This window comes from Taudactylus pleione, unplaced genomic scaffold (assembly GCF_031769625.1).
Source record: "Taudactylus pleione unplaced genomic scaffold, aTauple2 ptg000117l, whole genome shotgun sequence".
NCBI classification, from domain to species: Eukaryota; Metazoa; Chordata; class Amphibia; order Anura; family Myobatrachidae; genus Taudactylus; species Taudactylus pleione.
In genome coordinates, this window is record NW_028284519.1 from 18,430,033 (window position 1) to 18,574,211 (window position 144,179).

Below are 144,179 nucleotides of genomic sequence, written 5' to 3' on the forward strand. Positions count from 1 at the left end.
TTAATTATGTATGCCTTTCAAAATCATGTCCAAACAACTGAATTTACCACAGGTAGACTCCAATTAAGCTGTAGGAACATCTCAAGGATGATCAGTGGAAACAGGATGCACCTGAGCTCAATTTTGAGCTGCATAGCAAGGGCCATGAATACTTATGTACATATGATTTCTTAGTTTTTTTTTAATTATTACTAAATTTGCAAAAATCGAAAACATACTTTTTACACGTTGTCATTATGGGGTATTGTGTGTAGAATTTTGAGGACAAAAATTAATTTATTCCATTTTGGAATAAGGCTGTAACATAACAAAATGTGGAAAAAGTGAAGCGCTGTGAATACTTTCTGGATGCACTATGTGTGCGCGTATATATCTTCCATAGACAAAAAACCTTACGGTTTCACATGTCCCATTAAGGCTGCTTAGACATGATCTGAAAATTCACAAAACCTATTGAATTTCTGCCACTCAAACTCCCAAATGCAATGAAATTACAATCATTAAAGGTGACACCTTAATGGACATGTTCCTTGCGCAATACAGATATGGTATGCCATCACACCCTGTAGTTAACTGCAGATTCAGAACTCTCACAGAATGAGATTGCGGTCACTCACAAAATGGTGGAGCTGCTAATTCACAGAATTGTGTGCTCATTGGAATACACACATGCAGTCTATACAACTGAGGTTTGAGCAGTTATGTGGCTCCCACATCCCACTCAGTGCCCACAATCTTCCCATTTGATCACCAAAACAGTCTCACTGGCTTCCAACATCCTTCTCACTGCATACATTTATCTCATTTAGAATACACGTTCAGCTCCCTTATTTTTAAAAATATCATACTCTGTCTATGCATGTACACTTTGTTCTCCTATATGCCTCCATCCTGCTATATATTCCCCAATCCCTACTGCTGTGTGGTCCCTCTTCCACACCGCCCTGCATCCGTGCCTTCTCCACAGCCACGTTGCTGACTTGCTCTCATCTGTGGCACTCTTTCTTCCTCCATCTGCACTACTCTGGTTTCCCAACCATGCAACTCTGTCTCCCCCCACCACCCGCACCAGTCTGTCTTCCTCCCCATTCACACCAATCTGTCTTCCCCAATCCCTACTGCTGTGTGGTCTTTGAACTATGGTAGCCTGTGTTCTCTCATCCACACCAATCTGTCTTTCTCCATCTGCACCGCCATGCATCCGTGCCACCGTTTCCTTCTGCACCACTGCCTTCCTCTATGCCACGCCGCTGTCTTCCTTTCCTGTGACACGCTTTCTTCCTCCATCTGCACCATTCTGTCCCCCCAACTGTGCACTCTGTCTCCTTCCCCCACCAGCACTACTCTGTCTTCTTACCCATCCACACTAATCTGTCTTCCCCAATCCATACTGTTGTGTGTTCTCTTATTTGTGCTAGTCTGTATTCCCTTATCCGCACCAATCTGTCTTTACCCATCTGCACTGCTCTGTCTTCCCATATCCATGCCACTCTTCCCCCATCCACTTCGCTGTCCCCCCAAACTGTGCCACTCTGTTTCCCCCCATCCGCACCATTGTTTTCCACCCATTACTTTGGCTACCCACCCCCCCTCTGTACTGCATAACCTTCCCTTTTCTACACGCCTTTGTGTCTCACCTATCCATGCTGCTGTGTCTCCTCCCCTCATCCACACCACTTTTATCCCATCTACACAGCTATATTTTCTGCTTTGACGTCAGTTGCATAGACTGCATGTGTGTATTCCAATGAGCACACAATTCTGTGTATTAGCAGCTCCACCATTTTGTGAGTGACAGCAATCTCATTCAGTGATTGTGCTGAATCTGCAGTTAACCACAGGGTGTGAAGGCATACCATATCTGTATTGCGCAAGGAACACTTCCATTAAGGCGTCAGCCATAATGATCGTAATTTCATTGCTTTTTGGAGTTTGAGTGGCAGAAAATCAATAGGTTTTGTGAATTTTCAGATCATATCTAAGCAGCCTTAATGGAACATGTGAAACCGTAAGGTTTTTTGTCTATGGAATTTCATAGCTTTTTTAAAATGTATTAACTGTCAGGGTTTGGATGAGCAAACCGGGCCACCTGCAGGGGAGAAGGGCAACAAAATGGTACACTAACGCAGGTGGAAGAGGGGACAGCACACAGGAGGTTGCTTTGGGAGGCGCAGAGTGCGAGACGGCTGTAGGGTAGCAGCAGCAGCAACGGTGGTGCATAGCAGTGGCAGTGGTGCAGTGCAAAGGAGGCATCAGTGGGCGACAGAGGGCTCACTGGTAGTGTGTATGCACCTGAGAAAATCAAATCAATAAGTCACAGATACACGAATGCAGCAGTGAGATCTACGCATCTATGTTATTGCCATAACCAGCACCGGACTCCTTCTAGCAGGAGGGTGATGCCACAGCCAGGGGAGCCCTTTCACCGGGCCCCCCAGCCACAGCATCATCCCTGACCCGCTAGTCAGCCCAGGGCTCCTCCCCCCCCTCCAATAAAGGGGTCCCCCTCCTCAGGGCACCCCAGGCTGATAGCCCGGGCTATGCCCAGCACCCCAGGGCAGTGGGTGCCGCGTTGAATATGTAAAGTGTGGTGCATATGAAAATATAAATATTGTCTTTTGCAGTAGTACTACAGGTGAATCACAAGTACCAGCAGCCTGGGCATTAAGGGCCTGTAAAAGAAATATTTAAACAGACAGACACCGTTTTTAAAAATATTTTATTTAGCGGGACGTTCACCTGGGGGCGGCAGCCTTAAGCTCTTTAACATGGCTGCCGCTCCCCCAGGACTTCTATGGCGTCTTCACCTGGAGCACGGCGGCCATTAAGCTCTTTTGCGCGGCCGCCGCACATCCAGGGCTTCCGCGGCGTCTTCAGTCTTCGGCAGCTCTTCTCTGCTGCCTCCCCGCCACCGACTGAATGCACGGCAACTCGCGCTGGTTGTATTTAAGCCAGCTGAGGGGGCGGGGAGATGACATCGCGAGCTGCGATTGGCTCACGGCGGCCATCTTTGAATTTCAAAAATGGTGCTAAGGCACCATTTTTGAAGAGGGCACGCTCGGTTCTCACCATTGAATTCAATGGTGAGAACCCCTCATTGGCTGAGAGGCGGAAGGCTCGCCTCTCTCAGCCAATGAGCGCTTCGCACTGGGATTTCTGGACTGAAATCCCGCAGCGGAGCTGCGGTTCGGGTAGTAGTGTCCTTAGAGGACACTACTAATGTCCATGGGTCCGAGTATCTCGTTTTTTTTTTTTTTTTTTGCCAAGACCGTGGATTGTGTTAAGAGGACCTGATCTACACATAGGAGGTGGTGAGTATAGAATTTTTATTACAGGTACTCCATAGGATTACCTACTGAAAAAGAGGACAGAATGGCTTCAGGGATAATAGGTGAGTATGTGAGATAGTGTGTATGCATGTGTGAGTACATGTGTGTGTGTGCGCGCATGTATGTTTTAATAAAATTGTATTTTTCTACGGTGTGTTGTGTTTATTTTAATATTGCTTTTGCTGTGGAACTAAAAGTACCAGCAAGCCCGTAATGCCCCGCATGCTGATACTTGTGGTTCTCCAAGTACCAGCATGCAGGGGAGGCTTGCTGGAAACTGTAGTTCCACAGCAAAAAACAATATTTATATTTTCATATGCACCACACTTTACATAATTAACCCAGCACCCACCGCCCAGGGGTGCTGGGGATAGCCTTGGGCTATCAGTCTGGGTGCCCTGAAGATGGGGACCACTTTATTGGGAGGGTCCCCAACTCCCCAGGGATCCTCGGCCTGGGCTGACTAGCGGGTCAGGGGTGATGCTTCGGCTGGGGGGCCCGGTGAAAGGGCTCCCCTGGCTGTGGCATTATCTCCCCGCTAGAAAGGGTTCGGTGCTGGTCCTGGGAAATACAGGGGGGGGCCCTATGCATTTTTTTCCCCCTGTATTTCCAGAACCAGGACTGGCTGAGAGCCCTGTGCTGGTTGCTCTAAATATGGGGGACCCCTACGTCATTTGTCCCCCATATTTTGGCAACCAGAACAGTTTCTGAAAAGCCTAGTGCTGGTTGTGCTTAATACGGGGGACCCCTACGCTGTTTGTCCCCTGTATTTAGCACAGCCAGTACTGGGGCTCCATAGCCCGGGGCTGGTTGTTTTCTTGGGGAGGGGGCCACGCCATTTTTTTTTTACACTGTTTTTATTTTTAAACACAAAAACACATACGGGTCTCACTGACCCGTCCCTGCTTCTGTTTGTTTTTCTTAAACACAGATGCAGGTATCACGGATCTTCCAGATCCGAACCTGCATCTGTGTGCTGCTACCTCCCCTGGGTCCAAACACCTGCACTACCACCACCACCGCCCGCTCCCGTCCCAGTTCCCAGCTGCAGCTAATGCCCTCTAACCCCTACCCCCCTCTCCCTTGCATCCCGGCCGCAGCAAACGCCGGCTTCCTGCCCCCCGGTCCCGGCCCCCACAAACGACGGCCATCTTGCTGCACCCAAGTGAAGCTATAGTTATTACACCTGCTGGAGGCTCCTACTGCGGCTACGCAACAAGTTGAAAAGTCCTCTCTCTACAATGGCGCATTCTTGAGGTAATTTAAAAACTAACTTTCTAATTTACCTGAACCACAAAAGCACGTACCCTGGCACAATAGCTACCTAATAAAACAAACCCCAAGTTTAAATTCCACCCCTACCCTGAGTTATGCCTTCCCAAAAATCCCCCATAGACTATAGCAGAAAATGGTTCCTAATCGAGACCGTAGATAAAATTGACAGTTGGAGCTTTAGATTACTCCCAAATGCTAATTTTTTGTTTTTGCCCCGAAATTTGACATGCAGCAACGTCGACAGTTCTACCCCCCCCCAGGGTGTTTAAGGTGTAGCCCCTTAAACACCCTGCCCCCCCCCTTCGGAATTCTCTATGGAGAAATCCGTTTTCCAGATTGGAGGAAAGCAGAAGTGGTACCAATTAGGAAACCTGGATTCAGGGTAAATTACTTGAAGGAACTCCAATTGAAAAGAGCAACAGAATATACTGGTGTTATATAAGTAGTGTTTAAACTAGAGATGAGCGGTTCGGATTCTGTGGAATCCGAACCGCTCCGAACATTGGGGATCCGAGTCCACCCGAACCCTGTTCGGGTGTTCACCGCCTGACTCGGATCCCCGTTCGGGGCCGAACGGTGGCCGCCTGATGTCGGATTCTCACTAGAGAATCCGACATCAGGTCTCCTCGCGTGTAGGGCAGAGCGCAGTGATAGCGCTCTGCCCTACACAGACACACAGCCGCCAGCGGCAGCTGTGTGTTTGTTACAGCAGCCAATGAGAGTCACACAGACTCTCATTGGCTGCTGCACGGAGGGAGCCGGCTGGAGCTCACACATGAGCTCCGTCTTCCGGCTCCCTCCTCAGCGTGTGACAGAGCGGACGGCGCGGGAGCGGGGATACAGGTAAGTTTTATTTTTTTTATTTTTTTACTTGTCAAAGGTCCGGGGGCGCTACTGGGGGGGGGGTCTGCACTACTGGGGAGGTCTGCTACTGGGGGGGGGCTATACTACTGGGGGGGCCATACTACAGAGGGGCCTGCTACTGGGGGGGCTATACTACTGGGGGGGGGTCTGCACTACTGGGGGGGGGTCTGCTACTGGGGGAGGCAATACTACTGGGGGGGCCATACTACAGAGGGGCCTGCTACTGGGGGGGGTCTGCTACTGGGGGGGCCATACTACTGGGGGGGATCTGCACTATTGGGGGGCCATACTACAGAGGGGCCTGCTACTGGGGGGGGGGCTATACTACTGGGGGGGTCTGCACTACTGGGGGGGGTCTGCTACTGGGCAGGGCTATACTACTGGGGGGGCCATACTACAGAGGGGCCTGCTACTGGGGGGGGCTATACTACTGGGGGGGGTCTGCTACTGGGGGGGCCATACTACTGAGGGGCCTGCTACTGGGGGGGGCCATACTACTGGGGGGGCCTACTACAAGGGGGGCCATACTACAGGGGGGGCCCATACTACAGGGGGGGCTACTACTGGAGCAGCCTACTACTGGGGGGGCCTGCTACTAGGGCAGCCTACTACTGGGGGAGCCATACTACTGGGGGGGCATACTACTGGGTGGCATGCTAATGGGGGGCATACTACTGGGGGGGCCTGCTAATGGGGGACATACTACTGGGGGGGCCTGCTAATGGGGGGCATACTACTGGGGAGCATTCAACTGGGGGCACTGCATAGTGGACCGTACTACTAAGGGGACTGCATAGGGGGCACCACTGCTGGGGGACATTGTGTAAGGGACACCGCTACTGTGGGCATTGTGTAAAAGGGTCACTACTGTGGGCATTGTGTAAAAGGGGCACTACTGTGTGTCGTAACATAAATAAGAGACACTACTTTATGGTGTAATGTGAATCAGGCCCTATGTGCGGTGTAATGCTAATAAGATTGTGCACTGTGACTCCTAGGGCCGTAGCCCACTTTGTAAACAAGTACTGTGACTCTGCTGGCCGTACCCCACTGGGTGGGTGCACTACTTTTCATTTCTGCCACTGCTGTGTGGCAATGTGTCATAGATGTGCTTTATACTGTGGTGTCTGTGTCGTTGTGCCGCTGCTTTGTCGCTTAGTAACCAGTCAGCTCACTGCAACCTTTGGCCAATAATGTTGAAAACAATATTATAAGCTGTGATATGGTCTAAATTGACTGGAAATTAATGTTATTGAGGTTAATAATACTCTAGGAAGAAAAAAAAGACCAATTTATGTGATTTTAGCTTTTTTTGTCAATTTTTGTAAAAAAATCCAAATCCAAATCCAAATCCAAAGCCAGTCACCGCAGTTTGGCAAATCCAAATCCAAAGCCGGACGACGAATTAGAACCAAATCCAAATCCGGCAAAAATGGTCCGGCGCACATCCCTAGTTTAAACTAATGCTTAAGCTGCATACACACACACAATAATTTTGTTGAACAATTTTCTAAACGATTTTCTGTCAGATTTTTTAAAGTGTAATGAACGATTTTTTGAACTACAAGCGATTTTTGTAACTTCCCTTAATGAAAATCGTTCAGTTGGGTCAGTCAGAATGAACTATGAACTACAAACGGGAACGCGCATGAACGATAAACGTTCATCATTATAACTCAAACTGAACGATTTTTTCAACGATTGAACGTTAACAACGTCGTTATAGTTAAATTGTTCAAAAAATCGTTACGTGTGTATGCACCTTTAGAAATAGGATTGACAAACATTATAGGACAATTTGATGTCAGCATGGTGTTATAAAAAAAACAAATAAATTTTTACAGAAGCTCTATGTCACACCAGGAAGTACAATTAGCGAGATATATTTGGATTTTGTGAAAGCATTCAATACCGTTCAACATTATGGTACATAAGTTGAGAGCAGTTATATATGGAGCGTATTTAGACTAGGCTAAAGTTATTAGTGGTATACTACTGGGATCCCTATTGGGCCATGTCCTAGAAAGTAAGATTTCCATATTTGCTGATTACAGTAAGCTATGTAGGGTTATTAGCAGAGCAGTAAAGATACTACAAAAAGATCTAGACAAAAATTATAAATGTTATTTTTTCTAGACAAATGTATGTTTATACACCTAGTCTGAGGTAATAACTAAACTACTAACACGATAAATGGAATACACGAGATCAACTGGGACATGAAAATACAGTTGACAGAAAGCGGATTAGCGACACTCAGTGCCAGGCAGTGAATGCAAAGCCAAATAAAATCCTGGGATGCATAAAAAGGGGAATATAAATACTTGTGATGCAAACATAGTGTCACCACAGTATAATTAGCTATTCCACATCTTAAATATAAAATTACAGTTTTGACTACCTAACTGCAAGGCAGACTAAGAGTAACTGGAGGTGGATAACCTTAAGAATCTCTCTCTCTCTCTCTATATATATATATATATATATATATATATATATATATATATATATATATATAGTGTGACACAGTTAGGTTAGGGGGTCCCTCTCCTGGGTAGAGGACTCCTTCCTTACACACACACACACACAGCAGCAGGGAAGCAGCACACCAGTCTGGATGCAAGTACAAGCTGGTCGGCGCCAGTCTTTATTGTACAATGTTAGAAATAACACAAAGAAAACATAAACGTAAATCCTAGCCCTGTCGGGGCACTAACTTCACAGGTAGTTCCCTCACTACCAGAACCTGGCAGGGCCTAATGCCCTCGCTAGCAACAAAGCATAGCACAGTACTCACAGATAGGTTTTCCAAGTGTCTCTGAGCAAACTCCCTGTCCGCTCTCCCAGGTGAGACAATCAGCCCTCAACACACTAGGCTTATATTGGCCACTCTCAGGTGGGAACCCAATCAAGCCTGTTACCAGGCTGAGAGAACCAAAACCTGGAGTGGCCATGGGTGGAGCCCTCCCTCTCCTCTCACCCACAACCCCCAGGTCCCAAACCGGCTTTTCAAAAAGCCGAAACTCAAGCCTGCTACACTGCAGACTTTCTCCTGGGGATTTTAAACACATAGGACAGGAATCTGGGATAAATGTCCCTGCCACAGACCACTTTACCAGTGATCCTATCACATATCCCCCCCCTTTGTTTCGACCTATGGGGCGGAACAACTGAAGCCCCCAAACAATGAACGCGTGACAACGCGTCTGCTTTAGACAACAGGCCCCCTGGCCTGTGTTCCACCGAAAATTTTAAAGTTTGTAACGCCCACTTTATGGCCAACGCCTCCTTCTCCACTGTGGCACCGGGTAGGCATCGAATTTTGAAACACTGTTCAACTTTCAGAAGTCATTGCAGAAACGCACACTCCCGTCGGGCTTTGGAATCAACACAATGGGACTTGACCATTCACTATGTGATACTTCAATAACCCCTAACTCTAGCATATTTTTAATTTCTTTCGACACCGATGCTCTTGGTGCTTCTGGTAACCTATAGGGCTTTAGATTAACTTTAACCCCTTGGTCAGTGATGATGTCATGTTTAACGACCGAGGTTTTCCCAGGTATGTCCGAGAACAGCACCCTATTTCTAACCAGAAACTCCTTGACCTCTCGTTGTTGAATTGCCGACAGGATTTTTGCCACTGTCACTTCGGGAACTAAGGGCCCTGGACTTACTGGAGGGGCTCGGACGGCCGACAGTACCATTCTATCTTTCCAGGGCTTTAACAGATTTATATGGTATATCTGTTCCGGCTTTCTTTTCCCCGGCTGGTAAACTTTGTAATTGACCTGTCCCACTCTTTCTAAGATTTCAAAGGGCCCTTGCCATTTAGCCAAAAGTTTTTTTTCCACAGTGGGAACCAACACTAACACTCTGTCCCCAGGAGCAAAGCTGCATAACCCAGCATTGCGGTTGTATACCCTCTGCTGTGCCTGTTGAGCCTGTTTCAGGTGCTCTCTCACTATTGGCACCTCTACAATAGGCAATGGAACTATTGGACCCTTAAAACGTGGTCTGGGAGCATGATACTGACACTCAGGGCAGGATAAATCCTGACACATTGCCATATGGGGATAGGACAAAGGACTATCAGGGTCTACGGGTTTACCATCAACTACCTTTACATTCTTCCTGGCTTTTACCAAAGTAGGGTCTTTCAACTGCTCCACGGCAAAGACCTCTCTTCTGACCTCTAAATCAGGCAGACGATCAACTGGCCCAACAACACTTCCCACCTCAATGGGAGGCACATCAGTTGGCGGGCCACCGTCACGCTCCGCATTCTCTAGTTCGCCAACCATAGTAGGAAAAGGGAATAACTCTGACTCAGAAGAAACTCCCTCCTCCACTATATCGACAACCTTCTCAAGTGGACGGGGGTTGTTCACTTCTGGAACAAAACGGCTTTCCCACAATTTCCAGAAGTGAGCAAAGTCTCTCCCCAATATTGCATCGTACATCAGATCAGGCACCAAACCCACAGAAACTATAGCAGAGCCACATGGTGTCTCGATGTTCACCTCGGCAGTAACATAATATCGATTATCCCCATGTATGCAGGTCACATCAACAGTTTTCCCCTTATGCCTCAAGGGGTTCACCAGCTCAGCTTTTATAAGTGTCACCAAGCTACCAGAGTCTAACAGTGCCTCTACTCGGTTGCCATCTACAGTGAGTACACACATGTGCTTATCAGTCTCAGCCTGCCGGTCAGCCGTACAGGCTGTCTGTGCAAAGAAAGACCCCCTGCGGTAGACATGAGCATTATCATATTGCATAGGTTCAGTTGTAAGTGAACAATTAGCGGAAATATGGCCGAAGTCACCACACCGGAAACAATGAATCATATTAATGTCTAGTCGTTTACGGGGCAAGAACCTTCCTGGCCTGGCAGGCCTGTCTCCAGGTTCTACACCCTCAGTCTTAGGTACATCCCACCGCCCAGCACCCTTCTGCCCTGGAACAGTCTTACCAGTGTCTGTGGGAGTTCGCCGATGCGCCATAGGGGCTTGGTGGGGCATACTCCTCAGCCGCCACGTACCTCTCCACTAGCTCGACCAACTGGTCCGCGGTCTTAGGGTCTGCATGGCTCACCCACTTGCGCAGAGTCACGGGTAATGATCGCAGGTACCGGTCCATCACAACCCTTTCCACGATCTGTGGTCCCGTCAGCGTCTCGGGCTGTAGTCATTTTGAGGACAGATGGACGAGGTCATGCATCTGTGAACGTGGAGGCTTGTCAATATGGAACTCCCAGCGGTGGACCCGTTGGGCACGAACAAAGGTGGTGACTCCCAAGCAAGTTAGGATCTCCTGTTTTAGTTTTTTATAGCCCTTGGCATCAGCCAGGCATAAGTCGAAATATGCTTTTTGTGGCTCCCCAGACAAAAAAGGTGCCACCAGACTTGCCCACTGCTCCTGGGGCCAACTCTCCCTTTCGGCCGTTCTTTCAAATGCGGCGAGATAGGCCTCCACATCATCGCCCGAAGTCATCTTTTGGAGGAAGTGACTGGCTCGTACGGAGTGAGTGGTGGTGGGAGGACCAGTATTAACATCTCTGGGCCGGGCGACCAGGTGCTGTACCACCTCTTTTATGGCCTGGCTGTTTTCCGCTAAGGCCTGGCGGGTTTCCTCGATGGCCACCTGTTGTTGCCTCTGGGCTGTCTCCAAGGCCAACAGTTGCACCCTGGAGGATTCCTGCTGAGCCCAGGTAGCTTCCTGCTGAAGTTTGTTCGTCTCCTGCTGAGCTCTGGTAGATTCCTGCTGAAGTTTGTTTGTCTCCTGCTGAGCCCTGGTAGATTCCTGCTGAGCCCTGGTAGATTCCTGCTGAGCTGCTGTAGCAAGGCCTTAACAATGTCCTCCATTTTGTCCTGGGGTGTAGGTTGGAAGCTGAACCTTGCCTCTCTGAGCATTGGCTGACGCCTCCTCTATGGGACTCCAAGGACAGTGTGTTATTTCCACACTCACAAATTGGGTGTCTGTCCCTTTAATTTTTAAATGGAAAGTTTTCCTCTTGTTGCAACTTTAGTGTGTGTGGTTGCCCGCATTCTCCACCATATTGTGACACAGTTAGGTTAGGGGGTCCCTCTCCTGGGTAGAGGACTCCTTCCTTACACACACACACAGCAGCAGGGAAGCAGCACACCAGTCTGGATGCAAGTACAAGCTGGTCGGCGCCAGTCTTTATTGTACAATGTCAGAAATAACACAAAGAAAACATAAACGTAAATCCTAGCCCTGTCGGGGCACTAACTTCACAGGTAGTTCCCTCACTACCAGAACCTGGCAGGGCCTAATGCCCTCGCCAGCAACAAAGCACAGCACAGTACTCACAGATAGGTTTTCCAAGTGTCTCTGAACAAAATCCCTGTCTGCTCTCCCAGGTGAGACAATCAGCCCTCAACACACTAGGCTTATATTGGCCACTCTCAGGTGGGAACCCAATCAAGCCTGTTACCAGGCTGAGAGAACCAAAACCTGGAGTGGCCATGGGTGGAGCCCTCCCTCTCCTCTCACCCACAACCCCCAGGTCCCAAACCGGCTTTTCAAAAAGTCGAAACTCAAGCCTGCTACACTGCAGACTTTCTCCTGGGGATTTTAAACACATAGGACAGGAATCTGGGATAAATGTCCCTGCCACAGACCACTTTACCAGAGATCCTATCACAATATATATTACACACACACATAGTTATATATATATATATATATATATATACATACAAATACCCATGCGCTGATCACTTTAAAGGCTGTCCTTATATAAATTCTCAATAGTCCAGCATAAGAATCCTGCACAGTTCCGTGAGTTTGTAGCACTCAGATCCTAAATTTGAGGACCGCAGCTCTCCTTCAAATTACCCTGGATTCAGTGGGCACAAAAGATCTGGTGCAAAAAGAGAAGAAAGAAGGGAGCGCTATATCGTGCATGAAAAAGGGTATAGTTTATAAAAGGGAAAAAAATGTTAAATCCTATGTATCTAGAAGTTTACTTGAATCGGTTAGATCAAAAGAAGAACGTAAAAGATCAGTGTGTGAGATTAAGGACTTTTATACGTGTGGAGGTTGCAAAATGTGTAGTTATAGAGAAAGGCAGGTGAAAAGATTCCATGGAATCTCAGGGAAAGAATATACAATACATAATTATATTATTTGTAACTCTACTTATATTGTATATATGATTACCTGTCCTTGTAAGTTAATATACATTGGTAAGACAAAAAGACCATTGAAGATCCGTATAATGGAACACGTTCGCAATATAAAAAATGGGGTCTTGAATCATAGTTTACCTCGTCATTTCAAAACCTGTCATAATGGTAATGTAACGGGATCCACTATTAAGGAGATTGAAATGGTGGGGAAATTGAAAAGAGGGGGTGATAGGGAAAAAGAGTTGACAAAGTGAGAAACATTCTGGATTATTACCCAAGTTCCTAGTGGTCTAAATGAAGGGTATGAAATGACCCCCTTTATAGATTAGACCCTGGTCTATACCTAATATTATTCTGTTATGTTTATTTAATGGAAAATATGGCATATGATTAAGAGCAGCCAAGTTCATTAAATCTTGCAATGTGTATTGTGCGAAGTGGATATGGATTAAATACATATATAGAAATATTAACTGCTAATTACGGTTTATAATGTATACAGCTTTTTTATTTAGAAAATGGTAATATATATATAACTTTGCTGTATAAAGTTTTAAGGAAAAATTTGTTACACAAGTGGAAGCTGCCATGTTTACCAACAAATATTTGGAATGTATGTTTTTTAGGGTTGGATGTGTTTAACAGGTATGAAACCATTCAATCCATACTTGTAAAAAGTTTTTTTGAGAGAGTTTTGGCTCAAACTGTTGAATATAAATTGTTGGAAGTAAATGTATATATCTGTATTAGATGACATATACTATGATGTGTTCTACGAAAATATGCTGTTAAAAATTGGTTGAAAAGTATACTGATGCCATGTAAAATCTGTATCTTGCTGTGTTGAATTGTAATTTCATTCTATGAGAGGTTAATTGTGAATGTGGGATCACTGAAGCTATACGCTGATAACAATGTGTGTTTACTTATGGAAATGAGCTGATCGGGCTCCTCAGCGATTGGCCCAGTGAGACCTTATAGTAAGGGTAGAGCGTCAGCCAGGCCAGCCCTCTGACGAAGTTGATTACGAAACGCGTTAGGGCGTGGCCTGACTGACGCAGTGTGTTCACCGTTTGGCGTCCTCCTCGTGGTGAGAAGCTCCGGTGGTCAACGATCGCGATACTGAGCGGGTTCATTGAGCGGTGTGGAGACCGAGGAGATCAGCAGCCGGGACGGAGTTCTGCCTATTAGTGCAGTATATGTCGTGTGGTATCCAGCCCACAGTGTATATTAAATTGGTATGAGTCCATCTTCTTATGTTTGGAGACGTGGATATTTTATGCTTGTAATAAAACTTTTTCATGCACGATATAGCGCTCCCTTCTTTCTTCTCTTTTTGCCATATATATATATATATATATATATATATATATATATATGGGAGGTCCGGCACTCCATTCAAAAATAGTTATACTCCACAAGGTGCCATCACGTAAAAATCAAATACACAATCCAAGGTGCGGCACTCTTGTTATAAATAATACACATCAAGAACAAGAGTCAGGATAATAAGAAATTCCCGTGGGTTAATAATTTTAACCCTTTATCAAACCAAATAACATTTCTAAAAAATTATGGCCTATCATTCAAACGGATGAGTTATTGGGTTTAACAGAAACATCTATCATGCCGTGTTATACCAGGGGCAAAAATTTGAGGGATTCCCTAGTTAAAACTGATGTCACTGGTATGGGGGTGTCTGTACCCAAACATTTCCTGTCCATTAAGCGTTGGGGTTGTTTTAGATGTTCATGTGTTACTTGCCGTCATTTGATCATTGGTGACACCTTCTCTCATCCCCATTCTGGCAAGGAATTCCGTATTAGACACCATCTGACATGCAATAGCTCCTTTGTGGTTTACCAAATTATATGTCCCTGTGGACTGTCATACATTGGTAAGACACAGAGGAAATTCAAGGAACGGATGGGGGTGCATCGTTCGGCCATTAGGGCTGCGATTGCTAATGGCATGAGTGAACAACCGGTTGCCCGACACTATGCCAATGCAGGACATAATTTAGCCAGTCTTAAGTATCGTATGATCGATCACATCCCTCTTTCTAATAGAGGTGGTGATCGGAATCTGGCTTTACTAAGATGCGAATCCCGATGGATCCATAGGTTGGATGTTGTTAGTCCACGGGGACTTAATGAATATCTCCCCCTTTCATGTTTTTTGTAGAGTGTTCAGCACTTACTATCAAGATGATGTGCAATGATATCCAGTTATGTTTATCCATGACTGTGGAATAGCGCTTTTTAGTGATTTAAATTGAGAACTATACCATTGTGATTACACTGTTGACTTTGTCTCCATAGCAACTATATGCCTGGTGATGGGTCTCACATGCGTCACACGCTATGCGTGATGACGTCACTAGCCGGCGTCTGCTGATCGGGTGCTGGGTCCCGTTTTTGGCTGCACGGCGTTCACTTGGGTGATGTTTATAAAGGTAAGATGTCTGTATTTGCTTCTTATGTTCTGAAGACGGTGATAAACCGAAACGTTACATCCTGATGACTTGATGTGTATTATTTATAACAAGAGTGCCGCACCTTGGATTGTGTATATATATATATATATATATATATATATATTAAACATACATGTATACATATTTAAACACAGATTAACCATTGAATGACGAACTGCTTATCTTGTTACAATGGCACCTGTCCAGGGATGGGATATATTAGACAGCAAGTGAACACTCAGCTCTTGAAGTTGATGTGTTGGAAGCAGGAAAAATGGGCAAGCGTAAGGATCTGAGCGACTTTGACAAGGGACAAATTGTGATGACTACACAGCTGGGTTAGAGCATCTCTAAAATGACAGGTATGGAGTGGTTAGTACCTAAAAAAAAAGTGGTCCAAGGACGGACAACTGGTGAACCTTTTACAAGGTCATAGGCACCCAAGGCTCATTGATGCACATGGGGAGCAAAGGCCACTGTCCACTGTCAAAAGCAACTACACTGGGCACATGAGCAAAAGGTAGTGGAAAAAGGTAGTCTGGTCTGATGAATGATTTTTTTTTTTCTTTTACATCATTTGGATGGCCTGATGCATGTGCATCTGTTTATTTGGGGAAGACATGGCATTAAGATGCAGTATGGGAAGGAAGCCGGCGGAGGCAGTGTGATGCTCTAGGCAATGTTCTGCTGGGAAATCTTGGGTTCTGCCATTCATGTGGATGCTGCTGCCACAGACAAGGTGTATAACGGTATTTCTCCTTCATCCAGCAGGGGCTACCGAAGCTAAGACTGTGGGGTATAGACGGGTGTTGAATGGAACCGGTGCTTTAAAATAAAAAATAAAAATTTTAAATTATGAATTATATATATATAAAATAAAATGTGACTTGCTCCTCCCCCTCTTATCTCCAATTTTAGAATTGTGCCTAAGGAAGCCGGTACCCTGGGCAATTGCTCCAGTTTATTTCTTTCATTTCTTAAGTTTTTTTTTTTTTCTATAATAGAGGACAGGCAGACAGCATTAGCCCGTCTGCCTGCAACATGGGAGCCGCCGGGAGAAACCCACTGCTGCTTCCTGAGGCTGGCATCTGGGTTCCTGGCCACTGTACAGCTTGTCAGGCTGTTGTATTACAGGGGACCCGCCGCCGCAGTGAGTATTCCAGCCTCCCTTCTAGCAGGGGTTTCGGCTGCTTAGCGGTGAGTCACACACAGCGCTGTGCAAGGCGGAGCACAACGCTGAGGAGCAGCAGTGCAGGGGGGCGGAGCATCTTCTCTGCATGGAGGGTGGGACTTTTTCCTCTGAGGAAGGAGCATCTTCCCGCATCCTTTTCCCGCTTCCTCTGGCAAGGCAGCAGCAATCAGCGCGTTCTGCAGACATAAGGCACGGATCTGCATGCAGACACCCTGTCCTACAGCGGGAACATATCGCTCCTAACTCCAGCAGCATTCCAAAACCCTTCTCAGTAGTAGCACCAGAAACTGCAGCAGCCTGTCCAGCTTTTGCAGGGACAGTGAGTTTACCGGTGGGGGTCTGCTGGGTGAGCTCTTATTGAGGGGAAATTGTGACACTCCCTCTCAGGGGCGGTTTGAGAAAGGAGGGGGGCCGTGTGCAGACTCCCCTCCTCTGCAGAGCAGCACTAGGGACAGTAAAGCTGTGCTGAATGTGGGAGTTAAGCGGTGGGGGTATACAAATTTAAATCCCCCCCTCCCCCAGCACAATACATCCCCTTCCTGACCTGAGGACTGTCCTTCATGGTCTCCACGACGAACACAGCAGCGTCTGCGTTATTCTGCATCCCAGAGCTGGTTCAGGAGCAGAGTGGTCATACAAGGATCCACAACGGTGGGGAACGCCAGCGGCTTTTGGTGAAGGGGCAGCTTCTTAATTCTGGTGCCGGTCGAGAGCTAATGAGAAATTACTACTTGGCAGCTTCTCAGTGGCTGGCGCGCTTCGAGCCGTGATTGGCTCGCGGTCGCCACTAGATTCAGAAGACTGCCCATTTACTTGATAGGAGGCCAGGACGCGATGCTCCTGGCTCCGTCCCAGCACTGCCGATCTCAACACAATGCAGCTGCTGTTCCAGCACTGGGATCCCATACTGGATCCTAGTGCTGGTACATGCTTTACTGCAGCAAAATGAGTGCAGGGTGCTGTACACACCCTGCACCCATTATAGATACGCCCCTGCTCCCACTCTATTGCTGTGTCTCCCTTTCCTGTCATTCTAGCTCCCTTTCCTGTGTTGAGATATTGCTGTATTTTCTGTCCCCTGTCTTTTCATCAGTATGACTGGCAAGAGAGCAGCTTCTAAGGCTTCACAGAAGCTTTATGCCTGTAAAAAGTGCAGCTCAGGCTCACTCTGAGGGGGGCTCTGCTACGTGTTTCTTATGACTCAGGGGAACCTGCTCATGTGGGGGCTACCCCAGTCCAGGACCCCTCTCATCCTTGGATCTCCACTTTAACTGGAGTCATGTCAGATATAAGTTCTGGGTCCTTACCAACCTGGCAGACATCTGAGCCAGCCTTGGTTCAAGCCTTAGCCCGGTCTATGGAGAGTGTTTGGTACAGGTGGTGGGTTCTTCCTCACAGGTTCAGGGGGCACCACCACAGATGCCGCCCAGAAAGAGAGCTATGCCACCGATTTTGCAGTCAGATGAGTCAGAAGAGCATCTTTTTCTCTACTGGAGGAAGGACAGTTCCTACAGGACTCAGGAGGAGGAGCTGCTCCTGGTGGAGGATCCTCAGGAGGCGGATGTAGGCCCTTATTCTCGCCGTACTGTAGATACTTAAGGTAATTGACACGGAGTCTCCGGCTCAGACGTCTCTATTTGGAAAGCAACTAAAGTCTTCTGTTACTTTCCCCATTTCCCAGGAGCTCGACGATCAACTGGCTGTTGCTTGGAAGCATCCGGACAAGAACTTCTAGATATCTAAGCGTCTTCTGTCCACCAACCCTTTTTCGGCAGAAAATAGCGTCCGATGGATTCTTCGGTTTCCCCGACTCACTAAGAAAACTACCCTACCAGTTTCAGAGGTAACTTCCTTGAAGGAATCTTCTGAACGTAAGTTGGAAACAACTTTAAGATCCATTTATACTGTGTAGCTGGGGTGCTTCTTCACCCTACATTAGTAGGCTCTTTGGTCAAAAAGGCAACAGAACGGTGGGCCGAGGAATTAGCCAAGCACTTGCGTTCTGGAACACCGCAGTCAAAACTCATCTTAGTGGAACACATCAGAGAGTCAGCCATTTACCTAGGGGAGGCACCCAGGGATGTTGGTTTGCTTGGCTCACGGATGTCGGCCGTTGCTGCTCGCAGAGCCCTCTGGCAGGCTGAGTCCAAGAGGCAGTGCAGGTGTTACCACTCTTCAGAGATATTCTGTGTGGTCCAGAATTGGACAAGTGGATCAGACGGCAAGTCCACTTTTCTGTCATCATCCTCTACTTCGGCTCCTATACCACAGAGGTCTTATTCAGGAACTTCCTTCCGTACCTTCCACATCCCCACTAAATTAAGAGGTTGCGCAAGAGTTGCCTCCTCCGCATCTAGAGCATGGGGAAGAGGAAGTGCTTCCTCCCATCATTAGCACCCTAAGCCTGCCCCGACAAGCCAGTGGCATGACGGGCTGCCTTCCCACCTTGGGGCCCCCATGGTGGGAGCCCGTCTTTCCCGATTGAAGGATGTATGGATACAGATATGCTCAAGACGCCTGGGTTCAAAATCTGGTCTCAAGGTTACCGGATAGATTTTGCATTTCATACTCATTTCTTCACGACCGGCCTCCCAGTCTCAGCTGGAAAGAACCTCTTAATCCAGGTGCCTGGCAATAGCTTGCTGTAAAGCTATCGCCAGGCACCTGGATTCAGAGGTTCTAGTGCCTTACCAGCGCAAAGGCTTCTATTCAATTATTTTTGTGGTTCCGAAACCGGACGGATTGAATTCTGAAACTAAAGTCGTTGAATCTTCATTTAGCATTTTACAGGTTCAAGATGGAGTCCCTGCGCCCAGTGGTTTCCTGGCATGAAGCATTGCAGGGATAACTGCCCGTGGAATGCCTTTACGCCTCAACAGCGTGGCTTCAACATCCACGCCATCAAACGCAGTCCCTGTAAGGTAGGGTAATGGAATGGACCCTGTTGAAGGAGGCCCGGCCGCATGTGAAAGAGGCCAAGGATCGTCCGTGAAGAGATTCCGCAGGTTGGAGTACTGACAGACAATGGCCCTCTCCCCCTTGACGCTTTTGAGCACCCAAGGGAGAAGGGGAAAAGGCAGAAACAGATAAAACTGGAAATGCCACCTAGATGTCAGTGTATCCACTGACATCGCTGCTGAATCCAGAGTACGGGAGCAATAACGAGGAAGTTGATGGTTGTGTCTGGACGCCATGAGATCTATTTGGGGCGTGCATAAATGACGAACCAGCCCATTACCCTGCATGTAGATCCTGGCGACTGAGGTAATCCGCTTCCCAGTTGTCTACACCTGGAATGAATAATGTAGACAGCGTGCCTTTCTGCCCAGCGGAGTATGAGAGTGACTTCTCGCATGGCCCGCAACTTTGCATTCTAACCGTCCCCCTAACCACAGTATTTAGCGTCAGGATGCCGGCATCTGGATTCTGACAGGTGTCAGGATTCCGGCGCGGCATTCTGTCAGCATTATGATCGCATCCCCTTTAGAATATATACATCTCAAAAGGAGATCAATACAATGATATGTGAAATGAGCTTTGTACCAAGTACCGTGCAGAGGACAAGGGGCCATTAGTTTCAAAAGTAAGAAGGTATCACGATCTCCAGAGAAGGATCTCTATTTCACAGGTGGCTAAACTGGAATTCTTTGCTGCAGGAGGTGGCGAGAGGCAATTCACTCATGTATTAAAAAAAATATACATTATAGGTATAAAGCAATCTTTTTTCCATTTCATAGTTCGGGTCAGGAAGAAATGTTTCTTTTCCTGTGAGGCTAAGTTGGTGACTGTCACACTGGGCATTTGGTTCGTCTTTCTCCGTGATAACATCAAAATGATTTTTGGGAAGTTGAACTTGATGGATTAATTCTTTTTATCCTACACATTGCTCTTTCAAAACCTGTATCTACCTCTGTATCTCAGACAGTTAAGCCTGCTTATCCAAATTGGACACACATTACTTGGCAGAGAAAGGGGATCACCATAGGTTTCACCTGACAAGTCACTCAAGAACCTAAGGGGGTTCCTATAGTAGGTGTAAAACAAGAATTGCATGGGAAAAAGTGACTTTATTGCTCTCTGATATCAAATTATTAACCAAACAAGTTCAATAAATCCAAAGTACAGTGTATATTTATTATAAAATATATGTGTAACATAAAATGATTTATTCAACATGGCGGGTCTTGCATAGCCCAGTCCGATGTCGTTCAAGATCCTTTGTGTCTTCCTGCAGAGATGATTGTCAGGGTGATGAGGACACAAATGGACTAAGCTGCTGGGTTCAGTGATTATCCACAAAACTAGATCATAGTAATAAAAGCTTCAAACCAACTGCAAATAAAATCAGAAATATTGTGCTGATGATAGAAAAATTAACAAATTTAGGGGTCTATGTCTTGGAGAGAGATCAAGTGGACAGAGATAAAGTACCAATCAATCAGCTCCTAACTGTCACTTTACAGGATCTGTTTGAAAAATGACAGGAGCGGATTGATTGGTACTTTATCTCACGTCCACTTTCTCGCTCTCCAGGGTTTATATAGACAAAGACCCCTTAAATAGTAAGCTTTCAAATGGAGAACAATCGGATATATCGTTTTCTTGAAAGCCTGCAGGTGAAATCTGCCAATGCAGCAAAGCGTACCTCCCAACTGTCCCATCCACAGTTCTCGAAAGAGGCGGAGTTTGCAAGGAAAGTAGCAGAGTGGGCATTTTGGGAAGGATCTGGGAGGGTTTAAGCAGACTGGGGTGGGGCTTATTTTTTCCAGATTCTCCATGCCGCAGGGTTGGGAGCTACGATAAAGGGTATCAACTTCATTACATATTTTAGTTCCCCGACATTTCTTTCCTGACCAGAATTTGTTTCATTTCAAAACAATACATCCTCCATTCAAATCATTGTCCAGAAAAAGTGATTCAACAACAAACTATGTAAAACAAAACTTTTATTCTCTCCCGAGAAAAAGATAATGACAAAAAATATATAAACAAAACAAACAAATGTGGGGGTTTTTTTTGCCCTTGTTGCCAGATGGTCCAGCATTGCACTTTAAGTTAATCTGCTGCTTCCCAAACTGAAACAAGGTAGGGAGGAACCGTAAAGTTTTATACCATAAAAAAAAAAAATGATCCTGTAGGAATGTAGGGGACTTTACAAATATCACGACTCTGCGGCACTGCTCTAATACTGAAATACAAGTACGATTGGGTATACAATAGACACTGGCAGGAGGGGCACTCCTGTCCTTATTTCAGCAAAGGTTTCGGTTTAGCCAACCAGAGGTGTGAAGTCGCGTTTGTAGAAAGAGCTGTCAGGAGAGGACACAGAAAACAAAATGTTATCATAACGGCATGGCATGTTTTCCTAGACAACAGCAATAATCTTCCCATTTTATTTTACCAAAAACTAAATTAGATCACTGGGGTTATGGAAAGTGCAGCACGAGGCCCTGCTTCCGGCCTTAAAGTTCTTAATAATTTATCAGCTACTGCTATTGGTATTCAAGGCAATGCTCAATAGTGCCAGCTAGAACGTGTACCATAATAAAATATCATAGGGAAGTGAAGACTTAAGAAAAAAAAAAAAGACTGCACACTATTATACAAACACACTAATTTACCTAAATATGCACCCCTGTATTGCTAGTCACTGTTCAGATATATTATGTACAGAGCACTCTTTCATTACCTTTGTATTGTTTTCTGTGTAGCTCGGTTTAGGATTATTAAACTAATAAACCTACTAAAACCTGGACTATAGGCTTGCTCATATAAAAGAGCTATGAACATCTACTAGAACATTCACAAATATGAAAGTAATCGTTCTTAGAGCTTCTCAGAACAGGATCATTTTTAGATAAAGCTATGACTGCAGTCACAGAGAGGAAGCACAGACAAGATGGTGAAAAGAAGGAAGGTAGACAGAGACAGTAGGGCTTATTTACTAACATTTCATAGAGGTGTAAAATCACAGTAATGTTACAGATCTCTGCAAAACAGTTACCCTATAAACCTTATACACTCTAGGGTTTGACTTGACATTAAAGATCCATTTTAAACACAAGTGACACAGCATATCAAATGCTGCAGTGGATCCATGACCATTCTGCATAGAACAGCTCCGGTCAGTAAGTAACCTGCCAGAGTCTTCCATAATAACTAAAATTGCCTTAAATTAATTGTGGATAATCTATACTTGTCTGTGTCGATGTGTTAACGTAGTTATCTATATGGTGTGTACAAAACAGAACGACGATGTCTACAATAACAGGCATTCTGGATAACAGCACCACACACTGAATAAAATATTTAGTGAGGGGCATGTAGAAAGAAAACCTAAAAATAATACTTACCCGGGGTTGGGAGAAGACCAGGTTTTTCGCCTAGCAATGGGCGTTTAGGAGGTGGATGTGGTGAGAAGCCAAGGAGTGGTGGTCTTTTAGGTGGCATTGCCAGGAGAGGCGGAGGTTTGCCTTTGGGAGTAGAGATGCCTAGACAACAAGGGAGAATGGAGGGATATGACCTTTTTTTAATTAGAATTAGATTTTCTATGTAACAGCAGTATAGCTTCAACATACTAGAAAACAAATAACCCAATATTCAAGACATATGACGGAAAACCTGAATCAGAATTGCTGGTCAATAATTACACTGTATAATTAATAAATGGTAACACGTAAAGCCATAAACAAAAAGTTAATCTACACAAGGTTCTAATGCAGTGTGAGAATATAAGAGGAGAAAAAAACAAATCTAAATTTGAAGTGGGAAACCCATAAAAAAATACAAATAAATAAATATATAGTCAGTAATTTGCTTTAAAAGGAATGGATGCCTATAGTGCAATGACTGGTGATGCATTCCACAGATTGCTAAAGAAAATAAATAAATAGTTGTAATAGCAATAAAAAAAAGTTTCACCAAACCCCAAACAAATAACATTAACATATAATCATGTACACGTTGGAGGTAAAGTTGTATTGTGAAGGGAGAAATTTCCATAAAACCAGCAATCTCCCTAGCGGTAATGAAGTGAAAGACCCTTCATCAAACCTCTTTTACCCAAGTCTGGCTGATTGCAGAGAACAGTCTTCATCACGCTGATCCATATGTGATGTAGCTTTTGCACATGAAATTTTAATTTTAGGCTCAGCGGCCCTTTAAACACAGAGTTTCCAATGGAGAGAGGAGGACCAAGTATAGAAGTAATAATTCACACGTTAAAAATCTGGATTTCCTAGACAAGAAGTCAACCTGTTTGGAAAATACCACACTAAATGCTTCCTATGTGCTTTGCACACACATATTATAAAGGTGGTCTGAGTGGGAGAGATTTGCTACTTAAGTGTTATAACAAGGATTTATGTTAAGGTGCCCATCCACTAGACGATTAAGTTGAGTGATTGAACGATAACGATCTTTCAATTGTTTGCAAAAATGTCCAAAAGGACCAGCGATGCGCGTGCCTGCTGGTCGTTTAGACATCTATCATCGTGCAAACATGCTGGTCAACCTGATAACGTCAGGTTGAGCATGTCTGCAGATGATTGACGAGCCTGCACTGAAAGACTGCTCCTTCAGTGCAAGCTCATCACAGACTGACAAACGACTGCACGATCACAATGTCGTAATCGTGCAGTCATTTTCATGTCTGCTAGTGGATGGGCACCTTAACTGTAGACGTTTATAAACCACTTTTCATAACCACCTGTTAAAAATCCTGGCAGAGGTCATCACCTTACAGTGTGATCATTTATTATCCATGCACACAGCTGGTGAACCCAGAGGACAAGGAGGGACACCGACCGTCATAATGCAGAGAAAATAAGCATGTTCACAGTTGAGCTAATTAGGTAGTTGACATTAGACCAGTACCAGCCAATAAGCTACTAACTCATTTTTTAAACACAGCCTCTAACATGGCAATTAGGAGCCGATTGGCTGGTAATTTACCTCCGTCCACTTTATCTCCATCCAAGGCTTGGTAAATAGACCCGTGTGGCTTATTTAATCACAGCCTCATTTGCATAACATCTGATTCTCTCATACTGCTACTTAAACTGGGTACACACTATGGTTCAACCCAGTGATGCGGCAAGTAAAGTAACAATACATTTTGCACAACATACACACTTGCACACACAGCAGATGGAACGATGCGATGAGCGACGGCCGGAACGACTGATCAGGTATATGCACTTTACAATGTGTACAATATATCGTTCTGATCCGCATCAGGACAATATATCGTACGATACATTGTATAGTGTGTACCCAGCTTTAGTTTAAATACAGAATATGAAAGAAAATTCCTATGTTGCCATGGGTTACAGTACATTCATAGTCACAAAGTGATTAAATATGACAATATGTGGGATAAGCCTATAAAGTTTACCCTGTGAGAAACCAAACACCGGACCTGGCGTTGGGAGAAGTCCAGTGGAGGATCTGTCACGCAGAAGAGAAGGTTTGCCAATTGACATTAATGGAGTCCTGCCTGGAGTGGGAAGTAGTGGTGGAGGCTTGGCCAGTGTATCTGACAAAGCACTGCTTGCTATATTGGTTTCATACACGCCGCTGATGCCATCTTCTGTGGGATCTGCCTTCATAAAACCTAAATGTAAACAGAAACATAGGTTTAACATCAATATCATATGTATATCTACATATCTATCAAGAGAAAGAGATGCTCCCTCTGAAAATACTTTATAGAACAGCCATAAATGATTTCACAGTTACCTATAAGGGGCAGAATGCAAATACATGATGACTGCAGATGTGATTATACTTCATCTAGCTTCCAACTTCCTTATGGATAAAGCTCTTAACACCAGGGTGTAGATTTACTAAAGAGCGATTTGGCACAGCTGACGATCACTGGCCTGGTTTAGCTTTTACTTCTATTGTTGGGGGGAAAAAAATTGGTCGACTCTGCTCAGCGGCTTTGACAAACTGCTCTTTATATTCTTCTGAGGAAATTCACTCACAGAGTGAATGAAACGACAATTGGGGAGGACTGGACTGATGTTGTTCTACTACTGTTAAATAAAGACATTATCCTTATCCTGAGTGCAGATCCTTCATTCTTCTCTCTCTATATCTATCTATCCACACATTTTATTAGCAATTATTTTTATATACTCATAGTTTTATAATAATGTGTTTCATTCATCAGTGCTGATTATTTATTGAAATTGTAATCTTTCCATGCTTATGTATTAAATATATTTTTACTAGAGACGTGCAGGCTCGGATTAGTTCAGATTTTCTCACCAAATTCAGATCATATTTTTTTCCCGCCAAAAATCGGGTCTCAGAAAAGAAGCAGAATGTCATCTTTCATGGAAAAACATCTTTCATGGATGATGTTTGTTCATGAAAGATGACGTTTTGCCTCTTTCCGAGACCTGATTTTTGGCGGGGAAAATCCAAATTTGGCGGGAAAATCCAAACTAATCCGAGCCTGCACATCTGTAAATGTTACCATGCTCTATCTGCGATTCCTAGTTTCACTATTCTATTTGCTATTCAGCGGATTTAGGTATCCCCTCTCTGGGAGCTTCACCTACCATGTTTTCTCTGTGTGGTCGGTCTGTTATTTTATACTTATGAGACAGTCCTACCCTGTTAGCAAACACAATTTTAGAAATTTACCTTTGGAAATGCAATCAAACACATTTGATAAGAATATCTGCTGTAACATTAGTTAATAGCATCTCTAATGCTGGTCCCAGGCATCCAGCTGCTCAGCCTCCATATTTAAATGACTCCCCTGTGGCTGCTAATCAAACTTTGCCGCCCACCCATAGCAATTCTAAAGGGACCACTAACTCATCACAGGACTTAACCATTAGCAGGACAGATGTTATGTAGGATTTTGTTTCAACACAGTTAGTGCAGTAAAATAAGTTGATCAACTAATCTGTGCTCAGGTAGCAAAAATGCTTAAATCTCGCTGCTACAGAGGATTGCCAACATCTGGACTAGACAGATGCTGAGTACACACACTGCAGCTCGCTGGCTTTCACATTGGAGCAACTGCAAATGCAGGATGAGCTAAGAATTCCAAGGACAAAGGAGAATTGTATTAGGACTGCTGCCAAAGAGCATTTTATAGGATTCTAAAAATAATATAATATTTATTTCCCTCTCTTTGTAATAAACATTAAAAGTATGATTTATTAACAAGTTACACCACCACTCTATGCCGTAATGGATAATACTAATTTTTTATAATGGTTCAATGGTTAGACCAACAATGCAATATTACTTCACCTAGCAGAAGCAATATGATCAAACTCAGTCATTGGATGAGCAGTCACAGCAGCAAATCTGGAAATAACAGAGAAGGCAAAGGGGAGACAGAAATAATCCCCTGAATTTACAGTGTCTCCTATGTGTAGCGAATGGAACATATGTAGTTAAGCCGGCTACATATCGTTTAAGTGCGACGGGACCCTGCATCGGCAAGTGCATACAAACTTGCATGATGCTGGGGGCGACGGTGCAATGTAAGACGCCATGATGCATTAGGCAGGCGTGGCATAGTACACAATAGCATATGATTGACCTTGCAGCACAGCCAAACAGAAGAATAGCATGCGACCACGGGTGTCCGCAATTCAGGCATACACACTTAATGATATGCCCGATTTGTAGTTCTGATTTGACCGGGAACTTCAAATCGCTACCCAGCCTTAAGGTGCCTACACACTAGGCGTTGTGCTCACGATGCAATATCGTGTCCGATTTCCCTTGAACTATCCCCGGCAGTCCTGGATACTATTTGGTGTAAAAAATGTCCAATCTTGTCAACGATCTATCGTGCATCCTTAACTATCTCCAGTGCATCCTGTCAGAGATTGGCAGATTATACCTGCAGCAGGCAAGATCTGAAGATATGATGTACGACCAGCGGGTACGCGCATCGTAAGTGGACACTCACGAACTGGACATATTTTACACGATTTGTCACTCCGATGTGTCGAAATCGGGCGAATCGTGTATAATTGCCTAGTGTGTCAGCACCTTTACTGTACTGGGCCCAATAAAAAGCTTTGAGGCTTAAGTGTCAATGAATCAGGTGTGGCCAGAACACAGGTGAGTGCACAGTTTAAGTCAACCGAAGATGCTGGTCTCAGGCAGCTGGATTGTGGGACAACAAAAGTCATTAAGTCCCAGTTACTTGATTCTAATTTGTATTGCTGCTACCATAAGCAGCAGCATGTCCCTGAGGCTGGGGCACCCGTGCAGATTTCCACAGCCTCCATGCACACCCCTTCCTGGCAGCTGAACATGGCGATGAGAAATGTCCTCTTTGCACAATGTACCCTGTATTTCCTGGGCTTCCTGTTGAGCTTCCTCGCTGTGGTGCCTGTCAGAGAACAGCGCTGACATCCATCAGAGGTGCCTCATGTTCATCAAGGGCGTGTGGCTGAATGGAAACATCACGCTGGAGAGGGAGCACTGCACGGTGGAGGTGTGGTGGCCGGAGTCTGCAGGTTCAGTGTAGGGATGGACATTGGAATCCGATGGTTACTAACCATCAATGTTTTTGTGGCGATGGTAGTGTTTTAATCATTTGATGGTGGCGGTCTGATGTTTGCCACCATCGAATGGAAATCATTTGATGGTGTTCCAAAGGTTGTTTGTTTTTTTTATTAAACTCCTGATAGCTATGCCTCCCCTAGCTACTTCCTGGCTACTTTATCTGCATCAGGGCATCTTCATGGGCTCGTTGGAGGCTCTCTCTCACACACTGTCTGCCTCAGACGTGACCCTGCTTAGTTCCTGTCTCCCTCCCCTAGACTGTTGCTAAGCAACAGGGAACATTACTAGCTCTGACTGGCTCCGTTTCAGGTGCTCTCTTGCTATATCAGCACAATGAATACTAAAGAAAACAAAAAAAATAGGCAGGCGCTAAAAGGAAGGTATTGTAATTGTAAATATATAGCAGCAAAACAAATGAGCCTGTGTAAGCACAATATTACTAATAAAAGTCGCTACAAGTACAAGAAAGTTTCACGCTAATACATAAATAGTCTTGACCAAATATATTGGTTGTGGCAGAAAAATGATTGAGACGCCAAATTTATAACAACATGATTTATAATATTTTAAAAAAGCAATACAGTATCATTAATATAACAGCAATTTATATGATCAGAAATTACATATAAAACAATATGCTTTGGAAAAAAAAGTATAAACCAGTTATAGTTCAGTGACCATAAACTCCACGTCCAAACCCTCGATGGAAACAAATATATCACAAATTGTCTGTCCATTTTTGGAATCTCACCCAGTCCCGTCACAGGCAGACTGCATATATCGAATCCTCCACACACACAGGGCTCCAAAGACTGCAGCGGCTCACGGGCAAGCTGCGGTAGCGCTGCGTGTAAGTGACACTATGCGTCTGTTCGTTCTGGCAGCTTTGCGGGCAGTACTTTAGTCAGCTTCGTGACAGCCCTGTAAGTTGCTGTTTGTGTAGGCAGTCCCGTGCAAGGTGGAACTCCAGTAATGTACGTATATCCAATAGCACCAGGAGCTGATGGTAAAGATTCCAAATGTGGACAATTTGTGATATTTTTTCGAGGGTTTGGACGTGGAGTTTATGGTCACTGAGCTATAATTTATAAGTTTTTCCAACGCATATTGTTTTATATGTAATTTCTGATCATATAAATTGCTGCTATATTAATGATACTGTATTGCTTTTTTAATATACAGGTTGAGTCTCCCATATCCAAATATTCCGAAATACGGAATAATTTTGGCATGACTGAGATAATGAAACCATTGATTTTTGATGGTTCAATGTACAAAAACTTTGTCTAAGGCACAAATTATTAAAAATATTCTATAAAATTACCTTCAGGCTGAGTGTATAAGGTGCATATGAAACAAATGAATTCATGTATGTACACAAACTTTGCTTGAGCCACAAAATTATTGAAAATATTGTATAAAATTACCTGCAGGCTGTGTGTATAAAGTGTATATAACACATAAATGCATTCTATGTGTATATTGGGGTCCCATTCCCAAGATATTTCATTATGATATGCAAATATTCCAAAATACGGAATATTCCGTTATCCAAAATACCCCTGGTCCCAAGAATTTTGGAATAGGGAGACTCAACCTGTATTATAAATCATGTTATTATAAATTTGGCGTCTCAATCATTTTACTGCCACATCCAATATATTTGGTTAAGACTATTTATGTATTAATGCAAAACTTTTCTTTCTTTCTCTTATATCAGCAAAATGGCCAGCTCCTATACAGACAGCAGCTTGGTGTTAAGATTTTTTTTTTCAGTAACGTGGGTCCGACAAAGGCAGTGTAGATATGACGAATGTGGAACTGTTTTATGTATTCCCTATTACAGATACAAAAAACAGAATTGTAACGTATGTGGAGCTGCTACAAGTTTTAACACCACCATGGGATTACATGAGCCTTAACACGGATAGAAAGCATGGCGATTACTAGGCGTACCTACTTTACAAACCCCCAGAAAAGGAAGGTACTAATGCAATCACGTGTAGTACTGATTTGTATTTAGTGACATAGTGACCTTAGTGAACCAGCACTACAGCCACGTGAATACATGTGCTTTAAGAAAATGGGTTTTCAACTCCAGTCCTCAAGTACCTCCCACAGGTCATGTTCTCTGTCTGTGGAAAGAGGTGGGATAGCTACTGATCCAGTCAAATAGATTAACTCACTAGTGATTGATTAAACAAATCCTTAAAAAAAAAAACATGACCTGAGGTACTTGAGGTCTGGAGTTGAAATCGCCTTCAACTCCAGACCTCAAGAAAATCAGGTTGCTATCATGAAGTAATCTAGAGCTATAGCGGAGTTATTTAATTTACAGACTTTGCTTCATCATGGCAATGCTTCCAACTGATGAGGCAGTAGTGAGACCCTTCGGAATTTAAGACATACTGACCTGGCGTGGGGAGTAGACCACCACCACTTGAGGGTCTATCACCTAGCAAGGCGGGTTTAGGTTGTCCTCCATAGGAATTTCTGGCAGGAGTGGGAAGAAGAGGGGGTGGTTTCTCCAGGAAATGTGTTTTAGCGCTGGTGTCATACGCAGGATTAGCTTGTTCTGTGGTATCTGCTTCTTCAAAGCCTAATGTTTGACAAATACAATAGGCAAAGAGAGAAAAGAAAGACAGGATGCATCACAAAAGCAAACATGAAAAGAGCTATACAACCCCAGGAACAGAAGGCATCTCTCAGGTACTTATCCAAGTCATGGGCGGTTAAAGATTCAGTGATCAATAAAACAGTTTCCTGCCAAAAGATCATGGAATATTGGACGGTCAATACATAAAGAAACAGAATTGTTGTATTAGTCAAACGCTCCAAACCGGATTTTAATGGGTTTTTTTTTAAATTAAAACAATTTAGCAAAAATATAGCGAAGGCAGTTGTGGCTTTTTATTTTTTTTTGAGGGAGCAAGTGTATGCCATTGCTTTTTTAAATAAATAAACCTGGCTGACAATATGTGACGTTGGTATTTTAAATTACGTTTTTAGCAAGATAATTCAAATTCATGGCGGAAAGTGGCAGTGTCATTTTTAATCTACTAGTGTTTAGAACCTGTAATGTTATTGGGGTTTAAATTGAAAGTGCCAAAAATACACCAAACCAATAAAATTTTACTAATTTTCTCTATATACAATTTAATGTGGTTTTATTTGACTTTTTTACCAAATCACAAACGGAGGTGGAATTAATTGTGTCAAAATGTTTGTTGTGGTCATTACGTACACTTGAATGATATTGAGGTTATAGCTTGGGGTTTTTAGACAGAAAAGTTGACAGCGACTCTAATTTCTCAGTTATGTAAAACTTAAACAAGACGAAAAAGACTTGCTAAGAACCCATCTTAAGAGTTTTACAATATCATTTAACCAATTTCTTCATATTTAGGGAAATAACAATGAAAGATAAATCTGATCTATTGTGTTTTCCCAAAAGTACTATCACAAGTACAAAAAGGGTGAAAGGAGTGGTAATATAGTTTTAAGTAATAGCATTAGGAAAAATAGGGGAAATAGCACAAATTTATAGCCATACAATCTAACGTAACTTTAGTGAGGTATAGAATATCTGTGAGAATGGGGTAACAGTGCAAACGGTGAGTGGGAGGGTGAGGGGATAGGGCGTGTACGTGTGGTGGGTCAAGATGGCAAACATTAAGTATACCTTCCAGCTCAGTTATCCTGGTCTTCAGGTAGTCGCTGATTGCATTCAGCTCTTCAGAATATAAATATTTGCCATCGCTTAAGAGGAAGAGAAGGTGTCTAATGTCCAGAGGGACAGTGTAAGACTCATAGTGTTCCCTCTCCAGGTAGTCATCCGCCAGATCAGCTGCCTTGTGTGATATCTCATTACGCTCCTGCTGTTCACGCTCGCCAAAATTTTTCCCAAATGACTTAACTATCAGAGCCAGGGCATCCTCCATGGGCATATTACGGTGTACTACAGAGGAGAGACATAACTCACTGCGTCAGTCAGGACCTCACGGCTAGTAAAAGCATTTTAAGTCATGTAAAGGGTGGACGCAATACAGTGAAATGTAGCTGCAGAAAGCGTGTAAAGGGGTGTAAAAAGTGATAATAAGAGTGATCCCGCTGTGGTTCTCTACAAAAATCTACCACATTGCACTGCCAAAGAAAAAATAAATGAGGGCTTATTTAAAAATTAATATATTTTTAAAAAGAGTTATAACTATTAGTGTTGTGTATTTTTTGCAATGAACATGATTTTATTTCCAACCCCTTGAAATAAAATTCAAAATAATTAAAAAAAATAAATAAAAATAACTTATAAAAGATACATATGGCAGGCAGTGCAAAGAATTAACACACAGCAATTATATGTAACCGGTCCATGTATCAGTTCTTGATGACTGAATTCTGAGAGAATAGGGGTTTTCTAAGTCTTGATTCTACAACTATATGTAAAATGGTGACAATATTTCAGTATTTTTAGTTAGAAAAAAACAAATATTTTATGAACAGAATTTTAACACAATAATTGATAGACAGTAGGAACAGTTTTTGATCAAGCATCTTAGTGGTTATTTTGGAGCTAACGCTAAATGTACTAGGAGTGGTTGTGTTTATTCCAAGAACGGACAGTCAGTAAAGAGATGTTGGTAACTGTATTACGCAGGAGTAGGGAAGCCTTTAACAGATGCTTCACAGTGACTGGCAAAGCTATAGGGCTACTATCAGGCAGGGAGATTCCTGTGCCATTTATTAAATGCAGAGCTTAATTGCTCCTAGACTGACACAGTTATGGATGGAGCTTTTCAATGCGCCCTACAAATGTCAATTGTCACTGTCATACAGGGCAGTTCAATTAGCAGCAATGTGCGATCACAATGTCGCTCATTACAGTATCCAACATTAAATTTTCTTTTGAAAAAAAAAAAAAATTCTGCGCTGTTGGTGGCTATGAGGTGGTAGAAGATAAATAGTTGGAATACCAACACCTTGCAGTCACCTCCACTAACTGAAGTCTGCTTGCCTCAATCACAGGCAAGCAGACAGTCTGATCTGGTGGTCTCTAGGACCTGCCAGAGCGCAGCCAGCAAGCCTGACCTCTGACATGCGCTGCATATCCGCTTGTCTTTTTCCCTGGCGCCCATACTGAGTGGAACGCTGAGACAGCATCCTAGGCTGTGGTAAGTACTCTATACTACCACCGCTGTATTAGGGGGCATTAACGTTACCACCCACTGACATCCATTACAACCAGATGCCGCACTACAACACCCAGCAATAGCCCAAAAAGCTCCAAGCTGGTTTTACTCTGCTGAACTGTACCTGTTATATCCCTGTGTTACTTGCTACCTGCTGTTTTTACCAGGTTCAATAATCCTAAGAACTGGTTAAGCTATATCATGTGTAACTGCCACTAGCAGCAAACAACTGTGCAACACAAGCTTTCTGGGACAATAAAATGATCCACCATTGTCTGTTGCACACTCGGCTATGCATTACATCACAACGCTACACTGCCAATAGGTTATGGGTCCAGTGCCCAGACTCACAGCATCGTGTTAATTCTAGACTCTGCTAATAGTCCTGAGTGTTATCACACTTCCCTTATTACTATAAATCCATACAGAGGTGTCAGTACAGGAGAAATTAAGTGTAAAATTTACAATATTGTACAGAAATCTCCCAGTATCTGAGACTGATTCTTGGAGACATTCTCGTGAGTGTATGTATCCTATATATGTTCTAGTGTTTTAGATACTACATTTTATGCATGTGTTAATCCTTTAAGTTGACAAGGCGATTATAAAAGGGGCTGGTGGGGTTTGGCCATGATGGGGTCTGTATCTGTGTGTATAGCTACACTTACTTTTGATAGTATCGTGAAGAATAATTGCAGTGCAAGAGGTCAGAGCTACATTTGACTGTTCAACTAGTATGCAAAACGGGGAGCCATCGTTTTTAACCTCCTGGAGGGCGCGTGTGAGGCCAGATTCTGATGTCAAGTGTATCATCTCCACCACAAGGCCATGATCCTGTAATCGATGGCCTATGGCTGTGGCGTACTCCCTTTGAAAAGAGAAAATGATTGTTATTGGCAAGAGACAGACGGTACGTTTGTAGCAGTGAGAACGGTTCTGTTGGTGGGACACAGTGACGAACTTAAAAATGTGTGGTGAGAACTTTAGTGTAGAATTGTAGATGTGCTGTGTAATTGAATTATAGCAATGTGTAACACTAACAACGATCCAGCACTGAGATAGATTTTTAATTTTGCATAAAATTAGAGATACTATACGTTACATTAATTATTTGAAGTATATAATTTTTTCTAGCATGCTGTTCTTCTTTATCAAACTGTGTGAGATGTTTTCATAATAGCTTTATGTCATTGTAGCTATCACAGTCCGTGTAAAGTATCACTGACACCAAAAAAAATAAAGCTTTAAGGACTATTAGCAAAGCTTCACACCACTATAATCATCAGACGCGTTTCACAATTAATGTGCACTTCATTTGATCTCTCTAGTTACGGGGAGTGAGTGAGAGAGGCTATGTAGGATACCTGTTCAATAACCAGGACCCTGCTCAATGTATATTCTAGGGAAGGAGGCAATGTAAAGTAATAGATCTTAAAGTGTAAACTCCCTTTAAACAGTAGTTGTTTTGGATAAAGAGAATGAGCATCAGAAAAAATGCATACTAAAAATGTCATTTATTTCTTTCCTTTTTACACAACATATTAAAAATAGTATCCCAGTGACAGATCTCTTGTCTGAGTGAGATTGTACACAAAAGTCTTGTTACATGATACACTTCAGTAGCTTTTAATGCATGCATGCAGGAATACATTCCAGATTTGTTTAAAGCCACAATTATTTGTGTAATGTCATCTTTATATCACTGATAATCTTAATCATTTCACGCCATTCTGGAAATGAATGACAGGTCAGTCAATGTTATAGTGTGCTTAGCTTATCAGACAAAGTGTAAGAACAATGTACACACGATTGCAGGAAGGACAAGTTTAGTTTATCAGCATTTTATTAACATGGGGTGTTACAGAATTTAGTGGTGGAATTTCTAGTCACCTAGAAAACGACACAGTTTGTAACTGATTGTGTAGATAATGATTAAAATAGGAGTTGGAAAAGATCTTGTAGACACAGATTTAAAAGATGGAAGACACTTTTAAACTTAAGAATTGCTTTGACATTTAAATTCACTATCCAGTTTAAAACAGATCTGAAATGATGTGTGACTTATAAAAAAGGTTAGTCGTGCACTACATTATACATGTGATTGTGAATATCTTCATCTAGAATGCCTTTTGCAAGGGTACTTGTTCTTTTAGGTTATGTAATGCTTGTCGTCCTGCAGAATTACATTTGATTTAAATATAATAAATTATGTAGCTTTAATTTTTTTACTACTATTTACAGAGATATTTAAATCACAGTTATCGGACTTAGTGGTGCATATACATCTACAATGGTTTGCGGCCTTCGTGAGAAGTGTGTGTTTATATGGTTAACACTTAATTAAAAAAGAGTGGGACAGCAAATACAAACGTTAATTCTGGGCCAATTAATGCGATTCCAGCTTTTCTAAAATGGTTTTGTTGGAATGTGGGAGACTTAAGAGTACCCTTCAAGCAGCTGTGCTCATCATAACAGAACATACTAAGCTTGTAATCAGCTAGAACTACCATAAACATGGAGGAGGTATTTAAAGCAGATAAAGGCAGTTTGGAATGACTTGATAGCCTGTCTATGCCCAATGTTTACATATAGCACCTATAGATACGGTCTGTGCAGTAACCTAAACATTCGCAAACTTCAGTTCACTATCTTTGCTTTCTTACATTTAACTTCAATTATCAAAAAGAAAATGGATTACTGGCAAATGGCTTTGAAAGAACTGAACTTGAAAGCGATTGAGCCACAGAAAAATAAACACCGCCATAGCTCGTACACACGCGTGGAACAAAGGGCACATAGGTTTCTGCAAATTTGTTTGTACTAGTTCCAAAGAGATGAGCTAATGAGTTGGTAATTGGTCAAGCAAACCTGAAACATGCAGCGTGATACTAGACATGTAACGAAAAGCGAGACACATTTTTGAACGCATTCTATTAGATCACAAGAGCGCACTCCTTTCAGTGCTTATGGAATCACGGTTCATTGCACCAACATGAAAAATATTCATTGATTGCCCCCAACAATTACATGTATGTCAAAGTCCGTAAATACAGAAAAAAAATAAACAGCATTCGGTGGCCTTGGGGCGCTTAATTAAGTGTTCGCCCACCTACAAATTATCCACTACGGTGGGAATTTAATTGTTGTTTGTGCACCTGTTAGTAATGGGCGCCCGATGGAACTATTCAATTGTTGCTCCGATCTGCCGCGAGCACCGTGGGCCCTAACCAAGACTTTGCAGGGATTTAGCAGCTTTATGTGGCTAAACCCCGATGCATTTGGGCGCGACAAGCGTGATAAGCAATGCAGTCACACCCGATCTGCAAAATGACTGAATTGCTCTGGCTGGTACCCATTACTTATCGTCACTCAGACAACTCAATTTCCCCCTAAATGACTTAAACAAGCACTTTGTAAAATTTTAGTTGGTTCAAACATTATGTTACTAAGAGAATATCAGGATAAAAATACATACATATATAAATACACTGTAACCTGTTATGATATATTATATCCAGGTCTGTTAGGCAGCTGAGCATTTAGTGGATACACCACATGTAAGAAGACTGCCCATTAATTTAGTAAGCCATCATTTTATTGTATTTACTTGCCTGAAAAACATCTAGATCTGTAATTTTGATAATAGTTCTACTTAAAAACTATGCCATACAGGAAACTTTTAATGCGTAGCTAAAGTGAGATTCCAATCCAAAGTAGTGGTATCTGTACCCCAATAAGGTAACTGGGCCCTGGTTGCATTTTTAAGAATATCAGTTACTGACAAACTGGTTGACTTCAGTGCTTTTAGGGGAAAAGTTTATTCTAAAGCTGGGTAGAGACTGGAGCGATGTCGTTCCAATTTGGCCAAATAGAAACGACAAACTGTGCACATCATGCCGTGTGTATGCACGATACGTATGCTCCCGCGGTCACGTGACCTTGTCTGGGTGCTGCACATCAAACCTGACAATATCACATGTGGCGCCATGCGTGTTAATGAAGAAAACGGATAAGTGACCGTTCCGTCCTTCATTATCACTGCAGTGTGTACCGGCAATCATGCGATGTCCAGGGTGAAAGCAAATCACCCTGAACATTGTCACGATTGCCGGTCATCTCAGTGTGTACCCGGCTTAACAGCTTATTAAACTTCATTTTAAAATCATCAATATCCTAGTACAATAAAAAGGTCACTACATTTGAACGCAAACTGAATTGACATCTAGAATTCACAAAGTATTTAGTTTAAACAAGACTAAAATGCTTATATAACATTTACTAAAAATGCCAGTACTTTCAATAACATGGAAAATTTATATATGTGTGTGTGTCAATTAGAAAGATACACACACACACTGCAAAACATATTAAAAAAAGGAGACTTATGTTCCCACAAGCCCAGGCTTCTCTCCTCTATACCCCACCCCCAGCCAGAGGCCATCAGTTTAGTTTGCAAGCCCATGGCAGGAGGGAGGCAGAGGAGAACGAGAAGGAAGGCCGGTATACATACAGAACCATACACGCCATGGAAAGTACAGCTGGACCTGTCACCAAGGAAACACCAAGGCAGACAGGTGCGACAGGGTGGGTGCCCTGTGTCCCATATGGAGTCAAAGAAAAAGACTTAACAGGTAAGAACATAAGTCTCCTTTTCTTCTTCCTCCAGTAGAGGGCACTGGGACGTCCCAAAGCTGTCCCCTATGGACAATGATGCTCCTGAGCTGCATTGAGCACAGAACGAGGACGCAAAAGTATAAAAAGAATAAAACCTGATGAATGTAAAAGCAGACGACCACTCGGCAGCCTTACACAGCTGTTCTGCAGCAGCCCCGCAGCATGCTGCCCAAGATGTCCCCACTAACCGAATGGAATAGGCCGTCACCACTGCAGGGGTAGGAAGGTTCGCCAAGGAGTAAGCATGGTGAACGGTAAAGGGGAGCCAGCGGGCCAAGATCTGCTTAGTAGCCAGCCAGCCCTGCTTATGATCATCATACAAGACAAGCAGAGTCCGACTTGCGAATCTCCCTGACCTTACCACATCCAACGAAGCTTCCGGCTGAGAAGAATTTGAAGTCTGAAATGCTGGTACTACAATCTCCTGATTAATGTGGAAGTGGAATACCAGCTTGGGACAGTAGCCCAGGCGAGTCCGCAGCCCAGCCCAGTCTGAATGGAAAACAAGGAACGGGGAGCAACACGAGAGGGGGCTAAAATCAGACACCCTGTGGGCTGAAGCGATGGCTAGTAGAAAAAAAGTTTTCCATGTGAGCCAGCGCAAACCCGCTGTCTGTAACGGTTCAAATGGAGCAGACTGCAGAGCTTGGTGAATCAAAGAAAGGTCCCAGGGACCACAGGAGACAAGAACAGTGGCTGAACATGGAGAACACCCTGAAAAAAGTTTGCACTTCCGACAGCAGAGCTATTTGCCTTTGGAAGAGAACAGACAAGGCCGAAACCTGGACCTTCAAGGACGAGAGCCTGAGGCCCAAATCCAGACCCATTTGCAGAAACGAAAGGATCCGGGAAAGACGGAACGACCTGGGTTTAAGACCCCTAGTCGAACAACAAGAAAAATAGGTACATGATAAATACGCGCTGAAGAAGGTTTCCTAGCCTGTAGCATGGCCCGAACGATCCTCATGGAGAATCCTTTTGCTCTTAGATGGTTGCCTCTAGAGCCACCCCTTCAAAGCGAGACGGGCCAGGTCCGGATGGAAACATGGACCCAGAGACAGAAGATCCGACTGCAGTGTAATACGCAGAGAGGCGTCTATGGAGAGGCCCAGAATTTCTGTGACTCTCAATATCCAGAAATAAGACTTCCATGAAGGCAGGCGCTGCAGCGTTATGCACATGTAAGAAGTGTCTTAATGTAATTTCTCCTCAGAATCATGATGATCCTGGAGGCTCTCCGGAGCATGAGTGCCTGTGTGCCAGTTGCTTTGAGGCCCTGCAACTGCCGGTTGCGCCCATGGATTCTAGTCAAGAAACGGCTTGGGCGTTACGACTGACTCAGGTAATGTCAGTTTGTAGACCGCATGACAGTCTCAGTACCACCTGTCCCTGTCGCTGTGCCACAGCTTCCCATGGCTGAGTAACCCTGGATGCAGACTTTTGGCCTCGCCTGGGCTACCGTCCCAAGCTGGTATTCCGCTTCCACGTTTATCTGTTGATTGTAGTACCTGCGTTTTAGACTACGAATTCTTCTCAGCCAGAAGCTTCGTTTGATGTGGTAAGGTCAGGGAGATTTGCAAGTTGGACTCTGCTTGTCTTGTATGACGTTCATAAGCAGGGCTGGCCGGCTACTAAGCAGATCTTGGCCCGCTGGCTCCCCTTTACCGTTCGCCATGCTTACTCCTTGGCGAACCTTCCTACCCCTGCAGTGGTGACAGCCTATTCCACTCGGTTAGTGGGGACATCTTGGGCAGCATGCTATGGGTCTGCTGCAGAACAGCTGTGTAAGGCTGCCAAGTGGTCGTCTGCTTTTACCTTCATCAGGTTTTATGCTCATTGCAACTCATGAGCATCCCTGTCCATAGGGGACAGATTTGGGACGTCCCAGTGTCCCCTACTGGAGGAAGAAGAAAAGGAGACTTATGTTCTTACCTGTTAAGTCTTTTTCTTTGACTCCATATGGGACACAGGGCACCCACCCTGTCGCACCTGTCTGCCTTGGTGTTTCCATGGTGACAGGTCCAGCTGTACTTTCCATGGCGTGTATGGTTCTGTATGTATACCGGCCTTCCTTCTCCTCTGCCTCCCTCCTGCCGTGGGCTTGCAAACTAAACTGATGGCCTCTGGCTGGGGTATAGTGGAGAGGAGCCTGGGCATGTGGGTATTTTCATTTAACTATATGGTGCCTAGACTCTCCTCTCCAGGCTATACCCAGTATCATCCATGTGCCCCCTAATGGAGGAAGAAGAAATAATAATTGCAGTACACCAGAATTTTCATTACATTTTTGTTATCATTGGTATAAATGACTGTGCATTGTATACAGAGGTGTCCACATACATCTAGCCTCTTTGCACCTTAAACAGCCTTTCTAGCTGTGCTATGCCGAAGCTTGACTTGGCAGCACCGAGCAACTTTCTGAGCTACTTATTCCTTTAAAATGCATCTTAAAATGATATGCAGCATGCCTATATTCTGTGTGCAACTGTTGCTGTATCTGCGTGCAAAACTATACATTACAGTGTCACAGCCGCGGATACTAATGCAGCATTTCGCATGCAGATATAACCGCAGTCACAGCTGAGGACACTAAAGCAGCATTTTGCATGCAGATATAACCGCAGTCACAACCGCGGACACTAATGCAGCATTTCGCATGCAGAAACAACTGCAGTCACAGCCGCTGACACTAATGCAGCATTTCGCATGCAGATATAACCGCAGTCACAGCCGCTGACACTAATGCAGCATTTCGCATGCAGAAATAACCGCAGTCACAGCCGCTGACACTAATGCAGCATTTCGCATGCAGAAATAACCGCAGTCACAGCCGCTGACACTAATGCAGCATTTCGCATGCAGAAATAACCGCAGTCACAGCCGCTGACACTAATGCAGCATTTCGCATGCAGAAATAACCGCAGTCACAGCCGCTGACACTAATGCAGCATTTCGCATGCAGAAATAACCGCAGTCACAGCCGCTGACACTAATGCAGCATTTCGCATGCAGAAATAACCGCAGTCACAGCTGCTGACACTAATGCAGCATTTCGCATGCAGAAATAACCGCAGTCACAGCCGCTGACACTAATGCAGCATTTCGCATGCAGATATAACCGCAGTCACAGCCGCTTACACTGTTATGCAGCATTTTGCATGCAGATATAACCGCAGTCGCAAACAGAACATAGGCATGCCACATATTTTAATCAGTATAAGCTGCTTGTGCCTCCTATTCACAACACTTTGTGAATAAGTCGCATTTTATGGGAACAGTGGGACGAAAAGACACTCGGTGCTGCCGAATTGCACGGCGCTCACGCATTGCGTAACGCGACTTTTAGTGCACGGAGAATAGATGTATGTGAACACATCTGTAGTATGTAACCCAGATAAAGCTAGATCTACACCAAGGTTGTGAGTGATAGATTAAGCTCCTAAATTGTGAAAGCTAAGAGGGGAAAACTTACCTTTAGGCGATTCCAGCAAGTGGCTGATTATAAAGAACATTCGACTAAATATGCTTATACCAAATCAAGCTTACCGTATCCCTAACATTACAGCAATATAGAGAGGAGAAAGATGAGAGAAGAAACGTATTACACTCTAAGGGACTTACATCTGTTCCTTGCTGATGGCCACAATCACACAATCGGAGGGTCTCTCTTTGTGATATTCATTCTGTATCTGCTGATAGAATTGCAGGTAGAGTTTCTCTCTGCGATCATCCGAATTGAACTGGGTACCTGCATCAAACAAATAAATTATTCATAAATACATATTAGACCAAACAAATGTTTTTAATTCTAAATACAAATTCAGAAACATTTTCACAATGGGTAACCATATGCTGGGGAATGACATGTGGTTGAAGCCAATCTCCAATCAAGTGGAAATAGTAATTCCAGGTCTAAAGTTCTCACAGACATAGATTCACTGTTTTCTAGCCAATATGCAGATGATAAAACAAATTCTCCATCATAACAGGAAATAAAAGAATGACAATATAATATTAAAAGCAAGTAATTGAGACAATAAAAATAAACAAACATCAGCCAGTAATTTTACTTTCCAGTATAAGTAATGCAGCTTGCTGTGCTCAAAGGATTACACCCACAAAGCTGATGCCGTCATTGCATCTTATAGGGCATATCTACAATAGTAAATCTTCATATAGGATGTTCGTAGCACAACCAACACAAGTTAAGGCAAAATAAAAAGTGTAAAAATCACCAAAAAGTTCAAATCAAAGCTAGGCTTTGTCACATATTAGGATGTTCCTGTTACCAGGGCAGACATCAGAAGGGTTACAAGAGGTACTGATTGTACTGGGCCCAGGAAAAGGGCCCGCAGCACATAGATGACCCTGCCTGTGAAATGCTTGTTAGTTACAGATAGATGTTTGCCTATGAATATGAAGCAGTTTTCTGCCGGAATCACCAGCGCACTACAGAGCCCCTCTGCTCTCCCACACTGTTACATGATCAGCACAGAACTAAAGTAGGTGGGGGCGGAGCACCAGGGTTGCACGCCCCAGGCCCCCTTCTCATAGGATATGGGTGAATGATTCCATCAGGAGATCACCTATTTCCAGACTGTCGGCTCGTCATATTGCCGGCCCCTAACTCTCATAGTGTGAGCTTGCTCTGGGTGCCAGGGCTCCATGCTCCACCTCCACTGGTTTGGAGACCAGAGAAGATAAGGGGTGCACTGCCCATTTTTTTTATCCACAGTATTTTTTTTTTTTTTAATCTGTTTATAGAACAGCAAAAAATTATTATACATCATATAATTCAAGAATGGAATATAACATTTGAATACAAAACTGTTCTGTTTCTTGAAATAAACAAAATACAAAATTACTATTTCTAGTTTTCATAAACTAGAGCAGAAATAAATGGAAAATATTTTAAAAAGCGCAAAAAATAAATACCAGAGATTATAGTAATATAATGAAATAACAAAGACTACATATACTACAAAGAAATATAGAAATATCAATGTAGTATATCATAACATAAAATTCACAATGTGCAATTGATTGCATTATACATCATACATCTTATATAACCCATGTCGCTGCAGGGGTTTATTAAGAAAAGAGAAGGGAAGAAAATAGAATAGCGGAGAATAGAGTGGCAAGGAAGGATTAATCCTGACAATTAAGGCAGGATAGGATAGGTGAAGAGATACAGAGAGAGAAACATATAAAGCAAGACAAGGGATTATTTTAAGCGATCTGTCGCAACAAGAACCATTGCGTGTGTTCAAAAACTTTTCAAATGCACGGTCCATTTAATTTGAACTGGGCCCCACAATTTCTGATGGCAGCCCTGATTATGACTAAATAACAAATCTTGAAAGTAACACTTGATTCCGAACTCATACAACCTAGGAACCAACAATTTTATTTATTATTATCTCTTATAAATATCGTTTTTTAGGTGAACCCAACTGTGGGTACTTCAGTCTTGGATTTAAGTTTAAATGACTGATTAAAATAATCTGCATTCCTTATGAAGGACAGTAATTTGATTACTAGCTGATATTTCAGGCATCATTTTATTTAATTACATCCAAATGCTTCTAATTTTGGAAATAAAAAGTGATTTCTTAATCAGCCAAATGCCATAATATATCAGTGCTTGGATTGATGTATGGAGCCTTATCACACATGTCCGGTCCTATTAGAGAAGTATTTTCCCACAAAGAGCCGTATTCAATTAGAAGAGAAAAGCCACTTTCCACGGAAAAGTACCGCCTTTCCACGTGGTCAAACTTATCTCCAAATTCAATTCCAGACGGTTTTCGCCTACGCGGAAAGTCAATGCAATGTAATAGGCAAAAAGCAGGAGAAAAGTAGTGCAACATTTTTATTTTGGGGTGCAAATGTGAGGAAACGACTACGAACCCTTGGTACAGCCCCCCAAAAAACAACTGTGTCAAAAAAAAAAAAACACCGGAAAAAAACACCCCAAAACATTACCTTCATTTTGGGGGCGAAAAAGTACAAAGTGGGGGGAAATGCCTAAAAACTAGCGAAATAGCCTTCTTAGAGGTCTGCAAGTATAGGTCAGGTGTTTTTAGGATTGCAGGTGCATGCAACAGGTGCGTTTTTTTTGTATATTCTGTTTTTATTGGAATATTTAGAAAAAATACAGTTGTTATAAACATTTCACATCTGATAAACCCGAAACAGATAATTGAATACCCATTTTCTTAAAAAGATCAGGCTTAATAGCACAAATAACACAATCTATATCAGATATATAATAGATCAAAAAAGAAAAAACACACAACAAACAAAAATAGATCCTTAAAAGGAAAACAAATAAAAAGACAAACAATAAGAAAAGTAGAAAAACAGTGAGAATGAATAACAAGAATAGTAAAGAAGAGAAGGGAAGGGAAGAGAAGAAAGGAGAAGAGGAGGGACTATCGTGTGCATAAGAGTAATAGTAGTTATTATTCTGAGGATCATAATTTATATGGTAGATGAGGTGGAAGACATATAATTCCTGTATATATCTGAAGACTTATAATCCAGCCAAGGAAACCAGGTACTGGTAAATTCAGAAGACTTATCTAGTGAGTAATATAAAATATCTTCCATTGACATAAAATAATCAAGCCCACAAAACCAGTCTTTACGTGTAGGGGGAGTTGTAGATCTCCAGAGTACAGGTACCACAGCACGAGCTGCGTTACTAAGATGGCGAAGCAGGGATTTCTTGAACTGGGATATTGGGATTGACGAATGGTTAATTAACCAGAATTCAGGGCCTGTGGGAACGGGAAAGCCTAGAATTTGTTGGGAGATAGAGATAACATCGGACCAAAAATTTGATAGTAAGGGACAATCCCACCAAATATGTCGGAGAGAGCCCACAGCGGTAGAACATCTCCAACAAGTATTGGGAACTGATGGTAACATGGAATGTAATATAATAGGATAACGATACCATCGCATTAAGATCTTATATTGTGTTTCCCTAACGGTGATACAAATAGAGCTAGTGTGGGTTTTAGGAAAGATAGTCTGCCATTCCAAATCAGAAAGAGCTAGACCTAAATCTTTCTCCCAAGCCTTAGCCCAAGGTGGAATACTAGACACTTGACTGGATAATAATAATTGATAAAGGGCAGATATTGTATGTGAGGGGGATAGTGGGGTGACACATAATTTCTCAAAATTAGTAAGGTCCTTTTTTGTAAAGGTAAGTCTATTATCTGAAGTAAGGAAATGGCGTATTTGCAAAAATTTACAGAAATCAGACTGAGGAATGTTCCATCTCTCCCTAATCTCTGAGAACTATTTAATGCCAGAAGCATTTACCAGCTGGCCCACTCTGAAGAGACCCGCTTCGATCCAGTTGGGAAAATGGGAAGGATCAATACCTGGCGGGAACCTTGGATTAGCAAAAACTAAGTGAGGGCCAAAAAGTGAGGAGATGTTAGGGATAAGCCTTAAAGTCTTCCATAGAGAAAGGGTGGGAGAGACAGTTGGGTGAGGAGGGGATATCCTAGGAAGTGACGGCAACCATGGCACTATCTCAGGGTGTTGTTTCATGAAGCAGCCTTCAATGGCAATCCATTGTTTAATATCTCTGTTTCTAGTCCATTCAAGGATTCTATTTAGGTGGATGGCATGATAATAGGATTTAATGTCTGGGAGCTGAAGACCACCCATCTGTTTTGGGCGTGATAGTAAGTCATGTCTGATTCTAGGTCTCTTTCGGGACCAAATAAATTGACGAATCAGTAAAGTAAGTGATCGAAACCAAGACTCCGGCACAGCAATTGGCAGCATCTGGAGAACATAGAGCAGTTTGGGTAGTGTATTCATCTTCACCACATTAATCTTTCCTAACCAAGAAAGCTGCTTCAGGTGCCATTGGGAATAATCCGAGCGGATTGAGGAAAGAAAGGGGAGAAAATTTGTTTGGAATAATTGTGACAGATTTCTAGTAAATTTAGGGGATGATTCAGAGCCGTTCGCTATTTGCGGTCGTTCGTTCAAAAACAAGGGGTGGCTATTCAAATGATCCGTTCGCAAATTGCAGTCTGTTCACACCTCTAAGTCTGAACGAGCGAGCAAAACATACGCTCGTTTATTTGTTAAAAACGCCCCCTGGCCCCTCGCACCATACGTCATGTCCGCTATTTATTAGATTAATCGAGTACATCGTACAGCGTATGAACTGCTCGCTATTCTTGTGGTTGGTTTTTTCAACCGCTATTTTGCGAGCAGTTCTGAGTTAAAAAAAATCAAGTGACGTGGTCAATGACGCTGCTGTATTAATTATGCACTCTCTTAAAACGCCCGTTTTGACCTTTATGCACGCCTGCGTTCGAATTCCACTCCCCCGTTTACAAGCACCTTCCCCTGTTACCACCCACATACGCCTCATTCTGTCACTCAAAATAGCAGGCACTCGCTATATAGCGTACAAACGATTTTCGGCCGCACTGACTGGTTCGCGCATGCGTACTAAAAACCGTACGCATGCGCAGATGTGCGAACATCGCTCGGAACGAGCGTACGGCCGCTAGCGAGCGGCTCTGAATGAGGGCCTTAATCCCTAAATATGTGATATGGGACGGGTGCCAGGTGAATGGGAAGGAACCTTGGAGACTCGCTAATATAGGGGAGGGAGCAGATAAATTAAGGGCACTGGATTTCGAGAAATTAATTTTAAAGTTGGATAATTTCCCAAACTTTTCAAATTCTAACATCAAGTGCGGTAAAGATGTGATCGGTTGAGAAATAATAGCTAGGAGATCGTCAGCAAATAATGCTAGTTTATATTCTATCCCGCCGACTAGAACGCCTGAGATATGAGGGTTGGTTCTAATAGACCTCGCTAGGGCTTCCATGCAAAGCACAAAGATTAGCGGGGAAAATGGGCATCCCTGTCGAGTACCGTTACTTATTAAAAAGGGATCTGATAAGGTGCCATTGACCCTCACTCTCGCTGATGGAGACTCATAACAGGTGCGTTTCACGTTTTGTTTTTTGTTTTTAAAAACTTCACTTTAGAGACATAAAAATATGCTACGACCCATTTTCAAGTACCCCAAATTTGACTGGACTACTTATTTTCACAAAAAAATACTGCTTTATGCCATTCTTCACCACTTTAACAAGGACGCTAATAACAAGGATTTTAAACAACTTCAGTACCCCAAATTGTTTTATTAGGGCTAATGGAATACTTCCACATTGATCCCCAATGTTAGTGCATCTTTTTGGGGGTTTAGACTGATTTCCCCTATTCTGACAGTACTTTCCGCCTGTTCTGCTTTCGACGCTTGCTGTGTTCGTCCAGTTAGTAATTGTATAGGGCGAAAAAGCGGGTACACGCACGATAAGTTTTCGCGTCCAAAATACGCGATGTAAGCGAAAAATCGGGAAGGCAAAAATTTCTCGTTGATGCAAAACTAATTGAATACCGCCCAAAGCATTAACAATAGTGTTATATGGGCATTTCTAAACCCCACATTTCCTCAGCCATTGAAATGCAGCTTTTAGAATCTTGATAAATGTAACGTTTCTTGTATCATACAATGGTTTTTGTTTGATTGGCATGTACATGACAAGCCTATAAATGTCGTGTCCCATTGACTTTAACAATGCAGTTTTCAGAAGCACCCGTGAGACATCAGAATAAATAGAATAATCAAAGCAACACATGCGACAGATAGTATGTAGGAGGTGCTCTTCAGACCTGGGTCAGCTTTGCATACAGTCACTGTCATGATGTCCATCATGTAATGCCTTCGGGTGCCGGACTGTAGATAGATTGTCTAACTAATTACTATGTCTAGATCGACCCCAGTTGTTAGACAGTCAATAGATCGACAGGTACAAAAGGTCGACAGGTACATATGGTCGACAGGGTCAAAGAGTCGACATGAAAATGGTCAACACGAAAATCATCGACTTTTTTTTATGTTTAGGGTTAGGCACTTAAGATGAGCCAGTGACCAACGTCATTCCCTACCATCCAAGTGGGCATGGAGGGGGAATAAATGCATGTGGCGAGCGAAGCGAGCCACCGTGCCCGCAGCGTGGCGAGCCTGCAAGGGGCACAATGGTACTTACGCCAAAAAACATTTTTAAAAATGTGTCGATCATTTTCGTGTCGAACTTTTCCCTGTCGACCTTTGGACCCTGTCGACCTTTGGACCCTGTCGACCTTTTGTACCTGTCGACCTTTTGTACCTGTCGACCTTTTGTACCTGTCGATCTATTGACTGTCTAACAACTGGGGTAGATCGACATTGTCTAACTAATTTTTGTCTATCTCTTATACCACACCCATGCTTTCACAACAGAAGTCATGTGACATGCTGACAGGGCTTATTCTTGTACCTACGAATGCTAGGTATACCGCACAATCCAATAATCATGGCAATTTGCAAAGCATACTGAAAATATATATAGCTTCTAATCTCAAAGTAATAATACACTGAAGTCTTTGAGGACCCATGTTTGAAATCATTCATATATGAAGATTAGGAAGCAAAACTAAAGCTATAATAGACATGCCTTAAGTCCCTTTACTTACTGTTTTGAGAGTATTGGTATCTCTCGCAGTATTCCTCTGTTCCAGCTGAAAAATTGTATTTCTTTCCGAACAGTTCCTCGATGCTGTTAAGAATATAAAAATATATTTGTACATTAAGAACCATAACATTATTACTTACGCCAGCAGTTGAAGGGGAGGAAGATTTTTGTACTTCCCATAAAATCGATTTCTCAGAATCCATTTGGGGACACTGCTGCCCTTGGGGTGCAGAGGTCATTGGTGCAGGTGTAAGCACCCAAGGTAAATTAAAACATGTTTGCCATCTGTCTTATCCACTCTAGACCCCTCCACCAATCAGATGTCAGTTTACAGAATAACAAAGCTCATAGAATAGACCAGAACAAGCAATCAAACAAGAACACAACTTAAACTTGATCAGAACTAAAAAGGAGTGAAAATGCAGTGTTCCACAAATGAGATCAGAGAAATGGATTTAAAGTACAACAATCCACTTTTTTCATTTAGACAATCTGGGGTACACTTCTAACCATGGGGACCTTCCAAAGCTATCCCCGGGGGAGAATACACTAATGCTGGGTACACACTACACAAAGTAGTGTGTACCAGGACCCTGCATTAAGCAAGTGCATACACACTTGCTGATGCCGGGTCCAGCGGGGAAGAGTTATATGTCACGCTGCCTTCTGCAGCAGGGCCGTCAAGCGATGTCTCCAGCAACCCATGGGAGAGCATATAACATGGGTACACACTAGACGATGTACCCGATATGTTGCTTCGAACTACGGGATCGGCCTAGTGTGTACCCAGCTTTAGACATTGTTGGTCAAGACTTTCCATAAAAGTATGGACTGGAAACAAAGTTGCAGCACAGTACAATGGTTAAACTCAGGCTCCATCATGCGCTTTCAGCCCACTTTTGCAGATTGTTGAATGCTTAAAGGTTATCTGGAGCCAGAGTTCTCTTAGAGATATCAACCTGAGTGTGAGTCTGAGTGTGGTCTTATTCATACTTTAGGGACTTAAAAATATGCTTGCACCCATTTTCATGTACCCCAAATTTGATAGTTTTTTTGGGGGGGGAAAAATAACTAGTCCTAAGTGCTATTCTTCATCACTTCTTCAAAGCCGCATTTATGCACCTGTCGCGGCTGTTTAAAAACCCGAATTACCTTCAGCAGGCCAAATCTGGGGTACCCATAGTGATCCCCCATGTCAGAGCATCTTCTAAGGAGTGACAGGTTGTTTTCCCCAAAAGTGACATGACTTTGATACTTAACTTTCTGCCAGATCCCGCTTTCACTGATTCCTAATTGAATACGGGGATAAGCGGGCACACGCCTTATACTTATTCCTCTCCTAAAACGGCAATGATGCCGAAAAGTCCGACCTCTTACTTTTCGCCTCAAATTGAATACGGGCCTTAGGCTGTAACAATGGCTTGCTATGCAGGACAGCTCTGTCCATATGAAAAAAACAGATATGGTGGTCTGGAAGATAGGGTGCCATTTCAGAGACATCTTTCTAGCTGAGGCAGCAGCCAGTAAAAAAAAAAGAAAAAAAAAAAAGACAACTTCTAAGTTAAGTATCTGACAGTTTCACAGGGCTCAAACAGCATCTTCAGTTAAAGCAAAAGTTCTAAGTGTGAATGTCAGGAATGCATGCCAATTTCATCTGGGTAGGAGAGGCCAATCTTAAACCACTGCCCAGACCATCCTATGAGAGGTACAAGAGCCTTGTTAAAGTAAAAGATGAAGTGTGAACTCCTTTCTGTTAACACCAGCTAAGTAGGTTTTCCACACCCTATGGCAATTTTTCAAGGAGACAGATTTCCTGGCCCCTGATCATCATCCAAATTACATCTTCAAACAATCCTTTAGCCAGAAGAATTATAGCCTCAAGAGCAGCACCATTACAGTGGAACGTCTTTCTTTAGCGGTAACCTCCACTGAAGTTTTGTCAACATGTTGAAAGTGTCGGTGTAACAATTTTTTGGGTTAGTTTAGTGCTACCAAAATTACTGTGACAATATTTTCTTGGCCCTTCTAAAGTATATGAGGGGATGTAAATCTGATGGAAAAGATACATTAACTCGTCCAAGGAAGTCCACAAGAAATGGCTTCAGATCTATATTTTTGTACACAATACTGAGCTACTTTGTGGTTCAGTCTAAAGGCCACCATGAGTACCTCTAGCTGAGCGCACAGTCTAGGGACCAAAGGTTCAGAATTACTGCTCATCATACATGTAGGCTGGCATCTACAGTCCCAGTGATTCAAGCCCAGATGAAAAGGGGATGACCCCTGTTGAGAATGTGACTTTAGCCACCAGAGAAAGATCTGATGAGTCAGCGGTGACTGCCTTAAGAACGGTGTTGGCAAATTAGGGTTAGACCTTGACCATCTGGCTAGAATTTGGTTTTGGAAGATGTGGTGTTGGAAACATAAAATGTGCTGCTTTGAATAGAATTAATCCAATTAGGTTAAAAAAAGGAAAGACTGATGCCCCTCTGCAAGGTAACAAAGCTTTTACCAGGTCCTAAATGAACAGAATCTTTTCCACTGATGTTAATGAGCCTGGATTTTCTGAAAATGTTTGAATGAACCAGGTGCTTCTTATGTTGCCACTGTCAGCGTCATATGGGTCAGAAGAGAGCCAGAGATTGCTTTTATTATAAAGTCATCCACATATAAATCTATTGGCCATAAAAACGCTGCCATGACAACCAAAACCTTGGTGAATACCCTTCAAGATGTAACCAACCCAAAGGGTATAGCTCTGAACTAGTAGAAGAGTCATGGAAAAAAAACTATTTGATGGAGACCCTAAAAGGTAAAAGACATAACCTTTTTCTATAATGTCTCTAAACCTGTTGAGCCCTTTGGTGAGAAAAACCGTGGGGCAAAGTAAAAGTCTAAGTGGTTCCACTTGTTTTTCCAAGAAAAGCTGGAAGAGTGACATTTAGGTTTTAAAACACTGACTGTGAGGAAAGAGAACTCTCCTACCATGGACTGAGAAAAGTTCCTGTCAGGTTCTAGGCATACAGTGCATCCTGAAAGAATTCAGTTCCGAACTTCTTCCATTTACGGATGATGGAGGCCACTGTGCTCATTGGTACCTTCGAAGCAGCAGATATTTTTCTGAACCCTTCCCCAGATTTGTGCCTCGAGACAATCCTGTCTCGGAGGTCTACAGACAATTCCTTGGACTTCATGATTGGTTTGTGCTCTGACATGCACTGTTAAGTGTGGGATCTTATATAGAAAGGTGTATGCCTTTCAAAATCATGTCCAATCAACTGAATCTACCACAGGTGGACTCCAATTAAGCTGTAGGAACATCTCAAGGATGATCAGTGGAAACAGGATGCACCTCAGCTCAATTTTGAGCTTCATGGCAAAGGCTGTGAATACTTATGTACATGTGATTTCTTAGTTTTTGTTTTTTTTTCTTATTAAATTTGCAAAAATCTCAAAAACAAACTTTTTACATGTTGTCATTATGGGGTATTGTGTGTAAAATTTTGAGGACAAAAATGAATTTATTCCATTTTGGAATAAGACTGTAACAGAAAATGTGGAAAAAGTGAAGCACTGTGAATACTTCCCGGATGCACTGTAAGCAGACAGATCAAAGAAATGCAAAGTTTCCAGAGACCTTTAGGACTCCATTACTGACTCCCAAAAGCAGGCTGTAATCACCAACCTTCTGGATAGATTGAGAGAAGTGTTAATGACATGATATTCTAACACGTTCTGTGTGTAATACACGAAGGTCAAAATTCTAATGAGTGATACCAGTTTTAAGCACTCTGTCCTGCACATTCCACTTCTCTACAAGATTATTGACTGCTCCTAAAACAGGTCTGATATGTAACTGCAGCAACAAAGACTGATCTAAACCTCATTTTATATCTCCTATCGGTTGGCCTTCAAGGATGTCAGTTCTATGATGAAGTGTGGTAGCACATTGGCCCAGGTTAGCTCCACCATGATGAATGTGTACTTTCCAGACATGCGAGAATCCAGGTCTTCAGTCTCACAAGCCGCACATTGGGCTTCTAGTTCTGAACATCTCCCTATCATGCAGATACTGGGGCTGCTGCACAGGCTATCACAGCTCCCAGATTACGTTTCTTGGATTACCGTTCACTATAAGTACAGTTACCAGGGTGACTCTCCCCATCCAACTCTTGGTGCCATAAGTAGTGGGTGGGGTGGGAGCGGTAAAGGAGAAGCGCTGAACAAGAGCTTATGTCTGCCCTCCAGCAAAGTCTTATAGAGAAGTTAAAAAAAAAAAGATGAGAGTCCATCTCCTATGGCGACTAACAAAAAACGGACATCTGATTGGTGGAGGAGTGTAGTAGAGACAGACTGCAAACAAGTTTCAGTTTATATTGTGTGTCCATGCCAAAGTTAGCAGTGTCCACCAGAGCAGATGATTGAAAAATTAATGTACATTACAATTTACGTAATCTCTATTTGTACTTTATTAATCTGCTCTATTTGTACTTTATTAATTTAACATTTGCTGCACACATTAGGATACAGATTTACTGCAAATTCCTTGAAACCTCTCTTTAACTTTATTACATTGAGCTTTGTGAAAATAGTTATTTTGGAAGGCTGATGCCACACAGGAGAGACTGAACAATGGACCACTCCAAACAGACAAATGAAGCACTTTAGGCTGTGGAATTACTCCCTTAGGAATATATAATAGCCGCAGGGAAATGGTCACAGCAGCACTGCAACCCTGAAGACGTCGCATGTGGTAGTAGAAAGTTTCCTATTCAGTGTAATGTGCCATTAAGGGGGTGATACACAGCCGGAGGGTGCTACATACTACCTGCAAATACACAGCACTAAAACAGCACCAATCATGTCCTATGTAACAGCATAAAGCATTTAGGGCAGGGGTGGGGAACCTTTTTTCTGCCGAGGGCCATTTTGATATATATAACATTATTTGTGGGCCTGCGCAGGCCATGCCTCCTCAGTGTGACATCACATAGGGGCGGGGCCACAATCTCCGATGATTACAGCAATGCCCAGAGCTGTAAGGGCAGCGGTATGACCGTCTGAAGCATCCTAAGGACGCTCCAGGCAGCACTGCTGCACAGATTCTGACTGCAGGGTGCCAATCTAGGCATCCTGCTAGCCAGATGAGGCTAGCAGAAAAAAGCTCTCTGCTCTAGTGCTTGTAGCACACTCCGCTGTTGCAAGAAACTGCTGAAATACAGACCAGAGTGTGCTAGAAGCACCAGAGTAAAGAGCAACACCCTAGGCAGGAAAGAGGAATTGCACGGGTTGTGACCGATCCAGGGTGCTAGAATGAACACCATCTTACATTAGCTATTTGCGATTTTTAACTTATTCTTATTATATCAAGTCAGTTTTGCGCCTTTTATTATTATTTATTAATTCAATATGGGGCGTTAGAATATACTAGCAGCATCACTGTGCTTTGGTACTTTTAGATATATTTGATTAAATATATACCTATTATGAAAGTGAAAAATAAAAATGTTTAAACTTTCATTAGCAGACCATCATTAGTTATTAATTAACATGATCTTTTCTTTCATTTATACAATATGAAGTAATATATAACTCCCACACGCAGAGCTAATTGGCTGATTACAACACATGTGCAATCTCCATGTCGTCACAGCAAGTTAACTTTTCTGCTTATTGGAGGAATTCAATTAGCCGCGGTAATGTAAAGCGGGCTAACTTACACCCCCCAACACCCCCAGGGCTATCAAATTACCCCCACAGTGCAGCCGCCGGCAGCACTTCTCAGGGATTTTTTTTCGGGACTTCAGCAGGCTCTGAGAAAAATAAAACCCTGATAATTAGCCTTTTTTCGAGGAGGCCGGCAGCAAAAACACATAGTTCCATGAACTGATCCCTAAAAATGATCGTAGCTAATTGAATTACCCCTTAATGTATATTAGATCTTATATATAAATTGACTATATTTTAGGCATTGCTGCAGGGTGTATTTAAAAATCAGTCTTAAACAGTGCTAAAATATGAGATATGGTAAGAACTTACCCTTGTTATCTCTATTTCTACGAAGTCCATAGGGTTCCACAGGATACCTTGGGGGTATAGGTGTGACGTCAGTCGCAGGGCACCAAAGAGTTAAGCTTTCAGCCTCCCAGGATGCACTAGGTCCCCCTCCTATACCCCGCCCCCGGGCCAAGGCACCTCAGTTAGTTACCAAGCCATAGGCCGGAGGAGGAGAAGGAAGAGAGAGAACAAAGATCTGGACACATACAAGAATCACATTCTCACCAGAGGGAGACGGAAAACCGGTGACCAGAGCAAAGCCCATCTGCAGCACAGGTGCGACAGGGCGGGAGTCCTGTGGAACCCTATGGACTTCGTAGAAATAGAGATAACAAGGGTAAGTTCTTACCATATCTCATATTTTCTACTTCAGGGTCCATAGGGTATCCACAGGATACCTTGGGGATGTCCCAAAGCAGTATCCTTTAAGGGTGGGGACGCTCCTGTGCAGAAAGGAGAATCCGCCGCCCGAAGGAAGCATCCTGAGAGGCGAAGGTGTCAAACCTGTAATACCTCACAAAGGTATGGACAGAAGACCACGTAGCAGCCTTGCAGATCTGAACTGCCGAGGCACCACGTCGAGCTGCCCACGAAGGACCCACAGACCTAGTGGAATGAGCCTTCAGAGAAGGAGGGACCGGTAGGCCTTCATGAAGATAAGCTTCAGAAATAGCCATACGGATCCAGGCTGCCAAAGTTTGCTTTGAAGCAGGCCAACCCTTTTTACGGAAGCCATAGAGGACAAACAAAGCGTCCGACTTCCTAAACGAAGAAGTGCGGTCAACATAAGTCCTTAAGGCCCGCACAACATCCAAAGAGGCCTCACCCACGGAAAGACCCGGTGAGTTAAAGGCCGGAACAACTATTTCCTCGTTAACATGAAACTGGGAAACAACTTTGGGAAGAAACTCGGGCCGAGTGCGGAGCACTGCCCTGTTCCCATAAAAAACCAAGAAAGGGGGTCTACAAGAAAGAGCCCCTAACTCAGAAACACGTCTGGCCGAAGCAATGGCCAGAAGGAAAACAGTCTTAGCTGTTAGCCATTTAAGATCCACTGAGCCCAGTGGTTCAAACGGCGGTCCTTGGAGAGCCCTCAGGACCACAGCCAAATCCCAAGGCGCCACAGGTGGAACAAAGGGCGGCTGAATGCGGAGAACACCCTGCATAAAGGTGCGCACATCCGGGATTGTAGCAATCCTACGGTGAAACCAGACAGATAGGGCCGAAACCTGTACCTTCAAAGAAGCAAGGCGAAGCCCATGATCTAGTCCCGCTTGCAGGAAGGCGAGAATCCGAGACAGACGAAACTCCCGCGGTGCATAACCTCTCGGTCGACACCACTGGAAGAACGTATGCCACACGCGATGGTATATCCTCGCGGAAGACGGTTTCCGAGCTCGTAACATGGTACGCACCACAGAGCTGGAAAACCCCCGGGACCTCAGCATGGCCGTCTCAACAGCCACGCCGTCAAAGACAGCCGAGTCAGGTCCGGGTGAAGGCAAGGACCCTGAGACAGAAGGTCCGGTCGTAGCGGCAACCGCAGAGGACTGTCCACGGACAGACCCTGAAGGTCTGAGAACCAGTGCCGTCTGGGCCACGCGGGAGCTATCAACAGGAGCGTCCCTCCTTCCTGTTTGAATTTCCGGATTACCCGTGGAAGAAGGGAGACCGGAGGGAACAGGTATGCGAACCGGAACGTCCACCGGACGGACAGCGCATCCACCAGAGACGCCCCTTCGTCTCTTGTGCGAGACCCGTACACCGGCAACTTGTTGTTGTGCCGGGACGCCATGAGGTCGATTTCTGGAAGACCCCACCTGTCCACCAGTAGTTGAAAAACGTCCGGGTGCAGGGACCATTCCCCCGGATGAACGTCCTGGCGACTTAGAGAGTCCGCCTCCCAATTTAGCACTCCCGGGATGAAGACCGCTGATATGGCCGGAAGATTGCGCTCCGCCCAAACCAGGATCCGAGAGACCTCTACGAGAGCCGCCCGACTGCGAGTTCCTCCTTGCCTGTTTATGTAGGCCACGGTGGTAGCGTTGTCCGACTGGACCTGCACCGGGCGACCCTGGAGAAACCGCTGTGCCTGCTGGAGAGCATTGAAGACCGCACGGAGTTCCAAGATATTTATTGGAAGCTCCGCTTCTGTCGGCGTCCACCTGCCCTGGAACAAGTGTGGACCCGAAACTGCTCCCCAGCCCCGAAGACTGGCGTCCGTTGTCAACAGGACCCAATTTGGAACCCAGAACGGACGTCCCTTGTTGAGGTGGGTCGTCTGTAACCACCACGCAAGGGACAGGCGAACCTCCTGGGTGAGCACAATCGTCTGGGACTTCAAAGACTGAGTCAGCCCGTTCCACTTGGACAGGATCAGGTGCTGCAGAGGTCTGGAGTGAAACTGGGCGTATTCCACCATGTCGAACACCGACACCATGGAGCCCAGTAACCTCATCGCCGAGTGTAAGGACACCCGGCGGCTGTGCAGGCAACTGCGCACCCTTGACTGTAAAGCAGAGATCTTGTCCTCCGTCACGAAGATCCTTTGCTGTCCTGAGTCCAATAAGGCTTCAAGATGCAGAATCCTCCGAGACGGGATTAGAGTGGACTTCTGCCAGTTGATTAGCCAGCCGTGCCGTTGCAGCAGTGCAATGGTCAGGTCCAAGTGGCGTAACAGGAGCTCTGGAGATCCTGCCACCAATAACAGGTCGTCCAAATACGGCAACATGCGGACTCCCAGCAGCCGCAGAGAAGCCGCCATGACCGCCATCACCTTGGTGAAAACACGTGGTGCTGTTGCCAGGCCAAAAGGTAACGCCCGAAACTGGAAGTGGTCGCTGCGGATTGCAAACCTGAGGAACTGTTGATGGCGCCAAAGAATAGGGACATGCAGGTAAGCGTCCTGTATGTCCAATGACACCAAGTAGTCCCCAGGTTCCAGCGCCAGAATGATGGACCGTAGGGTCTCCATCCGAAACTTCGGGACCCGCAAAGACTTGTTGAGTGCTTTGAGGTTGAGAATCGGACGATATGACCCATTGGGTTTCTGTACCAAAAATAGATTTGAATAGAAACCCTGGCCCCTCTGGGAGAATGGAACAGCCACTATAACTCCAGCCTGGAGCATAGTGTGCAATACCTTCCGCAGCTCCGTAGCCTTGTTCCGGTCTGATGGGAGACCCGTGGTGAAGAAGCGAGCCGGGGGTCTGTGCCGGAAGGAGAGGGCGTATCCGTGGGAAACCACCTCCAGAACCCAAGTGTCTGTCGTAGTGGTCGACCAACACTGGGCGAACTGTAGCAGGCGGCCTCCCACCCTGGGATCCCCCAAAGGGAGGCCCGGACCGTCAGGCCGCAGGCTTGTCATCTGGCTTGGGGGCCGGACGTCTGGTACTCCATGCCTGCTTCCGGGGCTTGACCGATTTCTTAGGGCCAGCCTGTCGAGGAAACGACTGTGGTTTGGGCCTGCCCTGGGCCCTAGATGACCGAAAGGACGATGGTCCCGAACCAGAAGGAGCAGCGGCCGACGGGAGACAAGCAGATTTGGCTGCCGCCAGCGTGGCCACAATCTTATCCAGATCCGGACCGAAGAGAACTTCTCCGGTAAACGGCAACGCTTCCAGACCTTTCTTGGAATCTGCGTCCGCCTTCCAGGATCGCAGCCACAAGGTGCGACGAGCAGCTACCGCTGCTGAAGAAATTCTAGACACCAGAGTACTAATGTCTAGAGCCGCCTCGTTGATGTAGGTGGCCGAATCACGGAGATTGCCAATCAACTCCGCCTGTTCGGCCGGACAGTCGGATTCAAAAGAAGCCTCTAATGAATCCGCCCAGCGCTCCATCGCTCTGGCAACCCAGCAAATGGCCATAGCCTGCCGTGCTGCCCCCCCTGCAAGGGAATAAGCGGACTTCAGGCAGATTTCTACCTTGCGGTCCGTAGCATCCTTAAGGGAGGACATGGATGGCATCGGCAATGTGGCACTACGGACAAGACGGGTCACGTGAGAATCCACCTGTGGAGGGGATTCCCACTTAGCAAAATAATTATCCGCGAACGGATAAGCCACCGCCAGGCGTCTCTGCGGCTGGTATCTTTTGCCAGGTTGTTTCCACGCCTCCTCTAAATGGTCCACCAACTGACCCGAAAGAGGAAAGACTGTGGCATCGCCCTTCACATCTTTGAAAAAGGCATACTTAGATTTAGCCGCTGGGGGAACTTCGTCCTCAATCACCAAGGCTGTGCGGACCGCCCGAATAAGTCCAGGAATATATACTTTGGACTTAGCATCAGCGTCCTTAGTATGGAGTGGTTCCTGATCGTAAGGATCCAGAATCTCCCCATCATCAGACGTCCCTTCGTCATCCTCATAAGGAGCGGACAGAGACGCCACCGGCCTTTTATGAGGCCGCATCACAGACTCCCCTTGCAACACATCCGACAAGTGCTGTACAGAACTCGTCAGGGAGTTAATCCACGCTGGCTCCTGAGAACCCGGGAGCGGGGAAATAGGGAGACTGTGGGGTACCACCAATTGTCGTGGGAACCCCTGCATGGGTGACGACACCACAGACTGCTGGGACAAACCCCTCGGAGTAAACGCGGGCTGCGGAGCTAACTGGCCCACTAAAGCTGTTAACGCCTGAGCGAAACAAGCCCAGGGCGGCTCCTGTACCGGTGCTGTAACCGTAATAGGCCGCGCCATGGACAAACACTGCCGGCAAAGGCCCTCCGCGCTACCCTCCCCTAACGGTACTTTGCACGTGGTACACTGTAGCCGGAGGGGAAAATCACTTTCAGACATGATGGCACCACGTATGTGACCTCTCTCACCAATTAAGTATTAAATAGGCGAGAGACCACCCTGCAGCACCGCACCGCAAGGGCTTTAGCAGAAGAACAGGGACAGTAATAAAGCTGACAGTTTAGAGAAGAAAAGTTACAGGCAGCAGCGCTAGCACAGTCACATACAATGCAGAGAAATAACAATTCCTGCACTAACAGCGCTGATCACTCAACTACACAGACACAGGGCCTGGTAGGACACAGCGCTGCATACACAGACCTGAGCCACAGTGGAGGAGAGGTATGCAGGGGGACCCAGACCACGATGCTTCCGTCCAGCGCTTCCAGCAGCGTTCACCATGCGTTCTGGAGAAGATGGCCGCCGAGGAGCAGAGAGGAGGCTGGCCTGGGGGAGGAGCGCTGCCACAGGACCAGTCGGCAGCATGCAGAGAGGGCTGTGTGCAGCGGGGGAGGCGCCGGCTGTGAGACAGGGAAGGCGCGCTCCCCTGGCATGCATTTAACCCCTGGGACGCCGCAGCGCTACCGCTCTGCTGCGGTCCGCTGTCCCAGGGGGTAGTGGAAGCGCAGGTTGGTCGCCTGGCTCCACGCTGCAGCCAGTCCCCAGGGAGCCCCCTGCCTGGGGACTTAGGACCATGTGATCAGCGGGGACCCACCGCGGGACCCCGCTGCTTACCTCTGTCCCCCTTGAATCCGGCCATGGTCCGGAGCATCTGGGGTCACCGCTAGCTGTGACCCCAGACGCCCACCAGCATCCCCGGATCAGTACCGGCGTTCTGGTACCGGCGGGGTGTAGGGAAGACAGCATGGACGTCAGGACTGACTGTCCATGCTGTTCATCCAGATGTGCAGCCACAGCTGCATGAAGAAAAAGCTTCAGGGGCTCTTCTAGCCCCCACTCCAACAGGTGCACCCGACTCTGGCCGGGCACCAAACTAAACTGAGGTGCCTTGGCCCGGGGGCGGGGTATAGGAGGGGGACCTAGTGCATCCTGGGAGGCTGAAAGCTTAACTCTTTGGTGCCCTGCGACTGACGTCACACCTATACCCCCAAGGTATCCTGTGGATACCCTATGGACCCTGAAGTAGAAATAAGGATTACATTTCCTACTTTGTAAAAGCACCTTTGTATTTCTTAACTCATGTTGTGTGGAAGACACAAATAGGAGTGATTGCTTTATAGACACCATACAATGACGCTAGAGTAGAAAGATACACAGTATAGTGACAGGAGATATGAGCTACCCTTTGAGTGCTGTAAATATTGGGCTCCTTTAGTCAGGAAAGGTGCACTATTCGCACAAATCTCAATATATGTGTGGAAACATATAATCCTTACCTTTTCTGTTCTTCTACATCCCTGGGGTATTTTTCAGAGAATGAGGCCTTCTGGCTGGGCTTATATGGGTTAATGCTGGAAACAAATCAGAATGTCAGCATATCTGCAGTAAAACAATTACATGTAATGGATGTGGTCACACTGCCCTTTTATAAACAGATTGCACATTCATACAGTTTGAAAGGGTATATTAATAACATAGCAAAAAGCTCTGAACTAATATGCCAAAATCTCTATTGGTGCCCCTGCTATCACCTCACCCCCTCCCAATAATAAAACATACTACACACAAACTCCAGCTACCACTTAATTGGTTATCTGCTTCTAGCTTCTGCAGAATTACTGATAGACAAAATACTTAAAGTCAATTACCAGTGAGCCTGACCCAATTACAGGATACAAAATACGAAAACTTACTCCAAAAGACGAGGGATCCAGCTTGGCTTCCTGAGGAAACAAAGGTGTTAGAATGAACTGACAGGCATTGATAGTTATTAAATAACATGATATAATGGTGTGCTAACCCACACCAGCAAAGTGTTAACCTTAATCCCCATAACCCAAAAAAAAAGTAATAAAACATTTATGCTTCGTAAATTACTAGATGAGTACATTCATGCATACAAACTTAAATTTTTCTTTTTCATTGCCATTACAACAGGTCACTGGACACAAACTAGTCAGTTGTCACATTTCAGAAGAGCTTTTAGAGCTGCAGACAGAGACCAACAGAAAGACATTTTCTTCATCATGACCAGATTCCAACAGAAATTCTGTAGAACAAATGTAAGTTGTTCAAATCGTCAATCAGCTCAAAGGTGAGAGAGGACCGATACTTCTGGGAAGATCAAATGCCAGCTATCACATAGAGACAATACTCAGATATACTGCTGGCACCTAATGATTTGGGATGATTGATCAAATGAATAGAAAAACACACCTTTCTTAACAGTGCAGTTGATAGAGATCCATATCAAACAGATCTAGTACCTGAAGACAGAATTATTAAATTCTGAAATGAATCATTTTGTATGACGTGGTTTGTCCCGAGTGCCGCCTTTGGCCTATTACTATTACCAGCTGCTGTGTTGTGGAGCAGAAACTTGGGGGGCACCTGATTTTACATACTGTTTGCATTTCAACTACATGGAGTTGGTTTATGTGTGCGTATAGAGAGACGGGACAGGCATAGATAAGAGCACAACAGGAACGGTGTACATATGGGGGCAGGATGAAGTCAGGGTGCAGGACAGGGGGCGAACGGAGTGAGAGATAGGCAGGGATCAGATCAAGGTCGGGTCCCTTTACTAGTGTGTGTTATATATAAATATATATTTAATAGTTGTTCATTTGAGCATCAGGTTCTGCGGATGTAAGCAGGGCCACGTTACACAGACCTGGTCATTCGGATTGGTGTGCACAACTGAATCTCAAGATATAGGGGGCACTCTATGATGGCAATATGACAGATTATCTCACAACACAGACAGCTCTTCAGCTGACTAGTATTTCCAATTTAACCATTGAAGTTGGACTGTTTGGAACGAATGTTTGTAGGGCCACACAGCAAGCAATAGAGGTCTAATTTGGTTATAAACAGCAATGGCTGAAATGGGGTGCACTAGGTTATTTTGTCACAAACAAAGATGACAATTTAGCACCAATACCTGTACAAAATCTGTTTACCAGCCAGGAGAGAACGGCACGATAAAAAATAGAGTAATTATTTGTATATGCTATACTGGGAGTGAGCTATTGCTTGGGTCAGTGAGAAAACCACATTGTACAAGATAAATTGGTTTGGGTGAAGGGTATGTTGCTATGGTGTCAGAAGTGAGTGAATCTATAGGCAGTGCGGTTGCTATGGCAACATCTCCAGGGAGCTTCTATTCAAATGGAATTCCCCCTGGAGTAGTGCAAATGGGTTTTTCCAAGAACGTGTTCTGCTTTGGGGAAAGAGGGGGTTGGGTAAAATTAGTAAGAACAGGCTGATATTAAAACCAATAAAGAACCTTAGGTGACAAAAGGGAGATGTGATGAGAGCTAAAAAGAGATACACACAAAATAAGCAATTTGTTTTATAATTTATGGTATAACACACACTCAGTGAGCCCATAGAACATACCAAGACCAACAAATCCCAATGTTGCATCTGTGGACAGAATTCACCAGTATTAAAAAATCAACAGAGAATTTTCTTAGCAACAATTATTTTTTTCAACATCATACGGAATCTCACAATGATAGACAACAAACTATCACATCATAGAAGATAGTAGGCTTATAAAAAAAATATACAAATCCAAAAACAGAACTAAGCCATAAAAGCAACAAAAAAAAAAAAGATTCTCATTCTGGTGTCTCTGCGACGTGTTTCATGGGTGACTGACGCTTCCTCAGGCATACTGTGATACTTTGTTATCTATCATTGGGAGACTCCACTTTCCAAGTCACAGATTACAATTGTATGTTATGTGGGGATTCATACTCACATTGTTTTATTAATAAATATACTTTAATTAAGTTATTGGATGGACATTGTATGATTATTTTAGCTCATTATTGAATAACTGATCTGTACCATCATTCCACTCCTGTGATAATCAGGCTATAACCTGTAAGCCATATCTGCATTACCTCCAGGGTTCATCAGTCTAATGCGTGCCATACAGCTAAGTGGCAGTGCCACACTGCTAATCCACCAATCTGATCCGCCAATATGCGATTTCTCGGCGGATCGGCAAAATACATTTTTAAAATTTTTGAGTCAGAATCAGCGAATTGAGATTGAGACGGTCTAACATGTTGGATTTTGCCAATCACCCGAACCAGGTATTGGCAGAACGGGGAATTACCCCAAATAAATAATGATGCATGAGCCCCATAAGTCAGTGCCAGAGAACCAAATTGTTTTTACCAAATTGCCCTAAAAAATTGTTGATTTTTTTTAATTTAATTTAAAAATATTATTAAAAATTAATTTAAATATTATGTAAATCCCCCCTCATGGTGCAATCTGGTGCAAGGTGCTTTTGCGGTTATACGCCTCCCGTTACCCCTGGCTACCTCTCCAAGGTGTGGGGGCAATACCTTAGAAATGGACCTCACTCCAGCATTCTGGAGAGCATAGCACATGTGCTCCAGAATGCTGTTCGCAAAGCATTCTGGAGCTCGATTCCAGCAGTGATGTCAAATTTTCTTTTTAAAAGTCGCCAGACAAAGGCAGAATGTGGGCCTTATTCACAGTGTGATGAGTCAGAGTTGCGTTTGGAGGAGGTAACAGGGAGTCAGGTAAGTAACTCAGATTTCTTACGACAGTTTTGGGGGCGTGTCTCACCCTGAGGCTGCAAGTCTGCTGGACCATAGACTCAATCAGGACTGCAACATTCGAATGATCTGCGACTAAGGGGCATATTCAATTAGATGTGAAAAAAGTCCCGTACTTTTAGCATGCTGGACTTTGCCTATATCACGGGTTTTCAATGTGAAATAGTATCGCGCGCGTGCCCGCTTTTTTATGTATTCAATTCGAAATCGGTGAAAACGAGAGCCGGCGAAACTGTAACATGCGAAAAGTACTGTCCGTTTTGGGGAAATCAGCCTGACACCCCCCAAAAGATGCACTGACATTGGGGATCACTCGATACCTCTGAATAATCCTGCTGAAGGTATTTGGGGTACTTAAATGCGCTCAATAGCTGCTATTTAGCATCTTTGCAGAAGTGGTAAAGAATAGCATTTAGCAGGGTTTTTTTGCCTCAAAATAAGTAGTCCCAGCAAATTTGGGGTACCTGAAAATGGATGCTAGCATATTTTTAAGTTGCAAAAGTGTACTTTTAAAATTAGTTAAAAATCCACCTACCGCAAGCGCCTGCAAACTTAAAAACACCTGGGACATACTTGGGGATCCCTCTGGAGTCTATTTCGCTAGTTTTTAAGTTAACTTTGAACTTTCTTGCCCCCAAAACGAAACTACTTTTTTGGGGTGATCTAAAGAATTTAAAACTTTTTTTGAAGGAGTTTACCGTTGTGGGACTGTCCCAAGGGTGCAGGGGGGTTCCCGCAGCTTTGCACCCCAAAACCCCAATTCTGCACTTTTTTCCGATACCTATCCATAGGCGAATCTTTTATGCAGGTCCCATTGCATTGAGTTTCTGCACCGGCGAAAAGTCTTTGGAATTGAGTAGGAAGGAAACTTTTCGCATGAGGGCGGCTAGATGTGGAGAGACGCAGCTGTAAGTACTTTTACCCAGCGGCTGCTTGTCTCTGCAGCTGCTCATTACAGTAAGGGGACAGACTAGATTTACAGGCGGCTGCTTCTTTCTGCAGCTGTCGGGTGGGGGAGTGCCACAGTGCTGCTGATCAGTGATTGGCAGCTCCCCGGCAGTCCTGGACACGATTTGGTGTAAAAAGTGTCCAATGTGACAAACGATTAATCGTGCATCCTTAATTTTTTCCAATGTATTGTGTCCCAGATTGGCAAATCTGCCCTACAGCACGGCAGATCCGAAGATGTAATGTACGACCTCCGGGGACGCGCATCGGCATCATGATTGTGAGTGGACACTCAGAATTTGGACATATTTGACACGATTTGTCGTGACGATGCGTCGGAATCGGGTAAATCGTGTAAAATATCGCTAAGTGTGTAGGCACCTTTAGATGGGCGGGTGCTGGAAGATATTTCAGCAAACGCCCACTGTGTATTTCTGAATTTATCGCATCTGATGCGACCACGCCAGGCAAGTGGTTAAGCTACTATTATTATGTAAATGCACAGCTTTGTCAGCAAACTTAAAAAAATAAATAAATATAGGGTTATCCACCTAGGTCAGGGGTCTTTAACGCGTGGCTTGTGGCCCTCCCCGTGGCCCGTCGATGGTCACTGTAGTGCAGACCGCAGTGAGTGCAGTCTGCACTACATACAGAAACAAGCACAGCACCTCCGCCGGCAGTGTGTTTGCTTTGGCAGCCAGTCAATAAGAGTCAGACAGACTCTCACTGGCTGCTGCGCCCACTACAGGAGCCAGGGCTGGAGCTCACTTATGAGCTCCATCTTACGGCTCCCGCAGTGGGCGATGGGAGAGACGTCATGACTTCTCTCGCATAATGCAGAGTGGGACGGGCCGGGAGGACGGAGGAGCGGACAGCAGCAGGAGCGGGGATTCAGGCAAGTGTTTTATTTTAATGTTTTTTACATATGTGTTTTTGTCTGCACTGCTGGGGGTACTACTACTTGGGGCACTACTGGGGGGGGGGGGGGGACTACTACTGGGGGCACTGCATAGGGGGGACTACTGCTGGGGGCATTATATAAAGGGCACTACTGGAAGCACAGCATAGGGTTGGACAACTACTGGGGGCACTATATAAAGAGCACTACTGGGGGAACAGCATTGGGTGGGGACTACTATTGGGGGCACCGCATGGGGGGGGGAACGACTACTATTGGGGGCACCGCATAGGCGGGGGGCCACTGCTGGGGGCACCGCATAGGCGGGGGGCCACTGCTGGGGGCACCGCATAGGCGGGGGGCCACTGCTGGGGGCACCGCATAGGCGGGGGGCCACTGCTGGGGGCACCGCATAGGCGGGGAGACTACTATTGAGGGCACCGCATGGGAGGGGGGGGAACGACAACTATTGGGGGCACCGCATAGGCGGGGGGCCACTGCTGGGGGCACCGCATAGGCGGGGGGCCACTGCTGGGGGCACCGCATAGGCGGGGGGCCACTGCTGGGGGCACCGCATGGGGGGGGAGACTACTATTGGGGGCACCGCATGGGGGGGGAGATTACTATTGAGGGCACCGCATGGGGGGGGGGGGGGAACGACTACTATTGGGGGCACCGCATAGGCGGGGGGGCCACTGCTGGGGGCACCGCATAGGCGGGGGGGCCACTACTGGGGGCACAGCATAGGCGGGGGGCCACCGCATAGGCGGGGGGGCCACTACTGGGGGCACCGCATAGGCGGGGGGGCCACTACTGGGGGCACCGCATAGGCGGGGGGGCCACTACTGGGGGCACCGCATAGGCGGGGGGGCCACTACTGGGGGCACCGCATAGGCGGGGGGGGCCACTACTGGGGGCACCGCATAGGCGGGGGGGCCACTACTGGGGGCACCGCATAGGCGGGGGGGGCCACTACTGGGGGCACCGCATAGGCGGGGGGGGCCACTACTGGGGGCACCGCATAGGCGGGGGGGGGCCACTACTGGGGGCACCGCATAGGCGGGGGGGGGCCACTACTGGGGGCACCGCATAGGCGGGGGGGCCACTACTGGGGGCACCGCATAGGCGGGGGGGCCACTACTGGGGGCACCGCATAGGCGGGGGGGCCACTACTGGGGGCACCGCATAGGCGGGGGGGCCACTACTGGGGGCACCGCATAGGCGGGGGGGCCACTACTGGGGGCACCGCATAGGCGGGGGGGCCACTACTGGGGGCACCGCATAAGGGGGGCCTGCATGAGGGGGACCACTACTGGGGGCACTGAATAAGGGGGACCACTACTGGGGGCACTGTATAAGGGGGACCACTACTGGGGGCACTGTATAAGGGGGACCACTACTGGGGGCACTGTATAAGGGGCACTGCAGAGGGGGGAAGTTACAGGTCAAAATTGCGTGAGGAGGAGGCAGAGTCTAAATACCGCAGTATAGCTTAGTGAACCTCGACTTCATCAAATTTTTTTAATGTGGCCCACACTGCTTTAAAGGTTGAAGACCCCTGACCTAGGTCATAACTATGCTACTTACACATCATGTGGAAAACAAGTGAATAGAACTGAGGTGGAAAAAGACGATCACCTATGTACTATTACATACATTTTGTGAAACTGTAATACATAAATCAGCAGAAACCTGTCTATTGTACAATATTTCCAATGAAATAACCTCCAATTAGATAATAAATGAAAACTAAGACTACAGAACATGTTTTAATTCTTTCACAAAACAATTTTTAAACTAAATGCCTTACACAATGCAATAGATGTATTCCTCAGTGTATCTCAGGATAGATGTAATGAAGTGTGGCCATACAGGAATTCTGTGTGTTATAGCAGCATCCCCCGCCCGATGACAGTCTACTGTATACAGTATATGATCTAACCCTCGAATCTACGCATCTCATACCTTTATTCATTCTTATACATTTTCTAGTATACAACAGTTTTTTTTTAAATGATTATGGTCAAGCAAGTATACAAATGTGTACAGACAGACGGACAGGTAATATAAGCTAAAAACTAAGGCTAGTACATTTATTCATTTACTTTTAACACGACAAATAGTGTTATTTGAACAAAAAGTGGCCAGAAAAGAAAAAGGGCAAAAAAACTACACAAAAATTTGGCATACTAATAATATTTGCAAATGTATAAAACTTACTTTTTGCCAGCAACTGGTTTCTGTGGCTGGCCCTTTGTTACTTTCACCCAAGACGACATGTTAAAGCACCTGAAGAGAGTCAAATAAAAATCTTTGAGACAAATCAATAAGTTATCCAAATACATTATAGGATTCCCCACAGCTGCACACTCCTAGACCCACAATAATTAGATGCTGGAAAGTGCACTAGGAATAAGCTTGCCCAGGAAACAAATATCCCTCCATCTAGGATACAAACTGCAACTCTGCACCCATACTTGTATTGTGTATATGCCCATCGGCAAACATACATATTGCAGCTCAACAGGAGAACCTGCACTATCTGTGACCTCGGTCACTCAAAGTTATTTATGCAGACGGCACAATATCTTCTCTAGCCCCAAAGTGCGCTGTCTTGGAGTTATCCTGGACTCCTCCCTCTCCTTCAAACCAAACAATCAGCACCTCTTGCAATATTTCCAAGATCAGACCCATTCTCACCCAGGATGCTACTAAAACCCTCATCCACTCACTGTTCATCTTCAGATTTAACTACTGTTAAAATGGGTACACACAAAATGATGTGTGTACCCAGCAATACGACACAGGACCCGACTGCCGATGGGCCAACATATCGGGCGGTCCATACACACTGGGCGACCTGGTGCCCGACATCCTGGCACCCCCCCCCATAGCGCTGCATGAGATAGTCAGCCGCATCGACTGACCTTACATGCTGCACATAAGATCAGACAATGAGGCCGACGACCCCACATATTTTAACGTTTTGTCGTTCCGAGATGTCAGAATCGGCCAATCGTTAAAGATATTGTGTAGTGTGTAGGGGCCTTTACCTCCTCCTATCTCGCCTACCTGACTCCCACCCATCTCCAATCCAATCTGTTCTCATTGCTGCTGCTCAGCTCATCTTCCTCTCCAAACGTTCTACATCTACCTCCCCTCTCCTACAAGCCCTCCACTGTCTCCCCTTCCCTTTCAGAACCCAATTCAAGGTTCTTGCCTTCGCTTACAAAGGCCTCACCCATTCCTCTCCCATTTACATCTGTCATTATCTCAATTCACACTCCCGTCCGCCCTCTTTGCTCAACATATGCACGCTGCCTCTCATGCCAACTGATTACTTCCCCTCACTCCCTCCTCCAAGATTTTGCCAGTGCTGCTCCTTACCTCTGGAAATCTCTCCCCCCCCCCCCCCCCCCCATTGGACTCTCTACAAATCTTCAAACGGCTCTTAAGACCCAATACTTCATCAAAGCCTTCCAGCTCTCATCCTAACCTGCTGCTACATGCTCTTTCCTCCCTGTCTTTCCCATCCGTATCAGCATGTTTGTCTGCCCCGCCCCTATAGAATGTAAGCTTTCATGAGAAGGGCCCTCTACCTCTTGTGCTTCTCTTTAGTTATACATTCATCTACTCCTCGGTCGGGCACTTAACGCCTGGTAGATTATGCCCTGTTGCTTACTTAAGCGTTATGATCACTAAAGCAGCACTCTATATAAACCTTGTCCTTGTCCTGCATTTTACTGTAAGTCACTGGTTGCTTGTTCACTTTGTCTACTTTGTAAGGTGCTACGGAACACTTGTAGCGCCATATAAATCAAAGATAATACAGTATCAAAACCCAAAGCTTTCCTGACGATTCACTGGTTAATAACGGATATACTTGAACTTCATTTACTGTAACCCAGCCTCTTGCCCCATCTTTCCACACCTATATTCCATTATTGTTGTCACACCCTGCAAAGGGATTGTTTTTTGTCATTCTGAAAGCACTTTGGGTGCGTAAGGTACCATCGCCGTTTTGATGCTATGTCAATGGAACAGAATGTATAATATTAATGTACTCTATTTTTGTGTGCTTTTCACATGTAATTTAAATTCGGCTCCCAATAAATAATGCAATAATAAATAATGGAATAACTTTAAACTCCACTGATAAAAAAAAAAAAATGTCTTTCAGGCATGTGTTTATTTTCCTTGTGGCTATTTACAATACATCTGCTTTTCAGATATAGGGCTAAATGTAATAGCCTCCGAGTTTCCGACGCTGTGGGGATTTATGCGAGTCTGCAGCGTCTGAAACTCGGAGGCTATTACATTTAGCTCAGTCTAATTAAGAAGCTTGTGTTTATTGTGGTTGTCGCTATGAGCAATGGAAATAAGCAGGTCTCTCTGAAACAATGCTGTGTACACACTATACGATATCGGGTACGTCGTAGTGTGTACCCATGATTTGCATGCTCCCACAGGTCACTAGCAGCAGCGGACCGAGCATCGACAAGTATATATGCACTTACTGCATGCCGGCGATTCCGTGCTGGGTACACCGTCTAATGTGTACCCGGCTTAAAACTGACTTAAAAGTTTAGATTTTGCTATGGGACAAGTACAGAACATGGAGATAGAACTGCTTACATTTGTATATGAGTAAGTCTCAGAAATATTAATGGACCAACTTTCACGGGAGGCCCATGCACTGAATGCTATTAAAATAAGTCATAGCTGGGGGTAGCTCTGTGTCTCAAAGAAATGTGTGATTGGAGCAACTGCTGCCGCATCACCTATTAGCACACTGGGAGAGAAGGAAGTGTCAGCACCACAGGGATTGAATTCTGACTGACAAGGTAAATGCAGTTTTTAGGAAGTAGATGATGGTATAAGTTAAGGGCCCCATACATCAGGCAGCCATTTCCCCAATCCGACCGAAATTGTTGATCAGAAACGCAGATCGGTGGCCATCAATGATTGCCGATCCGTAGGGGAAGCAGGGAAATTCTTCATGATAAAAATCCCCAATTTGCAGATTCCGATCATATTTTGGTTAGGATCAGTAAATCAGGGAAATCCAACATGTTGGATTTCAACGATGCCCCGACCCCAGCATGTGGTGATCCGAAATTGCTGATGTAGGGGACCCAAAAGGGAAGAAAAAAAAGAACGTGAGGGAAAACAGCCATGCACGTGAGAGCCTATAATCTAAAAGGGAGTGGCAGATAGACAGGGGTGACACAGGGGAGAGGTAGTGAGGGAGGAGCATGGAGCAGTGGGATTGGATGAGAGCTGGAAGGCTTTGATAAAGAAGTGGCTCTTGAAAGCCCAACTGAAGTTTTGTAGAGAGGTGTTGAGTCTTTTAGGGGGAGGGAGAGAGGTCCAGTGGTAGGGAGCTGCACGGGAGTGGGAGGAAGTAATCCTTTGGGAAGAAATGCAGCATATAAATGCATATACACATTAATAATAAATCCAAGAACTGTTGTTACTCTGTAAAATTATCAACTGCTGCCCCCGATGCTCATCTGTTCACTTCCAGCAAGGAATATATATATTCTCCAGTTGATGATACTTCAATTAACTTTTTAGTTGATCCTGGTGGAAAACCAGGAGTATGTTAAATACGATTGAAATGTAAGTGATTGTGAAAAGTTAGTCTGGTCCCACAAAGCCTACTGTTTATCTACAATAGAATGTGCCAGGCAGCTACAACCACTGATAGTGTTTTATTATGTAGCAGTGCAGACACTCTTAAGCTTCAGAAGTGTTCATGCATAAATTTCTCTAGCATTTTATTGCAGCTGGAAAAGTACCATGCTGTCATAATGAGTGTTTAGGAAGCACAGTGTAACAGGGCCTGTTCAAATATCATTTATATTTCTACTGGAAATCATCTTTATTAAGCATGTTGGACAGACTTCTGCCAGTGTTTGTAAACCCAATGAAGCATAATTCCACAGAAGGGAATGAATTCAGTTTGGAGGGATTGGATACGTCACTTCTAAGCATGGAGTGAGAGTGCTGTGTGATACCAACCAAGGGCAGCACAATAATGTATGAAATTTGCTAACTTTTTCAAGTAGCTTAAACAAATGAAAATCATAGTTTGTGACTTCTAAAAACAGAAACAATCATTTCCAAAGACCCTACACCAATTCATGTGTTGCAACAGCTGTGCGGTTTTTCAATGTTTACCCTTTTGATCTGTTTAATGCAAGTTAAACCAATTGATGTCAATGGCATGAACGCCAATCACCTGAGGTTACACAGGCATTCAAACCTTGCTGTTTTCAGCGTAAATACATTCAGTTACACTGAAAATAGCAACGGTTTAGTTATCAGTTTATTATATAGCGCAGCATATTCCGTTGCGCTTTACAATTGGAAACAACATTAATAGAACAAAACTGGGTAGTAACAGACAAAGGTAAGAGGGCCCTGCTCATAAGCTTACAATCTATGGTTTATAGCACCACGTGTGTGTACAGCAGGGGCCTGTAACCCAGGAACCAATGGATGTGGAATCCTCAGAAAGCTTCTAGGGTCAGTTCAATTAGAGGCCTGCGATATGCTGTTGCAATAGCATTGGAATGCTTGCGATGGCAGCCTAGATTGTTTTTGAATTTGCAGCCCCATAAAGATGTAGCATAGAAGCTCATTGCATTACTGCCATAGACACAGAGCCAAGGCTCTGAAACACCAGCTGTATTGAATGATAAGGGGAACTGAAGTGCCTGAAGAACCAGACAGAAAATATGCAAACATATGTATATCCATTTCTTCAGAGAAACAATCATACAGACACATACACAGTAAAAGCAACACTGCAATTATAGGTTTATAGCCCTTACCTCTATGCTTATACAGGCATTGCTCTGACATATAAACCCAATTCGTACAGTACTACCGCATATGGGTAAATACTTTAATCAATTAACTGACAAATTATTTTTCCAAACACCACTCAGAAATTGTCTGTATCTTTTATGATTAAATTAGGTCAAGAACATCTTTTTTAAAACTTATCCAAAGCGATTTTATAAAAAAAATGTTTTTTTAACACAGTATACCATCACAATAGCAATTTTTATGGTATATTGTAATGGTAGCTATTGACAGGTGTACCATCAATGGTCAACGTGGAAACCATCAATAAAAACGTTCATTGATTATATGAGACAGCAGAAATCGATGTTGCCTTAACATCGGTTGGGGCCATCGATGTGCAGCATCGGTGCCTGTCAGCAGGGCAAAACCACTTGTTTGTTTTCAGAACATCGATTGTTTGCAAAACATCGATGGTCAGTGGCCATCCCGTGTGTGTGTATATATATATCTATAAAATCATTCACATACACACATACTGTAAGTATACATATCTATATATACACACAGTATTTATATATAGATATACTGGGTATGTGTGTATATGTATGTGTGTGTATATATATATATATATATATATATATATATATTATACACACACACATAATTACACACAGTACCAGTCAAAAGTTTGGACACACCTTCTCATTCAATGGTTTTTGTTTATTTAAATTATTTTCAACATAGTAGATTAATACTGAAGACATCAAAACTATGAAAGAACACATACAGAATTATGTTGTAAACAAAAGTGTTAAACAAATCAAAATATGTTTCATATTTTAGATTCCTCAAAGTAGCCCCCTTTTGCTTTGATGAGAGCTTTTACACACTCTTGGCATTCTCTCAATCAGCTTCATGAGGTAGTCTCCTGGAATGGTTTTGAATTAACAGGTGTGCCTTGTCAAGAGTCAATCTGTGGAATTACTTCCCTTCTAAAGGTGCATACACACGATCAGATTTTTCCTTCAGACATGAACGATAACGATTTAAAAATCGTTCAATCGTTCATACCTGAAGGAAAATCGTTCATATCTGACATGCCTGAACGATGGACGATCAACGATGCGCGTTCCCGTTAGTCAGATAACGATATCTGACATCTGATGGGTTTGCAGTGAGACTTGGACGATTCCATTCATTTTAATGCAGTCAAAAATCGTTCAAATCGTTCAAAACTTTGGTAAAATCGTTCATCTGACAAGTCTGACAAGTCTGACAAGTCTGACAAGTCTGACAAGTCTGACAAGTCTGACAAGTCTGACAAGTCTGACAAGTCTGACAAGTCTGACAAGTCTGACAAGTCTGACAAGTCTGACAAGTCTGACCGTGTGTACGCTCCATTAATGTGTTTGAGACCATCAGTTGTGTTGTGCAGAGGTAGGATTAGTACACATTGGACACCACTATTTGACTACTGTTGTAATCCATATTATGGCACCAACCACTCAACTCAGTAAAGAGAAAAGACAGTCCATCATTACTTTAAGACATGAAGGTCAGTCGATACGGAAAATTTCAAGAACTTTGAATGTATCCTCAAGTGCAGTTGCAAAAACCATCAAACGCTATGATGAAACTGGCTCTCATAAGGACTGCCCCAGGAAAGCAAAAGCAAGAGTTAACTCTATTGAACTTATCCTCTGCAGCAGAGGTACCAGCCTCTGAAACCGCTACTTAACAGCACCTCAGATTAGAGACCACAGTCTTCAGAGTTCAAATAGCAGAAAACATCAACTGTTCAGAGGAGACTGCGTGAATCAGGCCTTCATGGTCATATTGCTGCGAAGAAACCACTACTGAGGATGAACAATAAGAAGATCATTTTTTGGACCAAGAAACACAAGGAATGGACATTAGACCAGTGGAAATCTGTACTTTGGTCTGATGAGTCCAAATTTGAGATTTTTGGTTCCAACCGCCGTGTCTTTTCGAGACGCAGAGAAAGGTGAGCGGATGGTTTCTGTATGTGTGGTTCCCACTGTGAAGCATGGAGGAGGAGGTGTGATGGTGCTTTGCTGGGGACACTGTTGGTGATTTATTCAAAATTCAAGGCACACTTAACCAGCATGGCTACCACAGCATTTTGCAGCGCCATGCCATCCCATCTGGTTTGCTCTTACTGGGACCATAATTTGTTTTTCAACAAGACAATGACCCCAAACACATCTCCAGGCTATGAAAGGGCTACTTAACCAAGAAGGAAAGTTATGGAGTGCTGCGTCAGATGACCCGGCCTCCACAATCACCCGACCTAAACCCAATTGAGCTCGTTTGGGATGCGTTGGACCGCAGAGTGAAGGAAAAGCAGCCAACAAGTGCTCAGCACCTCTGGGAACTCCTTCAAGACTGTTGGAAATCCATTCCAGGAGACTACCTCATGAAGCTGATTGAGAGAATGCCAAGAGAGTGCAAAGCTGTCATCCAAGCAAAAGGGGGCTACTTTGAGGAATCTAAAATATAAAACATATTTTGATTTGTTGAACACTTTTTTGTTTACAACATAATTCTGTATGTGTTCTTTCATAGTTTTGATATTTTCAGTATTAATCTACTATGTTGAAAATAATTTAAATAAACAAAAACCATTGAATGAGAAGGTGTGCCCAAACTTTTGACTGGTAGTGTGTGTGTGTATATTATATATTTATTCACAATGTTTCTTTAAAGCCCGATCACTGTGGCCAGCAGTGATCGGTCACAAGGGAGGCAGATGAGGCGGAGCTGCTCCTGGCTGGAAGGAATGAGGAGGAGGTGTGGCTGCCCCCGACCAGGAGGAAATAGCTGCCTGCGAGAAAGCAGCCAAATGGGGGAGGTGAGGGTGCTGACGGGTGGACAAAGCAGCCGTGGCGGGCTTCCAGGAGCCGCGGCTGGTGCTTTCTGTGGAGGAGCCCTTGCGGCCGCGTGGAGAGGGGGATGCCGCCGGCCGGAGTCTCCTGGTCACAGCAGCACCGCGACTGGCTTCCAGGAGCCGCAGGTGGTTACAGAAATTGAGGTAACGGCTGCCTTGCCGCCGCGGGGGGTGATGCCAGCATCCCGATCACTGATGGCCACAGTGATCGGGACTCCACAGCAGCCGCGGCTACAGGAGCCGTGACTGCTGCTACAATGAAAGCCAACCACGCTGGAAGGGGGTTGATGCTGGGTGCCCGATCACTGTGGCCAGCAGTGATCGGGACAAGTTCTAGAGGAAGCCCCGGGTGGAGAGGGACCAGGAGATCCCTCTGATATAGGCGGCTGCGGGATGATTAGCTTCCCGCAGCCGCCCAGTGGGTATTTCTGACTGGTCGTAACAGACACGACCATGTCAGGTAAAGCCCAGTCTGGTATGGTCGTATCTGATACGACCATGCCAGGCAAGTGGTTAAAGAGACTGTCCATCTCTTTTCATACAGACGTTACACTCCCTAGGTCTACAGGAGACTGTCCTTTCTTGGTTCTCATCCTTCTTAACCAGGCGTCTTAATGACCCGGAGCGTTTCATATTATGTGTACCTTTTTAGTTAGTTACTTCTCAATACCTGGAGTTAAGACCCCTCCCAACCCACTCGATACGACTCAGTCATCTGGCATCAGCGTAGACAACTAGATGGGCGCAAACACCAAAAAAAGGTTATTATGACCCAACCTCAATGTCGGTGTAACAATTTATTTATTTTTGTATTGTTTTCATTTTCAAAGATCTCATACTTAAGTCAACGAAAAATGTTTAATTTTAGATTAAAAGTTGGCAATTTTGTTGATTTTTTTTTTTAAGACTTTGTAGAAATTAAAAAAAAGTTTCTTCTCTATTACTTTATTTTATCAAAATACTTCATTCAATAGTTCATTATTCCAAATATACATTTTCAAAATAAGGCATAAAATATACCTAGGTCATAATGACCCACCTCAACGTCCGTGTAACAACTTTCCACCACAATGACGCTGGGTTAACAAATAGCACCTTCAGTATTCCCTTCTCTGGACCCACCTCCTCTCAGGTTCATTTACTACAAGCATTAAGGTGCCCACACACATAGCGATTTTTTTCCCGATCTGGCCAATTCCGACACATTGCAACGACAGATCGGGTAAAAAATGCCCAAATCGAGAGTCCCCACTCACGATCACGATGCGCGCCCCCGCAGGTCGCACATCGCATCTTCAGATCTGCCGTGCAGTACGGCAGATCTGGCAATCTAGACACAAATGCACTGTTAAAACCTCTGGCTGCAGGAGATCGGATGAAGATTGGACAGCATATCGTATGCACATCATGTTCAGAGCTGCCGGGGAGAGTTTTAAGGGAAATTGAACACATCGGCGGATCGTGAGTACATCGGTATGTGTGTGGGCACCTTTAGTCCAATAAAATCTACCCCTCTCTACCTGTACGTCTCTTGGAAAACTAAGCTCATGTGGATTCCACTATCATCTCGAATTGGATGATACCCAAGTTTACGTATCCTCTCCCCCTGTAATGGCCCATGTAACTGACTGTCTTTCTGCCAAGTACTCTTGCTAACTTAATCTCTCAATAACTGTGCTAATATTCTCACCAGTCAACTGAAGAAACCTTCATGATATCTCTATATCTGATGAAAACACTACAATCAACCCTACTCCTCAAGCATGCAGCCAAAGTGTTATCCATGACTCAGAGCCATGTTTTTGTTCCCCACATTCAATGATTCCAAATCGTGATATATACATCTAATGAGTACACACCTAAATGCCAAATAGTTAGAACGGCCAACCTGCCAACAGATCTAAAGATTTGACAAGGTTATGCACAAACGACCTTGTGCATACACACTTGCCAATCGGCCACCCGTTATGTACTGCAAAATAGACTGAAAAATATACCATTCGTCGACTGTACGAAGGATATATCACCTAGTGTGTATCCAACATTAGACAGTGGTTCCCAACAGGTCATGTTTTGAGAATTTCTGTCTGTGGAAGCAGGTGGGAAAATTACTGACCCAACAAAATACATTAACTCACACGTGCATGATTAAAGAAATCCACAAAACATGACCTGTTGGTGGTAATTAAGGACTGGTCTAATGCAGAAAAAAAAAGGGGGGTGATGCACACTCTAAGCACTAAGAATACTAAATATCAAAATATATATAATAGAAAACCATGTTAATTGATAGTTTAACGCCTGATCTAATGGCACACATCCACTTGCAGACCAAAAAACTACAGCACGATTACGACATTGTAATCATGCAGTCGTATGACAGTCTGTGCAGTGCCTACACTGAATAAGCAGCCGTTCTGTGTAGGCACATCCATCATCCCCTAATATGCTCAACCCGACGTTATCATCAGTTTGTTCAGCCGATGATTGATGTCGTAAACGACCAGCGGGAGCGCGCATCGCTGACATTAATGTGGCCGATTCATGTACGATTCATGAGGGAGTGAATGATAATGTTATCGTTCAATCGCTCATAAAAATCGGCTAGTGGATGTGTGCCTTAAGAAATATTTCCACAACATACACCTCACACAAAGCCCTGCAAAAACTTCACTTCATGCACTCATTATCTCCCGCATTGACTATTGCAATAGCCTTTTTATTGGTCTTCTCCTAAACAGACATTCACTCCTACAATCTATTTAAAATGCAGCAGCTAGAGGGATCTTTCTCGCAAAACTTTATGCTGCCGCTAAGCTCGTCATTGGCTGCCTGTATCTTAATAAATGCAATATCAAATACATTTCTAACATACAAAGCATAAACCACACTACACCAACATAAATCTCTTCACTTTTCCAGTGTCCCCTGGGGAATGAGAAATATCTCCCAGCTCAACTGAACCGCTCTGTGTAAGATCTGCATTTCTCACCCACACACATTACCTGCTCACATTAATGGCTACAACTAATACCGCTTTTACACCAAAGTCCCGGGTCTGACCCGAAATTTTAACACGTTTCCAACCTGGGAAAGACACCCTTTTACACTGCGGCACCGACCCGGGCAGCTCCATTCACACCGGACCTGGGTCAGCACTAATCCGGCTCTCCAGCGCAGGTGAGCAGCGCTTCTTCCCCTCCCTCCCCCTCCGCAACCCTCTTACCTTACTCCACAGCAGTCCAAAGGCAGGGAGGGCGGGTGGGGTGCGCTGCTCCGTTCTGGTCGGCCCAGCAGTGGACGCTTGGAGATGTCATCTCTAAGCGCCCCTGAAGCCGGACAATGGGCGGCATGCGGCGCGACCCGGGTCATCATGACCTGGTTCACACAGTTTACATTGCAGGGTGACACGGGAACGACCTGTGCTCACCACTGCAAGCTCGCTGGGACGGATCCCCGAGTCACTGGACCCGGGTTGATCCATTTACACTGACTAAAATCCTGTCATTTGGCAACAAGGCTCTGTAAAGAGCTTTAGCAATGTTTTTTTTGTTTTGCCGAATGTCAGGATACTGTATGGACCGAAGAGTACATGATCTATTCAGTTTGTAAGTAATAAATTGATGAACAAGGGCGGTGTGGCAATGTGTTTCTTTAACAAAGAACTACAATACTCGGTGTGTGTATGCTTTTTTTGTTTATTTAACAGGCGGACTACAGGTGCCAGTGGGCCCTTAATACCTGGGCATGCTGGCACTTATGCTTCGACTAGTGCCATCATGCCGGGGAAGGCTTTCTGGGTCCTGTAGTCCACCTGTAAAAACAATTACTTACCAATTACCTCTGCATCCACAGCCCAGAAGGTGCGGAGAAGTGCCGAGGGCTGCTTGTCCTTGTGGAGGCGGACCCAAATTTTTGCAACGCTGGGCTGACCAGTATGGGGCTGGTTGCCATTATAGCAGGGTGACCCCAAGCAGTGTATCCCCCTGCTATAGTGCCAGCTGGTTCAGCCTGGTGCTGGTAACAGGAAAATAGGGGGAAACCCAACACCGGTTTCCCCCTATTCTCCCATATCAGCCTTGGCTCAGATACCCGAGGGGCTACTTATGGATTTGGGGAGGGACTCTACATTTTTTTTTCTGCTTTTAACCATTTTAACATTTTAAGTTAACAAAGCAGCCTTGCCGTATGATTTCAGCAGAAAAGGGGTGAGAAATCTGCCTGTGAATAGTTTTTTTTCTTTTTTTTTTGGGAGATCATACAAATAGGTGATGCATAATAAATGCTGTGTTTTTTTTTACTGCAACCTGACATTGTTACCAGTCAGTTTTAAAATAGACCCAAACCCAAAGGTAAGTAAATATACCCCCTACTCTCCAAACCTTCAAGTGTTCCCTGAAAACTCACCTCTACAAGCAACTTAAAAATTCCAGAACCACCCACACAACCTCTATAAGCTACTCTAGTCATGTACCTTCCCACTACGTAGTTCACACAAAATTTGCATATGTTCTCTTTTCTACACTCACTTCCCACTGGCCGCAGGCCAACATTGCTATGTGACTGGACATAGCCAATCAAGAACCTCTCCAATCAGGCTGGACTAATGCCAATGTGTAGCACTATTAATGTGTATCAAACTGCTAAATCCCAACAGATTTCAAGATTTAAAAAAAAAAAAAAAAAAAAAAAAAGGAGTACCTTGGGTATCACAAATATATCAGGTATCAATTTTCTATGGGTACTGCAAAACTACCCAATATAATAAGCTCTGAGCTACCCAATATAAGCAGCTCTGGAAAGAATGGTGTTACCCATTGTAGCCTACAGGCTGCAACATTGCAAATTTTTTCGGAGAAGGATCTCTTGGACCCCTCCCCACTAATGATCACACAACCGCAGCAGCTTTACATGATCATTTTACTTTTTCCTCTCCGCAGGCACGGGATTTCCCTACAACAGATTTTTAATACATACACCCCTTCCTGGAAGAGGATATCTTATTGACGCAATGTAGGCGATTCAATTGTTTCCTGTAACTCCCAACTAAAGTGAAGGGAGCTATATATTATATGCATGACAAGCCTTATACTGGACGCGACAGTCGCAGTCTCTCTATATGCACAGGACTGGCTGCGTTAAGCGTCTTCTCCCATCTTAAATGTTGGGTGAGCTGCAGTTAAGGTGCACCAGGGACTCACACCCAACCCCAAAGCCCTTGTGCTTACCCCTCCTGAGTAAGCCAGCAGAAACCCGCGATAAGTGCAACCTCGGAATTGGTCGCCCAAAACAATCTGAATTGGCTCCCGGCCACCTTAGACAGGCGCTACGGGATCACAAACAATTGAATCACCCCCGATATGCGCCTATAGGAAATGTTGCTTAATTCAGCCAATAATATATCAGCCCCAAAGGACAAGGCAAGTAATTCCCAACAAAAAGAAACAAAGTTTGTGATATAATATAATAGACCCTGATGATAAAGATATGTGGGTAAATAAAATAACAGAAAGGATTATGTACAGCTGGTTTGGCTAACCTGTGGCTCTCCAGCAGTTGTAGAACCACAAATCCCAGCAGGTCACGCCAGCCTACTATGGTGATTCAATATGGAAGACATCCATTGTATCATTGTGTTTATCCCTTCGTGTCTCTACGCTGCGCTGATTTACCCTCTATTGAACTCTGTTTCCCGCATTGCTCGCTGCAGCCGCAGTACTTGTGTGCACAGCCCAGACCCCATGCATTGTCTCCATACATACATTCTGCCCAGGAGCGCGTACACGCCGACAATGCCTATACAGGCTGCAATGCCCCGGCACGTGCCCGGTGTGACCGCTGCTCCGTCGTGACTCACCTCAGTCACCGCTTTCCCCGCTGCTTCCACTACAGGAACGGACACAACGGTCTACGGACACAGAGACGAGCGAGACCAGCAGCGTAGATGGGGGGGTTACAGAGAGACGGGAAACGGAAGAACATGAGATCAAAACTAAAAGCGACCCCTAGCGCTTGGGAGGGGAACAGCTCTGGTGGATGGCATTTTGAAGAGTTCATCTAAATTAAAAAAAAAGTAATGTACTGCAACACAAAAACTGGCAGCACAGTGCTAATACGAAAAAAAAAAGCAAAAATCTGCATACCACGAAAAATGTATGTACATTTGAAGGTACGCATGCTGCTTCTCTATTTGGTGACCCCTGCGACTATTATTTCCAAATCATGTCATTATAGTTTGTAAACAAGGGCGCAGGGACGGGGGCAGCGGGTACTAATTAGGGCCCGACCTGGGCTTGTTGGATGGGCCTGGGTCAGCTGCTAAGGGGAACATTTTTTTTTAGCGGATGTGACCACACCCATGCTTTGACCCTGCCCCCCTCAGTACCCGGCCTATGTCCTGCAGTCTTTTGTACTGCAAGTCACTTTTGTTTATAAATAAAGGATAACAATAATTCTAATAAAATACAGAAGGCAGGGCAAGCCATTTCATGGTGTGTACAGACGGGACGATCGACAATTATATCATTGTTCGATCTCCCGGGTGTGCTGGACGATCAATAATGATCATCCAGCACACCATCAATACACCAACGACTATAACGAACCTGGTCGATATCGACCAGGTTGGCCTGCATGCACGGGCGATGGTTGATATCGACCATACGTGCCCACGCATCGCAGGTTATTGGTGGGTGAAAAATGCACGATGTGACCGATAGCGATATGATCGATATCATTATCGTTCATATCATCCATTTTAATTGCACCGTGTGCACCTTTACACTGTTTTATAATGTGTAAATTAACAGGTTATTTATATTAACAGAGCTACTGGGGGGTCTATCGAGCCCTCGATCCTGGTGGCCTAGGCCTCCTTGAATCTTGTTGCTAGCCGTTCATTGTTCCCCTTGAGCTCACCCACACCTTCTCATACTTTGAGATTCACCCCATACACTTTTTCTTCCGTATCCACATCAACATTGTGGTCATCTACCACCTCAGCTTCCATGCCCCATCTCCCACACTTTGCCAGCAACATTCCAAACTCCAAGCTTGGCACTCCAAGCTCTCTTGTTATCTGCAATGTTGCTCCAATAATTCTGCTGAGCTTCTTTGAAAGACATTTTGCTCTGACACCGACTGTATTCACTTCAAAATCCAATTATTTTATGCTCTTTCTCTTGCTATTGCCAAACAGACTAACTTAAAAATCTTTATCTTCTCTCTAACAACGCCATCACCACCATTAATTTCCTTTTCTGCCCCCCTTAGTCCTCCAGAGGCAATGTATTATCCTGCACCGGATACCACAACTAGATTGTAAAGTGCATTTACAAACCAGCAATTCAATATAATCAGTTGAGATATAGGTTAAAATTAGTAAATAATATAATCGCTGGTACCGTACTTCACTAATCTTTCTTTATCTTTCCGTCCCGGGAAACATTTATAAGTTCTTATTGAATATGTAAGCATAACTCTATGCATCTCAATTAGGAAGATTATCCAATATATTATGTTTACAGAATATTACAAACGCACAAAAATGTTTAGACCTGGGGCGTTAAATATGTACACATAAATGATTTGTTGAAGCTATATTTATACTTGTAAAATGTTTCCTTGTCCAACTGCTGAAAAAATCATATGAGGAAATAATTGGTGCATATAAATAGCAATACATTTATCTGAAATGTACCAACTAAATATGTGTTTTCTCTGAGTATATGACTGTTCTATAAACGGTATAAGAGATCATAATCCTACTATTATATATGTTTCCCTAAAAACTGTGATTTTGAATATTTGACTATTGAGAGAGATGTCTGGTATATACTTTAACAAACTGGATATTATCTAAACAATGTATCTCTCTTTCAAATAAAGGTATGATTTTTTATTTAGTAATAGAGTCTTCCCTTTCGGTGTGTAGTGACCGTTCCTGACGGCGTATTCAGCCCCTGCAATACGTCTAGCAACCATCTAACACCACACACAGGCTCAGAGTCTCCCACACTTACCTATTGTTTCCATCGGCACTGTTCAAGGTACTCTCTCTCATCTCCGGTCCGCTCCATGATGACCTCAGACAGCAGAAGGGTCTGGGACGCTGGTACTGTACTTCACTAATCTTTCTTTATCTTTCCGTCCCGTGATACATTTATCAGCTTTTGTTGAATATGTAAGCATAACTCTATGCATCTTAATTAAGAAGATTATCCAATATATGATGTTTACATAATATTACAAATGCACAAAAAGCAATAAGTTTGTCTGAAATTTATCAACTAAATATGTGTTCCCTCTGAGTATATGACTGTTCTGCAAACGGTATAAAAGAGATAATAATCCTACTATTATATATGTTTATCTCAAAACTGTAATTTATGGCATTGGCTAGTTGTTTATTTAGAGAGGTGTTTGGCATATATTGTAACCAATTGGATATCTAAACAATGTATCTCTATTTCAACTAAAGTTATGATTTTTGATACTATATTGTATAATAGAGTCTCTTTTTGGATTTGTAAGTAAACCACTCACATCAGAGATATACAGAATATATTTTTTGTTGCATAAACAAACTTATCTGAATTAGGGGAAACCTGTACTAATGAGAATGATGTACAGTATATTTAATTGCTGAAAAATATATTAGGTATGGAAACACGCACGGCTGGATATTTATCCCAATTTGAATTACTGTGTATATATGTCTGATAACTGTTTATGAGCCATACCGAAAACTGCCTGTTTACTTATTTAGAGATATATCTGTATCAGTATTTTTTCACCACTGATAAATTATCTCATAAATTTAATTGGACAATTCCCCCAATTTTTCAAAAGGAGAAATAATTTATGTACATGTGAAATATTTTTGTTTTTGTATTTGTTATATTAGGGGCGACTCCACCATATTTTGTTATAACAGAGTAATTATACCCAATTTTTTTAATAGGAAGAACAATAAAAGTTATATTTTAACCTCAATTTATATAATTCACAATTACTACTTTAAAGTGTGCCCCACAAAGGAATCCCTTGCTTTTAATTTGCTCACGCTAATTATTTGGTTTTTTTGGAGTACCCCTTAGTCCTCCGCCATCTGCCATGGCCTTGTCTCATACTTCAAAAGGTAAATCAACTCCATCCATTACAACATCTTCTCGCTAAGTATCTCCCTTCCACTGCCATTCTCTCCCCCTTCCTTCCTCTTATTCCTTTCCCACCTTTACATGCCCCCTCTACCCTGCTCCCTACCACCTTGTCCACACTGACGCCTGACACCACTTAGTGCACCTCTTCTACTTGTCCCTGTCCTGACATCTATCCTTCAGCCTTCAAGATACCATCTCTTGATGCTGTTTTTCTAGCTATTGTCCTATATATACTCTTGTTCCTTTCCTAACTTCTTGGCTTACTGCTCGCTCTGTTGACTCTTTGCAGTCGGGTTTATACAATCTTCACTCCACTGAGGTTAAGGCGACAAATTTTCTACTTTTGGTTAACTGGTAGGGCCACTTAATCCTGGTCTTCCTCCTTGTCCTGTAATCTCCACCTTCTTGGCCCGCCTGTCGGTTCTCCCTGCAGTCTGTCTTGAATTTGGTGTTACAGCTAATATTTTTTCACCCACCATTCCTCTTCTGCTCTACCGCTGTTTCCCAAATCTGTTCAGAATACAAGTCTAAATACTCACCTATATATCCCACTCCAACACAACCCCCTCCTACTTCTCCAAGTAAAAAAAAAAAACCTCCTTACTAGTTTATGCTGCTGAACATCACCTCTCTTCCCCTACCACCACCTCACACTCCCACCCGTGTAACTCCCTATCCCGCCTGACCAAACTCTCCTCCAGCTTCCAATCCTTCTAGAGCTCCCTTAAAACTCACCTTCAGTTTCCTGATCCGGTCACATCCAAAGTTAACTTCCTACTCACCTTCCACCTAACCCAGTGGTTTTCAAACTCGGTCCTCAGGACCCCACAAAGGTCATGTTTTTCAGGTCACCTAGTTGGGGCACAGGTGTACTCATTGCTCACTGACACATTTTAAAAGATCCACAGGTAGAGCTAATTGTTTCACTTGTGATTCTGTGAGACTTGGAAAAAATGCAGTGTATGGGGTCCTGAGGACCGAGTTTGAGAACCTGTGACCTACCCCAACCCCTCATTTCTCATCTCCCTCCACTGTCTCTGTTCACTGCTTGTCAAGTATTTTATATCTCACAAGCAAGGCTCTCTCTTCCTCCAGTCTACTGTTCTCACCTCTTTGACCTGTTTCTTTACATTCTGCTTTGTGTCTTCTGATTGCTATTACCGCATACTGAAACAATAATTAGTATCTTGCTCCTTTGCATATTTGTATGATACAACTGAGAAGCTTCTGTTTTGTGTAGCACTGCAGAATCCATGGTGCCCTGTAACACTGATGATAGACTTATGATCAGATGGTTTGTGACCTGTAATTACCAGTCCAATTTATTACACTGTGCTAAGCAACAGGACCAGTGGCCACCATGGATGAGGTCACTTTGCCAGATCACTAGCAGGGACGTAACTAGGTATTTGAAGGCCCCATAGAAAAAGTTCGTAAGGGCCCCTATGTAACACCCAATGGTGAAAAATGTATAACACATGTAACTGTGACAAGGAAGATGGGCCCCCCTCAACTCTGGGCTCCAAAGCAGCTTCACCCCTTGCAGCTATGGTAGGGTGGAAGTATACTGCATACACAGGATGACTATGTCCTATCACTTGACTGCAGTTTCTGATGGGATGTACTGTAAATAAGTGCACAGCAGTCAGAAGTAGATAATAAGTGAAAACAGCTTGATTTATAAAGACAAAAGTATCTAAGAATTGTGCATTACAGTAAACCAATGTAAGCATTAACTTGGTTTTGAATTTATCGACTCGACTCAGTTCTTTATATAAAGTAATGTTATTTCTGCTGTATAGGGTACATAACGGAGATTCAACAAAAATCCTTTTAGCAAGATTTGTGTGCAGCCAAATTGTGATTTCCCTGTGATTTTACTACAAGAGTCATTGGGGTAAATGTAATAGGCTGCGGGCTGTAGGCATCGAAAAATCCTGTGCAAAACTGCCTGGCGTTTTAAAGTAGTAGTCATTTAAAAGGCAAAATCAACCTGGTTTTGCCTGTTAAATGACTGCTGCTTTAAAACATTGGGCAGTTTTGCACAGAAGTCGCCGATACTTACAGTCCACAGGCCATTACATTTACCCCATTGTGTCAATAACCTAAAATTCAAAAAGAAATTCTAACATTTAGAACCAGTTCGGTTTAAATATAATATGCAAAAAAAAACAAAAAAAAACAATTCAGGCGCATCCCATAAAATATATGTATGCACCTACTCTGGCTAAGGTGACCTTTAGTGAAAGGCTTTTTCAATTTTACTGTATGACAGCCAGATACGCTGGCGCTTTATAAATGTTAACAAATAACATGCATCTAACCGTTAAAACAATTTTGATGATCCATCTAAACAAATTAAACAGTCACTTTAAATGTGCGAGAATTCTATGCTGAATAACTCCACAACTAAAACACAAGATCAACTTTTTAAAATATTTTTATTAATAAAGTATTGTTTCCATATTTATCGCTAGATCCGGCATTTTCATGGGGCAGTAGGACTTAACTAAGCAAATGAGACTATTGTGATTTTGTTGCTACCTTCAATTAAACGGGTACAATTATAGAGGAAAGTACTTCGTGAATTACAGTCAGCAGAGTTCATTACTGATTTAAACAGAGGACATTTATGAGCAGGCATATCTGAATACACCCATCTTGACTTTCTCCCAAAGTTGCAAAGAAGACCAAGGTCATTTGGCCAAAAAAACATTTCTTGAGAAGTCCCGTAAATACAACGTATGGGTCAGCAAGCATCTTCTTACATGTCCATTTCCATCTAGCACCACAGCACAGTTCCCATGAACTTTGGAGCACAATGACAATATGGCAAATCTCTGCAGGTGTAACAATAGGCTCCACAGGTAGCACCTCCCATTATATATAGATTTATTCAGGGTGTGCAGTCTAGGGCCCCTTTTCTATATGCCTTATGAAAACATATAGAGACCTGCTAAGGCATCTGGTACTGAGGAAACACGTGAAACCAGAACTGGGATCTCTGTGGGACATTTAATGAGTTTGTGCTTCAATGGATACGGGAAAAAAAAAAAGATTTTTCTCAGTATAGAGGATTTTTGTGGAGTGAATGCAAGTTCATCTGTACTCTTGAAAACACGCGTGCTACCTATGGCGCTGGTATGGTTATGGGACCTACAGGGCCACCTTTTTCTGTCTGTGGTAACGTTGGAAATTCCAACTTTTCAAAAATGGTTTCCGTAACGGGCAAGTACTGAGAGATCTCATTAGGCTCCGTGAAGAGGGGAGGGGGTATATGATTCAGGCTGCTGATTTTGCTTTCTCTGGATGTGTATTCTCTCAACATGAATGTCTTATCAAACTCATGGTAGAGTCGAGTGTCATTCATTCGGATGAGGACACCATCCACTCTGAGGAAGAACCTGAGGAGAAGGAAAAAACTTAAAGGCATGACTCTGATCTTGACACTCAGGCTAGACACTCCATGGTCATGTAGCTCATCTTCAAACAGCAGAACTTCCTCAAAAAACATGATTTGCTCTCTGGTCTTCAGCTTTTCCGTGTCAATGCGTTCTCCTGTTGGGACCACATCAAAAGTCAGGTTGTTTCCCAGCAAAGTTCCCTTGTAATCCGTTGTGTACGTCCAGTCATAAGGCTTCACAATTTCTTTGCTGTGCTCACTGTCGGACCTACTCTCCTGCCACTCTTCAGCACAGGCTACTTTGACAGCCCCTTGATTCTTGTTCACTCTTTTAAGTGCATCCTTAGCGTTGAACTCAATACCAAAACCAGAGGAGTGTTGAATCCTTAAGACATTGTCCCCGAACATCATCTCTGGGAGACAGGGCATATGCATTTCTTCTGCCAATTTCTCAACATCCGCTGATTTCATAATGTGGGTCTTGATGGCTGTGAGCTTCCATGGTCCAAAGCTGAAGTCTTGATTACTACTTTTAAAGCCGTGAATCATCATAGCTGGAGTGTATCAAGGGCTGAAAATGGAAAGACTTGTTAAGTGTTGTTCAAAGTGCAAGTATATAAGATTTAATAGTACTTTTACAGACTATCTGCACAGGTGAACATCTGAATTCCTACTCTACCTTTAAAAACACGTCATCAAAAATTTGAGCTTGGTTACAATACAGAGACAAGGCCATAATGGCAGACTACAGCAATCAGTTTGCAGGTTCCACATGCTACGCTTTGTTATAACAGGGGGTGACCACTTAAAACTTACGAAAAGAACATGGATGTTTAAATAGCTCTTAGCAGATAGGACGGGAAGCCCAACACTGAGCTTCTTAGGAATTGTGGGGTCTATTTACTAAGCCGTGTTAGGAGATAAAGTGAACGGTGATAAGGTACCAGCCAATCAGCTCCTAACTGTCATTTCACAGGCTGTGTTTGAAAAATGGCAGTTAGGCGCTGATTGGCTGGTACCTTATCACCATTCACTTTATCTCCTAACAAAGCTTAGTAAATAGATCAGTGTCTCAATTAGAGATGATTTAAAAATGATTCTCTCTCAGCTCCCTATTTTCTGACATCAACAAACACTGTTTTAAAGAGTTATACCCTTTCCATAGATCAAGCTAAATTAAATAGATGTTAACCTCAATATACTACTAGTCTTAAGCAAAACCCTTACACAGTAATGTAATGTGTAAATTACATGGTACCATATTCAAGTGCGCAGAAAGGACTCCACAACTAGTCCGTAGGAAGCACATGGTAGGTAAAGGTAGAGGTACTTAAACTAAAACATACTAGGGCTGGCTCTCCGGCTGTTGTGAAACTATACATCCCAGCGTGCCCTGCCAGTTTTATCATTCCCTAATAGCAAAACTGTGGCTAGGCATCCTGGGACGTGGAGTTTCACAACAGCTGTAGAGCCACAGGTTAGCCAGGTCTGTACTAGAATTGTTTTTTTTTACTAAACGACAGGTTCTAAAACCCAGGACTTTCGATCGTGCCCGAAATGTAAAAGGGCAATGATTTTACTAGCAAAACACAGCTAGTAATAGCATTGCCCTTTTAAATTTCGGGCATAGACATGATCAGAAGCGCCGGGCTAAAGAACCTGATGTTTAGTAAATAGACCCCTCAAACTCAGCTTTTATTTCACTACCAAGGTTGCTTCTAGAAGAAAATGATTCCCGTATGAACACATTTAAGAAGTATTTATCGCCTCATTAACTGTACAATGGATGTGATCAGCAAATGTTCTGTGTTACACAATATAATCTTGCATACTATATACATTGTCATTGCCCACAAGTGCGATTCTGTCATTTGTAGAGGTATATATCTTAGCATAAATAGTTTTTGAAGAAAAAAAAAAAGGACCACAATCTTTTTGGATTTTCACTGCATCAGGGGACACCCTAGCAATATTCTCTTTTTCAACTCTGGAAAATGATTGGGGCTGCTAGTTTATTCTCGAATTAAGACACTATGTATCCTGGGTGATATCAAGAGATTGCTTTCTTATCTAATTTATTATGATTTTGATTAAATATCAGATTTAACTAATTTACAATAATTAATACTTATTTCATTTTTAACAGGTTGGATAGGTTGAGATGAAGGATTTGGGCTAATGTAGGTGTTTTCCAGCACTTGGCAACATAGCTCTACTTCTAAAGCAGAGGTTCCCAGACTTGGTCCTCAAGGCACCCTAACGGTCCAGGTTTTAAGTTAGTTAGTCTTAAGTTAAGTTAGTCTTAGTTGAGCACAGATAGTTAACTCAAAAGACTGAGGTGCTATATGTCACCTGTGCCCAAGCATGGTTATCCTTAAAACCTGGACCTTTAGGGTACTTTGAGGACCGAGTTTGGGAACATATGTACTAAAGGTTGATGTAAAAAAACAAAACAAAAAAAACAGAAAACCTGTATAAAAAAATTCTGTTGCATTAACTTCCAGTGCATTTTAATAATATACCTGGATGAAAAATACAGACTGCATGTGTCTACAGTAAAAACACAATCACACTACCATTTCATTTTTTGTAATGGAACCTGTGATAATAGGTGTATAACCCAGCAATGCTATACAAGTAAACGAAGGTAGAATGCACATGGCAATCTGATTATAAACACTTTGTTCCTGCGTGTCAAATATCAACACATAATGGACTAAACATATTTAAAAAAAAAAAAAAATACATGTGCGCAATAAACTGTTACAGGATCGCTGAGAACGCACATGCACTAAGGTATAGACTGTGTATAGTATTTTGTAAAGAAATATTACCAAAACCACATTGTGGTGCTGCATTTATAAACAGAAAACACACTGTTCTATCTAGTTGGGAACAAGTACAGTAAACTCTGATCTTTTGAAATGCATTTGGGAATGAGGTGATGAGGCAGCACGATATGGCAATGGCTAGCATTGCTGCTTCATATCATGTTGATCTTGACTTCAACTCCCACCAGGGCCCTATATGTGTGGAGTTTACATGTTCTCCCCATTTGTCATGAGCTTTCTCCAAATGCTCCGGTTTCCTACCATAGTACAAATACATACTTGTAGGTAAGAGGTGGGGATAATGAGAATTACTAAATAGTCTATGTAAAAACAAAAGTAAACTCTGGAAACAGCAAGTGAGCTACTAGGGAGATGGATAAATGTGTGTGTACCTAAATGATATACAAAAGTAGAAGCACAACATGGAATCCTGGTATGATGGCCCAGAAGATGGGATGTAGCAGATAGGGAATTACTGTCAGTAGCAGGAGACCTGTGGTGAGCACCCATTACAGAGCAGCTGTTAGGGCAGCCATGCCTCATACACACACACAATACAAGCAGTAGCCCCCAGCCCCGTATCCCTTTACTGTCACAGCGCGGCCTACACATGATGAGCAGTGCACAGCCATACTGACCAGCCAAGCTCCGTCCTCCCTTCCCGGCACATAACCCCGCCCCGCCGACTTCCAGCCAATCTCCGTGCTCCTCCTATTGACTGACAGCTGCGCTCTCCAATCAGAGGTAAGAATCTAGAGGGCCGAAAATATGACGTAATCAGAAGTCACCCGCAGAATCCCTGCGAGAGGCGCGATCAGGGCTGGACGATGGCAACCAATCAGAAAAGACTGCTGGTGAATGTAGGCCAATCAGAATAGCGGTTACTTAAGGTTATGGTGGACGATTGCTGAGGGATCAGGAAGTAATCGTAGGAAGCAGCAGATATGAATTCCCTGGAGCAGGCAGAAGGTGTGCCAATGCTGGGGCTGATTGTGCCCTGATTGGGATAGTTGTACCAATGCTGGGGCTGATTGTGCCCTGATTGGGATAGTTGTACCAATGCTGGGGCTGATTGTGCCATGATTGGGATAGTTGTACCAATGCTGGGGCTGATTGTGCCATGATTGGGATAGTTGTGTCAGAGCTTGGTCTGAGTGTGAGATGGTTGGGATAGTTGTGCTGAGTGTGCCATGACTAGGATAATTGTGTCAGAGCTGGGGCTGAGTGTGCCATGGCTGGGATAGTTGTGCTGAGTGTGCCATGGCTGGGATAGTTGTGCTGGGTGTGCCAGTGCAATGACTGAGTGTGCCATGACTAGGATAATTTTTTTCCATGGCCGTGGCTGAGTGTGCTATGGCTGGGATAGTTGTGTCAGTGCTGGTGCTGAGTGTGCCATGGTTGGGATAGTTGTGCATGGTGTGCCAGTGCAGCGGCTGAGTGTGCCATGACTAGGATAATTGTGCCATGGCTGGGGTAGCTGTGCTGAGTGTGTCAGTGCTGCAGCTGAGTGTGCCATAGTTGGGGCTGAGTTTGCCATGGCGGGGCTGGATGTGCCATAGCTAGGTGTGGTGACATTAGTGGCGATATCTAGTGTAGTTGGTCACTGTGTCTGTAGTAACATGGAGACTGATTTATTCCAGTGGCTATAATAGTCTGCAATACAGAAGGTCCTATCACTTATATGCCTTTTGAACTTATCGCTTTGTATTAATGACACTGGGGCTGATTCAGGCCCACTTGCAAGTGCTATGCGCTCGCAAGCGGGTCGATATTTATCCCCTGAGCACGGGCCGCCTCCGGCATGCGCGAGACCCGGTCAGCAACGGGCGCGCCGTCGCTACGGGTCTCGCACCAAAACGGGGCGACTGTCGATTGTGATTGACAGCTCGTCCCATTTTGGAGGCGGGCAGGGGGGTGGCTGGACAAACTGACATCACGGTGGCCCTACTGACATCACTAGTGATGTCAGTAGGTAGACTTCCTGCTCTATTAGAGCAGGTAGTCCACTGGGGCTTGCGATGGACGAGACTCTACCACAAGGGTCTTGTCGCAAGCCCGATGATCGTGACCATCACCTGGCCGCTCGCAAAAGCTGTGGGTGGACACCCACAGCTTAGCGAGGGGCCAGGAGGCCGGCACAAAAAAAATAAAAAATGCCGTCCTGATTCAGAGCGAGTGCTCTGAAAGAGCGTCCGTCTCTGAATCAGGGCCACTGTGTTCTGTCTGAAATTTTTATAAAGGTTGAGCAGCCACAGGCACACGCCAAAAGCTGATCAGATGTGGAAAATAGTCGTGTGACACTCAGCAATAAGGGGGTGATGTATTATAGCGGCACATATTGTGCTGCTATATCTTTTCCTGCTTCACCTCTTTACCGAGGTGAAGCAGGAAACGCTACCAATGAGCTGTATTAACATCTCATCTGCCGGAGTGAAAACTCCCTCCTCCGGTGATCCCTGTCTGAGTACACAACACACCAGACTTGTGCTGTGTCTCACTCCCAGCCGGCTCCACTGGGCATGTGCAGGATCTTCCAAGCATTGCGAGATCCCATGTGCAGCCCCTGGAGCCGGCAGCCGCCGTAGCAGGGACAGTGCTGTCCCTGCTGTGGTGACAGGGCAATGACAGCTGCAGCTTCCGATATCAAAAGCTGTAGCTGTCGGAGAGGGTAAGTGCATCTGACCGTTCATACATTGCCCACCTCATCGGTGCTGCTATCTTGTAGACAGCAGCACCAAAAATGACAGGGACACATACCACCCCTGTCATTTACCGCCCAACCCCTCAATAATACATGAGGGAGAAGCGGTATCAGCGCACATAGGGCCTGATTCAGACCCGCTTGCAAGTGGGTCGATGGCCGGGCAGTGCGCACGCGCGAGCGAGCCGCGAAGCAAGGGAGAAATTTACTTGCTCCGGGTCTCGCTACAAACGGGGTGGCTGTCGATGTTGATCAACAGCTCGCCCCGTTTTGTTGGGGGGGTGGCTTGCCAAACGGAGGCATTCCCGAAGGAACGCCTGCCGTTTGGGGGCGACCCTACTGACCGCACGAGTGATGTCAGTAGTGAGATTCTGGCTCTATTAGAGCCGGAAGCTCACTGGGGCTTGCTTGCAGGTCTGAAGGGCATTTTTTTTGGACTGGCCTTCTGGCCACTCGCTAAGCTGTGGGTGGTCACCCACAGCTTTAGCGAGCGGCCAGGTGATGGTCGCGATGGTCCCGACCATTGGGCTTGCGACAAGACCCTTGTGGTAGGGTCTCGTCGCAAGCCCGATGGTCGGGACCATTGCGATCATCACCTGGGTAGATGGGGTAGGGATGGCCACTGACCATCAATGGTTAACAACTGATGGATTTGCCAATAGTTTTCCCCCATCGATGGCACAGAGCCCAGCGATTATTTATTGTTTTTCTCCCCGGCGCTAAGACACAGAGCATAGCTCTGCCCCCCAATATGAACCTCGAAGCCCCACCACCCAGCTGCGATTGTTCCGCTGCCCATAGAATCAAAGAGCAGGAATGACCATCAGTGGGCGAAACCTTAGACGGTCAATGGTTTCATACCATCGAGGTTAGCCACCGATGGCCATCCCTAGTCTGGGAAGACCCTTAGGGAAGCCTAGTATCTCTGGGAGTGCTAGGCACGCTCCCAGAGTGATGAAAACAGGGCACATCATGAGGCCACGTCTCTCCAGTGAGGCGAATCCCCCTTTTTGTCCACACGCACCAAAGGTGCGCAAGAATCCTAAATTCACTCTACAATATTTTGGGAGGTATGATGTACCCCAGAATACACTTTCCTGCTATAATTTTTTTCCCCATCAATTAAACAGCATCTAGCTGCCTCCAATACTTTGCTAACCACCTTCTACAGTATCCTGCTATCTTACTGCCACTTTTGTGGTGGTTGACCCTGATTTCCTCACTGCTTAATGTACTACACATACTGCAGAATTAATGTGCGACATCCGCAACTTGCCGTTTCTAATTGAATTACAAGGGGATTGGGAGCGTGCTTCATGAAAATATCCAGGAAAATACGGTTAATTGAAATGGCCCCTAAATGTATAGTTGGTAAAAACACACTTCTGTTCATCGGTTTTAATGGCAGCATCCAACAAGGCCTTTGCAATAAGAGAGATTGGCAGCTTTGTAACAATATTATTACAAGTGTCAATTCCCACATTTTTGTTGCCATAAGGAATATAAGCAGAATTAAAATCAACCCAGTCTTTTTAATCTGAGTAGTTAACAGCACTGATGTAAATGATTGTACTTTCTGCACATTAAACACGTTTAAACTGTATTATAAATTCAACCTCATGTCGTTGCTTTGGAATCGGATACATTTGTGGGCAAAGGGCAGAAAAAGAACTCATTAGATGCGAACGTACAATGCTGTCTTCACAGGCCCCATTTACGTACAATACTGTTGGCATACTTGCATGCATCCAAACCCACATAATCTCTGTATTTCATTTAGGGTCTCTTTTTGATGGCTTTGCAGAACTATTCTAAGTATTCCCACTCTCCAAAGTGAAATATGAATGGTTGCATGGCAAAACAACAAGGCATACAGAGATAAAATACTGTATAATGTTTCAAAATAAGAAATGACACTAATATGTCTGTTATAGTTTGTTGGATGATTTAGTAAAGGAATTTTAGCTTGCGCTGGAAATTCCAGAACTACGTGGAAGTGAAAATGTGCTTATCTCAGTGTTTTCTATGTATAGAGTTTATGTAAATGAAAATCAGTATATGTTAGAGTATTTATTTATAGTGGAGTATTATATTTTCAACTATTCATTACTAGTTAATTTGATGTATCGTTTTCCCTAGATCTGAAAGCGTTTGAGAGAAGGCTTACTGAATATGTGTCATGTTTACAGCCCGCTACTGGACGCTGGAGAAGTAAGTGGCTTTCATATTTGATTTATTTTACTCCTAACAGTGGGTTACCATTAACAGGCTGTTGATGTAACAGAACAGTTGGCCAAGATTGCTTCTTTTGTTAATATTTGTGATATTTATGCTTAACTGATATATTTTGTTTTCTACAAAATGTATTTAAAAATTATTTTTATTTACATTAAAAACATATGTTAGAAATTGTGTGTGTGTATATACAGGTGTGTCCACATACATCTATCCTCCAGGCGCTACAAGTCGCACAACACATAACATGGGAGCTCCGTGTGACTCGGTAGCGCCGAGCGTCTTTCGTGCGACTTTTTACCTTGAAATGTGTCTTATTCTCGCAGTGATGCTAATAGCTAGCACAAGCAGCTTCTGCTGATTAATATTTATATGCGGCATGCCTATGTTCTGTCTGCGACTGCGGGTGTATCTGCATGTGAAATGCTACGTTGGTATCAGCGGCTGTGACACTGTAACGTAGCATTTAGCATGCAGATACATCCGCAGTCGCACACAGAATATAGGCATACTGCATATAATTTTAATCAGCAGAAGCTGCTTGTGCTAGCTATTCGCATCACTGTGTGAATAAGACACATTCAATGGCAAAAAGTCGCACAAAAAGTTGTTTGGCGCTACCGAGTCACGCCACGACATGGCGCGACTAGAAGGGGGTGTGTGTGTGTGTGATATATATATATATATATATATATATATATATATATATTTTACACATACAGCCAGGTGCACAAATATTGGGACATTGGCCCTCATTCAGAGCCGTACGCTCTGAGCAGAGCGCACGCTCTGAATGAGGGCCGGCCTCCATGAAAATGGAGCGTCCTCCTGGACGCTCGTATAGCTGTGGGTCACCACCCACAGGCTATACGAGCGTGCATTTTGATGGCCGCGATGGTCGTGACCATCGAAACTGCGTGCCAGAGCCTGTGGTTGAGGTTTTCAACCACAAGCTCCGGAGTGATTTTGGCTCTATCAGAGCCAAAATCACTCCCACTGACATCACTAGTGATGTCAGTGGGCCGGCTTCTGACGGGAGGCGTTCCCGTGGGAACGCCCCCGTCAGGGAGGCACGCCCCGGCACGCCTACCCAAGGGGGCGTGCTGTCAATCAACATCGACAGCACGCCCCCTTTGATCAGACACAACGAGCGAAGGAGTTTCCTTCGCTCGTCGCGTCTGGCGCATGCGCACGACGGAGCTCCCGCCGTCGTGCGCATGCTCAGTCGAGAACATCGACCCACTTGCGAGCGGACAGCCGCTCGCGAGTGGGTCTGAATCAGGCCCATTGACAGAATTTTCATATTTTGGCCTTTATTCACCACCACAATGGCTTTGAAATGAAACAAACAAGATGTGCTTTAACTGCAGACTTTCAGATTTAATTTGAGAGTAATTACATCCAAATCAGGTGAACAGTGTAGGAATTACAACGGTTTCTATATGTAGCTCCCACTTTTTAAGGGGCCAAAAGTAATGGGACAAATTAAACAATCCTAAATCTAACTTTCACTTTTTAATACTTTGTTGCAAATCCTTTGCAGGAAATTACAGCCTGAAGTCTGGAATGCATAGACATCACCAGTCGCTGGGTTTCATCCCTGGTGATGCTCTGCCAGGCCTCTACTGCAAATGTCTTCAGTTCCTGCTTGTTCTTGGGGCATTTTCCCTTCAGTTTTGTCTTCATCAAGTGAAATGCATGCTCAATCGGATTCAGGTCAGGGGATTGCCATTGCATAACATTTCACTTTTTAGCCTTAAAAACTCTTTGGTTGCTTTTGCAGTATGCTTCGGGTCATTGTCCATCTGCACTGTGAAGCGCCGTCCAATGAGTTCTGAAGCATTTGACTGAATATGAGCATATAATATTGCCCGAAACACTTCAGAGTTCTTCATCAATAAATACAAGGGAACCAGTTCCATTGGCAGCCATGCATGCCCATGCCATGACACTACCATCACCATATTTCACTAATGAGGTGGTATGTTTTGGATCATGAGCAGTTCCTTTCCTTCTCCATACTCTTTTCTTCCCATCACTCTGGTACAAGTTGATCTTTGTCTCATCTGTCCATAGGATGTTGTTCCAGAACTGTAATGGCTTTTTTAGTTGTTGTTTGGCAAACTCTAATCTGGTCTTCCTGTTTTTGTGGCTCACCAATGGTCTACATCTTGTGGTGAACCCTCTATATTCACTCTTGTGAAGTCTTCTCTTGATTGTTGACTTTGACACATATACACCTACCTCCTGGAGAGTGTTCTTGATTTGGCCAACTGTTGTGAAGGGGTTTTTCTTCACCAGGGAAATAATTCTTCTGTCATCCACCTCAGTTGTTTTCCGTGGTCTTTTGGTGTTGCTGAGCTCTCCGGTGCGTACTTTCTTTTTAAGAATGTTCCAAACAGTTGATTTGGCCACACGTAATGTTTTTGCTATCTCTCTGATGGATTTGTTTTGATTTTTCAGCCTAATGATGGCTTGCTTCACTGATAGTGACAGCTGTTTGGATCTCATATTGATCTGATTCCAGATGCAAATGTCACACCTAGAATCAAATCCAGACCTTTTTCCTGCTTAATTGATAATGAAATAACGAGGAAATACCCAACACCTGTCCATGAAATAGCTTTTGAGTTGATAGTCCCATTACTTTTGGCCCCTTAAAAAGTGGGAGGCACATATAGAAACCGTTGTAATTGCTACACCGTTCACCTGATTTGGATGTAATTACCCTCAAATTAAATCTGAAAGTCTGCATTTAAAGCACATATGAAAATTCCGTCAATGTCCCAATATATATGCACCTGACCGTGTGTGTGTGTGTGTGTGTGTGTGTGTGTGTGTATATATATATTTATTTATTTATTTATTATAGCCTAGGGGGTGTCTCACTACCGTCACCTCATTGCAACATTACCTTCCTACCCAGTGGCGATAGAGGCCAGTGGAATTAACCCCGTACACCCCTAGTGGTGATAGAGCCCAAATGGCATAACCCCCCGCCCACCAGTATCCATAGGTACCTATGGTTGCATTACCTACCTTCCCAGTGCCATGTATCATCATGCCTTCAGAGCCAATACTCCTTTATGTGGCATTACATACCCCTAATGCCAATAGATTCCCCCTCTCCGGTGGCACTTGCCTTCTTGCCCCCCCCCCCCCCCCACATGCAGAGCAAAGGGGGGTGCTGCACTTTCAGAGATCAGTGCTCAGTATGGTACAGTGCTCAGAGGGGAACTGCAGTTTGCCTCTTTGCACTCTTGTACTGGCGCATGCACTGCATTCTGAGATGCAAATTTGGCAGTGATGTTGGCAGTCAGAGATCGCTACATCACTGCCGGGGGGCTGGAGGAGAAGAAGGAAATCAGTTCCGCACATTTGCAGAACAGATTTCCTTTTCAATGGCCGGGACATGCAGCAGAATAGCACTGTTGCATGGGATGCAACCTAAAATAAAAGCCCAGCTGGCTGCAGTCGCATCTCATTCTACTGCGCCAGTTAACTGGTTAAATCTTAGAGAAAATACATGTTTTTTTGGGGGGATGTGATTATCCGGGCTCAATTCCAACATCGGAATCCCGGCAAGGGATTTAAGATAGGCGTCGAAATACAGACGCCTATCTTAATCTCGATGCCGGAACGCCGAGGACGCCAGCCCGCATGAAGGTAAGTCTGAGGCTCCCTTAGTGTTAGCCACGGGGGGGAGGGTTAGGTTTAGGGAGTCTAGCGGGGTTAGGTTTTGGGGGGGGAGATTAGGGTTAGGCACCCCTAGGGAGGAGAGTTAGGATTAGGCCCCCCCCCCCAGGAGGGTTAGGTTTAGGGAGCGGTAAGAGGGGGTTTGGCACCCACGAGGGAGGTTAGGCACTAGAGGGGGAGGTTAGGCACCACTAAGGGAGGGATAGGGTGGGACAGGGGAGGGTTAGGGTACTTACCTGCCCCTGTCGGGATCTTCATCCTGTCGGGCATCCACTGTCTGGAATTTCAATCCCATTCCGTTTTTTGAAGGCTAATAGCTATAAATTTGTTATGCATTTCACGTTTCAGTAAGTCTTTTACACAAGACCCATGGCTTTTAAAACTGTTGTCAATCAACTTTTAGCAGCAAGAATCTCAAGATCTCACTGCAGTTTGTCTGGTATGTTGAAGTCAGTGGTCCTAGGAATACAACCTATCATCTTACTAGTGACATAAATAATAGTCATGAGGTGCCTAATACTCCTTTTACACTGGCCAAATAACGACGGGTTATTAACGTGTCAACCCGGGTTGCAGCTCAGTGTAAATAGACCCCCGGGTTATGGGGCAGTGTAAACCTCAGTGTCATCCGACCCAGGACCCGTTTACAGCATAGGAACAGTTGGCTCACCAGCGCTTAAAGATGATGTCCTCTCCAAGCGCCTGCAGAAAACTTTAAACTGCACCCGTGTGTAGCGCAAAATAACTGTATTCCAAATTCCTGGTCAGACCTGGGACTTTGTTGTAAAAGGGGACAGGGTTGGTTTCCTGTGTTGAGTGGTAGCGAGCAGGGTTTAACACTGGAACTACCCATGTAACCCTTTACTGTGACCCGGGTCCCGTTAACACCATTTGGCGAACCGGCTCACCAGCGCTTGGAGATGTCATCTCCAAGCTCTGGCAATAACCCGGGTCCAGCCTGCGGTGTAAACTGGTTTCAAGCTGCTGTTACACTGCTTGAAACTCCAGTTCAGTAACCTGGACTGGATCCGGGTTTTAAGTGTAAAAGGGGTATCGGTGACAAGGTCCTAGCACTTATTTAATTTATAGTTATGAATACTGGGTCAGCCTGCAAAAAGACTGGCTTCACTATGTGTAGACAACAGATGAGATTTAAAGTGCAAATGTGACTTAAACACAATTGGGCTGATTCTGAGATGGAGGCAAAGCAGAAAGAGCAAATAACTTTGCAACTGGAAAATCCTTGCTGCAATACAAGCTGTGCTAATACATTTATTCTTTCTACGTGTAGAGTAAATCCTGGCTGCTTTTGCATGTAGCCCACAAATACTGGACAGTTCTTTTTTGTTTGTTTTTTTTACACCGCAATTTAGATTTGAGTTTGGAGTTGGACACTCCCCTCTCACTTCTAAATCTCTCTGCACATTGTACTGGATGTAGTCAGGAAGCCAGCGGTCGAAATGCCGACCGCCGGCTTCCCGACTGTGAAAAACCGGCATGCAGGGGCGTCTTTAAGAGTGGAGGGGGCCCGCGTGCACTCCCCGTGCAGGGCCCCTCCTCTCTTCCCAGTGGCCGGCATCCGATTGACGCGGCTGGCCAGCCACCGGAGCATTAGTAGACTCCGGACACTAGAGTGTGCCCGGAGTCTGCTGCGCATGCGCAGAATGCCGGAAAAATGGCTGCGGCAGCCATTTTCCGGTGCTCTGAGCAGCGCTGACACCCAACGCTGGACCACGGACAGGTAAGTTTAAAATAATATGGATGCAGGGTGTGCGGTGCACCCATTATAGATACGCCCCTACCGGCATGGGACTAATGATAGGCGTCTAAATACCGACGCCTATCATTAGCTCCACGCCGAAATCCCGACGTAGGTAAGCCGGGCATCGGGAACTGTTAGCTGCGGGGGAGAGGGGTTAGGTTTAGGGACTCCCGGGGGGACTTAGGGTTAGGCACTTCACCCTGGGAGGGTTAAGCTAGGGGAACCTCCCCGGGAGGGTTAGCGTTAGGCACCTCCCCGGGAGGGTTAGATTTAGGGTGTGGGGAGGGGGGGTTAGGTTTAGGCACCTCTTGGGGTAGGTTAGCCTTTGGCACTAGGGAGGGAGGTTAGGGTTTGACACCACTAAGGGAGGGTTAGGGGTGGGAGAGGGATAGGGTTAATACTTACCCTGTTGGGATCTCCATCTGCCGGCCTTCCAGCGTCTGTATTTCATGCGCCGGGCTTAGGTCCGGCTGTATAACATACCGATTCCCATTGTACAGCTGCCCCACCTGCAGTGCAACATGGTTTTACCAAGGTGCACAGTTAAGCTGGGTACACAGGTAAAGATTTTCTGTCCAACCATCCAACTAGTTGATTGGTTGGAATGAAAATCTGGTAACGTATGGGCAGGGGCGCCGAGAGGGGGGGGAGCGGGTACAGATTACCCGGGCCCGGGCTTCCTGAGGGGTCCGGCGCCGCCCCCCTCCCTCACAGCAGCCCAGTACACAGCGTGTGCTGAGCTGCAGTTGGAGACTGCTTGTGGCTGCTGAGAAGCAGCCACAGCAGTCTCCAATGCCTGTGCGGGGGAGCGATCACACTGATCGCGCCCCCCCTGGCTTTGCGCCGGGCTGAGGGGGCTCAGAGCGCCTCCCCTCCCCACTACGCGGCGCTGCAAATCTTTTTTAGTTTTTTTCGCCAAGGGAGCGTGGCCACGCCTCCCAGTATTAGGCCACGGCCCATATTACCGGGGCCCGCCTTGGCGGCCCTGCGTATGGGAGTAAATGTTGATCAGCAATTTGCTCCTAAATGCCAGAAAACAGATGAAAATGGTCGTCAGACAAGTTTGTTAAATGTTTGATCTAAACAATTTGTTCAAACAACAATTTTTGTCCATTTTCCGGCGTTTCCGGCTTTCATACCTTACCAGATTTTCATTCCAACAATCATCTAGTTGGCTGGTTGGACAGAAAATCTTTACGTGTGTACCCAGCCTTACTTGCTTTTTTTGCTTTGCTCCCAACTCAGAATCGGAACCAATAGGCATAGCTATTTTGTAGGTAGAACCATTATTGCTCTGGTTTTCATGAGGTGCATTTAGTATTATGAGACACTAGTAAATGGTGAGTTAATAGGCTGCATTCTCCTGAATATCTACAGACCAGCCACCTATGCACTTTTAATTTAAGTTACAATCTAAAATGCGAGAGGCTTGACAAGGAGGCACTGCAACTGACAGTCATATGTATGTATGCAACAGTTATCAGTTCCCACCTAATATATGTGTGAGTAAAGTCCTATCTATATGTTATTTAGACATTTCTAACTGAACTTTGTAAAATAAATCTAATTTTCTTTTATCAGTGATTCTCATTGTAGTATCTGTTTGTACCACTACTGGTGCATGGAACTGGCTAATAGACCCAGACACACAGAAGGTAAATATGTTTTATTATTTATGATGCATTTCGTATTCCCATTGTCATGTTTTTATAATATCTAGTATTTAAGCCTGGTTGGGATAAGTTCTCACTACTCATAAAAGGAAAGACATAACTGTATCCCAAATAACAGTAAAGCCAGTGGATGATGTGTTAGAGAATGTGGCTATTCACCCATCCCATATACAAATGTAGCCGGATACATAATGGCAGGACCCTCGTCATCCTCCGGTTATGAACACCAATGGCTACAAGACACTGCAGCAGATAGCAAATTCCCGGTAATAGATGTCATCACTTGTTAAGCTACTTTTTTATATGGGTACAGTAATAACCATATGAGCTGGATGATTTAGGGGTCCCTTTTCTCTCATAGGAGGTACACTGCAACCTACCGCACACTGTCCCTCCCTCCCTCCCTCCCTCCCATCCGGCATCCCACCCACAGCTTACAGACCAATCGCTGTCCTTACAACCTACTGTATGGTGTGAGTCCTAGAGGAGGTCTATGGTGCTCCGCCTGGCATCCTTCTTACACCTACGCTCCGCACAACTGCCCAGGCCAGCGCACTCTGCCAGCCGGCCGGTGTTAGAAAAATTCTGGGTGGAGCGCCCAACTAAAAGGTCCTGTGGAGACGACTGAATGAATGTTTATACTATACATTGTTCCTTTTTCTGCACCCCTCAGCAACATACAGGGCTTGATTCAGGGGTGGACGCTGCTGCGTCTGTTGCAGGAGTTGCGGTGGGGATGATATGCAAATGCTACTATCGGCCTTCCCATGTGTAGTAGCCTGCATCTGCATGTGCAAGCCCTGAAACGCCCACGCCTCTGCACACTGGAACACCGCCGACTCTTGCACCAGCTATATAGCAGGTACAGTGTCTCCATCTGAACATGGCCTCTGCGGCTATGCGTCTGAGAAGACAGCTGCTGTCACTGACACGCCTGTGACACACCCACATAACATTCCCATGGAACATATTTATTTAGCATTCACTTCAGGCCACCTCCCAGTCGTCACCCAGGAATGCCCATCACTTTGCTGTCCCATTACTAATACCATCTCTCCCCATGGCAATAGATCGTTGTGTGTAGACTCCGTGTAAGACACGTGTCGTAGGACTTTTCTGCATGCGCAGTGGCAAATAATTGCTCAACTACGTGAACATCGCCATTGCGTCTGAATTGCACGCCCCTCTGACTCAGGCCCTCAGTATGCACATTTATATCACCATACCAGCAATACAACAAACCTCTTGTACCTATTACTACTACAGGTTCAGTATCCCCTATGCAAAGAGCTTGGGACCAGATGTGGTTTGGTTTTCGGATCGTTTACAATTTTGGAATATTTGCATATATATATAATATAATAAGATATCTTTGGGATGGGACCCAGGTCTAAAGACAGAATTCATTTATGTTCCTTATACACATAGTCTGAAGGTAAGTTTTATTTTATATAATTTTGTACATGAAAACAAAGTTTGCGTCTCATCAGAGAGCAAATGTGTCACTATCTGGCTGTGCTCAAACAATGTCAGATTTTGTACCATTTTGGATAAGGGATACTCGTCCTGTACTTGTACTTTGCTTTTTCCGGTTATCACCATAATAGGTGTCACATTAATTATGTTACATTCTTATTTTGCAGGTATCATTCTTCACGTCACTGTGGAATCACCCGTTCTTTACTATTAGCTGCATAACTCTAATAGGTCTGTTTTTTGCTGGTATACACAAAAGAGTGGTGGCCCCATCAATGTATCCTTTTAATACACTCGTGCTGTAGCTGATATTGTGTGTGTGTGTTTGTGTGTGTATATAACAATGTGAGAAGGACAGAGCTGCTTGCCTACTGACTCCCGAATTTCAGGGCGCTTTCCTGGGGTGCGGAAGGGCAGTAATGTGGGTGGTCTGCAGCTTGATGACGTGACTCAGGGTGAACCATGTCGTCATGTGCTGCCCACGCTGCTGATAGTGACATTATTGGCAACTATGAACTACTGTATTAAACTTACTGCGTTGTTTTTTTGTTTTGATTTTTAAAACCACAATCGTGAATGGTTTACACAGTAATACTACAGTCTGTGGGACGATATATTTCTTAGCTTTACATTGATTACTATCGTTGGCCTCGGTTATGCAAGTAATGACTTAAGTTAATCAGTAAGTAAGAATAATCCAGTTTGGTGATTTCAAAACCTGACACACTCTACAAAAATATTTAAAAGATCTTTAGAGAAATGTACTACTATTGCATGTAGGCACAAAAAATGATCTAAGAGCAGATTCAGTACTTAGTCATGAGATGCGGCTGTGCGCATTTCCAGGTATTATGGTAGGTAAAAGGTGACTTAATTCTGCTCAATCTCTATCGATACAATAAAAAATAAGCAATGGTTTACTACCCTAATATCCCCTGGAGTGTCATCATACAAGGCTCTGGTGGATTTGCCCCTCAGGGGTTCATATGTGTATGACAAGGTTTATGTTTAGTCCTTTTATGTTTTGATCTTTGGCACTTACAAGTTATCATTTTCTTTGACCTAATTGTTCAGAATAGCAGCACGATGTCGAACAGTACTGGCAGAATACAACATGTCATGTGATGATGTATGTATTATCATTCCGTCCGTCTGGACTTTGCAGAGTTGCACCTAATTTGGCCAGATTGCATGTTCAGGGAAAAAAACATCTGGCTTTCCGTCTATATTCATCGATCCAGCTGTACCTCCCCTATGCATCTGCTTCTGAAACTCGCCTATATCACTGCCAGCTCTTCCATCTGTGCAAGAGATCTATCTGATATCAGCTGGTGTTCTGCCTACACGCACCTCTGAATTGCCCGCAATGCCATCTCCATGCTTATGGCACACTTATACTATGTGCGAACACCCCATTGTCACTCAGGTTCACCCACTCACCTGGAAGTGGAGATGTGGCCGAGATGCATACAACTCTGAATCGTCCATAGATACTTGTAGTTGCACATACAGGCTCTGGCGCATGCGCAGTTGTTAGAAATTGTGAGATCCATTTGACTCTGCTCGTGTTGTGCAACTTTTTTGTCTTTTTTACCCGAAAATGCGTCTTAGGGCCGGATTCAATTAGCGGCGAAATCGGCCAATTTTTCCCCAAGAAAACGGCTGATTTTCGCCCCCCAAACAAAATACAGGCAAAAAAATTTCTCCACTTCAGACCAGGAGGAAAAAAAAAAAATTTAAATTCCCTATTTGTGACTACAAATGAGGGGTTTTCTTTCAGAACCATTTGGACACCCCCATCGCTAATGATAAATGACCCTAAAAAGTTGTGTAATTTGGCATAAAACAACAACATTTTTTAGAAGAAAAAAAAAATTGTTGAAAATGAGTTTAACGTATTGGGTCTGGTATTTCGGGGGGGCGATATGGATGCGACTAGTGTTTTTAACATCGCACGTGGTTGCAGCAGGCGCTTTTTTAACGGTTTTTAAAAGTGCGCTTTAACGTCACGAAAATATATTTGCACCCATTTTAACGTACCCCAAATTTACGTGCAGCAGTAATTTCCTGGAAAAAAATAGCTTTCTATCAATTTTTTACTTTTTTTTCGTATACGCAAATCAACACCAACCTATGCAATTTAAGTACCATAAATACTTTTATGATGGGCAATAATACACTTCTAAATTATTTTCGATGTACGTCAGCCATTTTTTTTTGGAACAGACACAATTTTCTGACTTTTCCTCCTATTTGCGCCTGGTTTTTTTTCTCCACCGCCGTTCCCACCTGTTTTTTTTGGCAAAAATCGTACGATTTTTATCTAATTGAATCTGTCCCTAAGGGTTAGGGGGAGGCTTTGGGTAGTTTAGGCATTAGGGGGAGGGATCCCGTACACAACCCCATCAGTATTTAGCAATTGTGCTTCCGCTTCTAGAGGTGGTTTGATTTAGAAGGGGCATAAGTGAAGTACAATGAGGGTGTATTATTGGTGCATCTTAACTACACCCCTTTTGAGTTGCATATGAATTTTAGGGTACTATTTAATATGCATGTTTTGAATGCTGCCTTTTTTTTTTTTTTTTCCTTTTCCTTTTTTTTTCTTGGCAAATGTAGAACTTGCACCTACTTGCATGTAGAGTTGAAAAATGCCTAATGTAATACAATGCAACTCACTAAATACAAGCAGATGAATAGCCATGTTTATTTGCCCAGGTGCAAGTTTGCAAACCTGCGTGCAACTGTAAATCCTCCCCAATATAAGGAGATCTCATGTCAGCAATACAAAATAGTGGTTGCTCATATCAGCTTAATGGTTTTTTGTTTCTTCTCTTTATTACAATTCCTAGAGCACATTGTTTTTGAACTGTACAAACTAATTTTATCCTATTTTTTGTCTTTGTGCAGACGGGCAAATTAATTCTGAAGCCAAGGCCGTATGTCCAATGACATTTTCTTCCCTGCCGTCACTAATGTCCATAATGGTTTTTATTTAAATTAATCTTGAACAGTGTTTAAAGTTTTGCCTTTGAAGTTGTCTAACCGAAGGCAAACCTATGAATTGGCCGAATCTCCTTCCTCAGAAGTAACTGGAACTGAATTTCTGCTCTGGTGGAATATTTTGCCAAGAGGACAAATGTTTTTTTTTTATTGCTTTTAAGACCGCAATAACAGACTGGCAAAACAATCTGTCTTGGAAGTTCTGCCCTTCTAAACGGCACTTGCACATCCTCCTTCTCTGGGTTGTGTGACGGCAAGGGATGTTGTACCATGAGAGATACGTGTGAGAACTATTGCAGGGTGCAGCTCCCTGAGTGTGCTGTAACCTTTCATCATTTCTACCATTTCAATTGGTTCTTTTTTTTTTTTTTCTTTGGGGGGGGGGGGGGGGGGGTTTGGGTGGTGAGGTTTTTTTTTTTTTTTTTTTGTGAGGTGGCCGTCAAATACATTATTTGTCTATAATACACCATGGATTGGATTTGTATTCACCGCTCAGGATGCTCTCTAGCCTGTCCAGATGTCTGCATTGGAGGGTAATTTCTTTGGCAGGCAAACAGTTGTCTAAACTATACAAAACTTTGATTTCTCTGTTCTCCTGAATATTCCATTTTCAGTCAGTAACCATGTTCCCCCAGCTCTGGTTCTGATTCATCGGAAACCATTGTTTCCAACAGTGTGCCAGCAGGGACTGCACCAAATATTGTGACAGCAGTGCATTAAGTATTTCAGATGTGTAGTTTATTTTTAACTATATCTCTAGTTGTGTTTTATCATTTTTAGTTAACTTAGAATACTTTATAACAGGACTTCTTTAGTACATTTGGTTATGCAGTAGTTGATATCTTTGCGTGTTTAACAGGCCTACTTGTCACTGAAGGTGTCTCAGGACTGATCCAGTGTATTTCAAATTCAAAAGCTGCTTTAGATGGTGGACTTTCATGAGTGGTGGGCCAGTGACATGAAGCCTTCAAGCAGCTATTGTGGCATCTTATTTGCGAACAGAAAAAGACACTGTTCTAGCGGACAGATGGTCTACTTCAAAGGACCCCTCACCCGTTGTCAAAACCCCATGTTGTGTCTAGGATCCCAAGAGAAGTTGGCTGCCAAAGAGTTAAATTGTAGTCATCCAGATTTGTCCTCATACACTATTGCTGCAGTCATACCAAATAGCTACTCTCTGGGCATCAGGACCCGTGCGACACTGCTGACGCTTAGCGTTTTTTTCACCAGAAAATATGGCTTTAATGTAATGCAAGTAACATGCACCACGGGACTGCACTGATTAATGTGACAATTGTATATCTGTGTGCGACGGAGTTGGAATCTATATACGAAGTGCTACGATAAAGCAGCCGCAGCTTTTTTTCACGCTGCTTTGTTGTGCTTCATATACAGACTCAGTCGCACACAAATATATGTGTCGCATGTTAAATGAATCGGTGCAGTCCTGTGATGCATTGCAACTAAGATGCATTTTCGGGCGAAAAAGATTATCTGCGCTACAAAGTGGCACAGGAACTGGCGGCTAACTTGTGCCGCATTGCTTATTTAGTGTTCACTCTAGGTCCCGCAGCAGGCAGGGCACCGGACTTGGAGCATGGAGTTTTCTGCGTGTGCAGAAAAAAGGGTGTGTCTTTGACTGGTCCCCTTTTCGTCACTCTTGGGGAGGGTGCCCGGTGCCGCGGTCACTGTGAATGTGCCGGTATTATTCACCGGCGGTGACCACTGCTCTGCCATTTCCCCACCCGCAGAACACTGCGTCCCGCAGGTGGAGGACAGAACCCGAAGGCTGTTTCAGAAGGTGCGGCACCCCCCTGAAACAGCCTGGCGGGTACGCTAGTATTGAGGTTAGGTGTATGAGGACACATCTGTAGGACCCCTCGCGGGGTCTTAATATGCAGTTGACCACCTCTAGCCTTTTTAACACTTATAACCATCAGTGGGAAAGCTACTTTCTGAAAGATACGTTTTAATCTGAACAATTTTATATTTCACAAGCACTAAGTATTTTAAAGGGCCACCAAACCTGATAAATGTCTGAAAGTGTTTTATTCTGTAAACTTCACACCCTATATATCAAAGATCATACAGCCAACTTGTAAGTGGTAGAGGGTCTTTAAGGAGATTTCTGTATACTAGTAAAACATTGCAGGCATTCAAAGAACTTAGGCCCGTGTGTTTGCATCTAACGATCTACATGAATATGGCCCCTCATTCAGTAGATGCTGCTTTTTTTTCTTGGATGTAGCAATATTTTATACCCCAGCCTATCATTTAACTAGAAACATCATTATCACTACATTAAAGGTTTTGTTCCTAGTGAACAGACCCTGGTACATTCTCATCCCACAAAAGGACGCCCCCATTCTCTATGGGCATTTAGTAGGTTCTCTACACTTTTATCTCTATTACCTTTACTTCAGAGTACATGTGTGTTTTGAGGTGTATGCCTACAAAAGAATAATTCTTCTTCAGCAGAATGTGATGTTCATGTGTAGTGTTTTTTTTCCACAATCTCTCATATTGCTTATTTCAAATGTCCCCATTTCAATGCAAACATCTGTCCATGTTACTGTATGATAATAGATGAAATCTACTTTATTTTTTTTTTATCCCATCCCCATTTTATGAGCCCGTTGACTAGAATTATTTACACTACCTGACACCATCAGCTGTAGCCTGAGTTCCCATCCTTTTGTATTGTGGGTTCAGGAGAACTTATAGGAAAAATTAAGAGAGTTTTTTTTGTTTTGTTTTTTGTTTTTTAGATATGGTCAGTAAAAATGTAAGCTTATAAAATCATATAATTTTTTAAAAAATTAGTAAGGTGAAACAAAAAAACCCACAAACATAAGACACTTTAAACCCAAGTTCTCACATGTATTATGGGTCAAAACAGCTTTTAGTCTCAGGCCTTTTATTCTAATGGCCCATTTCTTTTTTTGAATAGCATTTTCAAAGTTATTTTTAGTTGTTGGGAGAGTGCATGTGCTGCTTGTATCCATGGAACAATCTATGGATGGATGTTTGTGTGCATGAATTAAAGGCCTCTTTTAAACAAAGGAAAGGAAATAGAGTTTAGGATAGTATTGTATCTTTTAAACATTGCTCCAGAAACATGTAATCTGACTTGTGTTTTTAAAATGTTGGTAGATTGTAACCTGCACCTAATCTTGTACAGTCAGTAGTGTCCGAGCATTGTGTGTATTCTTTTCTATTATCGGTGTCTGCTTTCTGACCCAATTATTATGACTACAACACAGGTACTGGATGATTTTTTTTTTTATTATTTTTTTTTTGTTAAGGGTAATGATATTTTTAGAAAACAATATACTGAATAATTAAAAAAGTATTATAATTTGTTATCTCACAGAAAAGTTTTTTTGAGTCTTGTTTGCCAATTATCCAATACACTGAGGGGTCTTACAATAGCACTTGGATTCCCTCCTAAAGAGTAAAGCTGGGTACGCATTAGACGACTTGGGTACCCAGCCGACGGTAGATGCGACAAATGACATATATCATGCGGTCTGTACACACCACACCATCTGGTGAACGATCGCCCGATATGTCGTTACCCCGCCGCATCCAAATGCATTGAGTCATCGATCACATCCTCAGATTGGGCAGCATGTACGGCAGATCTGAGGATGTGATGGATGACGACGCGGGAGCGTGCATAGGGCCTGATTGAGACCGGTTTGCTAGGCTGCGTTCGTGCGCAGCCAAAGCATGCAAATCCCGCAATCAGTACGTCTTCCCTTGCAATTGTGGTATGAAACTAGACGCCCACCAGCCTGACACAAGATGCCCACTTTCCCTTAGTAACATACGTCATCTCCAGGAAGTGTATTAAACGATCGGTAGCATCGGACCCATACATACCACTTGTGGCTGACCATACCTTACCACAAGCACTACGAGTGCTGCTGTGTGTAATTCAGCCATGTGATGTGTACGCTGACGATGCGTCTTACTGATGCAAGCCCCTGAAATGGCGTTCCAACCCACACACGCCTGCGTTCACACCACCACACCCCCGTTACCATTGATCACCCCCTGTCACCACCCACAAATGGCACGTCCTGTCACTCATGCTTGCGGTGCGTCTGTGTACAGGCTGTGAACGCTTCCCGATCGCATGGACTAGTTTTCGCACACGCACTGCGTCTTGTACACATGGGCAGATTGCAAACAACGGCAGGCTACGTGCAGCCTTGTAAACGGGTCTGAATCAGGCCCATAATGCGTATACATTTTGACGATTTCAGTGATTTGTCGTTCCAATCCATCGGAAAACGACATCGTTGCAAAAAATCGTGTAATGTGTACCCGGCTTAAGTGTTTTGAAGCTTGGTCTCTGTTTAGCTTCCGCAATATCTTCCCATTCTAACTAATCATTGACTGGAGTTGGCAGTGCATCATGGGAGTTTAGTTCCACCACCACTCTTACCACAAATTGCCATTTAGCAGCCACATTTGTGGGAAAGAGTGCAACCATTGTATATTTCTGCCTTCCCTAGGAGTAGAACTGGAAAACCTATGATTGCTTTATCTTATGTACACACAATTTCCTCCATAAAAACCCAGATGTATCAACATGTATATTTTTTAATGAAAAAAAACAAAAAATGTCATGTATGTGTATTGTGACACAGTCAGATTAGGAGGTCCCTCTCCTGGGTAGGGGACTCCTTCCTTACACACACACAGCAGCAGGGAAGCAGCACACCAGTCTGGAAGCGAGTACAAGCTGGTCGGCGCCAGTCTTTATTGTACAATGTCAGAAACAACATAAAGAAAACATAAACATAAAACCTAGCCCTGGCCGGGCTCTAACTTTACAGGTGGTTCCCTCACTACCAGAACCTGGCAGGGCCTAATGCCCTCACCAGCAAACAAGGCACAGCACAACACTCACAGTTAGGTTTTCCAGTGTCTCTGAACAAACTCCCTGTCTGCTCTCCCAGGTGAGACACTCAGCCCTAAACACACTAGGCTTATATTGGCCACTCTCAGGTGGAAAACTAACAAGCCTGTTACCAGGCTGCGAGAACCAAAACCTGGAGTGGCTGTGGGTGGAGCCCTCCCTCTCCTCTCACCCACAACCCCCAGGTCCCAAACCGGCTTTTCAAAAAGCCGAAACTCAAGCCTGCTACACTGCAGACTTTCTCCTGGGGGTTTAAAACACAAAAGACAGGAATCTGGGACAAATGTACCTGCCACAGACCACTTTACCAGGGATCCTATCACTGTGTGTGTGTGTGTGTGTGTGTGTGTGTGTGTGTGTGTGTGTGTGTGTGTGTATATATATATATATATATATATATATATATATATAGAATTATACAAAAAATGGCAATGCTTTGTGATTGTTATGATTTTGGTGGCAGTGGAGATTTCCATGGGTTAGTCTTTTTTTTAATTTATGTTCTTGTTCTCTTTCTTTTTTTTTTTTGGAGGGGGGGCTGCGGGGCAGCAGACAGATTATACTGTAGTTTTGTGTTTGATAATCAGGAATGACTTCACCACCAGATGAAAGATATATATATATATATATATATACTGCAGTTATAAGGAAATCATTTTACATATATGTAACTATAAATTTGTAATTGTGTCTACGTTTTTTTAATGATTTTTACATACTGTCAAACAATTATAAACAATTTCCAGGGACACTTGGCTGTTAGGCAGGTGAATATGTACGTGTGACAAAACAGAGTGAAATTCTATAACATCTTGACTTGAAATAATATCTGAGTACTCTTTACCTGCTTATACAGCATATGTACTGCTTTACCCAACTAAAACAAATATAATTGTACTGAGAAGTTGGTAAATATAAAAAAAAAAATACCTTAGCATAGACAAAAGATCAGGGGCTGATATTTGCAAGGCGAGTAAGACATTTGGGACATTGGGCAACCTCATCAATGTTGAGGTGCTTACACACTAAGAGATATATCGTATGATATATCGTTTCAATGCAGATCGGAATGCTATATTGGCCACATTGTCAGTGTGTACGGGTGATTGCGTGTTCCCGTGTGTTGTTCTTCGCATATCAGAAGATCCAGCAGCCAACACTATACCTCTGGATGCGGCAGGGGAATGATATATATTGTGTGGTTTCACACCAGATCGTGCAGTGTTTATGGACTGCCCGATATATCGTGCCATTGCGGGGTACACACATTGTTTAGTATGTACCCAGCATTAGATACTATACATGCTGGGAACTAAACCCAGAGTCAGTGGGAAGTGTGACCTCTGAACCCCCTTCCCCCATCCACCCACCCAATAGCCTATATCAATAATTATTACATATAGGGTGGCATAGTGGTTCGCATTGCCATCTCAAAGCTATGAGACCATAGGAGGGATCCAATTGTGTCCCTCCCAGCACCCCCGCGGTGTGCGCGCGTCCTACTGTGAATGCACAAAAGGACGACAGAGGGATGTCTGGGTCATAAACCCGGAAGTTCCTCTCTCGCAAAGGACAGCTCTATCGGGAGAGCTGTCCTCGCGTTTTTCTACATCCATGCGATGAGTGGCGGGGTGCATTGCATACAAATTGCGATGTGTCGTGCATCCCGCCCAAGGTCACTTTCTGTATTGCGTATGTTCTTGCTGTGTTTAAGTGGGTTACGTGGGCTTCCGCCAGGTGCTCCAGTCTTTTCCCACAGTCCCAATAACATACTGGCAGCTTACTTGGATTAATGTAAATTTAGTGCATGCGTTATGTGATAGAAGGGAACCCCTTCAATACTCATATACTTACAGTACATAGGCTAAAGCTTTGCTGAGATGCCCCTCTCATTGCCTGCTGAAGCTGTTTTCCTCCACGTTTCTGCACCAGCAAAGGCGCATTCAACCTAGTGCACAGGTTCTCAAACTCGGTCCTCAGGACCCCAAACAGTGCATTTTTTCCAGGTCTCCTCACAGAATCACAAATGAAATAATTAGCTCCACCTGTGGATCTTTTAAAATGTTTCCGACAGTAATGAATACACCTGTGCACCTGCTGGGTGACCTGGAAAACGTGAACTGTTTGGGTTCCTCAGGACCGAGTTTGAGAACCACTGACCTAGTGGATGACTGACTGAGTCGACCAATAAGAAGCTGGAAGATCACTTCTTGCATCTTACTTTTGTCTACACTGCCCTGCCCATAACCTGGCTATTGATTTGTGGGAGACTGTTCAATACCTTACTTTTACACCTACCTCTTTTTCATCTTAAAAGTGAAACAAAAAATATTTTCCTATATTCCAGCAACCAGCTCCTGTTTATTGTAGACCTGTCACTTTGTCATTGTGTTCTGGGCCACATTGAAACAAAACTGTATCTTGATTGTGCAGGGAAATTGTGCCAGAAAAAATCTGGGTGACCAGGTGCAAATTGGCTCCATTAATGTTAATGGGGTGATTTATCAAATCGTGGAGAAAGAGAAAGTACTAACCAATCAGCTTCTGTCATTTTACAGGCTGGGCTAGAAAAATGATAATAGCTGATTGGTTGCTATGATCTACTTTTCACTTTATCTCTCAGCAAGATTTTATAAATCTGTCTATCTACATTTAACTGGGAGACCATTTTACTATGTCAAAACTGCTGTCATACGAGTACTCTGTAACAGAGCAACAAATTAAAATAGTCCCTAAAAAAGTAATATAGGAATAATATAAGCATGTAAAGAGTAACACTAGATACATACAGTAATACTCCTATACACAGACAAGCAAGTGAATTCAATTAATATGTTAGACACTACATTGTCAAATCAGAATGTTCTATTGTCTCTTGACTAAATAACAATAGGGAGGAAGACTAAAGCCGGGTACACACTAGACGACATTGTAAACAAATTTGTCAATAGCGACCAATTGTTGCAACAAATTCTTGAAATCATCCAGGGTGATGTCACTGACGATGCGCTCTCCCGCGTGTCCTCAGTGACTTCGTCCGTCGGATCTACATGTAGGTCTGACGGCCATGCTGCTGAAGTGTATACACCGGCAAATGTGTATGCACTTCCCAACGCCGGCACCACGCCAGGTTCCCGTCGCGTGCAAGGTTGGTACACACTACCCGGCTTAACACTTCCCTTTTCGTATTAAACACAAGCAATTTGGTAACGTATGAAACAAAGTATTTTGATGAACATAAGACTCACTTATTTAATATTACTGCATTAGAGACCTTAGAAAATACTGATGTTATATAAGGATACCAATTCTTTTTTTGTACCACATAGAATGGTCTCATCTAGGTGGGAATAGGTTATTCTAGTCCACAGTATTATCATAATACAGAAATGCAATATATATTTTAATATTCATGACACTGGATAGTGTCTAAGGGAGAAGGTGAAGTCAACCTGAATAAATAATATATATGTTTTGAACCATCTACCCCTGAGCCAATGTGCCCCCTCCTCTTGACCAATACCACACAGAGAGATGAAAATCTGGTTTCGCATTCTGCGCTCTTGAACACTGCACAATCAGGGATGTGAACGTACTCATTCATATGTATTTTCCATTTTGTGTCAGGAGAATTGATCGCTACAAATCTCTAGAGCTAACCGTTGCGTATGGGACTTGCACCTCAATTGTCAAAGCATTCACCAGTGTTTCTCGTGGTTCACACCTCAGTCACATGGTGCTGAAACACTGGGTCACATATATCACACAATATAACACATGGTCAGCGAGGAGGGAGCCTGAATTGTCCTGGGAAGGTGCGGTAATGGTGTTGGTCGATTCCCCATTGGAGCTGGAAGAATTCACAGAAGTGATGGGTCCTGGGAATTGCATGCAGTTTGCAATTGAAGGTTGAATAACACCAATGAGAAGAAATGGATTTCCTATACAATGCTAAGTTCAAATAAAATGTTATTCTTTATTATTGTCTGTTTTCTCCTTCCTTCAATTTTTACATTGCAGTAATAAATGACTCCTGTACTGGTACGAGTATAAATACAGCCTTCAAGATATTTGCTTAAATGATCACAATCATTAGAATACAAATTAAAGGTTCATGTGACATGCAAATATATACAAACATACTCAGATGTACAGAAACTAATATTTAATTGTTAATTAAAAAATAAAATAGATAGGACTGCTTTTCTAAAACTTATGGTGGGTACACATTAGACATTATGTCCACCGAACCGGCGGATTGAGCTGACGTGTCGTCCACATCGGCAAATATGTTGCGCTTCGTTCATCATGGTCGTTCCTTTGGCCTGCTGTGTGCTGGGCTGCCCTGGAGACTGGGTGCCGCTGCTATGAAGCAGCCACAGCAGTCTCCGATGCCTATGGTTATGCGCTGGGCTGAGGGGGCTCACTGCGCCCCCCCCCCCCCACGCCAGCGTGGCAAATGTTTTCTTTTTGTTTTTTTTACTTGGAAGAGGACATGGACACGCCCCCTTTTCCCGGGCCCGCCGCGGCTCTCGGCGGGCCTGCCGTCAGGCGCCACGAAGCTGTTCTCGCTCACCTCTGCGCCGCAAGGGGGCGCAGGGGCCTGCCTCACCTAGTATCGTCCTATCTCTAGGTGCTGTTTGAAACCCGTCTAGTCAGTATTCCCGCCGCCTGCATGGAATGCAGTAGTGACCTTCCTGGCCTCTCAGGCTCATTGCGCCCGACCTCGTCTGACTTTTGAAGGAACGTATTTCTTTTTATTTTCTCACAATTTTGTGTATTTTGCTCATTTTATGAACAAAAATTACAAAGGTTGTGGGTATTTTGCGGAAATATGTAGATTTGTCCAGGTAGATTTGTTAGGCACACTAATGCCGTATTCAATATTGGAGAGAAAAGTCTGTGCTGGACTTTTTGCTCCACATCGGAGCTTTTCTGGGGATAAAGTATCGGGCGTGTGCCCGCTTTATCCACATATTCAATTTGGAGCCAGCAAAAACAGGAGCCTGCGGAAAGGTAAGTATCGGGAAAAATAGGGAAATTTTCTGGAATTGATCCTGGGACCCCCCTAATGATGTCCAGACATGGGGGATCACTGTGGGTACCCCCATTTAGCCCTGCAGAATGTGTTCTGCATTTTTAAATAGCAGCGGCAGGTGTTTTTTCCCAACATTGAAGAAGTGATGCAGAAGAGCACTTAGGTTTTTTTTTTTTCCTTTTTAAAAGTGTTCCCATCAAATTTGGGGTACATGAAAATGGGTACTAGCATAATTTTATGTCCCTAAACTAATTTTTAAAACATTCTGCAAAAATGCACCTGCCGCATACTTAGAGAATACCCCTGAACCTATTTAGCTATTTTTAAACACTGTTCCCCATATTTTTTTACTCCAAAATTAAAATATTTTTTGGGGGGGTGTCCCTATTTTTTTTATTTTTTTACTTTTTTTGACACAGTTCATTTTTAGGGGCTATTCCCAGGCGTGCATGCTATTTTATTAAAGCCTGCACCCCTAAACCTCAATTCTTCACTTTTTTTCGCCATGTAAAACATGATGAAAGGTTATCCCCGTTTTTTTTCAGACTTTTCGAACCTGCGAAAAGTCTTTGAAATTGAATACGGGGATAAATGAAATAAGCGAAAATGACGTCATCGGCGATGAATTATCGACGATTACGACATTTCGCCTCAAATTGAATACGGGCATAATTTTGTCTTTTTTGTTTTACCTGCTTTAAGGTTAATAAATGTGGTTTTGTGAATCAGATTTCTATATATTCTCTCTTTGTACATCCTAATGAAGGTCACTGATCACTTTAAGAACGTTAGAATTTAGTTAATTAGGTGCTAATGACGATTTTATAACAGGTGCCTGTCAGGCGCACTGCGCCCGAACCTGGGAGTCCCAGAGGTGCGCCTGATGCAGGGTTAAAGGTCACAGAAGAAATTTGTACCCTGGCGGGCTCGCTTTGCTCGCCACGCTATGGGCATGGTTACTATTCCCAATTGATGTCCACGTGGAAAGTAACTGAAGATGTCAGGGTACACTTACTAAAGGGGATCTATCCGCTTTTTGTCTGAAGCACATACCCTCATCCGAAAATTTGTCTGCGGGGGTAGGAAGCCCAGATTTAAACATGAAGTGCTTTTTAGGCGGAAATGTCGGGAAGGCCAACAATTGCCAATGATATCCACATATCATCAGGCCATTATACTCAGTAGAGTTCTGGACTGGACTCGGGGCACCGTGGGTAATTAATGGGTGGAACTGGAGGCAGAATCGTCCAATCTTCACTTGAGCACTTTGCCATGGTGCTCTAAAATTGCTCGTTCCACACACCCAATAGTCGGCCCTACATTGGAAATATGGAAAAAATTGCGTGCTAAATCTGGGATTTCTTCAGTGATATCGCCTCTTACTCCTATCCTTTATAATCCCCTTTTCCGTCCTGGGACCTCAGGGCGGTTTTCCTCCACATGGTCTGATGCAGGGATTTCTAGGGCCGGCCAACTTGTGTCCAATGGTCAATATATAACCTTTTCAGATTTAAGTACCAATACTTCTCTTACAAACCAAAGTCTCTGGGCCTACACTCAGACATTTTGCCTCTTCTCTTGGGGGTCCTTCAGTATTTGCTAGGGATATGACACCCTTTCAATCTATGTGTTCGCAACGGCAGTCTCCCACACATATAATCTCGGGTATATACAAGATTTTATTGCATAACATGTTTGAAGATGACCCTCTTTTTGTAAAGGCCTGGGATACAGATTTTATTAAAAAATACATTCATATTAATTGGGATAAAGTGTTTAAAGTTACTAATATGGGTTCCAATAGTTTGGAGATTTTGGAAACGCAGTATAAGGTAATGACAAGATGGTCCCACTGCCCGGTCAGTCTCCATAAATGCTATCCCACGGTGTCCCCTCTCTGTTGGAGATGCTTTGGGGAAACAGGTACGATGATGCACATCTGGTGGGATTGTTCACTAATTGCCCCCTTTTGGGTAGGGATAATAGCCTTGGCTTCGGAGATATTAGGCTACTCTGTACCATCTGGTCCGGACTTCTGGCTGCTCTCCCATACATCCGACCCGATTTCTCTTTATAAAAAGTCCCTTCTTCCACATATTAATAATGCTGCTAGGGCGGTACTCCCAGTTCGCTGGCGCTCTCGGATTCCTCCGACAGTGTGGGATTGTTGTCAACGCCTTGACTTTTATATGACCATGGATGATGTCCTTTACTCAGTCCCTGAGAAACATTCTGAGTTTATTGCTATATGGTCCAGCTGGATTGATTTTAAATCCTCAGCCTCATATGCAGTGGCGTAACTTCATCCCAGGTGCCCGGGGGCAAGATAAATGTTGGTGCCCCCCCCCCCCCAAACTAAAATGTACCACCCCCAGCACCTATGCCAGCCCCAGCTGCCACCAGTCCCCTTCTGCAGTTCCTTTTATATAATGCCCCCAGTAGTGGTCCCCCTATGCAGTGCCCGCCTATGTAGTGCTCCCCAGTAATGGTCCCCCTATGCAGTACCTCCAGTAGTGAGCCCCCGGTAGTTGCCCCCAGTAGTGAGCCCCCTGTAGTTGCCCCCAGTAGTGAGCCCTTGGTAGTTGCCCCCAGTAGTGAGGCCGTTGTAGTTGCCCCCAGTAGTGAAGCCCCTGTAGTTGCCCCAGTAGTGAGCACCCTGTAGTTGCCCCCAGTAGTGAGCCCCTGTAGTTACCCCCAGTAGTGAGGCCCCTGTAGTTGCCCCCAGTAGTGAGCACCCTGTAGTTGCCCCCAGTAGTGAGCACCCTGTAGTTGCCCCCAGTAGTGAGCCCCTGTAGTTGCCCCCAGTAGTGATGGCCCCCACCGCGCGCGCACACACAAAAAAAACCAAACACTTACCTTTATCCCCGCTCCAGTGCTGCTGCCGTCCATCCCCGGCGTTCGCTCCTCGGCACTATGGGAGTGACGTTATGACGTCACTCCCATAATACACTGCGGGACCCCGGAAGATGGAGGGAGCTCCGTCCTCCGGCTGCCGCCGGGGGTTTGGATAGGAGCCGGGCACCCGCTGGTATCACACTCAGCGGGCGCCCGGCAAATGGAGGGTGCAGGGGGTGCGACCGCACCCCTTGCACCCTCCGTAGTTACGCCAATGGAGGTGGAGCGCCGATCAGCGGTGCTCCTCCATGCAGCTCCCGGGGACAATGGAGCCAGGTGCCCCCTTCAGGGCTGACGCCCGGCGGCAAATTACTCCATTGTCTCCGGGAGTTCCGCCACTGCTCATATGCAGCCCTCATTCCACAACCTTAATTCCTAAATATCTCTGGTGTTTTGGTTCAGAGTTTGGTACATCCAGTGTACATTTGCCCTCTCCCTCCCCCTCGTCCCCCTCTTTATCTTTTCCTCTCTGTTATATTTCTTCCCCATCTTTTTTCTTTTCCTTATTTTTCTGATTATTATAGTGGAGTACGCTATACTTTAGACTTTACTAAATTATTTTAGTTTTGGTTTCTGTTTTTTTTGTATGTCTAAATATGGAGATGTATTGTTGTGCTTTTTTATGTACAGTACTATGATTTGTATTGATTCTTTTTTGCTACAAAAGTATGTCTTCTGCTTTGAAAAGAAAGAATTTATAAAAAAAAAAAAAGGGGATCTATCCACAACCCTAATGGAAGATAGTTGCGATCGGAAATGGGGGGACCCTCTACATAGACCCCGGAGGGGATACTTATGTTTTGCTGTAATTTCCTGAAAAATCAGTTTAATAAATATATCTATAAATACCTTATGTCTGATGCACATTTTCCATGATATAATCTGTCATTACTCTTTCAGTATAGTGTAGGGGTAGACAACGTTTGGCGTTGCAGCTACTGTGGAACTACACATCCCAGCATGCCTTTCCACAGTATAAGCATGCTCTAACAGCAAACATTTAGCAGGGCATTCTGGGATATGTAGTTCCACCGCAGCTGTAGTGTCACTCGTTTCTTACCCCTTTTTAGTGTACAAATGTTCTTCTCACAAACAAGCAGAGACTGGCAGGCGCCGTCCTACTACTGCAGCAGCTGCCTCAGTCACTCCAGTCGACACACTACTAGTAGGAAGAAGCAGGGGTAGTCACGACGAGTGACTGAGGAAGTTTACTGTATGTCGATAAAGTTTGTTGAAGAAAAAAAAACTAATGTAAATGTATTTTGCTGACAATAAAGTTATTCGAAGCACCCCGTGAGGAATGACCATGGGGAAGAGCAGCAGAGCTCGCAAGTTTAAGCCGTCCGGGTTCTCCCCTACGCCCTCCGTCACACAGCCAGCAGAGGCCGGAGGGCAGGAGGACAGTGAGGCCCTACAGGCCGGAGACTTGCTGCAGAAGGTCTGGTCTGGCTACATGGCATTGTGTGTGTTGTGCTCTTACCTACTGTGCCAGTTCATGGAGGAGGACACGTGTTGGGCATAGTGAGCAATGCATCTGCCCAGTGTTTTTCCAGTGCTGCCTATAGAACCTATCCTAGTGCACATCAGTCACAGCACCTTTTACATTGTCCTAGCTATAACACTAATGTCCCAACACTGCTTACCCTATGTCAGTGCAAGCTTATCTAACATTTGTATTTATATCAGTGGTATTCATTTTACCAGTAATCTTTCTGCGGGTGCAGCTGGTAGTCAGTGCCTCCGTTCCATTCAATTGATTGCAATGTTGAACAGCCCCGGGAAGGAGGTCCCGGAGCTGTTCAATTGACCGCAATGTTAAGCTGACTAAGGAGGATTTCATCTCGCACCCTCCTGAGGGGAGAGCAGAAATCAGACTAAAGTGCCGGCTGCAATGCTGTTTTCACAGCTTAGTGCGGCGCTAACAGCATGACGCAAGTACTTAAGTTGCAAAATGCTAGTTCTCGAGAGTAAACGCCCTGCTTTAGTCGCGCTAACCGTCATTCTCTGACTTAAGGTGCATACACACTAGACGATATGCTCCCTGAGCGATATCGTCTAGTGTGTCCCCGGCAGGCTGTGCTCAATGTCGTTCATGACATTGAGCACAGCCGCTGAACGATATCATTAGCGATATCGTTCAGCGCCGGGCTCTCTCACCCATTCCCTGACATGCAGCAACCTGACGAGGTCGTCAGGTTGGCCTGCATGTCGGCGCGATGAACGATGATGACGAACGACCCGCGGGAACGCGCGTCGTCGTCATCGTTCATCTTTTTTGTATTAAAAATGGACGATAAAGTGGACGACTGAACGATAACTATATCGTTATCGTTCAGTCGTCCACTTTAATCGCCCAGTGTGTACGCACCATTAAAGTCCTTCTAGTCGGACATAAAAGCACGCTGTTAAGTCAGACTAGAAGTACTTAAGCCTATGAAATTAATAGCTCTGGGACCTCCTTCCCGGGGCTATTCAACATCGCAATCAATTGAATTGCCCCCCGCCTTCAGTGACTCTTACAGGGTACAGTCTGTGTTTGCAGAACTATCTCCCCACTCCTAAATGTATCATCAAGGCAATAGGGATTAACCCACCCTTGTCTTGTCTGTGTCATACCTAGCTCATCGATTTCTCTCTTTTTGTATTTCCCTTTATGGCACTGCAGAAACTGTGGCCTCTTAAAAAGAAAAGATAATAACTCAGTAGCTTATATTATAACATGGGAACCCTCATACATGGAGAAGACGGCTGAGCCCTGTGCTGACTACTGGTTAATACTTTATTCGTGTTTTTTTTCCCGCAGCTGCAGAACCCTTGTCCTGAAGTTAGGGAATTTGCTTGTGCTAGCATCTCCAAGCTTGTGGAACAGAAGCAGGTCATCCCTTCCCTCCTGCAGAGAGATGCCGTCAGATGTCTTGGACCGCTCCTGCTTGATAAGTGTATGTCCGTACGAGAAACGGCCGCTGGTGCTTTACGGTAAGCAACCTTACACTGCTGGCTTACCACCTCTGTGTTATAAGTCTGTTTCATTCAAGTTTGTTCTTGTTTTGAGCTCTTGTATATTTTTCCCTTTTGTGGGTTCTCTTCCTTTTAGGAACCTAAGCACCTGTGGAGGTTTTGAAGTATGTGATGACATGGTGACCAGGGACATCATGACCCCCTTAGTGGCTCTTTTGAGAGAGGTTTGTTGGTTGTGGATTTTTTTTTACATTCTATGTATGTGTGTTTGCTGCTGTCCTCTAATGTTATGGGTCTATAATGCAATATTGTATTCTATATGCAGTGTGAGAACTGTTGATCCTATTAAGTTATTTTTAGCTTGGACCAAAAAAAAATAAATATGTACACCATTTAAGTACATGTAAAGTGTCTTGTAAAAATGGAGCATTTAAGGAGGATAAACTCCTTTTGTACAACCTCCTGCTTCTTAGCCACACTTCTCTTCATGTAACCATTTGTTGGGGGACTGATCTCGCCACAACTGCAATACAGTCACTGATCCAACTTATCAGACTGCTGGAATCAACCTATCTGTGCTGTTCAAGCAGCTGTGATGGGTTTGTGCAGATTGTACTCATACACATACTGAGTGGGGGTTTGAATTCCCTGCCCATGTTTTTCAGGCTGTGCTCCCCTCTCTCATCTGTCAGCGCCGTTAATGCGTAGCTGTAATCTTGTAACTGGAAAACTAAAAATATAGCCTTAGGTGCTGACTGGAGACACTTAGTGGATTATCTCCCTGCAGCTGTTCAAGAATGGTAGCAAACCAACAAGAAAAAAACATAATTTCTGTGCTGTCAGCGACACTTTGACTATTCATCTATGTTCGCTTTCAATATTGGGATATCAAGAGATTAATATTGCAGATTGTAGTCCTCTATTTGTCCACATTTAACCACAGTGGACACTGCAATTGTGTTGTTTTTATATGTGTTTTTATAATACTCCACTGTATGCTTTTTATTGTTAGAGTTGTTCATGGTATAATTTGATGTCTTTACATTGTTTTGATTATTAAATGTGATTCATTGTATTGCTTTTGGGCATTTTTCTAGAACACACATTTTTACATTTATATTATTTATCACTCCAGCAATGTTCATTGATTCAGTTCATTTGTAATCTTGTAACTGGATCCTCAAGGGGGTGAAACCTAGACCAGGAGGTGTGGCGTTTGTGCTCAACCACTATACACTATGTATGAGAAAATATAAAGTAATATATATTTTTAGTGTCAGCATGCTCAGCAATGCTTCACCATTTTGTTTGTATTGTGGCATTACCCTGATATGGTGCACTTACCTAGTGTTCAGTCTAGAACCCTGCACTTGTCACTACCCGTGCAGTTCCTCTTTCCTGCCTGGGGTGTTGCTCTCTGCTTCTAGCACACTCTGGTCTGTACCTCAGCAGTTTTTGCATCAGCTGAGTATGCTAGAAGCACCAGAGCAGGGAAGCGACACACCAGGCAGGGTAGAGGAACTGCATGGATGGGTTGTGACAGGTGCAGGGTGCTAGAATGAACACTACTTACCTTAGGTTTGCTAACAGTCCATTGCATTGGCATCCGCTTTCCTGCTTTTCTGATCCGAACTGGCAGCAGTGCTGTAACTGCCTCCTCTCCATAAACTAAATACTTGCTGAGAAAGGACTTTGGCAACATAATAGTTAATTTACTATAAGACAGGATTGGAACATTGGAGTTTTAGCGAGTACTGCTCAGATTGTGGCAGTGCTGGACCCAAAGGTAAATTAAACATTCGTATTTGCTCTAGTTTCGTGGACGCCTTCTAAAACGACAATCTTAGTGCCCCTTATATACAGTGCTATGTGTTTCTCATTAGGGAAAATCAAAATGTAATTTGTTTAAACATGGTAATGTAGCTAGGATTCGTGGAGATTATAGTGGGTTTACTATATTCTTCTGAATTACTTTCTTGTATTCCAAAGTGTCAATTTGTAATGACAAAATGTATTTGGAGTTTAACACTGATTAATAATTAATTATGTATAAAGTAGACTAAAGGAGCATACACACTAGACTATATGCACCCTGAGCCGATATCGTCTAGTGTGTCTCTGGCAGGGTGTGCTCAATGTCTTTCACGACATTGAGCACACCCGCTGAACGATATAATTAACGGTATCGTTCAGCGCCCGGCTCTCTTCCCCCATTCCCCAACATGCAGCAACCTGACGATATCGGTGCAGGTTGGCCTGCATGCTTGCCCGATGAACGACAATGACGAACGACCCGCCGGATGCGCATCGTCGTTATCGTTCATCATTTTGGTGTAAAAAATGGACGATATAGTGAACGATAACGATATCGTTATCGTTCAGTCGTCCACTTTAACGCCCAGTGTGTAAGCACTTTAAGTCAATTATATAATTTCTCTTCCTGGCACAGTGTTCCACCGGCTTTAATTCAAATGTGGAGCCATCAATAAAGAGCAAAGACTCGCCAAAGAACTATCCTGAAGACATTGCAAACCAAGCAATTAATGTTCTGTGGAATGTATGGTGAGTTCAACCCTTCCTTGTGTGTTTGTATATCTATCACTGTTTGCCTTGACTGCAGAAGAGATGTGCGAGGGCACATCTGTATATGTGTAGACAAGTACTCATAAATGATTTCTGTTTATTTATTTGGAAATATATATTTGATTACCCATTGATATATGGAGACTATAAAATTACCATGTAAAATGTATATATCTTAGACCCTCAGCACTGCTTAATGGAATGTAAACAACTGTTTAACAAAAGTGCAGTGTATTCTGGCTGGAATATTGCGTGTAATTAATCCTAAAAATATTGTTAAGAAAAAAAAACAACAAAAAACACTGTTGTATTTGTTCATGCTATATATGTACAACTCCATTAAGCCAGTCTCCTCTATGCTGCAAATTTACAAGGTCTTGAGTAAGCCTAAATAATTCAAGGTCAGGAGATTAATACCGAATGGTGTAATATGTGCTGGTTCAGTCAGGAGCACCACTAAAACCAGAGCAGTAACAGGCAGGTCTGAATTCTGCAACTGGGAATCTGCAAGTGCCTCAAATCTGCATGTGATGCATCTGTGGCCAATCACAACTCCCGTTATCACAGTGATCGGAAGACAGCTGTAAATACTCCCTGAATGTATTGTTCACAGAGATGACCAATCTATAAATATAATCAAGTTTAAAATGTAGCCATTAAATATATGAAAATGGAAAAAAAATAAATTCTATATATATTATATATATATATATATATATATATATATTATAAATTTATTTATTTATTTTTATTTGTCTATTGTGACTGCTTGCTTTGCCTGCAATAACCAGGAGGTAAATTATATTTTCGCCCTGCTTGTATCTCTACAGTGAAAGCAACAGTAAGGCCTTATCTGTTTTCAACAAGGAAAACTGTGTGGACATTGTTATACAGTGCCTGCGCAAGTTCCAAAGTAACATGGAACTGTCAATTTCTGCAGGTAGGTGTCTGTTGTGTTCTACAGTACCTTTATCATTGGCAGTGTCTGTATCCAGCTATATCTATATGATCACATCAACCTCTGATAAATATGTTATCACGTTGGCATGTAACCCATTTCACCTGTGGCAGTGATATTACATCCAGACCGTTCCAGCATAACGCACATCTACAGCTTTCAAACACTTCAGTTATTTCCCCATGCTTATTCATCACATACTGCCTCATGATGAAAGTACAGACACTCAAATTAACCAATCACAACATTATCCACAATAGAAATAAAAAGTGTATAGTAATAAGGCATACGGGGGTGCCCAGGCCACAAAAAGAGAAGAAAAAATCACTCTGCAAAGGATAAACAATACATACTCAAAAAGTACAATAGTAAGGATGAAAAGAAAAAAGTATAGCCATGTATAATCTAAATCAAGCCTGGCCAAACTGTGGCTCTCCTTCTGCTGTGAAACTACAAGTCCCAGAATTCCCTCACACCAATCAGCTGGTGAAACATGCTAGGACTTGTAGTTTCACAACAGCTGGGGAGCCACTGGTTGGCCAGGTCTGATCTATATAATAAAATGAATAGAGAAGGAAAAGAGCTGGAGTAAGAGGGGGAGAGAATGAGGAGGGATTCTCTGCAGAGAGGGAGTGAAAAATAAATCCGGGCAGCGCCGGGGACAACATTAGATCTCCTTTTGTGAATGCTTTGTACTCTCTATATCTTTCTTTTCTCTGAATACTGCATGTTTGTCCCTAGCTTACTGTCTGCAGACTGTTACAGAAGATAATCCAGATCTTTTGGCTTCTTTTGATGCCGCCTCCCTGCAGACGTTGGAAACCATACTTTCGACCACTGCACCTACTATGGAGATGAGACTATTGCAGACATTGGTTGCAGGTATAAAAGTAGCTCTGTATATTGCTTGATAAATGTCCCAGATATGTTTATTTTTTTTTTCTCAAGTTTCCTGCTTTTGATTTTGCTGTTATCTCTGATGCCATTGTTACTGTACTGAAAAGGAGAAGAATGAAAGTTATGTAGCTGGCATTCTAAGGGATCATTTCAATTATCTGCGATGGGGATGAGTTGCCTTTGCAATGCCTCATCTTGCCTCCCTCGCCACTCCCACCTTCCCTGGACTGTAAGGGCGATATACATCCGCAATTACTTGCGGCAGCTATATGATTGATTTGACCCATAACTGTTTAAGAAGAGTATGGTCCGCTACCATGGTTTTCCTTAGAAATGCACTGCAATGCAAAAAAGACAAGTAGACATAATATTGTACTTCATTGAATTTAATAGGGAAAATTCTGTTTGTTTTTTTTTAGTTAGTATTTATTATTGTTCTATAACAATAGGGGAAAGAGCATTTTATTTTGTAGATATATATATTTTTTTGTCAATGCTCAGTCCAGCAGTACCGGAAGAACAAAACACAGGCTCCATGGTCCCACAGATGAAACCGTCTATAACCGCGGCAGTATTGAGCAGAATGCAGGCAGCGATTATAGATGGATTTATCTCTCTGTAACCCCTGTCACCTGGCAGAGTGTGCCTCTAACAGACCCCACAAAAGCGGGACATTTGGGCATCCCGAAGACTGTTTTCAGGATGCTGGGGCACAGACTCCAATTCCGGTACGAACCCAGCAAAACCGGGAACTTATAGCAACCCTATGAATCCTATATTAAATATCTGGATAGTTGTAAAATATGCCCGGCGTACATCACTCCTCTGCTGCGGGTTGACGTGATATCCTGGGGCTCCCTTTCTAACGACGCAGACCGTTTGGGTAACACTGTGGCACACTTGCTTGCAGAATTGCACTTTGTGAAGTGTTTTGGTTCATATACTGGGGAAGAGCCAGTGGTGTTACGGTAACTCCTACACTTGCAGAATCATCTTTTTCAGCTTTATCAGGTCCCATCTGGACACGCTTAATAAGATTGGGAGGAGCATCAGCTATCTGTTATGGATCAGGGGAGGTAATACTATACTTTTTAACAGAGGTGCATTGAGATTGTCTGGATAACACTGCCCAGTGTATTTCTACTTCAGGGTCCATAGGGTATCCACAGGATACCTTGGGGTATAGGTGTGACGTCAGTCGCAGGGCACCAAAGAGTTAAGCTTTCAGCCTCCCAGGATGCACTAGGTCCCCCTCCTATACCCCGCCCCCGGGCCAAGGCACCTCAGTTTAGTTTGGTGCCCGGCCGGCGTCGGGTGCACCTGTCGGAGTGGGGGCTAGAAGAGCCCCTGAAGCTTTCTTCAGTGCAGCTGTGGCTGCACATCTGGATGTACAGCATGGACAGTCAGTCCTGACGTCCATGCTGTCTTCCCTACACCCCCGCCGGTACCAGAACGCCGGTACCGATCCGGGGATGCTGGTGAGCATCTGGGGTCACAGCTAGCGGTGACCCCAGATGTTCCGGACCATGGCCGGATCCAAGGGGGACAAAGGTAAGCAGCGGGGTCCCGCGGTGGGTCCCCGCTGGTCACATGGTCCTAAGTCCCCAGGCAGGGGGCTCCCTGGGGACTGGCTGCAGCGTGGAGCCAGGTACTGAACCTGCGCTTTCCACTACCCCCTGGGACAGCGGACCGCAGCAGAGCGGTAGCGCTGCGGCGTCCCAGGGGTTAAATGCATGCCAGGGGAGCGCGCCTTCCCTGTCTCCCAGCCGGCGCCTCCCCCGCTGCACACAGCCCTCTCTGCACTGTGCTGACTGGTCCTGTGTCAGCGCTCCTCCCCCAGGCCAGCTTCTCTCTGCTCCTCGGCGGCCATCTTCTCTGCAACGCATGGTGAACGCTGCTGGAAGTCTGGAAGGAAGCATCGTGGTCTGGGTCCCCCCGCATACCTCTCCTCCGCTGTGGCTCAGGTCTGTGTATGCAGCGCTGTGTCCTATCAGGCCCTGTGTCTGTGTAGTTGAGTGATTAGCGCTGTTAGTGCAGGAATTGTTATTTCTCTGCATTGTATGTGACTGTGCTAGCGCTGCCTGTAACTTTTCTTCTCTAAACTGTCAGCTTTATTACTGTCCCTGTTCTTTCTGCTAAAGCCCTTGCGGTGCGGTGCTGCAGGGTGGTCTCTCGCCTATTTAATACTTAATTGGTGAGAGAGGTCACATACGTGGTGCCATCATGTCTGAAAGTGATTTTCCCCTCCGGCTACAGTGTACCACGTGCAAAGTACCGTTAGCGGAGGGGGAAGGTAGCGCGGAGGGCCTTTGCCGGCAGTGTTTGTCCATGGCGCGGCCTATTACGGTTACAGCACCGGTACAGGAGCCGCCCTGGGCTTGTTTCGCTCAGGCGTTAACAGCTTTAGTGGGCCAGTTAGCTCCGCAGCCCGCGTTTACTCCGATGGGTTTGTCCCAGCAGTCTGTGGTGTCGTCACCCATGCAGGGGTTCCCACGACAATTGGTGGTACCCCACAGTCTCCCTATTTACCCGCTCCCGGGTTCTCAGGAGCCAGCGTGGGTTAACTCCCTGACGAGTTCTGTACAGCACTTGTCGGATGTGTTGCAAGGGGAGTCTGTGATGCGGCCTCATAAAAGGCCGGTGGCGTCTCTGTCCGCTCCTTATGAGGATGACGAAGGGACGTCTGATGATGGGGAGATTCTGGATCCTTACGATCAGGAACCTCTCCATACTAAGGACGCTGATGCTAAGTCCAAAGTATATATTCCTGGACTTATTCGGGCGGTCCGCACAGCCTTGGTGATTGAGGACGAAGTTCCCCCAGCGGCTAAATCTAAGTATGCCTTTTTCAAAGATGTGAAGGGCGATGCCACAGTCTTTCCTCTTTCGGGTCAGTTGGTGGACCATTTAGAGGAGGCGTGGAAACAACCTGGCAAAAGATACCAGCCGCAGAGACGCCTGGCGGTGGCTTATCCGTTCGCGGATAATTATTTTGCTAAGTGGGAATCCCCTCCACAGGTGGATTCTCACGTGACCCGTCTTGTCCGTAGTGCCACATTGCCGATGCCATCCATGTCCTCCCTTAAGGATGCTACGGACCGCAAGGTAGAAATCTGCCTGAAGTCCGCTTATTTCCTTGCAGGGGGGGCAGCACGGCCGGCTATGGCCATTTGCTGGGTTGCCAGAGCGATGGAGCGCTGGGCGGATTCATTAGAGGCGTCTTTTGAATCCGACTGTCCGGCCGAACAGGCGGAGTTGGTTGGCAATCTCCGTGATTCGGCCACCTACATCAACGAGGCGGCTCTAGACATTAGTACTCTGGTGTCTAGAATTTCTTCAGCAGCGGTAGCTGCTCGTCACACCTTGTGGCTGCGATCCTGGAAGGCGGACGCAGATTCCAAGAAAGGTCTGGAAGCGTTGCCGTTTACCGGAGAAGTTCTCTTCGGTCCGGATCTGGATAAGATTGTGGCCACGCTGGCGGCAGCCAAATCTGCTTGTCTCCCGTCGGCCGCTGCTCCTTCTGGTTCTGGACCATCGTTCTTTCGGCCATCTAGGGCCCAGGGCAGGCCCAAACCACGGTCGTTTCCTCGACAGGCTGGCCCTAAGAAATCGGTCAAGCCCCGGAAACAGGCATGGAGTACCAGACGTCCGGCCCCCAAGCCAGATGACAAGCCTGCGGCCTGACGGTCCGGGTCTCCCCTTGGGGGATCCCAGGGTGGGAGGCCGCCTGCTGCAGTTCTCCCGGTGTTGGTCGTTCACTACGACAGACACTTGGGTTCTGGAGGTGGTCTCCCACGGGTACGCCCTCTCCTTCCGGCACAGACCCCCGGCTCGATTCTTCACCACGGGTCTACCATCAGACCGGAACAAGGCTACGGAGCTGCGGAAGGTATTGCACACTATGCTCCAGGCTGGAGTTATAGTGCCTGTTCCATTCTCCCAGAGGGGCCAGGGTTTCTATTCAAATCTATTTTTGGTACAGAAACCCAATGGGTCATATCGTCCGATTCTCAACCTCAAAGCACTCAACAAGTCTTTGCGGGTCCCGAAGTTTCGGATGGAGACCCTACGGTCCATCATTCTGGCGCTGGAACCTGGGGACTACATGGTGTCATTGGACATACAGGACGCTTACCTGCATGTCCCTATTCTTTTGCGCCATCAAGAGTTCCTTCGGTTTGCAATCAGCAGCGACCACTTCCAGTTTCGGGCGTTACCTTTTGGCCTGGCGACAGTGTTTTCACCAAGGCGATGGCGGTCATGGCGGCTTCTCTGCGGCTGCAAGGAGTCCGCATGTTGCCGTACTTGGACGACCTGTTATTGGTGGCAGGATCTCCAGAGCTCCTGTTACACCACTTGGACCTGACCATTGCACTGCTGCAACGGCACGGCTGGCTAATCAACTGGCAGAAGTCCACTCTAATCCCGTCTCGGAGGATTCTGCATCTTGGAGCCTTATTGGACTCGGGACAGCAAAGGATCTTCGTGACGGAGGACAAGATCTCTGCTTTACAGTCAAGGGTGCGCAGTTGTCTGCACAGCCGCCGGGTGTCCTTACACTCGGCGATGAGGTTACTGGGCTCCATGGTGTCGGTGTTCGACATGGTGGAATACGCCCAGTTTCACTCCAGACCTCTGCAGCACCTGATCCTGTCCAAGTGGAACGGGCTGCCTCAGTCTCTGAAGTTCCAGACGATTGTGCTCACCCAGGAGGTTCGCCTGTCCCTTGCGTGGTGGTTAAAGACGACCCACCTCAACAAGGGACGTCCGTTCTGGGTTCCAAATTGGGTCCTGTTGACAACGGACGCCAGTCTTCGGGGCTGGGGAGCAGTTTCGGGTCCACACTTGTTCCAGGGCAGGTGGACGCCGACAGAAGCGGAGCTTCCAATAAATATCTTGGAACTCCGTGCGGTCTTCAATGCTCTCCTGCAGGCACAGCGGTTTCTCCAGGGTCACCCGGTGCAGGTCCAGTCGGACAATGCTACCACCGTGGCCTACATAAACAGGCAAGGAGGAACTCGCAGTCGGGCGGCTCTCGTAGAGGTCTCTCGGATCCTGGTTTGGGCGGAGCGCAATCTTCCGGCCATATCAGCGGTCTTCATCCCGGGAGTGCTAAATTGGGAGGCGGACTTTCTAAGTCGTCAGGACGTTCATCCAGGGGAATGGTCCCTGCACCCGGACGTTTTTCAACTACTGGTGGACAGGTGGGGTCTTCCAGAAATCGACCTCATGGCGTCCTGGCACAACAACAAGTTGCCGGTGTACGGGTCTCGCACAAGAGACGAAGGGGCGTCTCTGGTGGATGCTCTGTGCGTCCGGTGGACGTTCAGGTTCGCATACCTGTTCCCTCCAGTCTCCCTTCTTCCACGGGTAATCCGGAAATTCAAACAGGAAGGAGGGACGCTCCTGTTGATAGCTCCCGCGTGGCCCAGATGGCACTGGTTCTCAGACCTTCAGGGTCTGTCCGTGGACAGTCCTCTGCGGTTGCCGCTACGACCGGACCTTCTGTCTCAGGGTCCTTGTCTTCACCCGGACCTGACTCGGTTGTCTTTGGCGGCGTGGCTGTTGAGACGGCCATGCTGAGGTCCCGGGGGTTTTCCAGCTCTGTGGTGCGTACCATGTTACGAGCTCGGAAACCGTCTTCCGCGAGGATATACCATCGCGTGTGGCATACGTTCTTCCAGTGGTGTCGACCGAGAGGTTATGCACCGCGGGAGTTTCGTCTGTCTCGGATTCTCGCCTTCCTGCAAGCGGGACTAGATCATGGGCTTCGCCTTGCTTCTTTGAAGGTACAGGTTTCGGCCCTATCTGTCTGGTTTCACCGTAGGATTGCTACAATCCCGGATGTGCGCACCTTTATGCAAGGTGTTCTCCGTATTCAGCCGCCCTTTGTTCCACCTGTGGCGCCTTGGGATTTGGCTGTGGTCCTGAGGGCTCTCCAAGGACCGCCGTTTGAACCACTGGGCTCAGTGGATATTAAATGGCTAACAGCTAAGACTGTTTTCCTTCTGGCCGTTGCTTCGGCCAGACGTGTTTCTGAGTTAGGGGCTCTTTCTTGTAGACCCCCTTTCTTGGTTTTTCATGGGAACAGGGCAGTGCTCCGCACTCGGCCCGAGTTTCTTCCCAAAGTTGTTTCCCAGTTTCATGTTAACGAGGAAATAGTTGTTCCGGCCTTTAACTCACCGGGTCTTTCCGTGGGTGAGGCCTCTTTGGATGTTGTGCGGGCCTTAAGGACTTATGTTGACCGCACTTCTTCGTTTAGGAAGTCGGACGCTTTGTTGTCCTCTATGGCTTCTGTAAAAAGGGTTGGCCTGCTTCAAAGCAAACTTTGGCAGCCTGGATCCGTATGGCTATTTCTGAAGCTTATCTTCATGAAGGCCTACCGGTCCCTCCTTCTCTGAAGGCTCATTCCACTAGGTCTGTGGGTCCTTCGTGGGCAGCTCGACGTGGTGCCTCGGCAGTTCAGATCTGCAAGGCTGCTACGTGGTCTTCTGTCCATACCTTCGTGAGGTATTACAGGTTTGACACCTTCGCCTCTCAGGATGCTTCCTTCGGGCGGCGGATTCTCCTTTCTGCACAGGAGCGTCCCCACCCTTAAAGGATACTGCTTTGGGACATCCCCAAGGTATCCTGTGGATACCCTATGGACCCTGAAGTAGAAAATATGAGATATGGTAAGAACTTACCCTTGTTATCTCTATTTCTACGAAGTCCATAGGGTTCCACAGGACTCCCGCCCTGTCGCACCTGTGCTGCAGATGGGCTTTGCTCTGGTCACCGGTTTTCCGTCTCCCTCTGGTGAGAATGTGATTCTTGTATGTGTCCAGATCTTTGTTCTCTCTCTTCCTTCTCCTCCTCCGGCCTAGGGCTTGGTAACTAACTGAGGTGCCTTGGCCCGGGGGCGGGGTATAGGAGGGGGACCTAGTGCATCCTGGGAGGCTGAAAGCTTAACTCTTTGGTGCCCTGCGACTGACGTCACACCTATACCCCAAGGTATCCTGTGGAACCCTATGGACTTCGTAGAAATAGAGATAACAAGGGTAAGTTCTTACCATATCTCATATTTTTATCTCCCATGGTTCATATCTGAAAATTTTATATTTTGGGGCTTAGTGGTCCTTTTAAAATGACATATTGTTGAATGAAGGATCACAGAGTAATGGTAGTGCTCCTCTAGCCTACACATTCTACTTATTCTATTCATGAGAATGCATTGATGTGAATAGCTGCTTGTGAGTCAAGTGCCACAGTCTCATAACTAATGGTTTCTCATCCACTATGATGGTCTTGCATCATGAGGGGGTAAATATTTTGAGTTGTTCCATTGTACAATAGTATGAAGCAGTGACTGCGTCTGTACTTAGGGCCTGATTCAGAGTTGGGAATAGAGACAGAGAGAGCACTTAACTGTGTACCTGGATGAACCATGTTGCAATGCAAGGGGTGTAAATACATAGATTTTTTTGCATGTAGGGTAAATACTGGCTGCTTTTGCATGTAGCTCACAAATACTGCACAGCTTTATTATTACTGTACAATTTAGATGTCAGTTTGGACACCTCCCTCCCAAATCTAAATCTCTCTGCACATTTTAAATCTGCCCCACCTGCAGTGCAGCATGGTTTCACCAAGATGATCAGTTGAGAGAGATATCTCTCTCTATTCCCAAATCTAAATCAGGCCCTTAGGTCATAACAAGGGAATTATATGAAGGTAGTATGGTTAACATGATGTATGTGTAATACAATATATAATTGACATGGTGTATTAATAATCAAATTGCAAAGCTATCTGACAGTGTTGCTTCCTATGTGTGAGTGCCCTCACTTCCTGTATGGCATTTAGTGTTTATGGCTGTTATCAGCTGGCGACACTGACGCTCTCTATACAACAGGTACAGTTTGGAACTTGAAAGAGAGGATACCGCCTGGCAGCCAGGCTGAGTCCCTGAACGCCATACTGAGGATACTCGCAGAAGTCCTAACTCTGGATGCTGGGAAATTCATTATACAGATGAAAGAAGCCGAATCTGTTCGACTGAGAGCAGCTGCCTCCGAGGCTGAAGCAGAAGAGGCGGCAGCAATCCTGGAAGAAGCCACTCTGAATGAAGAGGACGGGATGATGGATGACGCAGTTAAAGAACAGAGTAATACTGGTTTCTCTGACTTAAACCCAGTAAGTAGAGTATAATGGACCTTTAAAAGATTAAAGTTATGATATTTTGGCAGGTCATTTTCCATATTTCCAATCCCAGATATAAGCTAAGGTATGACTGAGGGCCATTTCCTTTTTGCCAACAATGGATTTTACCGACTGAAGGCTTACAGATACCAACATGTATAGATGTCTTTCTTCTCAAACGCACTGATGCAAGTCATCAACTGATCTGATTTTGCTCTCTACCAGGCCAGATCTGATCACCACATGACCACATTTTGCATTCAATATAGCCAGCCATGTTTGGTCAAATTGCACAGCTCTGGGTGGTCGGACCAATATAATCTATTCCAGGGGTTCTCAAGTAACACCAACAGGACATGTTTTGTGGATTCCTTTAATCATGCACAGGTGAGTTCATCTTATGCTGTGTCAGTAATGATCCCACCTGCTTTCACAGGCAGAAATCCTCAAAACATGACCTGTAGGGAAAACTTGAGGTTTGATTGCCCTGCTCCTGGAAGTCCTGATCAGATTGTGCTTGTAGTGGAGATAAGGTCCCCATACATCAGAGATAGATTGCAGCAATCGATTGTGTATAAAAATCTTTCCCTTTTTCAATCGATTGCAGAGTTGCCACAATCGATTGAAAAAAGGGAAATATTTTTATACACAATCGATTGTGGCAACTCTGCAATCGATTGAAGAAGGGAAAGATTTTTATACACAATCGATTGCAAATTGCACGATTGCTGCAATCAATCTCTGATGTATGGGGGCTTTTAGTTTAGGGGATCTATTCAATTATCCGCAATGTGCGGTGGCTGATAATTACAGCAGAGCAACTTCGCTTATTTCTCCTTCATCCACTAAGGGACATGAGTTCAAGACAGTATAGACGGTAGTAGAGCTTCTATGGGGATGTAAATTGTAATGAGAAATGTTGTACCTGCAATGTGTTGCCATTACCCACATTTACCCACTGTTCCATCACACGTCATGATCTTTGCTTCTAATTGAGTTACAAAGTCTGTATTCATTACACATGCTTAATTGCATGGCTACTATGGTTTAGTGCACTGTTCTCCACTGGTACTTGGTTATTAACACCCCTGATATAGTCTCACCAAAAATAACTGTTTTGCTAGTCCAGGCCCACATTCCAATATGACTCATTGAAAGTAGGTCAAATATATAAAGTACGAAGATATGGCAGAGGTCCCCAAACTCCGCAAATTACAGTCCAGGTTTTAAGGATATCCATGCTTGAGCCCAGCAATTAAGTCACCTGTGCTCAAGCATTGATATCCTTAAAACGTGGACTGTAATGGCTGTGTTTAGGAACCGCTGAGATATGTGATAAAGAGGTCAACTGCATTCTAATCTGTAATGTAATGAGAAATACTTTGTAGCCTTATTTGCCTCACCACAAGGTATTGCTATTTGTATTTGACTAATATAGTTTCCACAAAGGTTCCAGGTCTGGTGTTGGTGCATGTGGATGAGTATTACTCAAGCTGAAATGCTTGTTTTAATATCTGAGGGCAACTATTACTTTAAAAAAAAAAATAGTCCAAATGTATTTTTTTTTTTAATAATAATAATAATAATAACTGTTTCTACTTCAGGGTCCATAGGGTATCCACACCTTGGGGTATAGGTGTGACGTCAGTCGCAGGGCACCAAAGAGTTAAGCTTTCAGCCTCCCAGGATGCACTAGGTCCCCCTCCTATACCCCGCCCCCGGGCCAAGGCACCTCAGTTTAGTTTGGTGCCCGGCCGGAGTCGGGTGCACCTGTTGGAGTGGGGGCTAGAAGAGCCCCTGAAGCTTTTTCTTCATGCAGCTGTGGCTGCACATCTGGATGAACAGCATGGACAGTCAGTCCTGACGTCCATGCTGTCTTCCCTACACCCCGCCGGTACTGATCCGGGGATGCTGGTGGGCGTCTGGGGTCACAGCTAGCGGTGACCCCAGATGCTTCGGACCATGGCCGGATTCAAGGGGGACAGAGGTAAGCAGCGGGGTCCCGCGGTGGGTCCCCGCTGATCACATGGTCCTAAGTCCCCAGGCAGGGGGCTCCCTGGGGACTGGCTGCAGCGTGGAGCCAGGCGACCAACCTGCGCTTCCACTACCCCCTGGGACAGCGGACCGCAGCAGAGCGGTAGCGCTGCGGCGTCCCAGGGGTTAAATGCATGCCAGGGGAGCGCGCCTTCCCTGTCTCACAGCCGGCGCCTCCCCCGCTGCACACAGCCCTCTCTGCATGCTGCCGACTGGTCCTGTGGCAGCGCTCCTCCCCCAGGCCAGCCTCCTCTCTGCTCCTCGGCGGCCATCTTCTCCAGAACGCATGGTGAACGCTGCTGGAAGCGCTGGACGGAAGCATCGTGGTCTGGGTCCCCCCGCATACCTCTCCTCCGCTGTGGCTCAGGTCTGTGTATGCAGCGCTGTGTCCTACCAGGCCCTGTGTCTGTGTAGTTGAGTGATCAGCGCTGTTAGTGCAGGAATTGTTATTTCGCTGCATTGTATGTGACTGTGCTAGCGCTGCCTGTAACTTTTCTTCTCTAAACTGTCAGCTTTATTACTGTCCCTGTTCTTCTGCTAAAGCCCTTGCGGTGCGGTGCTGCAGGGTGGTCTCTCGCCTATTTAATACTTAATTGGTGAGAGAGGTCACATACGTGGTGCCATCATGTCTGAAAGTGATTTTCCCCTCCGGCTACAGTGTACCACGTGCAAAGTACCGTTAGCGGAGGGGGAGGGTAGCGCGGAGGGCCTTTGCCGGCAGTGTTTGTCCATGGCGCGGCCTATTACGGTTACAGCTCCGGTACAGGAGCCGCCCTGGGCTTGTTTCGCTCAGGCGTTAACAGCTTTAGTGGGCCAGTTAGCTCCGCAGCCCGCGTTTACTCCGATGGGTTTGTCCCAGCAGTCTGTGGTGTCGTCACCCATGCAGGGGTTCCCACGACAATTGGTGGTACCCCACAGTCTCCCTATTTCCCCGCTCCCGGGTTCTCAGGAGCCAGCGTGGGTTAACTCCCTGACGAGTTCTGTACAGCACTTGTCGGATGTGTTGCAAGGGGAGTCTGTGATGCGGCCTCATAAAAGGCAGGTGGCGTCTCTGTCCGCTCCTTATGAGGATGACGAAGGGACGTCTGATGATGGGGAGATTCTGGATCCTTACGATCAGGAACCTCTCCATACTAAGGACGCTGATGCTAAGTCCAAAGTATATATTCCTGGACTTATTCGGGCGGTCCGCACAGCCTTGGTGATTGAGGACGAAGTTCCCCCAGCGGCTAAATCTAAGTATGCCTTTTTCAAAGATGTGAAGGGCGATGCCACAGTCTTTCCTCTTTCGGGTCAGTTGGTGGACCATTTAGAGGAGGCGTGGAAACAACCTGGCAAAAGATACCAGCCGCAGAGACGCCTGGCGGTGGCTTATCCGTTCGCGGATAATTATTTTGCTAAGTGGGAATCCCCTCCACAGGTGGATTCTCACGTGACCCGTCTTGTCCGTAGTGCCACATTGCCGATGCCATCCATGTCCTCCCTTAAGGATGCTACGGACCGCAAGGTAGAAATCTGCCTGAAGTCCGCTTATTCCCTTGCAGGGGGGGCAGCACGGCCGGCTATGGCCATTTGCTTGGTTGCCAGAGCGATGGAGCGCTGGGCGGATTCATTAGAGGCGTCTTTTGAATCCGACTGTCCGGCCGAACAGGCGGAGTTGATTGGCAATCTCCGTGATTCGGCCACCTACATCAACGAGGCGGCTCTAGACATTAGTACTCTGGTGTCTAGAATTTCTTCAGCAGCGGTAGCTGCTCGTCGCACCTTGTGGCTGCGATCCTGGAAGGCGGACGCAGATTCCAAGAAAGGTCTGGAAGCGTTGCCGTTTACCGGAGAAGTTCTCTTCGGTCCGGATCTGGATAAGATTGTGGCCACGCTGGCGGCAGCCAAATCTGCTTGTCTCCCGTCGGCCGCTGCTCCTTCTGGTTCGGGACCATCGTCCTTTCGGTCATCTAGGGCCCAGGGCAGGCCCAAACCACAGTCGTTTCCTCGACAGGCTGGCCCTAAGAAATCGGTCAAGCCCCGGAAGCAGGCATGGAGTACCAGACGTCCGGCCCCCAAGCCAGATGACAAGCCTGCGGCCTGACGGTCCGGGCCTCCCTTTGGGGGATCCCAGGGTGGGAGGCCGCCTGCTACAGTTCGCCCAGTGTTGGAGCTGCGGAAGGTATTGCACACTATGCTCCAGGCTGGAGTTATAGTGGCTGTTCCATTCTCCCAGAGGGGCCAGGGTTTCTATTCAAATCTATTTTTGGTACAGAAACCCAATGGGTCATATCGTCCGATTCTCAACCTCAAAGCACTCAACAAGTCTTTGCGGGTCCCGAAGTTTCGGATGGAGACCCTACGGTCCATCATTCTGGCGCTGGAACCTGGGGACTACTTGGTGTCATTGGACATACAGGACGCTTACCTGCATGTCCCTATTCTTTTGCGCCATCAACAGTTCCTCAGGTTTGCAATCCGCAGCGACCACTTCCAGTTTCGGGCGTTACCTTTTGGCCTGGCAACAGCACCACGTGTTTTCACCAAGGTGATGGCGGTCATGGCGGCTTCTCTGCGGCTGCAGGGAGTCCGCATGTTGCCGTATTTGGACGACCTGTTATTAGTGGCAGGATCTCCAGAGCTCCTGTTACGCCACTTGGACCTGACCATTGCACTGCTGCAACGGCACGGCTGGCTAATCAACTGGCAGAAGTCCACTCTAATCCCGTCTCGGAGGATTCTGCATCTTGGAGCCTTATTGGACTCGGGACAGCAAAGGATCTTCGTGACGGAGGACAAGATCTTTGCTTTACAGTCAAGGGTGCGCAGTTGCCTGCACAGCCGCCGGGTGTCCTTACACTCGGCGATGAGGTTACTGGGCTCCATGGTGTCGGTGTTCGACATGGTGGAATACGCCCAGTTTCACTCCAGACCTCTGCAGCACCTGATCCTGTCCAAGTGGAACGGGCTGCCTCAGTCTCTGAAGTCCCAGACGATTGTGCTCACCCAGGAGGTTCGCCTGTCCCTTGCGTGGTGGTTACAGACGACCCACCTCAACAAGGGACGTCCGTTCTGGGTTCCAAATTGGGTCCTGTTGACAACGGACGCCAGTCTTCGGGGCTGGGGAGCAGTTTCGGGTCCACACTTGTTCCAGGGCAGGTGGACGCCGACAGAAGCGGAGCTTCCAATAAATATCTTGGAACTCCGTGCGGTCTTCAATGCTCTCCAGCAGGCACAGCGGTTTCTCCAGGGTCGCCCGGTGCAGGTCCAGTCGGACAACGCTCCCACCGTGGCCTACATAAACAGGCAAGGAGGAACTCGCAGTCGGGCGGCTCTCGTAGAGGTCTCTCGGATCCTGGTTTGGGCGGAGCGCAATCTTCCGGCCATATCAGCGGTCTTCATCCCGGGAGTGCTAAATTGGGAGGCGGACTCTCTAAGTCGCCAGGACGTTCATCCGGGGGAATGGTCCCTGCACCCGGACGTTTTTCAACTACTGGTGGACAGGTGGGGTCTTCCAGAAATCGACCTCATGGCGTCCCGGCACAACAACAAGTTGCCGGTGTACGGGTCTCGCACAAGAGACGAAGGGGCGTCTCTGGTGGATGCTCTGTGCGTCCGGTGGACGTTCCGGTTCGCATACCTGTTCCCTCCGGTCTCCCTTCTTCCACGGGTAATCCGGAAATTCAAACAGGAAGGAGGGACGCTCCTGTTGATAGCTCCCGCGTGGCCCAGACGGCACTGGTTCTCAGACCTTCAGGGTCTGTCCGTGGACAGTCCTCTGCGGTTGCCGCTACGACCGGACCTTCTGTCTCAGGGTCCTTGCCTTCACCCGGACCTGACTCGGCTGTCTTTGACGGCGTGGCTGTTGAGACGGCCATGCTGAGGTCCCGGGGGTTTTCCAGCTCTGTGGTGCGTACCATGTTACGAGCTCGGAAACCGTCTTCCGCGAGGATATACCATCGCGTGTGGCATACGTTCTTCCAGTGGTGTCGACCGAGAGGTTATGCACCGCGGGAGTTTCGTCTGTCTCGGATTCTCGCCTTCCTGCAAGCGGGACTAGATCATGGGCTTCGCCTTGCTTCTTTGAAGGTACAGGTTTCGGCCCTATCTGTCTGGTTTCACCGTAGGATTGCTACAATCCCGGATGTGCGCACCTTTATGCAGGGTGTTCTCCGCATTCAGCCGCCCTTTGTTCCACCTGTGGCGCCTTGGGATTTGGCTGTGGTCCTGAGGGCTCTCCAAGGACCGCCGTTTGAACCACTGGGCTCAGTGGATCTTAAATGGCTAACAGCTAAGACTGTTTTCCTTCTGGCCATTGCTTCGGCCAGACGTGATTCTGAGTTAGGGGCTCTTTCTTGTAGACCCCCTTTCTTGGTTTTTTTTATGGGAACAGGGCAGTGCTCCGCACTCGGCCCGAGTTTCTTCCCAAAGTTGTTTCCCAGTTTCATGTTAACGAGGAAATAGTTGTTCCGGCCTTTAACTCACCGGGTCTTTCCGTGGGTGAGGCCTCTTTGGATGTTGTGCGGGCCTTAAGGACTTATGTTGACCGCACTTCTTTGTTTAGGAAGTCGGACGCTTTGTTTGTCCTCTATGGCTTCCGTAAAAAGGGTTGGCCTGCTTCAAAGCAAACTTTGGCAGCCTGGATCCGTATGGCTATTTCTGAAGCTTATCTTCATGAAGGCCTACCGGTCCCTCCTTCTCTGAAGGCTCATTCCACTAGGTCTGTGGGTCCTTCGTGGGCAGCTCGACGTGGTGCCTCGGCAGTTCAGATCTGCAAGGCTGCTACGTGGTCTTCTGTCCATACCTTCGTGAGGTATTACAGGTTTGACACCTTCGCCTCTCAGGATGCTTCCTTCGGGCGGCGGATTCTCCTTTCTGCACAGGAGCGTCCCCACCCTTAAAGGATACTGCTTTGGGACATCCCCAAGGTATCCTGTGGATACCCTATGGACCCTGAAGTAGAAAATATGAGATATGCTAAGAACTTACCCTTGTTATCTCTATTTCTACGAAGTCCATAGGGTTCCACAGGACTCCCGCCCTGTCGCACCTGTGCTGCAGATGGGCTTTGCTCTGGCCACCGGTTTTCCGTCTCCCTCTGGTGAGAATGTGATTCTTGTATGTGTCCAGATCTTTGTTCTCTCTCTTCCTTCTCCTCCTCCGGCCTATGGCTTGGTAACTAACTGAGGTGCCTTGGCCCGGGGGCGGGGTATAGGAGGGGGACCTAGTGCATCCTGGGAGGCTGAAAGCTTAACTCTTTGGTGCCCTGCGACTGACGTCACACCTATACCCCAAGGTATCCTGTGGAACCCTATGGACTTCGTAGAAATAGAGATAACAAGGGTAAGTTCTTACCATATCTCATATTTTTTATTTCTTTCATCTCAGTCAATATGTACTTGTGTTGTAGGTGTCCGAAGAGGAACTTGGGCAAGCTTCGTACTTGCTGGTGGCCCAGAAATCCGCATTGGAAATGATTGTGAACATGTGCTGTAGCGATGGTTTGTACATATTTTGCAAATATCTGATATTAGATAAATTAAGATCAGTTTTGTTCTTAGTATCTTAAAGTAGATATTCTATACAAGATACTAAGCACTTCTCTGAGGATTCTAGACCATTACTCAGAAATTCAACATGTTTCTTCTTCCTGATCGCTACACATTTGGGGACAATTCAAAAAACCACGTACGCTGAGATTTTACCATATTACAGTCAGGTGCATAAATATTGGGACATTGACAGAAATTTCATATTTTGGCCTCTTTTCACCACCACAATGGCTTTGAAATGAAACAAACAAGATGTGATTTAACTGCAGACTTTGAGATTTAATTTGAGGGTAATTACATCCAAATCAGGTGAACGGTGTAGGAATTACAACGGTTTCTATATGTGCCTCCCACTTTTTAAGGGGCCAAAAGTAATGAGACTATCAACTCAAAAGCTATTTCATGGACAGGTGTGGGCTATTCCCACGTTATTTCATTATCAATTAAGCAGGTAAAATGTCTGGAGTTGATTCTAGGTGTGACATTTGCATTTGGAATCCGTTGCTGTCGACTCTCAATATGAGATCCAAAGAGCTGTCACTATCAGTGAAGCAAGCCATCATTAGGCTGAAAAATCAAAACAAACCCATCAGAGAGATAGCAAAGACATTAGGTGTGGCCAAATCAACTGTTTGAAACATTCTTAAAAAGAAAGAACGCACCGGAGAGCTCAGCAACACCAAAAGACCCGGAAGACCACGGAAAACAACTGAGGTGGATGACAGAAGAATTATTTCCCTGGTGAAGAAAAACCTCTTCACAACAGTTGGCCAAATCAAGAACACTGTCGAGGAGGTAGGTGTATATTTGTCAAAGTCAACAATCAAGAGAAGACTTCACAAGAGTGAATATAGAGGGTTCA

The 144,179-nt window shown here is 44.9% G+C and overlaps 4 protein-coding genes across 7 annotated transcripts in view; 2 read left to right on the forward strand and 2 right to left on the reverse strand.

Moving 5' to 3' along the window:
* Positions 1–21,225: 21,225 nt before the first annotated feature.
* On the reverse strand, positions 21,226–81,371 carry LOC148524669 (uncharacterized). 3 transcript variants are annotated; one of them, XM_088471883.1, is made up of 12 exons: positions 81,229–81,371; positions 67,868–67,936; positions 60,892–60,921; positions 60,475–60,549; positions 48,280–48,362; positions 41,328–41,454; positions 33,701–33,900; positions 31,529–31,804; positions 30,260–30,445; positions 24,692–24,910; positions 22,650–22,787; positions 21,226–21,605 (listed from the first exon to the last, which is right to left on the reverse strand). In XM_088471883.1, exons 2-12 carry the CDS (start codon positions 67,924–67,926, stop codon positions 21,544–21,546), a joined length of 1,455 nt encoding a protein of 484 aa, XP_088328009.1. In that variant the 5' UTR covers positions 67,927–67,936; positions 81,229–81,371; the 3' UTR covers positions 21,226–21,543. The 3 variants fall into 3 exon arrangements, with proteins under 3 accessions (XP_088328009.1, XP_088328008.1, XP_088328010.1); XM_088471882.1 differs by lacking the exon at positions 81,229–81,371 and adding an exon at positions 81,134–81,155; XM_088471884.1 differs by lacking the exon at positions 81,229–81,371 and adding an exon at positions 80,911–80,931.
* Positions 81,372–86,956: 5,585 nt separating this feature from the next.
* TIPRL (TOR signaling pathway regulator) lies at positions 86,957–91,496 on the reverse strand. Of its 2 annotated transcripts, none has more exons than XM_088471963.1 (2): positions 91,405–91,496; positions 86,957–88,506 (listed from the first exon to the last, which is right to left on the reverse strand). In XM_088471963.1, the coding sequence occupies exon 2, from the start codon at positions 88,485–88,487 to the stop codon at positions 87,663–87,665; it is 825 nt and encodes a 274-aa protein (XP_088328089.1). In that variant the 5' UTR covers positions 88,488–88,506; positions 91,405–91,496; the 3' UTR covers positions 86,957–87,662. The 2 variants fall into 2 exon arrangements, with proteins under 2 accessions (XP_088328089.1, XP_088328090.1); XM_088471964.1 differs by lacking the exon at positions 91,405–91,496 and adding an exon at positions 91,159–91,394.
* A 160-nt stretch (positions 91,497–91,656) lies between these two features.
* On the forward strand, positions 91,657–107,673 carry CNEP1R1 (CTD nuclear envelope phosphatase 1 regulatory subunit 1). The gene is made up of 6 exons (XM_088471965.1): positions 91,657–91,735; positions 95,607–95,678; positions 102,742–102,815; positions 104,477–104,586; positions 105,384–105,438; positions 107,217–107,673. Exons 1-6 carry the CDS (start codon positions 91,711–91,713, stop codon positions 107,256–107,258), a joined length of 378 nt encoding a protein of 125 aa, XP_088328091.1. The 5' UTR covers positions 91,657–91,710; the 3' UTR covers positions 107,259–107,673.
* Positions 107,674–121,471: 13,798 nt separating this feature from the next.
* The window catches only part of HEATR3 (HEAT repeat containing 3), a 35,026-nt gene continuing 12,318 nt past the window's right edge, over positions 121,472–144,179 (forward strand). Inside the window, exons 1-8 of the mRNA XM_088471885.1 lie at positions 121,472–121,610; positions 122,976–123,148; positions 123,267–123,354; positions 125,580–125,692; positions 126,544–126,653; positions 127,413–127,553; positions 135,463–135,743; positions 143,176–143,266. Coding sequence (XP_088328011.1) covers positions 121,473–121,610; positions 122,976–123,148; positions 123,267–123,354; positions 125,580–125,692; positions 126,544–126,653; positions 127,413–127,553; positions 135,463–135,743; positions 143,176–143,266 — 1,135 coding nt within the window. The 5' untranslated portion in view covers position 121,472. The remainder of the gene's footprint in view (positions 121,611–122,975; positions 123,149–123,266; positions 123,355–125,579; positions 125,693–126,543; positions 126,654–127,412; positions 127,554–135,462; positions 135,744–143,175; positions 143,267–144,179) is intronic.

Excerpts from the sequence above, each read along its gene's own strand:
- LOC148524669 (XM_088471882.1), bottom strand. Across the intron at positions 33,901-41,327 it reads GCCATCAGCAAGGAACAGAT|GGAGTACGCCACAGCCATAG; the intron begins GTAAGTCCCTTA and ends CTCTTTTCAAAG. Across the intron at positions 24,911-30,259 it reads TGGTCTACTCCCCACGCCAG|GTTTTATGAAGGCAGATCCC; the intron begins GTCAGTATGTCT and ends GTTTACATTTAG.
- TIPRL (XM_088471963.1), bottom strand. The coding sequence starts at position 88,487 with ATGATGATTCACGGCTTTAAAAGTAGTAATCAAGACTTCAGCTTTGGA.
- CNEP1R1 (XM_088471965.1), top strand. The coding sequence starts at position 91,711 with ATGAATTCCCTGGAGCAGGCAGAAG. Across the intron at positions 102,816-104,476 it reads TAGACCCAGACACACAGAAG|GTATCATTCTTCACGTCACT; the intron begins GTAAATATGTTT and ends CTTATTTTGCAG. Across the intron at positions 104,587-105,383 it reads AGAGTGGTGGCCCCATCAAT|AATAGCAGCACGATGTCGAA; the intron begins GTATCCTTTTAA and ends CTAATTGTTCAG.